This window comes from Zea mays, chromosome 6 (genome assembly GCF_902167145.1).
Source record: "Zea mays cultivar B73 chromosome 6, Zm-B73-REFERENCE-NAM-5.0, whole genome shotgun sequence".
Lineage (NCBI taxonomy): Eukaryota > Viridiplantae > Streptophyta > Magnoliopsida > Poales > Poaceae > Zea > Zea mays.
In genome coordinates, this window is record NC_050101.1 from 173,312,358 (window position 1) to 173,453,768 (window position 141,411).

The 141,411-nt window shown below is 45.8% G+C and overlaps 9 protein-coding genes, 1 non-coding gene and 1 pseudogene across 17 annotated transcripts; 7 read left to right on the forward strand and 4 right to left on the reverse strand.

Moving 5' to 3' along the window:
• The first annotated feature begins 19,291 nt into the window (after positions 1–19,291).
• On the forward strand, positions 19,292–22,085 carry LOC100282575 (calmodulin binding protein). Its single transcript, NM_001371871.1, has 4 exons — positions 19,292–19,638; positions 19,722–19,946; positions 20,883–20,996; positions 21,106–22,085. The coding sequence occupies exons 1-4, from the start codon at positions 19,351–19,353 to the stop codon at positions 21,766–21,768; spliced, it is 1,290 nt and encodes a 429-aa protein (NP_001358800.1). The 5' UTR covers positions 19,292–19,350; the 3' UTR covers positions 21,769–22,085.
• A 5,382-nt stretch (positions 22,086–27,467) lies between these two features.
• LOC100285847 (uncharacterized) lies at positions 27,468–30,264 on the forward strand. The gene is made up of 7 exons (NM_001155953.2): positions 27,468–27,880; positions 28,100–28,197; positions 28,358–28,388; positions 29,156–29,255; positions 29,393–29,463; positions 29,578–29,721; positions 29,819–30,264. Exons 1-7 carry the CDS (start codon positions 27,761–27,763, stop codon positions 29,963–29,965), a joined length of 711 nt encoding a protein of 236 aa, NP_001149425.2. The 5' UTR covers positions 27,468–27,760; the 3' UTR covers positions 29,966–30,264.
• Positions 30,265–57,503: 27,239 nt separating this feature from the next.
• LOC100382992 (uncharacterized) lies at positions 57,504–59,330 on the forward strand. 3 transcript variants are annotated; one of them, XM_008649871.4, is made up of 2 exons: positions 57,504–57,739; positions 57,828–59,330. In XM_008649871.4, exon 2 carries the CDS (start codon positions 58,007–58,009, stop codon positions 59,195–59,197), a length of 1,191 nt encoding a protein of 396 aa, XP_008648093.1. In that variant the 5' UTR covers positions 57,504–57,739; positions 57,828–58,006; the 3' UTR covers positions 59,198–59,330. The 3 variants fall into 3 exon arrangements, with proteins under 3 accessions (XP_008648093.1, NP_001384451.1, NP_001384450.1); NM_001397521.1 differs by having other exon boundaries at positions 57,595–57,739; positions 57,911–59,328; NM_001397522.1 differs by having other exon boundaries at positions 57,594–59,330.
• Positions 59,331–63,098: 3,768 nt separating this feature from the next.
• On the forward strand, positions 63,099–69,604 carry LOC103630670 (DUF1639 family protein). Of its 2 annotated transcripts, none has more exons than XM_008651721.4 (5): positions 63,099–63,440; positions 64,713–64,986; positions 67,338–67,638; positions 68,721–68,798; positions 68,888–69,604. In XM_008651721.4, the coding sequence occupies exons 2-5, from the start codon at positions 64,724–64,726 to the stop codon at positions 68,936–68,938; spliced, it is 693 nt and encodes a 230-aa protein (XP_008649943.1). In that variant the 5' UTR covers positions 63,099–63,440; positions 64,713–64,723; the 3' UTR covers positions 68,939–69,604. The 2 variants fall into 2 exon arrangements, 1 of the variants encoding a protein (XP_008649943.1); XR_004850391.1 differs by having other exon boundaries at positions 63,151–63,440; positions 64,713–66,762.
• A 2,172-nt stretch (positions 69,605–71,776) lies between these two features.
• Positions 71,777–73,771, reverse strand: LOC100284901 (60S ribosomal protein L28-like). Of its 4 annotated transcripts, none has more exons than NM_001374381.1 (4): positions 73,624–73,671; positions 73,054–73,211; positions 72,766–72,929; positions 71,777–72,232 (listed from the first exon to the last, which is right to left on the reverse strand). In NM_001374381.1, the coding sequence occupies exons 2-4, from the start codon at positions 73,199–73,201 to the stop codon at positions 72,113–72,115; spliced, it is 432 nt and encodes a 143-aa protein (NP_001361310.1). In that variant the 5' UTR covers positions 73,202–73,211; positions 73,624–73,671; the 3' UTR covers positions 71,777–72,112. The 4 variants fall into 4 exon arrangements, with proteins under 4 accessions (NP_001361310.1, XP_008647950.1, XP_035815533.1 ...); XM_008649728.4 differs by having other exon boundaries at positions 71,784–72,232; positions 73,054–73,229; positions 73,624–73,771; XM_035959640.1 differs by having other exon boundaries at positions 71,784–72,232; positions 73,054–73,168; positions 73,624–73,740.
• LOC111589591 (small nucleolar RNA R24) lies at positions 72,386–72,476 on the reverse strand. Its single transcript, XR_004850956.1, has one exon. It is a non-coding gene; the product is annotated as a small nucleolar RNA R24 (small nucleolar RNA).
• Positions 73,772–83,422: 9,651 nt separating the features above from the next.
• LOC118471917 (uncharacterized) lies at positions 83,423–88,122 on the reverse strand. Its single transcript, XM_035960234.1, has 3 exons — positions 87,419–88,122; positions 84,488–84,570; positions 83,423–83,686 (listed from the first exon to the last, which is right to left on the reverse strand). Exons 1-3 carry the CDS (start codon positions 87,729–87,731, stop codon positions 83,654–83,656), a joined length of 429 nt encoding a protein of 142 aa, XP_035816127.1. The 5' UTR covers positions 87,732–88,122; the 3' UTR covers positions 83,423–83,653.
• Positions 88,123–88,956: 834 nt separating this feature from the next.
• Positions 88,957–95,623, reverse strand: LOC100382751 (uncharacterized). Its single transcript, NM_001353336.1, has 11 exons — positions 95,377–95,623; positions 94,975–95,191; positions 94,607–94,689; positions 94,406–94,506; positions 94,176–94,271; positions 94,006–94,059; positions 93,327–93,475; positions 93,128–93,245; positions 89,607–89,694; positions 89,305–89,521; positions 88,957–89,199 (listed from the first exon to the last, which is right to left on the reverse strand). Exons 1-10 carry the CDS (start codon positions 95,483–95,485, stop codon positions 89,313–89,315), a joined length of 1,224 nt encoding a protein of 407 aa, NP_001340265.1. The 5' UTR covers positions 95,486–95,623; the 3' UTR covers positions 88,957–89,199; positions 89,305–89,312.
• On the forward strand, positions 89,521–103,462 carry LOC103630672 (transcription factor IIIB 60 kDa subunit). Its single transcript, XM_008651723.4, has 18 exons — positions 89,521–89,642; positions 89,744–89,845; positions 97,374–97,482; positions 97,556–98,095; positions 98,223–98,279; positions 98,354–98,466; positions 98,680–98,765; positions 98,851–98,937; positions 99,069–99,148; positions 99,348–99,495; positions 99,579–99,764; positions 100,338–100,422; positions 100,518–100,576; positions 100,712–100,792; positions 100,868–100,939; positions 101,026–101,109; positions 101,239–101,286; positions 101,433–103,462. The coding sequence occupies exons 4-18, from the start codon at positions 97,788–97,790 to the stop codon at positions 101,547–101,549; spliced, it is 1,611 nt and encodes a 536-aa protein (XP_008649945.1). The 5' UTR covers positions 89,521–89,642; positions 89,744–89,845; positions 97,374–97,482; positions 97,556–97,787; the 3' UTR covers positions 101,550–103,462.
• Positions 103,463–103,990: 528 nt separating this feature from the next.
• On the forward strand, positions 103,991–105,273 carry LOC100283822 (APx1 - Cytosolic Ascorbate Peroxidase). Its single transcript, NM_001368069.1, has 7 exons — positions 103,991–104,039; positions 104,283–104,368; positions 104,452–104,531; positions 104,687–104,789; positions 104,866–104,924; positions 105,000–105,053; positions 105,188–105,273. Exons 2-6 carry the CDS (start codon positions 104,318–104,320, stop codon positions 105,013–105,015), a joined length of 309 nt encoding a protein of 102 aa, NP_001354998.1. The 5' UTR covers positions 103,991–104,039; positions 104,283–104,317; the 3' UTR covers positions 105,016–105,053; positions 105,188–105,273.
• LOC113939982 (G-type lectin S-receptor-like serine/threonine-protein kinase pseudogene) lies at positions 105,017–106,526 on the forward strand (annotated as a pseudogene). Its single transcript, NR_160437.1, has 5 exons — positions 105,017–105,053; positions 105,188–105,467; positions 105,565–105,772; positions 105,861–106,083; positions 106,177–106,526. The product of NR_160437.1 is annotated as a G-type lectin S-receptor-like serine/threonine-protein kinase pseudogene (transcript).
• Positions 106,527–141,411: the final 34,885 nt, after the last annotated feature.

Sequence of the window (141,411 nt, forward strand, 5' to 3'; positions counted from 1 at the left end):
TCTCTCCCTCTAGATCTAGCGTGTCACTGTTCATCACCCTAAACACTATGCTGTGAGTCCACGAGTAATTGTTAGTAGATAAAAAATTGATAGTTGATATAGAAAATGATATTTTATAGTTGTAGTGGGGTATAGGGGAGTATTTAGGGGGAACCGCTGCGGGAGATGAAAAAATAGGGGGAAAAATATGGGGGAAAAGTGATATAGTGGGAAAAATTTAGGGGTAACGGTTGCGGATAGCCTTACGTGGGCGACGATCATGGATTCGTGGGCTCGTGGCTGAGGTAGGGATGACAATAAGACTTCATTTCTCATTCAAGTATAAAGATAATTTAGTCTAGATGAAAATAAGAAAAATTCTAGTTAGTTTATGGGGACGAGGACCGAGAACCATCCTCCGTCCCCGTTCCTCGCATACATTTTTTTGTTAGACTTATAGGCATTTTCCGTATCATTTTAATTCCATAAATTAATATTATGATGATGACATATAAAAGATAGTTAATCATGACATCAAATGTATCCATAACAATATGGATCATAAGAACATGAAGCATATGAATTATATAAATCATATAAATACGATAAACTTGTAAGCTGACTGAACAATTGAAAATAAACAGATAGAAACATAAACAGCATGACTGTAAAATTAAAACAGACAGATCAATCATATTATAATAAGACAGAACAGATAAGATAAAATCATTCCTACATATGAAACAACATAGATGAATATATGAAACATGTATGATCTCCAGAACACAAAACAGTAAATAAATAAACTGATCATACCCTCCCATACGCTCTGATGATCCAGATCCTTGGCCAGCTTCTTTTGACATGTTGGAGATGTTTTGGGCAGTCGCGTAGACGCTCCCCAAAAACCTAATTGCCGATCCCCCGTGCAAGGTCTCGAACGGCACCGGCTTCGGAGGCACCTGCCCTCTCGCTTCTCTGTGCGCGCAGAGTCACGAGATGGAAATACTCTCACTCGGCGGCTGGACTGTGATTCTGAAAGTGTTTTCTCGCGTGTACCGAGTGACATGGGTGCTCCTCTATTTAACCTCTCGCAGAGGGAAGCTGAAGGAGAAAGGTCGCCGAGTCACGCCAAGAGTCGGTCAGCTCTCGCCGAGTCATGCCATGAGTCGGCCAGCTCTCGCCGAGTCACGCCATAAGTCGGTCAGCTGAAGGAGAAGAGTCACTCGGCTGGCTGACGAAGAGACAGGGTCACTCGGCTGACGAAGAGACAGGCAACTGAAAGGTTAACGCGGTTAGTGAGTGCTAAAAATTAACACAACCACACCACGCCCGCCTGCTCGCCTGCCTGCCTCGCCTCGACTCGCCTCGCCACGTCAGGCCCGGCCAGCGGCGGCGGAGACGGCGCGCGCGCGTGTGGCACGGCCTTGCCTATTTTTTGACTTCTCAAGTTAAGTGGAATAAATCCCACCATATAAGTCAAGCCAAAAGACCCTTGGACTTCCAATGTGGTACTATTAGTATTCTCCACCATTACACACCATAGAGTTTATTCAATAAATGGGCCAAGCCATAAAAGATCCAACAATCCCCACCAAACTCTAGGGTTTGTAATGATGAAGTATCAGAATCACAATCCTTTGATATACCAGTGTTTCGATGGAGACTGTTAAGTTGAACATCCATCTAGAATAAGAGTTTCACTCATTCACAACTGAACAATGGACTATGCCTTGAATTGACAGTTTTGTGCGAAATAAGATTCACTCAAATCCTTTGCTGATACTAGGCTGCAAAAGGGTATTCCTGCTGTTTAGAAGCATATAAGTCACACTTCAGTGTCTTTCATGAGTATTTAGGGATTACCCAAGTCCCATAGACTGTGACCAGCAGTCTGACTCATATAGGTGTATTCCTCAAAAGATGTTCTGTAGGACAACATCTCACCTTTGTAAGACTCTTGGAATACATTAAGGTAAAAACCATCCTGCCTTACAAATAGGAAAGATGTGCATCAGAAATGAGTTTAAGGAAGGGATCTTTCCTCACAATCTACTCCTAGCTTGTTTCTCCACTCTACTTCACGGGATCTCCGATCACATAGAGCAGGTTACCACTAGAGTAGATTTCACATGGGTCTCATACCCATTTCCCTCGATGAACTTTCTATCACATTGCGTGATAGACCCTTAGTGAATTGATCTGCCAGATTATTCGATGTGTGGACATAATCCACAGTTATAACTCCGGAGTTTTTCAACTTTCTGACAGATTTCAATCTCCTCTTAACATGCCTTGTAGACTTCATGTTATTCCTAGAACTGTTAACCTTTGTAATCACCGTTTGGTTGTCACAGTTCATGGAAATAGCCGGTATCGGTTTTTCAACTACCGGTAAGTGCAATAGGAAATCACAAAGCCACTCGGCCTCAGCCCCAGCAGTGTCTAATGCTGCGAGTTCTGCTTTCATTGTAGACTTTGTTAAGATAGTCTGCTTGCAAGACTTCCAGGAAACAGCGCCACCTCCAAACAGAAACACATATCCGCTTGTGGCATAAAGCTCATCAGCATCAGAAATCCAGTTGGCATCACAATAGCCTTCCAGCACTTTTGGGTTTCCGGTATAATGAATATCGTATGTCATAATACCTTTCAAATATCGCAACACTCTCTCAAGAGCACGCCAGTGATCATCTCCTGGTTTCGACACAAACCGACTTAGCTTACTCACAACATAAGAGATGTCTGGCCTTGTTGCACTTGCAAGGTACATGAGCGAGCCAATGATCTGGGAGTATGTCAATTGATCCCTTGCTATTCTCTGATTCTTTCTTAATAGCATGCTGGGGTCATAAGGTGTTGGAGCAGGATCACAGTCACTAAAACCAAAGCGACTCAATACCTTTTCCACATAATGGGATTGTAACAAAGTTACCCCACCATCAGCTTCTCTAACAAGCTTGATGTTTAGAATGACATCAGCTTCTCCCAAATCTTTCATTTCGAAATTGCTCGATAGAAGATTTTTAACTTCTTCAATCACATTGAGATTTGATCCAAAGATCAAGATGTCATCAACATAAAGGCACAACATAACAGACTCACCCCCACCATACCGATAGTATACACACGTGTCAGATTCATTTACAACAAAACCAGCTGCTGTAAGAGTATTATCAAACTTTTCATGCCATTGCTTAGGTGCTTGTTTTAGGCCATACAATGATTTTATCAACCTGCACACCTTGTTCTCTTGACCATCCGCAATGAACCCTTCTGGCTGATCCATATAGATCTCCTCATCCAACTCTCCATTTAGGAAAGCTGTCTTAACATCCATCTGATGAATGATAAGACCATAAGAGGCTGCCACGACTATTAATGTGCGAATTGTAGTCAATCGAGCCACTGGTGAGTAGGTGTCAAAGAAACCTTCACCCTTTTTTTGGGTATATCCTTTGGCCACAAGCCTTGCCTTGTACCTCTCAATTGTACCATCAGGCCTAAGCTTTTTCTTGAAGATCCATTTGCAACCTATAGGTTGACAACGAAAAGGACGATCAACGACCTCCCAAGTTCCATTAGACATAATAGATTCCATCTCACTCCTTACTACTTCCTTCCATAAGTCAGCATCAGGAGAGGAATATGCCTCACTAATGGTAGTTGGTGTGTCTTCCACAAGGTACACTATAAAGTCATTACCAAAGGATTTTGCAACCCTCTGTCTCTTGCTCTTTCGAGTGACTATAGTGTCATCCTCCTCAGGGATGTGCACGTGAGAATCCTCAGCATGATCTATAGGAATCGACAGTTCGTGCTCATGGGGAATTATAGTCTCATGACTTGTATCACTAGGTGTATTCTTCATGGGAAACTCATTCTCAAAAAATGTTGCGTCTCTTGATTCCATGATAGTATTGAGAGCACCTAGAGGGGTGGGTGAATAGGTGATCCTGTAAAACTTGAAAACTTAAGCCACAAAACTTGGTTAATCGTTAGCACAATAATTGCCAAGTGGCTAGATAGGAATCCTCAACAAAACACAATAACCAACAAGGATCAATCACAGAGATGACACAGTGGTTATCCCGTGGTTCGGCCAAGACCAACGCTTGCCTACTCCACGTTGTGGCGTCCCAACGGACGAGGGTTGCAATCAACCCCTCTCAAGCGGTCCAAAGACCCACTTGAATACCACGGTGTTTTGTTTGCTTTACTCAATCCCGTTTGCGAGGAATCTCCACAACTTGGAGCCTCTCGCCCTTACACTTTAAGATCACAAAGAAACACAGAGCAAGGGAGGGATTAGCAACGCACTCAAGACAAGAAATCACAGCGACACCACGCACACAAGTCGCAACGAGAGCTCACAACACAACTCAATGAGTTCACCACTCAACTAGAGCTCTAATTGCTATCGCAAAGAATCAAAGGCGCGGAATCGATGTCTTGATGCTTAGGAATGCTTAGGAGATACTTGGTGTCCACCTCCATGCGCCTAGGGGTCCCTTTTATAGCCCCAAGACAGCTAGGAGCCGTTGAGAGCAATCTTGGAAGGCTGATCTTGCCTTCTGTCGACTGGCGCACCTGACAGTCCGGTGCACACCGGACACTGTCCGGTGCCCGATTTCTTTCCATAAACAGCGCAGTCGACCGTTGGCAGCCTGAGAGCCATTGGCGCACCGGACATGTCCGGTGCGCACCGGACAGTCCGGTGCCCCCTTCTAGCCGTTGGCTCGACCACGTGTCCCGCGCAGATCGCGCGGCCGACCGTTGGCCCGGCCGACCGTTGGCTCACCGGACAGTCCGGTGAATTATAGCCGTACGTCGCCGGTAAATTCCCGAGAGCGGCCACTTCACTCGAAATAGCCTGGCGCACCGGACACTGTCCGGTGCACCACCAGACAGTCCGGTGCTCCCAGACTGGGCAGATTCTTGGCTGCTCGAGCCAAGACATTTCCAATTGGATTTTTCCTGTTTCCAGCACTTAGACACAATACATTAGTCCATAAAACAGTGTACTAAGTCTGAGAAACATACCTTTATCCTTGATTTGTACTTTGTCCACCTTTTTACACTTAGGCACTTGTGTTGGACACTAAATCACCCAAAATACTTAGAAATGGCCCAAGGGCACATTTCCCTTTCAATCTCCCCCTTTTTGGTGATTTATGCCAACACAACATAAAGCAAGTAGAACAAGTACGAAATCAATTCCAATAAGAACTCAAAATTGTTTTTATTCAATTTTGACATATATGGATCATTCTTTGCCACCACTTGGTTTGTTTTTGCAAATCACACTCAAATTCCTATCTCTAAGTCAAATCCACTTGTAGAGATAAAAAGAGAGGTATTCCAACGAAATTTGATCAAGGTTTTCAAAAACTCCCCCTTTTTCCCATAATCAACACTTCTCCCCACAAGAGGCCAACTTTTGACATAAGAGACAATAAAAGAGTTTTGACAAACCAAAAGCTCTAATTTACTAATTTTCAAAAATTCTCAAGTGGTAGCTGATCCATCTATTGCTTTGTCCTTTATTTTCTCCCCCTTTGGCATCAAGCACCAAAACGGGATCAATCTTGGCCCTTTAACCCCATTGTCTCACCAAAATCTTCAAATAAGAACACAAGGGCAATAAGAGTATAAAGATGAACTTGGAAAAGTTACTCTTTTCATCGGAGTGCAGTGGAAGTCTTGCATGGTCCAAGTCCACCTTTTCCCTTTCAATTCTCCTTGGAGACTAAAACAACCAAACTCAAGTACATGGTTAGTCTCAAAGGGTCAAGTTGTAGCACAACTCCCCCTAAATATGTGCATCACTTGCAAACAGGACTTGTGAGGTCCAGGGAGTGTTTGTACAACTTGAGCACCACAATAAACAACAATATGCAGAATGAACATGATCAAAGGCATAAACACATGTATGCTTCATTTCAATCCAAGTTCCGCGAATCTAAGATATTGAGCTCACTACGCAGCCTGCAAAAGGTCTTCTCATCTAGAGGCTTGGTAAAGATATCGGCTAGCTGGTTCTCGGTGCTAACATGAAACACTTCGATATCTCCCTTTTGCTGGTGATCTCTCAAAAAGTGATGTCGGATGTCAATGTGCTTTGTGCGACTGTGATCAACAGGATTTTCCGCTATTCGGATAGCACTCTCATTGTCACATAGGAGTGGGACTTTGCTCAGATTGTATCCAAAGTCCCGGAGGGTTTGCCTCATCCAAAGTAGTTGCGCACAACACTGTCCTGCGGCAACGTACTCGGCCTCAGCGGTGGATAGGGCAACTGAGGTTTGTTTCTTAGAGTTCCATGACACCAGGGACCTTCCTAAGAATTGGCACGTCCCCGATGTACTCTTCCTATCGACCTTACATCCAGCATAGTCGGAATCTGAGTACCCAATCAAGTCAAAGGTAGATCCCTTTGGATACCAGATCCCGAAGCAAGGCGTAGCAACTAAATATCTAAGGATTCGCTTCACTGCCACTAAGTGACATTCCTTAGGATCGGATTGAAATCTAGCACACATGCATACACTAAGCATAATATCCGGTCTACTTGTACATAAATAAAGTAAAGACCCAATCATAGACCGGTATGCCTTTTGATCAACGGACTTACCTCCTTTGTTGAGGTCGGTGTGTCCGTCGGTCCCCATCGGAGTCTTTGCGGGCTTGGAGTCCTTCATCCCAAACCGCTTCAGCAAGTCTTGCGTGTACTTCGTTTGAGAGATGAAGGTGCCATCCTTGAGTTGCTTCACTTGGAACCCAAGGAAGTAGTTCAACTCGCCCATCATCGACATCTCGAATTTCTGCGTCATCACCCTCCTAAACTCTTCACAAGACTTTTTATTAGTAGAACCAAATATTATGTCATCGACATAAATTTGGCACACAAAAAGATCACCGTCACAAGTCTTAGTGAAAAGAGTTGGATCGGCTTTCCCAACCTTGAAAGCATTAGCAATTAAAAAGTCTCTAAGGCATTCATACCATGCTCTTGGGGCTTGCTTAAGTCCATAGAGCGCCTTAGAGAGCTTACACACGTGGTCGGGGTACCGTTCATCCTCGAAGCCAGGGGGTTGCTCCACGTACACTTCCTCCTTGATCGGCCCGTTGAGGAAAGCGCTCTTCACATCCATTTGGAACAACCTGAAAGAATGGTGAGCGGCATATGCTAGCAAAATATGAATGGACTCTAGCCTAGCCACAGGAGCAAAAGTCTCCTCAAAGTCCAAACCTGCGACTTGGGCATAACCTTTTGCCACAAGTCGAGCCTTGTTCCTCGTCACCACTCCGTGCTCGTCTTGTTTGTTGCGGAACACCCACTTGGTTCCCACAACATTTTGCTTAGGACGAGGCACCAGTGTCCAAACTTCATTCCTCTTGAAGTTGTTGAGCTCCTCTTGCATGGCCAACACCCAGTCTGGATCTAGCAAGGCCTCCTCTACCCTGAAAGGCTCAATAGAAGAGACAAAGGAGTAATGCTCACAAAAATTAACTAATCTTGAACGAGTAGTTACTCCCTTGCTAATATCACCCAAAATTTGGTCGACGGGATGATCCCTTTGGATCGTCGCTCGAACTTGGGTTGGAGGTGCTGGTTGTGCTTCTTCCTCCATTACTTGATCATCTTGTGCTTCCCCTTGATCATACGCCTCCTTCTGATGAACCTGTTCATCTTCTTGAGTTGGGGGATGCACCATTGTTGAGGAAGAAGGTTGATCTTGTTCCTGTGGTCGTATATCACCAATCGCCATGGTTCGTATAGCGGCCATCGGAACATCTTCTTCATCTACATCATCAAGATCAACAACTTGCTCTCTTGGAGAGCCATTAGTCTCATCAAATACAACGTCGCTAGAGACTTCAACCAAACCCGATGATTTGTTGAAGACCCTATACGCCTTTGTATTTGAGTCATAACCTAACAAAAACCCTTCTACAGCTTTGGGAGCAAACTTAGAATTTCTACCCTTCTTCACTAGAATGTAGCATTTGCTCCCAAATACACGAAAGTAAGATACATTGGGTTTGTTACCGGTTAGAAGCTCATATGAAGTCTTCTTGAGGAGGCGGTGAAGGTAGACCCTGTTGATGGCGTGGCAAGCCATGTTCACGGCTTCCGACCAAAAGCACTCGGGGGTCTTGAACTCTCCAAGCATAGTCCTCGCCATGTCTATGAGCGTCCTGTTCTTCCTCTCTACCACACCATTTTGCTGAGGTGTGTAGGGAGCGGAGAACTCGTGCTTGATCCCCTCCTCCTCAAGGAACTCCTCCACTTGAAGATTCTTGAATTCGGACCCGTTGTCGCTCCTTATCTTCTTCACCTTGAGCTCAAACTCATTTTGAGCTCTCCTTAGGAAGCGCTTGAGGGTCCCTTGGGTTTCAGACTTATCCTGCAAAAAGAACACCCAAGTGAAGCGGGAAAAGTCATCAACAATAACTAGACCATATTTACTTCCTCCTATGCTCAGATAGGCGACGGGTCCGAAGAGGTCCATATGCAGCAGCTCCAGAGGTCTTGAAGTAGTCATCACATTCTTGCTGTGATGTGTTCCTCCCACTTGTTTACCTGCTTGACAAGCTGCACAAGGTCTATCTTTTTCGAATTGCACGTTAGTCAAACCTATCACGTGTTCTCCCTTTAGAAGCTTGTGAAGGTTCTTCATCCCCACATGTGCTAAGCGGCGATGCCACAGCCAACCCATGCTAGCCTTAGCCATTAAGCATGCATCTAGACCGGCCTCTTCTTTTGCAAAATCAACCAAATAAAGTTTGCCGTCTAGTACACCCTTAAAAGCTAATGAACCATCACATCTTCTAAAGACAGACACATCTACATTTGTAAATAAACAATTATATCCCATATTACATAATTGACTAACAGATAGTAAATTATATCCAAGACTCTCAACTAAAAATACATTAGAGATAGAGTGCTCATTAGATATTGCAATCTTGCCTAAACCTTTCACCTTGCCTTGGTTCCCATCACTGAATATGATTGAATCTTGGGAATCCTTATTCTTGACGTAGGAGGTGAACATCTTCTTCTCCCCCGTCATATGGTTCGTGCATCCGCTGTCGATAATCCAGCTTGAACCCCCGGATGCATAAACCTGCAAGGCAAATTTAGGCTTGGGTCTTAGGTACCCAACTCTTGTTGGGTCCTACAAGGTTAGTTACAATTGCCTTAGGGACCCAAATGCAAGTTTTATCACCCTTGCACTTTGCCCCTAATTTCCTAGCAACTATCTTCCTATCTTTTCTACAAATAGCAAAAGAAGCATTTAAAGCATGATAAATTATAGATGGTTCATTAATTTTCCTATGAACATTAGCAACATTTCTCCTAGGCATATTGTGAACAATATTTTTCCTACCATCATTTCTATCATGCACATAGGAAGAACTAGAAGCAAACATGGTATGAGAATCAAAAGCATCATATGCATCATAACTTCTATAAGCATTTCTATATTGTCTCTTGTCATGATACATAAAAGCATGGTTCTTTTTAGCACTACTAGCCATAGGGGCCTTCCCTTTCTCTTTGGTGGAGATGGGAGCCTTAAGGCTTGTTAAGTCCTTGGCTTCCCTCTTAAAGCCAAGTCCATCCTTAATTGAGGGGTGTCTACCAATCGTGTAGGCATCCCTTGCAAATTTTAGTTTATCAAAATCGCTTTTGCTAGCCTTAAGTTGGGCATTAAGACTAGCCATTTCATCATTTAACTTTGCAATAGAAGCTATGTGTTCACTACAAGCATCAATATCAAAATCTTTACATCTATAGCAAATACCAACATTTTCTACACAAGTTGTTGATTTCCTAGCTATTTCTAACTTAGCATTCAAATCATCATTAATGCTCCTTAAGCTAGAAATTGTCTCATGGCAAGAAGATAATTCACAGGAAAGCATTTCATTTCTTTTAACTTCTAAAGCATGAGATTTTTGTGCTTCTACAAATTTGTCATGTTCTTCATACAACAAATCTTCTTGTTTTTCTAGAAGCCTATTCTTATCATTCAAGGCATCAATTAATTCATTAATTTTATCTACCTTGGTTCTATCTAGGCCTTTAAATAGACATGAATAATCTATTTCATCCTCATCACTAGATTCATCCTCACTTGAAGAAGCATAAGTAGAGTCTCGAGTACATACCTTCTTCTCCCTTGCCATAAGGCATGTGTGACGGTCGTTGTGGAAGAGGGATGACTTGTTGAAGGCGGTGGCGGCGAGTCCTTCATTGTCGGAGTCGGAGAAGGAGCAATCCGAATCCCACTCCTTTCCTAGATGTGCCTCGCCCTTTGCCTTCTTATAGTTCTTCTTCTCCCTCTTGTTCCCTTGGTCCTGATCACTATCATTGTCGGGACAGTTAGCAATAAAATGACCAAGCTTACCACATTTGAAGCATGAGCGCTTCCCCTTTGTCTTGGTCTTGCTTGGCTGCCCCTTGCGACCCTTTAGCGCCGTCTTGAATCTCTTGATGATGAGGGCCATCTCTTCATCATTAAGTCCGGCCGCCTCAATTTGTGCCACCTTGCTAGGTAGCGTCTCCTTGCTTCTTGTTGCCTTGAGAGCAAGGGGTTGCGGCTCGTTGATCGGACCATTCAAGGCGTCGTCCACGTACCTCGCTTCCTTGATCATCATTCGCCCGCTTACGAATTTTCCAAGGACTTCTTCGGGCGACATTTTGGTGTACCTGGGATTCTCACGAATGTTATTCACCAAATGAGGATCAAGAACGGTAAAGGACCTTAGCATCAATCGAACGACGTCGTGGTCCGTCCATCGCGTGCTTCCGTAGCTCCTTATTTTGTTGATAAGGGTCTTGAGCCGGTTGTATGTTTGTGTCGGCTCCTCGCCCCTTATCATTGCGAACCGTCCAAGCTCGCCCTCCACCAACTCCATTTTAGTGAGCAAGGTGACGTCGTTCCCCTCGTGAGAAATCTTGAGGGTGTCCCATATTTGCTTGGCGTTATCCAAGCCGCTCACTTTGTGGTATTCATCCCTGCACAAGGAAGCTAGAAGAACAGTAGTAGCTTGTGCATTCTTATGTATTTGCTCATTAATGAACACAGGACTATCCGTACTATCAAAGTGCATTCCACTTTCTACAATCTCCCATATACTAGGATGGAGAGAGAATAGGTGACTACGCATTTTGTGGCTCCAAAATCCGTAGTCCTCTCCATCAAAGTGTGGAGGCTTGCCGAGTGGAATGAAGAGCAAATGTGAATTTGAACTTTGCGGAATACGAGAGTAGTCAAAAGAAAAGTTCGAATTAACCGGTTTCCTTCTCTCGTAGTCGTTGTGGTCGTCGTCCCTTTGGGAAGAAGTAGACTCATCGCTGTCGTCGTAGTAGACGATCTCCTTGATGCGCCTCGTCTTCTTCTTCTTCCCTTCTTTCCGTCTATGGTCCGAGCCGGAGTCGGTAGGCTTGTCGTCCTTCGGCTCGTTGACGAAGGATTCCTTTTCTTTGTCGTTGATCACGATTCCCTTCCCCTTGGGATCCATCTCTTTGGGCGGTTAGTCCCTTTGTGAAGAGAACGGCTCTGATACCAATTGAGAGCACCTAGAGGGGGGGGGGTGAATAGGTGATCCTGTAAAACTTGAAAACTTAAGCCACAAAACTTGGTTAATCGTTAGCACAATAATTGCCAAGTGGCTAGATAGGAATCCTCAACAAAACACAATAACCAACAAGGATCAATCACAGAGATGACACGGTGGTTATCCTGTGGTTCGGCCAAGACCAACGCTTGCCTACTCCACGTTGTGGCGTCCCAACGGACGAGGGTTGCAATCAACCCCTCTCAAGCGGTCTAAAGACCCACTTGAATACCACGATGTTTTGTTTGCTTTACTCAATCCCGTTTGCGAGGAATCTCCACAACTTGGAGCCTCTCGCCCTTACACTTTAAGATCACAAAGAAACACAGAGCAAGGGAGGGATTAGCAACGCACTCAAGACAAGAAATCACAGCGACACCACGCACACAAGTCGCAATGAGAGCTCACAACACAACTCAATGAGTTCACCACTCAACTAGAGCTCTAATTGCTATCGCAAAGAATCAAAGGCGCAGAATCGATGTCTTGATGCTTAGGAATGCTTAGGAGATACTTGGTGTCCTCCTCCATGCGCCTAGGGGTCCCTTTTATAGCCCCAAGGCAGCTAGGAGCAGTTGAGAGCAATCTTGGAAGGCTGATCTTGCCTTCTGTCGACTAGCGCACCGGACAGTCCGGTGCACACCGGACACTGTCCGGTGCCCGATTTCTTTCCATAAACAGCGCAATCGACCGTTGGCAGCCTGAGAGCCATTGGCGCACCGGACATGTCCGGTGCACACCGGACAGTCCGGTGCCCCCTTCTAGCCGTTGGCTCGGCCACGTGTCCCGCGCAGATCGTGCGGCCGACCGTTGGCCCGGCCGACCGTTGGCTCACGGAACAGTCCAGTGCACACCGGACAGTCCGGTGAATTATAGCCGTACGTCGCCGGTAAATTCCCGAGAGCGGCCACTTCACTCGAAATAGCCTGGCGCACCGGACACTGTCCGGTGCACCACCGGACAGTCCGGTGCTCCCAGACTGGGCAGATTCTTGGTTGCTCGAGCCAAGACATTTCCAATTGGATTTTTCCTGTTTCCAGCACTTAGACACAATACATTAGTCCATAAAACAATGTACTAAGTCTGAGAAACATACCTTTATCCTTGATTTGTACTTTGTCCACCTTTTTACACTTAGGCACTTGTGTTGGACACTAAATCACCCAAAATACTTAGAAATGGCCCAAGGGCACATTTCCCTTTCAAGTATAAACATACATATCAGGCACATCAGATTTTATAATTAAGAACCTATACCCAGTGCTGTGAAAAGAGTACCCAAGGAATACACAATCAACAGTTTTAGGCCCAAGTTTACGCTTTTTGTTGATTGACACATTCACTTTAGCCAGGCAACCCCAAGTGTGCAAATATGAGAGATTTAATCTTCTCTTTTCCCATTCCTCAAATGGTGTGATCTCTTTGTTCTTTGTTGGAACTCTATTCAGGACATGACATGCTGTCAAAATCGCCTCACCCCACCATGCCTTGGATAATCCCGTTGTACTCAACATGGCATTCACCAAATCTGTTAGAGTGCGGTTTTTCCTTTCAGCAATCCCATTGGATTGTGGTGAGAATGGCGGTGTCCTCTCATGAATAATACCATGTTCCACGCAGAACTCATCGAACACATTAGAGAAATATTCTCCACCTCGATCAGACCTTAACCGTTTTATTTTCCTCTCAAGTTGGTTCTCAACTTCAGCTTTATAGGCCTTAAAATAATTGAACGCTTCATCTTTTGTTTTTAAGAGATACACATAACAAAATCTAGTGGAGTCATCTATAAAAGTGAGAAAGTATCTTTTACCACCTTTGGTCAAAATTCTATTCATCTCGCACAGATCAGAATGAACAAGTTCTAGAGGTGCCAAACTCCTCGCCTCAGCAGCCTTGTGAGGCTTGCGGGGTTGTTTTGATTCAACACACACATGGCACTTAGACTTTTTGACCAAGTTCAATTTAGGAATTAAATTTATATTTGCTAACCGCATAAGACAGCCAAAGCTTGCATGACAAAAACCTGAATGCCATAAATCTGACTCATCAGAAAAATGAACAGAATTCACCAGTTTATTACACACATCATGCAGTGATAAGCGGAACAAGCCTCCACAGTCATATCCTTTACCAACAAAAGTACCATGTTTAGACACAACACATTTATTAGACTCAAGAACAACTTTGTATCCATCTCGACATAGCATAGAAGCGCTAACGAGATTCTTCTTGATAGAGGGCACATGCTGCACGCTCTTCAATGGCACCGCCTTTCCCGAAGTAAACTTCAGAATGACTGTACCAACACCAAGAACATGAGCACGCGACCCATTTCCCATTAACAAGGCGCCAGACCTCCCGACCTGATAGGAAGTGAACATAGAGGCATCAACACACACATGAATGTTTGCACCACTGTCCATCCACCACTCAGGTGAATTACAGACTGAAAGAACAAATGGTAAAGAATTACCATACCCAGATGTTCCATCTCCAGTTTTAGTGGTTACAACATTAGCTGATTTCTTGTCTTGAGTGAACTTGCGATCAGGGCACTCTCTTGCCCAGTGTTGATCACTGCCACAGACAAAGCATCCTCCCTTTCCCTTGTTATTGTTGTTCTTCTTTTTAAACTGTGCTGTTTGAACAAGTTTATTCGCGTTCTCTGGTTTGTTCTAGTTTTTCTTCTTGTTAAACTTGCGGAAGTTTCTATTCTGCACCACATTAGCAGTAGAGGTCTCAACACCTTTTCCATTGTCCTTTGTTCTAGCCCTTTCCTCAACATCAAGAGTACCAATGAGCTCTTCCACATTGAACTCTTGTCTCTTATGTTTGAGAGAGGTAGCAAAGTCCTTCCAAGAAGGTGGTAACTTGGCGATTATACCGTCAGCCACAAACTTGTCAGGCAAAGGACAAGGAAAAAGTTCGAGTTCCTTAGCTAGTGCCTGAAACTCATGAGTCTGTTCCACTACAGATCGGTTCTCAACCATCTTGTAGTCATACAGCTGCTCCATGAGGTACAGCTCGCTACCAGCGTCAGTTACTCCAAACTTTCCGACAAGTGCATCCCACAGCTCTTTCCCTGTGGGAAGGATGATATAGCTTTTCTGGAATTTTGTATCCAGTGCACTAATTACTGCTCCTCGAAAGAGGTTGTCTTCAGCCTTAAACTTAGCTTCATCCTCAGGAGGTAAGTTGGCAGGCTTGCCCTCAGCGGCATGAAAACAAGACATTGCAGTTAGCCACAATTCCATCTTAGCTTTCCATATCAAGAAGTTTTTACCATCAAAAGGATCAGGCTTTAGCACAGCAGCAAAACCTCTGATAGAAAAATGCCTAACATTAGGTTTTTGGATTGTTAGACTTATAGGCATTTTCCGTATCATTTTAATTCCATAAATTAATATTATGATGATGACATATAAAAGATAGTTAATCATGACATCAAATGTATCCATAACAATATGGATCATAAGAACATGAAGCATATGAATTATATAAATCATATAAATACGATAAACATGTAAGCTGACTGAACAATTGAAAATAAACAGATAGAAACATAAATAGCATGACTGTAAAATTAAAACAGACAGATCAATCATATTATAATAAGACAGAACAGATAAGATAAAATTATTCGTACATATGAAACAACATAGATGAATATATGAAACATGTATGATCTCCAGAACACAAAACAGTAAATAAATAAACTGATCATACCCTCCCATACGCTCTGATGATCCAGATCCTTGGCCAGCTTCTTTTGACATGTTGGAGATGTTTTGGGCAGTCGCGTAGACGCTCCCCAAAAACCTAATTGCCGATCCCCCGTGCAAGGTCTCGAACGGCACCGGCTTCGGAGGCACCTGCCCTCTCGCTTCTCTGGACTGTGATTCTGAAAGTGTTTTCTCGCGTGTACCGAGTGACAGGGGTGCTCCTCTATTTAACCTCTCGCAGATGGAAGCTGAAGGAGAAAGGTCGCCGAGTCACGCCAAGAGTCGGTCAGCTCTCGCCGAGTCATGCCATGAGTCGGCCAGCTCTCGCCGAGTCACGCCATGAGTCGGTCAGCTTAAGGAGAAGGGTCACACGACTGACGAAGAGACAGGCAACTGAAAGGTTAACGCGGTTAGTGAGTGCTAAAAATTAACACAACCACACCCCGCCCGCTCGCCTGCCCGGCCGGCGGCGGCAGCGGCGCGCGCGCGTGGCACGCACTTGTCCATTTCTTGACTTCTCAAGTTAAGTGGAATAAATTCCACCATATAAGTCAAGCCAAAAGACCCTTGGACTTCCAATGTGGTACTATTGGTATTCTCCACCATTACACACCATAGAGTTTATTCAATAAATGGGCCAAGCCCATAAAAGATCCAACATTTTTTTCTGCGAACTTCTCTCTATCTAAATCAGTCTATTTTCTTTTAAAATTATATTAAAACTTAAAACATAGCTTATTATAAAATAGCAAACTAAACACTGAAGTAGACGTCACTTGTAATTTTTAAATTTTGTTTGTTAAATTTATACTAATTTAATACAATTAATTTAAATTTGTCTCAAAATATTACTTTATCTAACGGGGACAAATTCCTTGTAGTGTTAAAATACCCGATGAGGACGGGAATGGTAGAGAAAGCTTTCTCGTGAGCGTTCGTGGGGACAGGAACGAGGATTTGGAGTTGTTTTCCAATAGAGAATTCTATGTTACCATCATCCTTGGACTGAGGTCGTCACCGGACAAAGACATGGTCTACATATTTCTACCTCTAGCCTAGGACATGGGCAAGTGGGAAGTGATGCCGCCACACCAGTAGAGATGGCAATGGGTATCCGAAACCCGAAACCCGATGGGTTTTTACCCCATTAGGGTATGGGTTTAGGTCAATTTTTATACCCATGGGTTTGTTAATGGGCATAAATCTATACCCGACAGGTTTATGGGTACGGGTTTGTTCCTATAGTACTCAAACCCGTGAACCAGTGGGTTTTTTAAACCCGACCAAACCTAGTGCATATTGTCATTTTATTTTATAAACGAACAACAAACTTGTTATTCCTTATTTACTTCATATTTTTTATCAATTGGTGAATGTATCAGTAGTCGGTGAGAGTGTTGCTTGCTTGCTATTATATTTTATTTACTAGCGTTATATATGTGGTGGATGGATAACTTAGTGCAAGGTCACTTAATTATACAACTTATTATTTGTATTCCATTCTCTCTACTGATAATTTTTATACCAAATCATGAACTCGTTGTTCATTACATAGATTTTGGATCATGATATCATTAATCATTACGATACTTATTGATTATGAAAAGAACAAGTATATTGGAGATGAAACCCACGGGTAACCCATGGGTACCCGCTAACCCGATGGGTACGAGTTTGGATAAAATCTCAAACCCGTCATGGGTACAGGTTTTTTAATGGGCATAGATATTTTTCACGGGTACGGGTTTGGGACGGCAAAACCCAGCGGGTTTGTACCCGTTGCCATCTCTACACACCAGGTATCAAAAAAATCAGAGAGCCCAGTTTAGATACAGCTACTCCATGTACACATACAACTTACTACAAAAATCAAGGGTTTTCAATCCATCTTGAAAATTGCATAAAAAACTAGCAACTGAAATGCTCCATCCTTTTATATTCAAGCACCAAGGTACTAGAAAGAAATAATTTGATGAATCCTATAGCATTGAAGAAATATTGCAGACAGGGAAGGATTTTAAAGTCAAATATATTTTCTGTTGATGGTTGAATGATTGATATGGCGACGTCGTCCTCATTGAAAAATTAGATTTGGAGAACTCCAAGTATTTAAAAATATAGTTGGATTTTACTAAACCCAAGAACCTTGTTGATAATTGACCTGATGTGGACTTGAATTATCTAATATTGTAATTTAAGGTTTTACAACCGACTACCAATATCAGCCATCGATATTTTTGAGTTCTATTCGAAAAGTGAACAACTATCCTAATGTTTTCATTGCTTATCGAATTTTGTTACTATGGGCCTCTTTGGCATTGCTCTTTAGGCGGCTCCGACTCGGGCTCATCGTGAAGCTCTATCGAATGGTCATAAAAACGGTTTCTCGTCGGGAGCCCTCGAGGAGCTAGAGCCGTTTTTTATGTGGAGCGAGAGCACAAAAAACATGACTTCTATCGGCTCCCCCTTTATTTTCCTAATACATCATTGAAAAGAAACACAAAAAAATATTTTGCCAAACGAATTGTAAAACGACTCTGGCCGCGCCAAAGAAGCCAAATAGCCAGAGGAGCTAGAGCTAAAACTGTTTTCAGAGTAACCAAAGCCCTGCCAAATAAGGCCTATGTCTATGGGTGTGTTTGGTTTGACTTTTGGTTTCGGCTTTTGCCTCCCTAAAAGTCAAAAGACAACCAAAGGGCTGGATCCAGGAAGCAGCTTTTTTTAAAAGCCGACTTTCTCGTAGTGCAAATCTGAAAGCACCCATGTACCTGCTTTTAGTGGCTTTTCGGATGGAACTGTGAAAACATATATCGAAGAATTTTTAATGACTTTTAGTGGTTTTCACCAAACGGTTTTTAGCTTTTTAACAGCTTACGACAGCTTTTTCTACAGCTCACAACCCCCAACAACTTTTTTCACAGCCACAGTCCAACTAAACAGACCCTATGTCTATGTCTATGTCTATCGCATCAGCTAAAAGAAGAATTGGCTGCTAAATGATATTGGTACTGACTATCATTACTCACTTTGCATTAGGAGTGTTAGAAGAAACATTTTTAAGTGACCTTCGTATAATCTCGATAACTTTTTAAATATTTTTAGATCTTATGGTGTTACGTCTAACGTGTCCGGAAGTCATGAACTTAAAAAATCTGGTCACAACTGGGATTCGACTAAGGTTTGAAAACCGTGTCCGAAGACAGAAGACATGTGCTTTAGACCTGATTAAGAAATTTGTAGCAACCCTTTCCGTTGAGTTCCAGTGCGTGGTGTCAACTACGGTCACGACTTTCCGCGCGATCGCCGTCGGGTCGTGTCAGTCCCGGCGTCGGCACCGGCACACGAGAACTCACCAGAACCATGGCAGGCTTGGAGTGGACCACTCATCAATCACTCAACTCCGTCACGCACGGGCCCATTTTATTGTGGACCCACACGGCAGTCAGGCATTTTGGGCCCATGTCCCTAGAAAGCCCCCTCCTTTCTCGAAGCCCAACGCGCGGAAAGCCAGCCATCGAGCCCGTGAGTCGCCAAGGTCGCCGACTCGCCGTTCTCCTCGCCCACAAGGGCCAAGCCGCCAAGGCCACGACTCTCCGTTCTCCAACCGTTGCTGTAGAAAAAAAAACCCTCTCGTACCGTTCATCTGGTCGAATGACATATGGGCCCAGAGCTCCTCGAACCATACGTCCGTTCGAGCGCCGCGGATCCCGCGGTCCGGCCGCCACCTTTTGCCGGTTGCTGCTCGCCGCCGTTCGAAATTTGAATCCCCGCTACACGAACGACGAACGGTTCGTTTGCTCCTCCCCACCGTCGTGGCCGAAAAGGACAACGGCTACCTCCTCCACCACCCCCACTACTCCACTTGTTGCGTCTCCTTCTATTTTGTCGCGTCCCGTCTCGCCTCGGCTTCTCCTCCCCCCACATCCCAGTGCCGAGTGTCCCCACACAACCAAGCGGAAGCTTCGGTCGAACAGAGGGAGTAAGCAGTTGCGTTTCGCATTGCGCGGCGCCGATGGGGGCGTCGGGGAAGTGGATCAAGTCGCTGGTGGCCCTGAAGGCGCCCGAGAAGGCGGCGGGGCACAAGGGCGGTCGCAAATGGCGTCTCTGGCGGAGCTCGTCGGCCACGTCCAGGGCCAGCGCCGGAGAGGGCAGTGCGCTGGCGTCCGAGTCTTCTTCGGCGTCGGCCGACTCGTTCAACTCGGTCCTCGCCGCCGTGGTCCGCGCGCCGCCCAGGGATTTCCTGCTCATCAGGCAGGAATGGGCCGCCGTCCGCATCCAGACCGCCTTCCGCGGATTCTTGGTATCGCCCGTATTCCTTCTCCGTTTCCATTATGTAGCGGCGCTGATCATGACTCTTGCTATTATGTGGTGGCGCGTGAGCAGGCGAGACGGGCGTTGAAGGCGCTGAGGGGCATCGTCCGGCTGCAGGCGCTGGTGCGCGGCCGGCGCGTGCGCAAGCAACTGGCCGTCACGCTCAAGTGCATGCACGCACTGCTGCGGGTGCAGGAACGCGCCCGGGAGCGCCGGGCGCGCTCCTCCGCTGATGGCCACGGCTCACAGGGCCAGGACGCGCTCAACGGCTGTGCCAGTTCTACCAAAGACGCTATGGTATATGGAACTCTGAACACGCAAGACATCACGTGTTTTTTTCTGCTGTCAGAGTACGCAATGATACACTTGCATCACCCAGCCATTTGTTGATTAGCTGCTAAGTTGCCTAGGAGCTTCTTCATTACCGAGTAGACAGCTAAATCTCAACTGCCATTCTGGAAAATTTGAGGGAGCAACCAAATTTCTGACGATGGAATTCGGTTGACAGTGTTGTTGGAGTGTCATGAGGTCTCTGTTTCCTAAGTATAACTAATGTTGCCACATGGACAATGTGGTTCAGTTCCTTGGTTGCCATCCACTGAGAATTTAGTACGAATTTGTTCAGAATAAAGATAGGTAGTTACATTAAAGCTTCCCTCTAACTTCATTTTTTAATGCTAATGCCCCCGCAACCTTTGAATTTTAGAACAATGGAGTTCTGAGATCATTAGGAAGTCAGAAAGTGGTGAAAATTTGAAATTTGAATTCCCACTGTGCTACTGTTGATATTTTGACTATTTGGCACTTTGCATATGTTTGTTCTTACACTGAATGGGAAACTGACGTGAGAGTTGATGTGGTGGGTTACTTTTATTTGAAAGGGACTGGAATCAGTAAGAATGACACTGACAATTAAGCTCCCTTTATGTTTTTTTTGGTAATGATTGCATCCATTAAGATTGTTTCTTGCTCTTTCACATTGGCAATGTGCGTTTGAATCAATATGGTAGTGACGCTGTTAGGTAAGAAAAGTCTATGGTGATAACACCAATGATGCCTTCAACAATTATGTATTGCCAACCGAGCTTTCATGTTCAGACTACAGTTGAACTTAAATAAAAAAGAATGAGTTCACACTGCAGTTTACTGTTTCTATGAATTTTCTTTGGTTGGATGAACCCATGAGGTGTACATTGCGTACCCTGATCATTTCTTGGCTGCTTGATATTTCAGGAACAATGGTGTGACCGCCACGGATCTGTTGCTGAAGTAAGATCAAATTTACACATGAAGCATGAAGGTGCAGCAAAGAGAGAAAGGGCAATTGCCTATGCTCTGTCTCACCAGGTACATGTTGTTAGCACATATTTGTCATCTGTTGTTAACACTAGGTTATACTACATCGACAGTTTCATGTTCATAACATGTCGATCGATCGATGGTGTATTCGTTTCAGCCTCGGGGTTCAAGACAGAAGGGGACACCAAGCTCTCCTGCTAACTGCGTTAGAAGCCATGATCCTAATGGGTGCAATCAGGACTTCAGTTACTTAGACGGATGGATGGCAACGAAGCCATGGGAGACCAGATCTACGGAGCGAAACCATAGCGACTCGCAGCTCGCGAAGCACTGCGAGGAGCCGAACTTGCCCGCCTCCAAGCTTTCCGATGCCAGCTCAGTTAAGATCAGAAGAAACAATGTCACAACTAGGGTATCTGCAGCAAAGCGTCCTCCTCCATCTTCAGTGCTGTCAGCTGCTTCTTCCGACTCCGCGTACGGCGACAAGAGCCCTCGGTCGAGACCATCGGTGACGCTGACGTCTGCTACCACCAACACTGTCTTAGCGTCAGAAGCAAGATCAGACAGTGGCGACACCGGAGGCCCGAACTACATGAGCTTGACCAAGTCTGCCAAGGCGAGGCTGAGTGGATGCAGCGGCAGCAGTCATCACAGGTCGTTCCAGCGACCACGGTCCGGGGACATGTCGAGGGTGACACTGTCTTCGATCGACACCCAGAGCAACGCGGGCTCGGAGATTTCAGTCACCTCGAAGAGACTGAACAGCATGTCCCTGAACCTGAAAGGCCGGAGCTTGGACAAGGAGAACGAGGAGGATTGATCCACCAACGGACAAAGCAGCTGTCGTAGGTCTGGTGGTAGTACTACCACGCGTTCAAAGCAGCATCTCTGTATTTACGGAATTTACGGAGGAAGACGAGGTTTATCTCTTTCATAAACTCCACACATGTGAGAGAGCTCTGGCACTAGTAGGTCACCGCTTCTATCATCATTATCATCCTTAGTTTAGTTTAGTGCGTGAGTTTTGTACACATCCAATCGATGTCCAGTTCCTAATTTCATTGTCTCTAGTTTGTACCCATAAATTAGTAATGTAAGTACTTATATCAGCACGCAAAGGGCAGCTATCTTGCGTTCCATTTAGGAGTCGTGGTGGATGTTGACAGTATCTTATGGTGACGTGGTGTTGTTGCTGGGGGTCACCATTACCAGAAGCCTGAATACGATAACTCTGGGCCGATAGGAATGACGCGAGGCTCACCTTGTCCGTTTTCTGGCGCCAAACCGTGTGTCCTCTTCCCTGGAGATCCCATGACGTGTCCCGGGCGATCGCCCCGTCGCTCGAGCAATTGCTCCGCGCGTTCCGATTGGACCTCGCATATACGATGATGGCGCGCCACTTTGGGGTTGGTAACGGCGAGCGCCCTCGACTTGTTTACTATAGCTCGCCATTTGTTTGACTAAAGCACGGTCTACGTTAGCCCTGGCCACATTGCTTGTCAAAGTCCAGAATTTTTTTTTGTTCTTGCTGCAATAATAATATATTGCCTGTAGGGTACTAGCGATCGATGGAGTGATGTATAGATGTCCAAACGGTGCGGGCTGCCCGTTTGGCCCGCAGCCCGGCACGGTTTTGGCCCGGCCCACGCACGGCACGGCCCGATCCTAATCGTGCCCGGGCCGGCACGGCCCGATCCGCGTGCCGGGCTTGGGCGCCATATGCAGCCCGCGTGCTCCGGCCCGGCCCGGCACGGAAAGCAGGCCGGCCCGTTAGCAGCCCGCGCCCCATCCTAGGATACCTAACCCGCGCCCCCACTCGCCCAGGCCGCCGCCCTCATTTCGACCGCCCCGTCTCCCAAGTTCCACTCCTCCCCGCCCCGGTTGTGCTTGGCGATTTTCGTGCTCCCGCTCCCGGCGGCTCAGCCCGTGCCTCGCCGTCGCCTTGCTGCCTCCTCCGGTCCTCCCACCGTCGACGGCCGACGGCTCGCCACCTCCGACGTCTCTGGTGCTCCCTGACTCCCTCTCCTCCCTCCCTACGTCTCCCTGTTCCTAACCCTAACCCTAATCCCATTCGGATCTGGTGATTGGTGATACCCTAACCCCCAATCCCATTCGGATCTGGTGATTGTTGATGCTCGTTCATCGTTGGTGCTCCTCGCTGGTCGGCTGGTGCTCCTCGCCTCATCGGATCGAGTTGTAGCTTCACAGCTGGACGACTAGTGCTCCGTGCGGTGCCGGTGCGGGTGCGTGATTCCCTTCCTGATTCTTCTCTGTCTCCGGTCCGGTGGTCTGCTGCTCTGCGCCTTGTATGGTCACTGGCTCACTCCTCACTGCCTCACTGGTGCAGTAGTGCCCCTGCTGGCTGCTTGGACATCTATAATTTTGTTCTGTTTTCATTTTCCTCCCATTCTCGTCCTCCTTCTAACCTGTCCGGTTGCCTGACTTTCTCTGGTGCTCGGCTGGTCCTTGCTTGCTGTTGCTGGTCGATCTGCGCCTCTGCTCGGCTGCTCCTCGGACATTGGCTCCGTTCCGTCGTCTCTGGTGCTCCGGCTTCGAAAGGTATGTTTAATTTTAGCATTTAATTCTTGTAATTGTGTGGATAGTTGCTTTGAACCTTGTCACTGGCTCACTGACTCACTCCTCACTGCCTCCATTTTGTTGCTTTGAACCTTGTAGCCGTTGAGGTAGCCGGAGCCGACTGTACGTTGTAGCTCATGGACCTTGACGCGGCAGCGGAAGCAGAGGAGGAGGAGCGCAGACTCGAGGACTTTAATGAGGCTGAGGATGCTAGGTTCTTCATTGGTTTCGGTGAGAATGAAACCCATGGAGATCCTATTCATATCGATACTGTCGCTGGCTCTGCAGTAGGGACTGGCACAGGCTCCACAAGCCTGCCAGAGATAGTCCCTGATCCTGATCCTGATGCTGGTGGAAGCAACTCGCACTCAAAGAAAAGGTCCAAGTGCTGGAATGACTTTGATGAATTGACTAAGATTGTGGATGGTAAAAAAGTCAGGTATGCTGCTCGTTGCAAGCACTGTAAGCAAACTCTTAGTGCTCGTTCTACTTCTGGTACTGGTCATTTACTTCGTCATAATTGCCCTGCTAAGAAAGCACATGAACGCTCTGGGCAAGTCCAATCTGTGCTTAAGTACAATGCTGACGGTACTTTGCAACGTTGGGAGTACTCTGCTTCTATTGCTAGGACTGAACTATGTCGTTTGATTGCTAGGGATGACCTTCCTTTATGGCATGGTTCTACTCCTGCTTTTCAATGTTATATCAATCGTTCTCATAACCCTAGATTTGTGCATGTTTCTAGACAGACCACTGCCAGGGACATGGTTAAATTTTATAATGAACGTATGGTGAACTTAATTGGAACTTTAAAAAATGATGTTGGTTCTGTTTGTCTTACTTCTGATATTTGGTCTGGCAAGGCAAAGGAGGATTACTTAAGCGTAGTAGCTCATTTTGTTAATTCTAAGTGGGAATTAGAAAAAAGATTGCTTGCACTTAGGCTCATTGATGGTAAGCATAGTGGTGCTAACATTGCTAATCTTGTAGCTACTGTTATTGATGAGTATAGTTTAACTGAAAAAGTGTTTGCTATAACTTTGGATAATGCTTCCTCAAATAATGTTGCCATGAAATTTCTAAGACCTTTCTTGTGTGGTTACCTTGGTGTACCTGTTCCTGATAGTAGCCTTGGTACTGATGCATCTGATGATGAATTGTCTACTATGTTCTTGCATCAACGTTGTTCATGTCATGTTATTAATCTAATTGTTAAAGCTGGTTTGGATCCTATCAGAACATATCTTGATGACTTTAGAACTGCTATAACATTTTTAAATGCATCTAATCAACGTATAGCTGCATACAAAAGCTATTGTATGAGTATGGCTATTCGCCCTCGTAAATTTGGTGTTGACATGGATGTTAGATGGAACTCTACCTATTTAATGATTAAACACTTGTTACCACACAAGTCCACCTTCTCTGTTTTTATCAAAACCCAATATCCTTTGAATGAAGATGGGACTCCTTTACTAACTGATAACCATTGGGCAATTGCTGAAAAAGTGTTATCTTTCTTAGAATTATTTTATGAATCAACTGTTGCATTGTCTGGTGTCTACTATCCAACTGCTACTTTAATGTTGCATCACATTCTGAGGATAGCTAGACATCTAAATGCATTTGAGAATGATATATTGCTAAGATGTGCTGTTGTTCCTATGAAAGATAAATTCTTGAAGTACTGGAGAGACATTCCAATTTTATATGCAGTTGCTTTTATTTTGGATCCTAGAGCTAAAATGAGGGGTTTTAACAAAGTCCTTATCAAGTTATCTAGTTTAACTGGTACTGATTACTCTAGGCTTCCATTTGATGTTCGTACTAAGCTAACCAAAGTCTTTCAGTTGTATGAGACCAAATTTGGTGACACACGCATGCGTGGCGCCCACCAACCATCATCCCACTTATCTGGTAAGAAAAAAATGGCATGGGATGACATTTATGGTGATGATGACCTTGATGGTGAGTTCTCTACTCCTCTAGGAAGGAGATCAGGTTCTTCTTCTTCAACCCCTCAAGCTATCTCTACTGTTGCATCTACCTCTGAGTTAGCTTCTTACTTAGACAGTGATACTATCACTGAGTTTGATGAGGACTTCAATGTCCTTTCTTGGTGGCATCAGCATAAGTTAACTTATCCTATTCTTTCACTACTAGCTAAAGATGTCTTGACTGTGCCAGCTTCTACTATTTCCTCAGAGTCTACATTTAGTCTTGCTGGCAGGGTAATTGAAGAGCGTCGACGTCGTCTAGCTCCTGATATGGTAGAGATATTATCCTGCATCAAAGATTGGGAACTTGCTGATGCTCACCTGCAACACAGTGTGGAGGAAGACACAAAAGAACTTGAAGATGAGCACGACAACCTGTGGCTTGATGATCCAGCAACATAATCAGCTAGGGATGTGTCTTATGAGTTGTATTGAACTAATGATCTGTACACTGTAATGGACTGTAATGATTTATAAACTTAGGAGCTGGGCCGCACTCTTTTTTCCTTCTTAGGGTTTTCTCACGAGGTGTGAGTTTTTACCTAAGAAGGTTTTTAATGAGGCGGCCATTGCACTAACAGCTCCAAATAGTCATTTCATATCTGTGTTTGTGTAATATCCTGTGAACCAGCTGTTATTTGTTGTGTGATTAATTCTGTGTGAATCCTGTGATTAATTCTGTGTGAAACATGTGATTAATTCTGTGTGAATCATTCTGTGTGAATCATTCTGTGTGAATCATGTGGTTAATTCTGTGTGAATCTGGTATTAATTCTGTGTAAATCTGATATGTACATGTATTTAATTCTGTTATTATGTATTGGTTCGGGCCAGTGGTCGGCCCGGTACGTTCAGGCCCACCGGGCGAACGGGCCGGCCCGGCACGATTTATACATGTCCGTGCCGGGTTTGGACATGCCCCTAGGCACGTGGGCCAGCCCGACCCGGCCCGAAGCTTCAACGGGCCGTGCCTGGCCCGGCACTATTCGGTCCGGGCCGAAACGGGTTCGGACCGGGTCCGTGCCGGGTGGCCCGTTTGGACATCTATAGAGTGATGATAGAACAGGGGGAGAAGAAAAGTCTGCGGCCGATGGGATTTCGCTGCGGCCTACAGACTACTGTACTGGTGCAGTGCTGTACCACTCCTGACCGGTGCACAGTCGGCGGACAGTGACGTGCCGAGAGATAGAGACAAAACAGTATAGAAGTCGTGCAAATTAAAACCAAAGGAACAGTGTATCCCACACTATTCATTCACCGCGCCCCTGGACAAGTCGTCTGAAGCTGCTCGTGTTTACAGTTACCGCTGGTGGCGCCCGCCCCCCGATAGCAACCCCAACCCTTGGTGGAAATTGGAAAAGATGAGGGGCGTGTTTGGTGTGACGCCTAAGCCGCCACACCGCGCCACACTTTTCAGCCACAAGTGTGGCGCCCAAATGGGCGCCACACTTGTGGCTGAAAAGTATGGCGCGGTGTGGCGGCTTAGGCGCCACACCAAACACGCCTGAGGTCTGGTTTGTGGTTTGGCACGGCTCTGAATGGCTCCATGCAGCGCAGGAGCAGCCGGAGGAGCGGGGTTTGGACGGCCGGGATGCGTCGGCGTCTGGGCGGCCCGAGGAGACACGCACGGATGGTCCAGACGCGGGGTGCAGTGCCGGCGCCATGCATGCCGTCACCGGCAGGCAGGGCAGGCGCTCGCAGTCACAGTGGTGGAGAGTGGAGGAAGCGGCGGACAGGCGGCGGTGCAAAAAAGATTCCCGGCGACACGGTGAGGGCGGGGGGGACAGACAGGCAATGCAGAGTTACGGGAGGGCCCCGGCTGGCGTGGGTGGTGACTGACTGGTCACCGGACCGCGCGGCGCCCGCGAAAATGACAGCGGCGAGCGAGGTGCGGTGTTTGACCCACTTAGAATTATAAGGCGCTTGTTGCGGGCCGTGGGCGATCGATTACAGCACTAGCCCCCCCGCCTGCCTTAATGCCCGCGCGCCATCACTTGCTGGGGGGAGCTCTGCCGAGACACGCACGCTGCTGGAGATAGGCATCCAGACACGGCACCACCAGTCCACCACCACCACCACCACCACCGTGACGTGAGTGCCCGAGCGCGCGGCCGCCATCAGGCTCCCCCGTCGTCCTCGCCGGGCGGCTAGGTCAGAGCCGGGAGAGGCGGGGGCCGGCGGCGCTAGGCTAGGCTAGGCTAGGCAGCGGCGTACGTGCGTGGCCGCCGCGCGATCGGCATGGGCGACGGCGAGGCGGCGGTGCCGAGCAGGTTCCGCACGGTCTGCGTCTTCTGCGGCAGCAACGCCGGCCGCCGCAAGGTGTACGCCGACGCCGCCCTCGAGCTCGGCCACGAGCTGGTGAGTGTGCACGTACGTGCGGGCAGAGGGAGGAAGGTCAGGGAGCTCAGCTCAGCTGACCACGCCCGCCCGTCCGTCCGCCATGCGCTACGGCACTGCCACCGTCGTCCTCTTTAGTTTCTTTCTTTCTTTCTTTCTTTGAGCTCTTGCTTGGTAGGTGACCTGACCGTCGTCGTGTCCGTGCCTTTTTTCCCCCCTTGCCGCGACGGCAACGTGCAGGTGCGGAGGGGCATCAACCTCGTCTATGGCGGCGGCAGCATCGGTCTGATGGGCGTGATTGCTCGGACGGTTCGTCACGGCGGCTGCCATGTCCTCGGGTACCATGCCGGCTACCGCGCTTGCAGTTCCACCTCTCTTTTTCGTTTCGTTCTTTTCTGCACCCCTTTTCAAATACTCTCCATCCATCTGAGATGTTGGAGCTGGTATGTTTCTGCTTGCTTTTTTTTTTTTGCTTCTAACCTGTTCGTTCGTTCACAGGGTGATTCCTAAAGCGCTCATGCCTATTGAGGTAAGTACATGTGGATTCTCCTCGCTCCAAGATCTGTTCATGCACGCACATGATTTGTCGCTGGGTTAAATTCAAGCATGTCCCATATTCATGCATAATTCAGAAAAGCTTCACCTACAACTAGTCAACTACGATGGGGATTCAGTGAACGACTGCTGAGCTTCTTGTCTGTCCACCAGTCGTTCGGTTTTGTCATGTCACCCTTGTTGGTGAAAGATTTTGGCAAGCTAGGACTGCTAGTATTGATTTTCTCTCTCTCTCTTTCTCTTCCTACTAGCAGAAGGTTCCTGTCTAGCTAGTTATATATATAGACTTTACTACTTTAGGTGTGACAATTTGGAGTCTCGGTTCAGCTGCCGTCTGAATTCAGTACTACTACAACACACGTGCCAGGTAGACTCTGTCAAGTAGAGGATGCTTTTCTAGTCCTTTTTTTCCTTTGTATGTATAACTAGGGTTCTGTACTCCTGCACTACACTAGTACAGAGTGGTTCCCTATTCGAGGCGAGTGGCGTGGTGGTGTTTTCACCTCTCTTTTTGCCCTCCCTTTTCCATCGTTAATCCTCCTGTTGCTGTCCTCTTTGTTCGTTTGTGTGTGTGTTGTCTGGGGCTGGCTCTGTCAAGTGTCAGGAACCGGAACAGCGTGTGTGTGTGTCCAAGCCACTGAGACAGAAATGCAGATCTCACAGTAATGTATACGCTTGGTTGGACACGACGGAGATTTACAGTGGCATTTTTTACACGGCTGTCTTTTACGCTTGTGGCAGATATCAGGTGAAAGCGTGGGAGAGGTGAGGGTCGTGGACGACATGCACCAGAGGAAAGCCGAGATGGCTCGTCAGTCCCAAGCCTTCATCGCTCTCCCAGGTGCCAGACCAGACCAGACGTCCCCTGCTAAAACATAACCATCATCGACCGACCGCGCTGGCAATAATTCAGAGCCCCCCACTCCAACTTGCGTTTGCTTACGTACGGCTACGGCCTGTTGGTCTCTCTGCTGCCAGGGGGGTACGGGACGATGGAGGAGCTGCTGGAGATGATCACCTGGTGCCAGCTCGGGATCCATGACAAACCAGTAAGTGAGCTCACTCACTCACTCACTGTCGCTGATAGACACAGGTAGTAGTAGATGCATTTGTATATACGATCGATCTGAGGCTACTACGTATACGCCCCTCTCTCTCTGCAGGTTGGGTTGCTGAACGTGGACGGCTACTACGACCCCCTGCTCGCCCTGTTCGAGAAAGGCGCCGCCGAGGGTTTCATCAGCACCGACTGCAGCCAGATATTCGTCTCGGCGCCAACCGCGAGCGAGCTGCTCACAAAGATGGAGGTGGCGAGCTAGCTAGCTAGTACATGTACATCTTCGATATACATACGCTTTTTTTGTTCACGTACGCTAGCTGTTGTGGCTCTTTGCCTGTGTCCAGCAATACACGCGGGTGCACCAGGAGGTAGCCCCAGCGACGAGCTGGGAGATCTCGGAGCTCGGCTACGGCAGAGGAGGAGACGCCGGCGCCGCCACGCCGCCAGCAGCAGCAGCAGGAGGAGCAGAAGAGGGAAAAGGCGGCTCGTAGCACCCACATCCATCTCCTGAAGCGTTACCTTCCTCCACCTACTGCTTGCTGATGTGATGACGCGTCTGTTACGGTTTCCTGGCAAATTTGTTTCGTCAAAGTCGACCTCTCCAAAGTCCAAAACCCGGTTGAACCAGGTGCCGGGTCGGGACGTACTGGGGAGACGACGATGATATCTCTGTGTTGGGTGCTTGGATTGTGTAAGCTTGCTGCTGCTGGTACTATTCTTGTTTTCTTTACTTTTTCCCCGGTGTGTGGTGCTTGTGGAAATGGAATCTGTGCTGGTGCATTGCAGTGCAGCTACCCTACCCCGTCCCCGGCCCCGGGGACGCACGCGACGACGTCACACACAGGTGCGCCCGGCCACTGATTGGGCTCCTACTCATTGCTGCCTGCCTGCTCCCTCTTTTTTGGTTTTGGATAGGAAAAATCAAATGGTGATGGATGGGATGGATAACCGTGTTCGGTCGGCGATCATGCCGCTTTGCCTAGCTTTTTCGGGGAGGGAGGAGCGTACTTGGCTTTGGCCGTTGGGATTGGGAGGGAGTGCGTGTGCAGGTGGACGGTGGTGCCGCCGTCCGTCTCCTTCTCTGCTGTGCGCCATGGCGCCGCCGCGTGTCTCGTCTTTGGGTGATGGCAACGTGCACGGCTCCGCCTCCACGAAAGGTCGGGAAATCTTATTCTGACGCGAGGCAATCTACCTACCACCTACGGCCTACACCTACCGACGATATGCCTGGATGTGGATTGGATGCGAGTCCACAGCGGACTGATGGACGCAGGATAAATTTTAGGAGAGGCCATATGGTAAGAGCCTAGACCACTATATAAAATTAGTTTTATGATAATAATATAGAGGTTAGGTAATAATACTTAGAGTGTTCAAAAATAATATGAATATCAAAAACCTTTTTTGGCTGGTCTAGGGGAGAGCCGAAGAGGGCAAAGGGGTGGGCCAATGGGGGTGGAGGGCTGGGGTGGAGCGGTTGCATCGTCGTGTTGTTGTGGGGAGTCCGCGAGTCTGTCTCAACATGGCAACGGTAAGGAAACAACTTGGCAAGGGTAGCGAGGGTAGACAACGGCAAGTGACAACTATTGTCGTATTGGGACGATGAGGTGGGACTCATAGCAAGGGCATGTGGCATCATGGTATCAAGGCAAGATCTCAACGAGAGTCTGTCTGTTCATCAGTGCGGACTAGGAGGCAAAATAGCGATGTTACATGCTGGATCCCGATGACACAATGAGTTAACGAGTGACGAGGAGGCAAGGTGGGACTGGCTACGGACAGCCGGACAGGTTAGGTAACCCACTAACCGATCAGTCAATGACCGAAGGAGTGAGTAATCCACGAGTGGGCTAGCTGCTAGAGAGGGAATCAAACGACTCGGATGGAAAGTGGGCTGAGCAATGGAGTGCCAAGAAAAAGTTCAATCAAAATTATATTTTTATTAGATTAGGCCACACTTACTATTTAAAGGTTTTTTATTTTAATGTATATTTAAACCTATGTATAAATGGCATTAAAAATTGAGGTGGAGTCATGACCCACCTTGCCCACTCCTTGAATCCCGCCTCTGCGAGTACATGCTATAGATGCCCAATAAGCACGAGGCTCGCGAGCCTGGTACGAAACCCGCTGTTTTGGCTCGATCCGACCCCGGCACAGCCCGACACGAATAAGCGGGCCGGACTCGGACAAGAAACTAGGCACGGTGGGCTAGCCCGGCACGGCCCGTTTACGTCTAAGCCCATTAAACCCGCTTTTTTGTACTAAAACGTGCTTACCGGTCCGCTTAGCCCGCTTTTCGGGCCGCTTTTTCCGTGCTCGGCCCATTTAGGCCCGCTACGGGTCGGGCTCGAACAGGAAATCGAGCCCGCGGGCTTAGATGGCTCGGCCCGGTTTTTTAATCGTGCCTGGCGGGCCAGACGACCCGTTTGGCCATCTCTAGTACATGCCTATTTCTGTGTGTTTTCCGGATAAATCCAAACTGATTTCTATATATTTTTTCTTATAAAATTACTACGTTCAAAATAGGTCGCCAATGTCACTTTTTACACGGTCACCAACAAAAAAAGCTTTTGAAACTCTTTACATTAATCCTTATAACAATAAGCTGATAATTACGTAAAAGTACTTTTACATAGCCACCAACAACACGAGCATCTCCTTATGGTGCAAACCTAGGACTTTTCTTACTTTTGGGAGCCTAGAGCGAAATCTAATATAGAGACCCCATCCATCTAAACCATGTATGTATCTGTATATATAACTAGTAACTGGCTCGCGCCTTGCGCGAGTTGACCGTTGCATTTACATAGTTGAAAGAGTATTACTTTAGACATATAGAAACAACAAATTCTATGTAATACACAAAATTATATAAATAGACAATTGTTAGAAGTATAACAGATTAGTGTACAAATGTAGCATCATGAGCAATCTAAATCTAATATTACCATGACGCTATTTACAGATAATTGAGTGGATATATATACATGTATCGAACATTCAAAAATATTGATCTTAGTTGCCACAAAATAATTATGTACTAAAAAAGTTTACAATGAGTTTCTCAAGGTACACACCGAGAACGGATCAACCATACATACAAATTTCTTGAGACAAAAAAAATACTGGTGTAAGGCCATAAAATATAGATTGGCACTAAAGAAACATGTGCTTTTTACAATCATGTTTAATATTCATGGAGTTCATTGTCCTCTCTTTCGATGAGTAGTGTTCCTTTTTTTAGTCTGTATGTGTTGTGTCGATAGTAAATAGTGTTAGTGACTAACTACTGGAAACGAAAATATAATTAGGTACCGTGTATTTCTATATGGACCATCACGTTCGTCAAGGAACAATATTTATCGAGTGATGAAGATGACACGTTGACCATGTGTTTTTCTTTGTGTGTATATATACTGAACATGTAAGTGTGCATATATTTAATTACATATGCTACCATATTATACAATCTATGTATATGTAATTAGGTTGTCCTTCAGAGTTCAGAGGTTGTTCCAAGAGGAGTCGGGGAGAATGAAAGTAAAACCTTGGACTGTGAACTCTATCATCTATACCTCGGTTATCAGCCTCAGCCGATGAACATAATTCTTCCCAGGAAAAGAGGTCTCTCTTATGACCATTTCACTGAAGATGCAGCCTACCGATCACATATCAATAGCCAGGGTATACTCTAAGCAGTTGAGCTCGAATTCAAGTGCTATGTACCACACGACTTAGTCCATCATGAAGTCAGCTTCAGTCGTGGTCCTTGCCAACCCAAAGTCCTCCATTTTCAGATCGCATTTGACATTCAGTACTCAACATCATGTTGCTCGGCCTGAGGTCCCTGTGCAGGACATTTGCGAGTGGACGTACTTGAGTCCTCGGAGAAATTGGTAGACAAAATACTGCCCCGGGTAAAACTAAAAGTAAGGCAACCCTTACACACGGGTTGTGGTATATTCTGATGTAAAAGAAAAAAAAAAGAGGACGACACATCATTGAACCTGACAATGATCGTCAGTTAATAGCTGGTTTCATCGTAGGCGGTGATGAAGATCAGTGTGGATTGATCGCCAGTACGGTGGTCGAGGAGGAAGAGGAGGTTGCTGATGCAGCAGCATCCACTTTCGATTCCACGCGTGCCTTGGCCTTAGCATCCTCTGCGCGGCGATTAGCAGTACAGTGGTCGAGGAAGAGGAAGTTGTTGATGCAGCAGCAGCCGCTTTCGATTCCACGCGAGCCTTGGCCTTAGCCTCCTCTGCGTCGCGCTTGGTGTGGACGTACTGGTTCTCGGCGGCGGCGGTCTAGCCACCGGCGGCTTGATGGCGGACCATCGCGAAGCGCGTCAAGTGGGCTTCTATATTCCACGCGAGTAGTCGCCAACCTTGGTTGCCCCAGGGTGCGTGGTGTAAGCAAACGGGCCGCCGCCGCCATGGCTCTTTGTCTGCGCGGGGGACTCTGGAGTGTGGAGTCTGGACTCAAGCAGGTCATGGCTCCTTTGGATTCTTTGGAAAACATGTCGAGTCGCTTCAGCTTCTAGAAAAATCACGACTTATCCAGTCGCTGAAAGGCCAGCTGCTTCGTATCCGTTAAAAAATGATCCTATGGCTAAAAGATAAAGAGACGACGTGGACGTACGGATGCGCGCGTTTGCGTCGCGCTCTATATAGTAGCAATTATAAACATATAGTATTAAACATTTAATGAAAAAACATGACAAATATATATAGATTATAACCATAAACATTTATTTGTCACATGATATCATGCTAAACTTACTGTAGGACGAAAGAAAAAGGAAATATTCCAAAGGCGAGTACTAACCTACTGTATTTTGGGGGGCCACAGGCCACTATCCTGGGGTCGGGTACGCTCGCACCCCGCAGTACCGGCCCTGGGAAAACCCTGTCTTTACTGGAATCAAAAGACACAATCATATATTGAATTATACTACATGCAACAAAATATAAACTAAAATTCAAAATACAAGCTAAGTAAGCAAGTAACGACAAAAACCTTGCTCATATTCTTGCAATCTACTGTTAACCTCCTCCACTTGACCACTTCTACAGCTTCACGCAAAATACCCTTGATATAGCCAGCTTTAGGATCTCTTATTTTCTAAGCTATTATCCCAATGACCTAGATCCATAAATAAAAAAAGACAAGGTGAAGCGTTGGATTGGAGGAGTGCTTGTGCTTCCAATTGAAAAACGACAAAAGCCAAGTTTCAATGTTGCCCGACCGAGCTGCCAGAATTTACCACGCCTGTTGCCGTGGTCAGTGGTCACCAGATATGGAGTTGGATAAACACTTGGCTTCATTCGGAGAGGCCGGTGAGTCGGAGGCTGAATGAGGGGGTGTTTGGTTTATAGGGACTAATGTTTAGTCCCTAAATTTTATTCTATTTTAGTTCCAAAATTGTCAAATATAGAAACTACAACTTTATTTTAGTTTTATATATTTAGCAATTTATAGACTAAAAAGGAATAAAATGAAGGGACTAAACATTAGTCCCTAGAAACCAAACACCCCTTGAGTCTAAACCGAATCTACTATTTTTTGACTCGCTCAAATAGCGAACTGAGCGTGCACGAGTTCGAACCGGCTCGTAATACGGTGTTATATTGTTACACTATTAAATTATTATATTATTGATTTATTTTTTCTTGTTTATGGACTCGATGCTAGAAATAACTTAAAATATATTGTTCGATTTTTGATACATATTTTTTTTTATCTTATATACAATAGAAATATACAATTTATATTTTAAATGAGATTTATTGTGGTGGCTCGCAAGCTTAAACAAGTTCGAGTCTAGCCATATCTTCTAGGTCGTAATACAAATGAGCCGAGCTAAGCTAGTAGCCGCACCGATCCGTCCAGCCCAAGGCATGTCGATTCATTTCCCGCGTAATTGTTCTCGGATGTGTGGGTGCACTTGCATCAGCGGAGTATTAAAGTAGCACCTGTTTGGTTTTCGTACGGGCGAATGCAGGTTCTACGGATGCAAAACGAGGGTCTCGTCTAGGCTGAGCTCGTATGCTCGTGACGGGCGTACGGCGTACCTATGCGTGCAGGACCTGTGCATGCAGCTGCACGGATTACGAGAAACATTTTAAAGTTGTTTTTAATTATCAAACCGATTTTATATCTGTGTTTCTAAAATTTTTATGAACAAAACTAAACCACTCATGATGTATAATATTTGAAGATTTATTTATGCACTTCTCATTCTGACGCAGACAACCAAACATTAGCTGTATCTGTACTGAATACACTAATGCAAACAACCAAACAAAAACCTATGCATGAATCTACCCTGTACACAAAAAGCCTGGTTCCTTACATACAAACCAGGCTACCGCCGTACAACAACCAATCACACGGTTCATGATCTAGACCACACCGCGTGTCCCTGCTGCACTGCATGCGCCATCAAAAACCAAACCATGTGCCCCTGTCACTCTTAACAATGAACTGCGTTAAGATTAAGGGAAAGCATGTTTTTTTGGGTTTGTTTGTGCAAAACAACGCCGACACCACTGTGTGTGGGTTGGTTTCGGCTCTGGGCCGCCGCTCCGCTGGCTGCTGACCTGTTCCGTGCTCTGGATCGAAACCGCGCCTAGGCCGTGTGTGCGCCGGGCTGCGTCTGCGCGACTGGGCCGAATCAACCCCGAACTCCTTTTTTTTTTCTTGGCAACCTTATTACTACTCTCTGTGTAGTGGATTTACCAAAAACTTAATGTATGTATTATAGATTTATCATCATCCACTTGAACATAGACATAAAAACAAGAGCTAAAATGACTACTATAATAAGACAAAGAGACTATTATTTTTGTTAAAGTGACAATATTGTAAAAAAATGTAGTTCAGAAATTTAAAACTAAAATCCTATGAACTTCTTATGAGCAGGTATGATTTTCTCACTTATGCATCCTAATCTTAGAGTAGAGCATGTAGTCTTTATTGTGTACTTGGCCTATTTTACCCATCGCTGCAATCTTAGTGGGATCCAAAGGCATTGCTTTGGTGATCGATAGGGAGTAACTCGAAGGGTACATGATTATTGAGTTGTAACTTGAACTTGTTGCGGAAATAGAGATAGGAAGTAGTGCGTTTGCTCGTCCTGTTTCTTTTTTTAAAACGTACTACTCTCTAACAAACTTCAGCAATTCGATCTGACATTCTCTCTACCTGTAGGCAGTACTGAAGCCTCTAACACTGGTGCTTAGTCCTTTTCTGCAATGCGATCCTCCATGTTCATACGGCCGTGATGGCAGTCCATAGTTCTGGTGCTAGCCGATAACCCTGAAACGCATCTCATACATCTGACGAATTAGTGTCATCGGTAGAGGAAGAGACCGACAGACTCTTTAGAACGGCACCAGTAGTAGCTGGTAGCCTTCCCGTGGTTCTCGTTGGCCTCATCGGAGAACCAGGGCGCTGAGATCTATCGAGCCTCAGCGAGCAATTTAGCGAGATGAGATAGAAACGGTCCCAGATTTGCATTGGTCCCGACGGGCTATACGCAGTTCTGCACTCGTTCTACCCTTTTTGCTTTACCTTAAAAGTAATATCCTGTTTTAGTTAGTAAAATTTTTTACTCCATACTAAATTTTCTGTAACCATATTTATCTTATATATCTACTCTATACCAACTACAGCTATTGAATTCGTCTCCCATCGTTGGTCATACACGGACAAACAAGAGATAATAGAGTATGATGGGATGAACTATATATTTAAGGTGAGACAAAACTCTCCCTATCATAGTACTTTTAAGAAATTAGAGCTAGTTTGGAAGACATAAAACTAAGAAATTAGAGCTAGTTTGAGAGATATAAAACTGGAGTAGATTGAAGAGCCTAAAATCTCTTTTTTTTATTCAAAGAATTTTAATTCAACCAATCCCCTCGGGTTTTACTCCGGTTTTATGGTTCCAAAACTAACCGAATCGATCACTGCATTCTACATTCTTCAGTCTTCAGTTACAAACAAGAGAGGACTCGGGGGTGTGATAGGCTGATAGCTGGCCTGACATGCTAGCCTGATGCCTCGTCTCCCGCGCTGCTGTGCGTCATGCCGTCGTACATGCAGATTACAGTGCATGTCCGCCGCGCGCGCGGGCGTGGGCTCGCCCCCCTCGCCCTCGTGCGCGCACGCGCCTCCGGCCGGGCCTCCTCCGCAGATCGCGATGCATCATGCATGCACTGCACCGCACGCATGACTCCGGCCGGCCGGGCCCTTCGTCGTGGTCGTGCACGCTGCGTCGTGTTCCCCGTGGTCGCACCAGTGGCCCTTGCATGCATGGAGACCCGTAGGCTAGTCGGGCATGCACTGTGATTTCGCCGATCTACAGTTCTACGGTACCCTCTGCCCCTGCTTCCTGGCTTGTTTGATCAGCACGCACGACGACGCCACGCGGGACTCATGGGCCTCAGGGCCTGTACCTCAAGCATATGTACAGACCGCCGGGCAAGCATACGTGGCTGGTTCATTTGCACAGGGATCAGGACCCTCAAAATTCTAGAAACTCAAATTTTTTTAACTAATATAATTTTTATCTTGCAGTCAATTCGGCTATAAAAGGTTTGACACGACTATCTGACTTGCCTCTGTTTGATATCTGTTTGTTACTACTCCATGAAATCTAGTCTATAAATTTTACTAAGGGACGACTTCATAAAAATTCTAGAGTTTATAGAGCACATAATTCAAGATATTGCCACATCGTCATCGTACTCATTAAATTGATTTATCCATCACTACACTAACTCAAATCTTAGGGAAGATCAATGCTCATGAGATGTATGTACACATCAATTAATGGTTAAGATGGCTCTTCTTCAAATCAAATAAGAATTAGGATTTGGCTTTTAAAGCCAACCATGAGAAGCATGACGAAGCTAAAGTGTAAGAAGAAATTGAAAGCTCAAGTGATGGTGTGAAGTTCACACTTACAGTAAAGACTACCAGGATTCTAAAAAATCAAAATAGAGAAGGCATCAACTTTGATTCAAGAAAAAAAAATCTTCATTAGTAGCAAAAGAAGTTCCATCTCCAAGATGGATTGCTACAATTTTGGTGAGCTCGACTATCTTGCTCGTCAATCCTCTAAGCCTAAGAAGAACAAGTAAAAAGGAAAGAAGATGGTGCAAGTGTAGATGAAAAGAAGAACAAGGTCTTCAGAATAATATGTCGTAGGACAAAAATGATTCCATAAGAAGAGATGTGCAAAGGCATATATTGTTGGTGATTGGCTCATTGACCTTGACTCCACAAGCGACTCGTCGTCATGCGAAGTGAATGATCGAATAGGCGACCAAAGAAGGGAGTGAATGGTAGACAATAAAAATTCTTTGCGCTAAAGGCATTCTTGTCTTAATTCCCACGATTTAGTCTCAAACCCATATGACACTAAAAGGTCGCTAAAAGGTTTCTAATCAAGACCAGCTCAACCAATTGACGGTTGAATGCCTTGGACAAGTTCCAAAAATAAATATCAAGATAGAGAAACAAACAAAACTCAAAATAAATACCGGAAAGCCCGAGAAAGAACCAAAACAAGAACATTTCTATGGCTAGCGACAATGCCACTCCTCTGGCTTGCACTGCCGGGACATGGCAATGCCACTCACCCCCTAGTCATCAATGGACCCTTCATACATGATGCATTCATGTTTACTTTCATGCATCGTTTCATATGTCATCTTGCATATGTTTTTGACTATATGAAATGTACACTCTCTATTTCATTTTACACAATCATGTCAGACATTTGTTACTCATTTAGTTTGCTTCCACCAAAATCTTTGTTGAGCGAGCTTTAATTTTTGTACTCGTGATTATGTCACATCTTTTTCGTACATACTATGGGCTTGGTTTGTATGATCATGTTTAATGTCCTATTCTTATTATCTTATACTTATGTGAACCAATTGTGTTGAAAACCTTACTCATCTCAATTTCAATCATATTCAAAGAAGTGTTGTCATCAACCACTGAAAAGGAGGGGACTGAAATCATCTAGCTCTCGATGTGATTTGGTGATTAATGATGACACAAGATATATTATGACTAGCATGTGTTTTATAGAGGCATTTGAGTTAGGTCACGGTAATGGCGATTATTTGGGAAAACAATGGTTTTCATGCCCCAAATGATAAAATTTCTTTCAATTTTGAAAGGACAAATGACGAGGTTAAGGAAAGACTACTTATAAGCATAATTTAAAGTTCAGAGTAGGGATGAAAATGGGTATGAATATGTGTAATTATCCATTAGGCACATGTATGGTGGAATTTGTTATCCATGAATATGCGTATGGAAATAAGGTATTCGTGGGTAAATTTTTCTCGAGGATGGATATGCAGTATCTGTGGGGGATAGATATCCCCTGGGTCCACTAAAAGAGTAAAAGACCTCACGAAAGGCCCAAGGGCCCAATAAATCGTAAGGTCATTCTTTCGTGGGCCTGGGGAGAGACAACCAGCAAAGCAGATCGACATGAGGCCGGATTGGTGCAAACCCGGACGACCCACAACGTCGAGCGAGTGACCACAACAGAGATCCGACTTTCCCGCGTTGGAGCCCCCATGCATCGGAGCCATGCGAGGATAAGTCGGCAGAACTACAAGGAGATAAACTCAAGCAGTTCACTATATTTTAGCTACACATTGTTATCATATCCAAATGTATTGCCTCACGGTCGAGTATATAAGGCCTAGGGGGGCACCCCTTCAGAACGATCGACCCTATTGCTCAGCCACCCACATCAGCTCTCTGCATTCTCAATTCAGAGAGCTCTCTTGTAACCTTGTCCACCAAGCATACTCACCAGGACGTAGGGTGTTACGCGTCTCTAAGCGGCCCGAACCTGCAAACATTGTCCACTGTCCCTCGTGCATCTGGCACGAACCATTTTGCTACAGTCGTCGACATCGTCCTACTCCTAAAAACACCTTGAGGGGCATCCCCGGGTGTGCGGTCGGACCCAAAACACCGACAGCTGGCGCGCCAGGTAGGGGTGTGTCGACGATCCAAGCTAGCTCAATGGCCGTCACCTTCTACAGCAAGATCACCATTCGTCCCGGATCCGTATTCTGCTTCGGAACAATCTCATCCATAGCAGACGAAAAGGGAACTCTACACCGCATTGCGGATCCACCGGAAAAGAAGTCTCCTCCAACAAACTCCGAAAATGCCGGAGAAGCGCAACCTCCAGCTCTCCGAAAAAAGATCGTCTCTGGAAAGTCGGAGGTCGAGGGCCCGCTAACCCGGAGAACTCCACTGTCTACTTCCCCGACAAAAGAGTGGACACAGATCACTAGGAAAAAGGAGACCAAGGAGAAGCAAGTTGTTCTTTCCGTTCCTCCGCCCTCAAAGGAGAACGGAAAGAAGGTCGCCATGACAGCAGCACCGTTCTATCCTGACGTCCTCTTCATCGGGAGAGCGGAGTCGCCCACCGTCTCCGACGACGAGCCGACCGCACCCGGAGAAGAACCGCCTCAACGAGAATCCCGCCGACGGAGGAACCGGCGCAGGAACGTTCGACGACATCACGCGACCGGAGAACGGGATCCAGAGCAACCTGTCTCGCGAGACGAGGTCTCGGAGATAGGAGAAACTCCGGAAGAACGCGTCTTCAGAGAACGAAGGAACTCCCGACGACGTGATCGCCGACGAGCTCAGGAACAAGCCGAGCAAGATGCAAGGCAACGCCGGGAGAATCCATTCTTCGGGCGCAACCTGAACCCCGACTTCGCCCGAGCCATGAACACGCCGAGCGAAGTCGGAGGAGTACTAGCTCGGATAGCTGATGGACTCCCGACGCCGAGGGCTACCGACGACTGTTCACCCAGGCGGCCAACCATCTTCTACCGCTTGCTCACCCGCCGAACAATCTACGACACGCCATCAACAGTCGCCGAGACGCGCGAAGCTCCATCAATGCTTCGCGCGAACGGTGGCATGAGAACGAGATCCGCCGCCGGGAGGAGTACGACAGGGATCATGGCATCTCAGCTCGGAGCCAGGCCACCAGAACTGAGTCGGCAACGGCTTCAACTGGCGGTACCACCCGGGGACGGTCGAGGAACCACAACCACTACTCCCCTCCCCGGGACAGACATCATCCCCGACGACAGGAGGACACATGCGGAGTGTCTGCTCTTACTCCGCGCCTTAGGGCCATCCAATGGCCTCCCAACTTCAAGGTATCCAATGTCGACAAATATGAACCTAAGCAGGATCCAGGGGGTTGGCTAGCCGTCTACACCACCGCTGCTCGAGCTGCCGGGGCGTCCGAAGACGTGATGACCGCGTACTTACCCATTGTCCTTGGGCAAGACGCGTTGCAATGGCTGCGACATCTACCCCGACACTGCATCGACAACTGGGGCGACTTCAGTCGACGCTTCATCGCCAACTTCCAGTCCCTCTCCGACAAACCGGCGCAACCATGGGACCTCAAATCCATCAAGCGCCGGGGGGACGAAACTCTCCGGTCGTACCTCAAAAGGTTCCAGACCATGAGAAATCGTATCCCCGAGGTCACGGAGGCGGCCGTGATCGAGGACTTCTACAGAGGATCCAATGACTCGGCTTTCGTCCGAGCCATACTACAGAAGGCGCCGACTACCTCCGAGGAGCTGTTCCGGTAAGCCGACCTCTACATCACCGCCGACGAGCGGGCCCAGGACCTCATCGGAGGAGCAAAGCCCGCACCGGCAGCACCACGACGCGACGCGAACCAGCAACCCGACAAACGATGGGAGAAGAGGCCTCACGAAGAAGTACACGCCGCCGGACCACCTGCCTCTCGCGCCCGAGGAGGACCTCGTGGAGGCGAACGCACGCTGGACGACATCCTCGACGCCCAGTGCCCGTACCACAAGGACATGCGCCACACTCTTCGTAACTGCCGGGACTTCAAGCACTCCGTCGGGCACGACCGACCCTTCCAACCTCTACCTCCTCCTCCGCCGAGGGGAGGACCAGATGAACCACGACAACCTCATCAGCAGGAGGAGGGAGGAGGAGGAGCTTTCCCGCGCGTTGACAGGGAGGTCAATGTCATTTTCGGCGGACATGGGTCGCAGGAAAACAAAAGACAACAAAAGCTCAACGACCGCCAGATACTGGTGGCGACCACCGGTCCTCCCGCCCTGTATCGGTGGTCGGAGCACCCGATCACTTTCACTCGGGAGGATCAATGGCTTAACTTCGACCATCCAGGCAAATACCCGCTCCTCGTCGATCCGGTGATCCGAGAGAGCCGGGTGAAGAAGGTGCTAGTGAACGAGGGGAGCAGCATCAACGTCACCTTCCCCCGGACACTCCAAGGCTTGGGAGTTCACCTCAAAGAGCTCCACGAGTCGGACACTCCTTTCTTCGGAATCGTGCCGACGGAAGGAGAATACCCGCTGGGCCACATCTACATGCCTGTCACCTTCGGAACTCCGGAGAACTACAGAACCGAGTTCCTGAGGTTTGAAGTGGCGAACTTTGACTGCGGGTACAACGCCATCATCGAGAGACCGGGACTGGCCAAATTCATGGCCATCCCACATTACACGTACATGATACTGAAGATGCCAGGACCGCAAGGAATCATAACTGTGCGCGCCGACTTCCAAGGCGCCGCAGAGTGTTTCCGAGTGGCCATCCAAGCAGCCCTCACCACCAAGCCGTCAGCGGTTCCTTCAACACTGGCGAACTCTAAGCCTGAGGAGGACCTTGCAGTACCGGCAAACGAAGCTCAGGCCGCGACCTTTATGCGGCCGACTGAAGAAACCAAGAGGATCAACCTGGGGTTCGCTGATGAACGCAAGACTGCCATCATCAGCTCCAGCTTGGACGACAAATAGGAAAGCGCGCTCGTCCAGTTTCTGCAAGATAACCGAGATGTATTCGCATGGCAACCTGCGGATATGTCGGGAGTCCCAAGAGAACTGGCCGAGCACAAACTGAAGGTCTATCCCCAGGCAAGGCCGATTCGGCAAAAGCTACGTCGTTTCACACCCGACAAGAGAGAGGCCATTCGCGCCGAGTTAGCTCGCTTGGTCGCGGCTGGATTTATTAGAGAAGTGTTACACCCCGAGTGGTTAGCCAACCCTGTTCTTGTACTCAAAAAGAATAAAGTGGATTGGCGCATGTGCGTCGACTATACCGATCTCAACAAACACTGTCTGAAGGATCCCTTCGGGCTCCCAAGGATAGATCAGGTGGTAGACTCCACCGCTGGATGTTCTGTGCTGTCTTTCTTGGATTGCTATTCCGGATACCATCAGATTAGTTTGGCGAAGGAAGACGAAGAAAAAACAGCGTTCATCACTCCGTTCGGTGCTTTCTGTTACACCTCCATGCCGTTCGGCCTCAAAAACGCTGGAGCGACTTATCAGAGAGCCATTCAAACGTGCTTAGCCGATCACTGGGGCAAGCGTGTGGAGGCCTACGTAGATGATGTGGTAATCAAAACGGAGAATTCGGAAAACTTCATCGAAGACTTACAGCTGGTTTTCAACAGTCTGAGACGGTATAGATGGAAGCTTAATCCCGAAAAATGTGTTTTCGGGGTACCAGCGGGAAAGTTACTCGGGTTTATCGTCAGCCACCGAGGAATTGAGGCTAATCCGGATAAGATTGAAGCTATCATGAAGATGGAAGCGCCTCGATCACAAAAGAAGGTTCAGTGACTTACTGGATGTATGGCAGCTCTGAGCAGATTTATATCCAGGCTGGGGGAAAAAGGTTTGCCGTTTTACAAGCTACTCAAGAAGGTGGATAAGTTTCAGTGGACTTCAGAAGCACAGGAAGCTCTAGATGCACTGAAGAAATTCTTGACGACACCACCAGTACTGAAGCCACCCCGACGAGCTACGTCAACTCAACCAGCTGAAGATCTGCTACTGTATATCTCTTGCACGACTCACGTGGTAAGCACCGCGTTGGTAGTCGAGCGAGTAGAAGAAGGACATGCCTACCTAGTGCAACATCCTGTTTACTTCATCAGTGAAGTTATAGGCCCCTCAAAGAAAAAGTATCCTCAAGTTCAGAAGCTATTATACGCAGTACTTCTAACTGCCCGCAAGCTACGTCACTACTTTGATGACCACAAAGTCATAGTAGTCACTGGTTTTCCAATAGGGGATATTCTTCACAACAAGGAAGCCATTGGCCGGATAGCCAAATGGGCTTGTGAGTTGGGATCTCATGACATCGAGTTTCGACCTCGCACTGCCATCAAAACTCAAGCACTGGTTGATTTCGTATCAGAGTGGACTGAGCAGCAAGTACCAGATAACCCAGAGACTGCAGAAGTATGGCGAATGTATTTTGATGGCTCGCTGAGGCTGCAGGGAGCAGGAGCAGGGATTCTCTTCACCGCACCTGGAGGCGAGCACCTCAAATACGCCCTCCAGTTGCTATTTCCGGCCTCCAACAATGCAGCCGAGTATGAAGCTCTGATCCATGGATGGAACATCGCCATATCATTGGGCATCAAGAGATTGATGGTATACAGAGACTCTCTGGTAGTCATTAGCCAGATAAACAAAGAGTGGGATTGTTCAAGCGATTCAATGGGAAAAATACTGCACTGCCGTACGAAAGCTGGAAGATAAATTTGAGGGTATGGAATTTCATCATGTAGAAAGAGATCGGAACACAGCAGCCGATGTAGTGTCCAAGCTTGGATCCAGTCGAACTCAGGTCCCACCCGGAGTCTTTGTGCAAGAAATACTACAGCCGAGTGTCTCAATGGATCAAACAGAAGAGTGCAACATTATAGATCAACCCGAGTCAGACTCTGATGACTGGAGAAGGCCAATCATCAAGTATATAAAGAATGAAGAAGAACCAGATGACAAGAACTCGGCCGAGCGTATTGCCAGACAGTCGGCTCACTACACACTCATTGGGGAGACATTGTACAGAAGGGGTGCATCAGGTGTCCTCATGAAGTGCATTCTCCCGTCTACTGGGGCGCAACTTCTGGAGGAGGTCCATGCTGGGCAATGCGGAATACATGCAGTCTCCAGAACACTAGTCGTGAAGGTCTTCAGGTCAGGATTCTATTGGCCAACAACAAAGAATGATGCAGCCGAGTTAGTTCAGAGGTGCGAAGCTTGCCAATACTTGTCAAAGCAACAACATCTGCCAGCACAGCAACTGCAGACCATACCAGTAACTTGACCTTTCGCATGCTGGGGACTGGATATGATTGGACCTTTCAAGAAAGCTCAAGGGGGATGCACTCATGTATTGGTAGCAATTGACAAATTCACTAAATGGATAGAGTTCAAGCCCATTGCTTCTTTAACCTCTGCTAAGGCCGTGGAATTCATACAAGACATAATATTCAGATTCGGGATACCAAACAGCATCATAACTGACTTAGGATCCAACTTCACAAGTTCAGAGTTCTTCGACTTCTGCGAGCAAAAGAGCATTCAGATCAAGTATGCATCTGTAGCACATCCAAGAGCCAACGGGCAGGTTGAGCGAGCCAACGGGATGATACTGGAGGCACTCAGGAAAAAGGTCTTTGACAAGAATGAAAAATTCGCAGGAAAGTAGATAAGGGAATTGCCATATGTCGTTTGGAGCCTAAGAACCCAACCCAGCCGAGCTTTGCATGGAAACACTCCTTTCTTCATGGTCTATGGGTCAGAGGCAGTGCTACCCGCCGATCTCAAGTTTGGGGCGCCAAGGTTGATCTTCAAAAACATAGCAGAAGTCGAGGCCACCAGGCTGGAGGACATTGATGTACTTGAAGAAGAACGGCTGAATGCGGTAATCCAATCAGCACGGTACCAGCAGACTCTAAGGCGCTATCACGACAAGGCTGTGCGACAGCGATCCTTCTCAATAGGAGATCTCGTCCTCCGCCGAATTCTAACGGGGGAGGGACGGCACAAGTTATCGCCCTTATGGGAAGGACCCTTCATAGTAGCAGAAGTCACTCGGCCCGGATCATATCGCCTCACTCAGATGGATGGCACAGAAGTCGGGAACTCCTGGAACATAGAACACCTCAGGAAGTTTTATCCCTAGCTGTATCTCAAAAAGCTATCGGGACGACGATGTACTATGTAAAGTGGAAATATGTCATCAATAAAAAAGGGGTTTCAAAGACACTCAATTTGTTCACGATTGACTTGCATTCTTACTTAACTCGGGGTGACCACTATGCCCCGCTAACGGAGCAATCGACTTAAGTCGGCAACGACTTAAGGCGGTGCGACATGCTCACGCTTACTTAACTCGGGGTGACCACTATGCCCTGCTAACGGAGCAATCGACTTAAGTCGGCAACGACTTAAGGCGGTGCGACATGCTCACGCTTACTTAACTCGGGGTGACCACTATGCCCCGCTAACGGAGCAATCGACTTAAGTCGGCAACGAATTAAGGCGGTGCGACATGCTCACGCTTACATAACTCGGGGTGACCACTATTGCCTGCTAACGGAGCAATCGACTTAAGTCGGCAACGACTTAAGGCGGTGCGACATGCTCACGCTTACTTAACTCGGGGTGACCACTATGCCTCGCTAACGGAGCAATCGACTTAAGTCGGCAACGACTTAAGACAGTGCGACATGCTCACGCTTACTTAACTCGGGGTGACCACTATGCCCTACTGACGGAGCAATCGGCTAAAATCAGCGGCGACTTAAGCCGATGCAACATGCTCACGACTACGCAATTCAGGGTGACCACTACGCCCTATTAACAAAAGCAAGCGACTTAAGTCAGCAGTGACTTAAGGCGATCTGACGAGATTACAATTACTCATATAAAGATGACTTCTATATCCCGCAAACAAATTTCATAACCATCGCGCATTGTTTTACTACTGCAAATTTACAGACTGATGAACTCTGAAACAATACGAGAATAACAATGTCGTTTAAGTACTGAGATGACGTCCTCTAACAAATGTCTGACCATGCTAACCACGCCGGGTCTCCTCATCAAGATTCGCCCCGCCCGAATAGCCTTGTCCATGGCTCTGTCGCGCTGGGCTCTGAGAGTAACAGAAGTTTCTTCGGCAACCTTAGCAGCCAGTCCAGCAGTTTCTAACTCATGGACAATGGATTTCTTGGAAGCTCGGAGTTCTTTGATGGTAGCGTCCTTCGCTGATATCAACTGCTTGAGGCGGGTCACTTCATCCGCGGATTCCTGCAGCTTACATCGTTGATTGTCCAATTCTGCCATTGTAAAGCGGTGACTCCTCTCCAAGATGGTCAGCGAGTTGCTAGAATCACGATACAATCTGTCAAGACTGTCACGAGAAGCAGCAAGGATACGTTTTTCTTCCTGCGAGCAAAAGTCAACTCCCTCAAAAACCAAGCAAGTAATAGGAACACAACAAGGCAAAACACAGTTTTGTAAATCACCTTTTCAGAATTGAGCTGAGCATGAAGAGAAGAACTCAGTGCATTGGCGTCATCCAAGGCAGCGGAGACCTGACCAAGTTCAGTTTGGCTCTGAGAGTACTTCTCCTCAAAGTCAGTGCACCGTTGGACCAATTCAGCCTGATCTCGGGAATGTTTTTCCTCAAGAGTTGAAATCTGCCGAGTCATTACTAGCAGGAGATAATCAAACAAAAAGGGGTCAGAATGTAAAGCAGTCCACAGTGAAGGCAAAGAGAAGCAAAAAAAAGCACTAACCAGCGTTGGTTGCCTCCAATTCAGAGACGCGATGTTGAAGTGACACTGGATTCCAACATACAAGAGACGAAGCTATTTCTGGGACGGAAGCACCCTGTAACCTCAGCTGGCTAGCCATCCCATCCACCAAAGCCTAATGAGGAGAACAGATGAGTGTAATGACAGCAGTTCATGCAATGTAAAAATCAAGCTAAAATACATCACAGTACCTGGAGGTTGGAAAAGAACGAAGGGATCCCCAAATCAGGAGAGATCGGTTGATAACCAGGCGTAAGGCCACCACCCGAAGCAGCTTGCAACGAACCAGTAGGAATCAGCTCGGTGCCTTCAACAGAGCCAAACACTCGATCAGCGGGGACGCTGCCCTCTAAAGCGACTCCCTGGTCTAAGGCTTGGGCTACCACCATACAGCCAGAGTGTGGAGGAGATCCCGCATGAACGTCCATGGAAGTACAGGAGGGAGACCTCGCTCGGGCACCCTCGGGGGCTGGGTCATAGTTTGCACTGCCCACTTGAGCCGGATCATCCCCGGCAGCACCCTCGGGGGCTGGGCAGTGGCTTACACTCCCCACCCGAGCCAAGTCATCCCCCGCGACATCCTCGGGGGCTGGGCATGTGTCAGCACCATCCTTGGGGTCCAGGTTCTCTGCAGTAGCCACCTCTAAGGTTGACGGGCCTTCAGCTACTTCCATAGGACCAGGACGATCCAAGTCAGTCTCCCGACCCTCGAGATCGCGCTCTAAGGTCGACGAGGCACGGGATGACCTCAACCCAGCATCAGGCACGTCAGCGCAAACCTCCATTACACCATCATCCACTGGCTCCGATAACAAGTCCTCTGGGACCATATCCTCAAGAGTCTGATCAAAGTTGGCCAGGGATAGTTCTTGCAGACCAATGAGGGCAGACAAAGCAGGAGAGGGAACTCCACTACTTTCACCGCTGGCGATGAACTGCCGACTGTTTTTCCGAGTCAAAGGAATTTCATTTTCTTCCTCCTCGTCATCCACATTGGTAACACAAGCAGCACCCCCATTGGGATCAGCAACAGATGGAGCACCCACATTGGGATCAGCAGCGGATTGGGTACACCCCATTGGGGTTAGCATCAGTAAATCCAGTCGCAGGCACTTCTTCAGCAGCAGGAACCGAGGTACCAGCGTCCCGATCCAAACTGGATACTCGCCGGAGGCGTCTTCTTTTCTTCTTCTGCTCATCAGCAGAAGGATCAGGCTGATTGGCTCGGCAAGGGCGCCTCGGGCGAGTACTGACAGGCTTCTGAGTATCCAAAGTCGTATCAGCCTCTGGGAGGGGCGCCACTACCAACGCCCCAACAGGAGCAGCGTCAGAAGAATCCTCAGCCAGCAAATCAAGAATAGCGCTTATCTCTGCATCACTAGGGTTCAGGGGCACCTCAAAATGGACCTGCCGTTCATCATCAGGAATCTCCCCAAGCGAGGCAACCAAGGCACTAACTTCTTCAGCAGAGGGTCGCACTCTAAGGCCCAAACTGCCATCACTGACAGGTGGATTCGACACAAAAAGGGTGAAGGCTTTGGGAGGAGGCAGGTTCGAGGACGAGTATGCCACTGGAGCACCAACATTTGACACTTTGCCCCTAAGGATCATCTCAAGTCGGCTCACCAAGTCTGCAGAGGGAATTCTTCTGTTGGTAACCCGAGTTGAGTCGGCTAGCCCTCGATACAGATAAGCTGGGTATGCCCTGTCTTTCAATGGCTGAATATTCTTGAAAACAAAATCAGTAACCACGGCTTCAGCAGTCAGACCCCTCTCTTTCAGCAGTCCAACTTCAGCTAGCAACACACCTACCTCAGCTACCTCCTGATCTGTGGGAGACTCGATCCAGCTTGGGGTGCGAATGTCCGGCTGTCTTCCCGACCGGGAGGGGAGAGAATTCCCATAATTCTCAACTATGAACCACTCCAAGCGCCATCCCTTGATACTGTCCTTGAGAGGGATCTCGAGATATTCAGTCTTCCTCCCGCGGCGCATCTTCAAGCTGGCACCCCCAACCAACTGATGTTGTCCCCCGGCCATCCCAGGGCGACAATGATACAAGTATTTCCACAACCCGAAATGTGGTAGCACGCCGAGAAAGGCTTCGCATAAATGAACGAAAATGGAGATTTGCAGGATAGAATTGGGGTTCTAATGAGTCAAATTAAGATGGTAGAAATCAAGGAGGCCGCGGAAAAAGGGAGAAATGGGAAGGCCAAGGCCGCGAAGAAGGAAAGGGGCATAAACAACGGACTCATGAGTATCCTCAGTTGGAACAGTAAACCCATGGCAAATCCGCCAAGAACAGAGTTCCCGCGGAGGAAGAACCCCGATAGATACGAGGTGGAGAAGTTCAGGCTCAGAAATGACGGACATGTGGTTACCTGCGAAAGGCAACTGGCTGTTGGGGTCGATTGGAGGAATCACCACAGCAGACGAACTCGAGGTCTTCCTCTTGGGCGCCATCTCGATTCTACCAGCGAGCAGAGTGGGAGGCAAATAGCAGAGAGGATTCGGAAGCGAGAAAGCAAGAACTAGAGCACGGAAAGCAAAGGCGACTAAAAGCGCAGCACTTATGGGATATTCTCGAGCCAGATACCGTTTCAAAAAGTGCCCAGTCAGCACCCGACGGTTATTTCCAAAACACCGGCGTGCCACGTGGTCACCCGACAACTATTTCCAGAACACCGGTGTGCCACCTCATCACTCGGCTATCATCCTCAAAGTGGCCCGCGTGGCCTGCTATCACTCGGTGTTACCTCTAAAACACTGACGTCGCCCTCCAGTCACTCGGCGTTGCCTCTAAAACGCTGATATCGTGTTCAGTCACTCGGCGTTACCTCTAAAACGCTGACGTCGCCCCCAGTCACTCGGCGTTAACTCTAAAACGCGGATATCGTATTCAGTCGCTCGGTGTTACCTCTAAAACGCTGACGTCGCCCTCCAGTCACTCGGCAGTTACCTCTAAAGCGCCGACACCATCTACAAAGTTACTCGGCAGCTATTTCTGAAAGCATCAGTTTGATGCCCGAGTTATTCACTTACTGTCTCAAAGGAATTAGCTTCACAAATGAGCAGGACAATCATCAAGGAGAAGCCAATATCATTCTTTCATTAGAGAGGAAGATAACATACTTACAATTCAACTCTTTATGAGTTGATACTTCCCTACTACTACTACATTACATTACTGCTACTACTACTACACTACGCTATACTACTCTACACTACTAAATACTATTACATTATTCTAACTATACTATACTAATATCTAAAAGACCAGTGGCATCTAGCCACTGGCCCTGCTGCTGCCGCCGCCGCTGCTGCCGCCCCTGGTGCTGCCCCTGCTGCTGCCGCCCCGGTTGCTGCCCCTGCTGCCGCCGTCGTCACCGTCCTTGCTGCCGCCGCCCTTGCCGCTGCCGTCACCGTCACCGTCGCCGCCGTCGTCGTCGTCGTCATCGTCCTCGTCCTCGTCCTCGCCGCCGCCGTCCGAGTCCTCCTCATCCGAGAAGTACTCTAACTCATCCGAGCCCTCGAGCCCGGAGCGCTCGACGGCCCGGATATACGTCCAGACCTCCGCCGCGAGCCCCTGAGAGTCGTCTTAGTCGTCAGACGACTCACGCAGGGGGATGGGAGCCGGAGACCCCTCAGACTCAGAGGAGAACTCCTCCTCTGAGTACTCCGAGTCATCAAACTCCTCCGATGGAGGAGTTGGCTCACGCTTGCGCTTGTTGTTCTTGCCCATGGTGGAAGCAAAAGGGAGAGAAGAAAGGGAAGCAACAGAGAACAACAAGAGATGTGAAAAAGCCAGAGAGACAATGGCGTTACTTATAGAAGGAGAAGGCAACCGCTCACCTCCAACCGCGGTCACTGAACAGTCGCAAAAGCATTCAATAAGCACTCCAACCCGTTTGAAGACGCGTCAGGCGGCTGACGCCGTTTCACGCAACACAACACCCATTGGGACTCCAGTCAACAGCGCGAAGGATATGATTACACCCGCCGTCACATCACATTACTACTCAGAAGCAGCCAGCTAAAACACTCAGCGTACCAAGCCGTCCCTTGCCCACACCCATTGGGGGGGACGTCCAGGAATTATCGGTATATTTTTCAAAACGGTCACATCTGTGCAGGGCACGCAGTGAATACCTCAAGACAAAAATGAGATACCAGTAAGGATCAGAGGAAAGCCAAATATAGCCAGTGAAGTACAAAATATGGCCGACAGAAGCGACGTGAAGACTAGACAGAGAACGTCCATCAAACGTCCAATCAGTCGCAGAGCAAATAAATTGCACTACCTAGCAAGATATGGATGGATTGCGAGCTTGGCTGCTAAAGACAAAATATATGCTGACCTCTGAAGCATAATATTGATGACATAATGCTGACCTCCAAAGCATAATGCGGATAGCTTCATGCCAATTTTTACAAACAGAAAGGATAATTTTCAGCAAAGAGACACAAAAGGAGGACCTTCGAATGGATTATCCTCAAAAATCCATTTGAAGGTCGGGGCTACACCCATTGGGTGCACCTCCGGTGCACCCTATGGATTATCATTCCAAGCCAAGATAGTGCCGACTTCTAAGGCGTGGGACAAGATTAAAAACAAGGCCGGCCCTCAACCAAAACGCAGGAGCACAAATGGAAATAATTTCTGGGGAAGACCTTCGAGTAGATTATTTTCTAAAATCTACTCGAAGCTCGGGGGCTACACCCTCCGGTGCACCCAATGAAGTTCAGAATCCTACAAATTGAAATGCCGACCTCTAAGGCACAAGCACGAAACAAAGCTTCGGTTTACGAGTGATCAAAGCAGGAGGAGACAATAAGAAGTCATTTTCTTCAAATGACCTGCAAGCTGGACCTGGGATCTTTGGGCTGATTACCTCTAAATTAACCCAAAGATCGGGGGCTTGTGGGGATAGATATCCCCCGGGTCCACTAAAAGAGTAAAAGACCTCACGAAAGGCCCAAGGGCCCAATAAATCGTAAGGTCATTCTTTCGTGGGCCTGGGGAGAGACAACCAGCAAAGCAGATCGACATGAGGTCGGATTGGTGCAAACCCGGACGACCCACAACGTCGAGCGAGTGACCACAACAGAGATCCGACTTTCCCGCGTTGGAGCCCCCATGCATCGGAGCCATGCGAGGATAAGTCGGCAGAACTACAAGGAGATAAACTCAAGCAGTTCACTATATTTTAGCTACACATTGTTATCATATCCACATGTATTGCCTCACGGTCGAGTATATAAGGCCTAGGGGGCACCCTTTCAGAACGATCGACCCTATTGCTCAGCCACCCACATCAGCTCTCTGCATTCTCAATTCAGAGAGCTCTCTTGTGACCTTGTCCACCAAGCATACTCACCAGGACGTAGGGTGTTACGCGTCTCTAAGCGGCCCGAACCTGCAAACATTGTCCACTGTCCCTCGTGCATCTGGCACGAACCATTTTGCTACAGTCGTCGACACCGTCCTACTCCTAAAAACACCTTGAGGGGCATCCCCGGGTGTGCGGTCGGACCCAAAACACCGACAATATCCATACCCATTACCTAATGGGTATCAGACATGTGGGTATCCATATCCGTTGTCCGTGGGTAAATTATATTGTTGCTAGAATATTGTCTATTATCATTTCATGAATATTGTTTTATATTATTTGTATTACATTGTTTGTATTATCGTCCAATAAATTGATGTTGTTGGAATAATAAACTGTTGTTTGGTGCTAAAATTGTTCAATTGGGACAAATTGTTGTTTGGTGTTGGATGTTGAAATTGTAGTGGGTGGACAGGTAACGGATATCTATCGGGTAGCAGATACCCGACGAGTATGGGTGCAAATCCATACCCATGAGTGTATATGGATACATGTATAGATTGAGTATGGATTCATGAATCATATATCCGTGTCCTATCCGCCAGATTGCCATCTCTAGTTTAGAGATGCTTGTAGTATTTTAATACTTTGTTTTTTTCCTTTGACTGTACTATAAAATGGGGTATGAACTAATACCTTGATCTAGGTGAGTCTAATGTGTTAGGTGTGGTGCATACTTGTTAATTTAACATTGGATAGCTCAGAATAGGCACCGAAAGCTTTTGAAACAAACCTAATTCATAGATATTTTGAAATAGAAGATAGGGTTGTTAAACCATTGAGTATGGTTTGATGCCCATAAGTGGAGATGCTAGACCCGAGGGATTGTTAGACCTTGGAGATTTGGTATGTCAAATTGCATGCTATGCCTCTAGCAATTAGTGTTAGCTCTGTTGGGCACTAGACCGTATGAATAGAACCAATGTTGCACTATGGTGCTCTAGCCCTAGTCCTACGCCTTCTAGAGACATTCCATAGAAGAACTTAGCGTGTTAGATTGGTTTTACGGGTGTCGTTGGACCATACGCTAGATAGGTTCTCCGATGGCTAAATCTAATCTAGTGAGGTCATTGTAACCATTAAGTCTTGTTGGATTGTGGATTTTGGTCCAAGGCCTAGACATTTGGCAGTTCGATGCATACGTATTCAACATAAAAACAATATAGTGACTTATTGGCTGATTATGAATATAAATGTCTCCTAAACTTGTCCATTCTAGCCATCTTTTCCATTTGTTTAGCTAAAGCACACAATAGGAATGAGGGAAGTCCCCGTCAGCCAGGGTAACTCACGTCAGCTTTTAGAAAAGTCGGCATGAGTTATTTAATCCATGTTGACTATTTCTGAGCTGATGGAAGGTATAGTAATTCCGGCCGCCACGTTGTTAGACGACGGGAATCAATTAATTCCCATCGACTGGAAGTAAATGCCGATAGGAATTAACTAATACCATCGACTGATAGTCTGGCCAATGTGAAATATGCGTTTATGAGGACACTGGTTCCTTCCTTGCTTTCTCCTGCACACCCTCCTCGCTCACGACCACTCGCTTATACTTATAATTATACTTATTTGTAGTGTCATTATTTTGCAACATTCTTCTAGGCTTTGCCAGGTTGGGGCCCACACTTTGGTAATGTATAGCCCCCAATGTATCCCTGGTATTCATGCAGTCCTTTGTGGGCTTGAGGGATTGCCAAATCTATACCCCTCTGGGCATGGGGGCCATGGGCATTTTGTGAGGTGCCTCAAGACACAAGGGCCTCAGGCCTTATATGGTAAGGTGCCCAAGGCGTAAGGTACCCTAGGACGTATGGGTTTGAGAGCTTATCCAGCAAGATGCTTCGAAGTGCAAGGGATCCTAGGACTTATTAGCGAGGTGCCTCAGGGTGCTAGGGTCCCGAGGGGCTTATTAATGAGGTGCCTCGAGTGCAAGAAACTATGGAGGCTTATGCTACTAGGTGTCCTAGAGCGCGAGCTGACTTGGATGTTTATTGTGAGGTACCCTAGGGTGCAAGGGGCACATGGACTTATATGTGAGCTGAACCAGAGCATAAGGGTCCCTTGGAACTTATCCTGCTATGTGTTCCGTGGTGTGAGAGATCTTGGGGGCTTATTTGGTAGACCCTCTTACACCATGAAAAACATTGAGGGGCTAGATCGGTAATCGATTCAGGGTGCATGGGGCTCTTTGACCAGGATCCTTTACCAAGTCATACCATGGACAATAGCCAATGTAAACCTTCCATCGAGCGTTGACACATTATTATTACAAACATCCTGTTACCAGCTCCAGGTAACAATAATATACCCCTAGGTCAGGTAACAAAATAATATACCCTAGGTCGTTATAGAAATACTGTACGGCTATAGAGTCTATATCATTCCTTATCTATTCACCATGTTCTTTGTTTTTTTTGTTCTTTTTGTAAGGGGACTCTTTTATCTTGCAATCGGTTTCCACATCCTCATCAGCTTGTCTGCGTGTGTGGTCCTCTCAGCACACCGTGCACATAGACTGCTTCAGCGTGATCTTGCTTTGCCGAACAAAGAAAATGCATTAAATACAACATCTTGTCGATTGTTTTCTACTTTTCTTTCGTCATGCTGCTCTATCTTCGCGTCCAGCTGAATTTTGTGCTCTTATCTACATACATCGCATCTATTTCAGTTTTCAGAAATACGCCTCAGCTTGTGCTTGCCATTTTGTTCTTTTACGAGTAAAAGAGACTAAAAAATCTACACCATCTGTTCTAAATCATAAGACTTTTAATTTTTTTAGACATGTTTGTTTTTTACTAATCTAAATAAAGTATATATCTAAGTATACAATATTAGCAAAAAAAACCTAAAAATCTAACAGGATTTTATAATTTAAAATGAAAGGAACATATAATGGAGTCGCTAAGATCTATAGATTCCAATGTGAAACTGATAAAACTCATGAGCATTATTGTATACCCTACAAATCCTGCAGAGAAGCTATATACATCAATACATTGTCCTATATCATCATTAGCCTTATCATGTGACGTAACTCTGGCACAAAGCTCCAAAGTTCCATGGATGCACCAACCAATAGTGTCCAATTCCAATACATATACAAAATGCAGAAGTCACCTCTGTAGCATATCATACAAGCAACAAGCAGCACAAAGCTGGAGGTTATGGCATCATTATTTATCCTTTTTTTTCCTCCAGCAAGATCAGTCCTCCTTTTTTCCTTTCTCTCTAATCATGGAACAAACCTAAGAAAGAGCTAAAGATCTCCTTTGGAATGAAGGAATTGAAAGGGATTATATGTAGGATAATTGGATTCATATAGGAACGTTTCCTGCTGGAACATTTTGGGGGGGAAAACATTTATTTCCTCCATTGAATATTTGACTTGAATTGTATGTTTCTAAACTGAGCTCCAACATTGTGGTTACGATTGCTTTAAGATGTCCAATGCATAATACTTCTCTCTTCTATGTATGAAGTTCTTCCTGCCAAAAGAGAACATTCCTGTGTTTGCTCTGTAACGCATCCAAATAAATGCCTCTCTTGTATTTTCTCTAAAAGTACCTTTATTTTTATACAATTCATACATTTGGAACTTTATAGTTCTAGGTTGTTCCGCAAGAGGCATAAACAATTTCTCTAGTAGAACCTATTTTTATACTTTTTTTAATAAAAGATGCTTAACTATTGCATTTGCATCAGCCTAGCTTACAGAGAGAAAAAAAGTTACCATAGAAATTGGAGGCGTCTTTAGACCTTGTCCGTTTACATCTAGATTGGAGAGAATTAAAACAGATTAAATATTTTTTATTTAATTTTGAGTAGGAAGGAATTTAATCACCAACTGCTCACCCTTTATCCTCCGTCAGCCACCAACGGCAAGTGCCCCCACAAGGCCACAAGATGCCTCTCCTACCGAAAAAGGAAACAAATTTGGCCAGCGCTACTGCGCTACAGCAAAGTCGTGTATAAAAGTCGCCCATCTGCACAGCTATCCATTGGGAGTAGATCGAGGACCATCCTCGCTACCCTGCAGGCCGGCACTGCACTGCAGTCTTCAGAACTCGTCAGTCACAGATCGGTGCAGGCGGTCTGCACCTGCATCACCTAACCAATTCCTCGATTAGTCTGCTGTTGCGATTTGCGAGGCAGGTCAGGTACTGACGTATTGCATTTGCATGCCTAGCTAGCTGATAGATGATCTTGTTTCTTCTCTGCTTTGCTCTGTGTATGTGTTCACTGCAGGAGAATTTGTAATTGCAAACCGCCTCACAAATTGGTACTGACTGAAAGATGATCTTGTGTTTCTTCATTCTGTTTGCACGAAGCTGCAATCTTTTTGCAGCAGCCACTAAACCTGTACCAAGTCTTCTTGCCTGAGGGCAGAGGCAGGCTCCGTCAGTCACGCCGGCGGCGTACAGATCATGGAGGACTTTGGCGGCTGGAATATGCAGTATGCAGCAGAGCTATGCCTGCCAAGCCGCCGGGACGACGACGACGACGGCCTCCTCGGTGATTTCCTAGGCGGCGGCGGTTTGGACATCCGTTCTGACCATGGCGGCCTCAACCTGCCCTCGTCGCACCCTGCTGTCCAGAACCTTGTGCCCTGCCACGGCGGCGTGAGTCTTTCCGTTTCCGACGCCTTCATGGGCCTGGACACGGCGGATATGCTCGCTAGCGTCACCGGCGCACTGGACTGCAGCCTCCTCGACACGTTTGCTTGCGGTTCGGACGCCGTCGTCGTCGCCGAGGAGCCCGCCGCGCAGCCCACCGCGTCGAGCAACGCCTTCTCCGGATACAGCAGCACCACGGGCGGCAATTACGGCAACATCTCCTCCGGCGAGTCCAACACGTACGGCGGCAGCGGCGGAGGCCATGACACGGAGGTTGCGTCGCCGACCTGCGCCTCGAAGCGGAAGCTGGCCGGCAAGTACCCTGCAATAGCCGCGGCGTCGGCCACAGCCACGACGAAAACGGCGGAGGGGCAGGTTGCAGCCCCGCGGCGTGGCACGAAGCGCGACTCCGCGACGTCGTCTTCGTCGACCAGCGCCACGGTCGCCGGGCATGGCGGCGGCAACCATGCGGCCGGAGGAGGCGGGTCGTCGTCGGTCGGCGACGGGAACGGGTACGAGCCGGACTCGGAGGCAATAGCGCAGGTGAAGGAGATGATCTACCGCGCGGCGGCGATGCGGCCGGTGCACCAGCTCGTGTGCGGGGCCGCCGGCGGCGAGCCGCCGTCTTCGTCCCAGAACAAGCCGCGGCGCAGGAACGTGCGGATCTCGAGCGACCCGCAGACGGTGGCGGCGCGGCTGCGGCGGGAGAGGGTGAGCGAGCGCCTGCGCGTGCTGCAGCGGCTCGTGCCGGGCGGTAGCCGGATGGACACTGCGTCCATGCTCGACGAGGCGGCCGGCTATCTCAAGTTCCTCAAGTCGCAGGTCAAGGCACTGGAGAGGGCAAACCCTAGTAGTAATGGTGGCTACAACGACAGCAGCTTCCTGCCGCAGAGTTACACGGGGTGCCTCGGTGTCGACGGTGGCACCAGTGCTGCCTTTGGAAGCGATGGCGCCATTGGGGGCTACGGCTACGTAAAACCCGGTAGGAACATGCACCGGTAGCGATGCAATAATGTAACCATTGATGTGAGTGAGCGATATATGAGAGAAGTACTGCAGTACTGCTACTGGATTTTGAGGTTAATAAAGATTTACTGTATTTCGGAGGAATAATAATCAAAACGATTTAATTTAATCCCCTCTCTGTGGATTTTTATCGGTGAAAAATGCAGTCACGCTGAATTGCTGATGCTGCAGAGATGTTTTTAAGATGCAAGGAGTAGTATTTTCGGACTCAGGGACAAAACCGCCTTTTATCTGCATTGTTCACATGCATGTGAGTTGTGACCATATGTATAAACTCTTTTCTCGATGGACATTCACTACCGGAATCGGCTTCTTTATCGAGTTTCTAAAAAGCACTCGGCAAAGACTGAAAAATACTCGGCGAAGGCTTTGTCGAGTGTTACACTCGGCAAAGAGAGCTCGACAAACTGTGTATCGGCAACGGTTTTTTTGTCGAGTACTTTTCATCGGACACTCGGCAAAGACTTTGCCGAGTGTCACTAGATACCTGACAAAGAAAAGTTGCCAACACGACGGCTGATAACGGAGACGGCGCCTTTGCCGAGTGTGCTAGGTGACACTCGGCAAAGAGTATCCCTTTATCGAGTGTATTAGGTGGCACTCGGCAAAGAATTTTCCTTTTTGCCAAGTGTCCGCCGGGCTAGCATTCGGCAATGAGGCCACCAGTGGGCCCATTTGTCACTATCTTTACCAAGTGCTCTATGAGGCACTCGGCAAAACCTACTTCTTTGCCGAGTGTCAGGGACGTAGCACTCGGCAAATAAGCTTTATCGGTGCCCAGATATTCCTTTTTTGCCGAGTGTCTTCTTATGCAAAGAGTCATGTTCTCGATAAACGCAGTTGTTACCGAGAGTTGAACTTTGCCGAGTGTTTGATAGAAAGCACTCGGCAAAGCGCCGAGCACTTGGCAAAGAGTTAGATTTCGGTAGTGCTTCTCCGAAAATTCTTTAGCGTTTTGCTCAATGTCGAGGAGGATTCCAAAGGCGAGAGTTGTGCCCTGACAATGTTTTCCTATGATCTCGTATTCAGGGATGAAAATAGATACTTATTCAGATATGATTTTTATTTTTTCTGCGATTAAAAATTACCATCTCATTGTTAGAAAAATAAAATACCTCCTCAAATATACATCTAAACTAGCATCAACTTCCATTTTAAAAAATATTAATAAAGCTACTGGGTTTTGAGGTTAATAAAGCTTTACTGTATTTCGGAGGAATAATAATCAAAACGATTTAATTTAATCTCCTCTCTGTGGTTTTTTATCGGTGAAAAATGCAATCACGCTGAATTGATGATGCTGCTGAATTGATGATGCTGCAGAGATGTTTTTAGATGCAAGTAGTAGTATTTTCGGACTCATGGACAAAACCGCCTTTTATCTGCATTGTTCACATGCATGTGAGTTGTGACCATATGATATGTATCATCCTCTTTGGTCAACGGGCCTTCACAACGGGAATCAGCCTCTTTGCCGAGTGAAGTACTCGGCAAAGCCTGAAAAACACTCGACGAAGTGACACTCGGCAAAGAGAGCTTGACTAACTATGTATCGACAATGACTTATTTGCCAAGTGCTTTTTATTGGACACTTGTTAAAGATTTTGCCGAGTGTTATTAGGTACTCGACAAAGAAAAGTTGTCATCACGGCGGCTGGTAATGGAGATGACGTCTTTGCCGAGTGTACTAGGTGACACTCGGCAAAGAGTATCCCTTTGTCGAGTGTATTAGATGAGTTGCCGAGTGTCCGCGAGGCTAGCACTCGACAACGAGGCCACAAGCGGGCCCATTTGTCAGTTTCTTTGTCGAGTGTCAGGGTCGTAGCACTCGGCAAAGAAGCTTTACCGGTGCCCAGATATTCCTTCTTTACCGAGTATCTTCTTGTGCCGAGAGTCCTGCTCTCGGTAAACGCGATTGTTACCAAGAGTTGAACTTTGCCGAGTGTCTGATAGAAAACACTCGACAAAGCGCCGAGCACTCGGCAAAGAGCCAGATTCCGATAGTGCTTCTCCGAAAATTCTTTAGCATTGTGCTCAATGTCGAGGAGGAATTCCAAAGGCCAGAGTTGTGTCCTGACAATGTTTTCCTATGATCTCGTATTCAGGGATGAAAATGGATACTTATTCAGATATTATTTTTATTTTTTTCTGTGATTAAAAATTACATCTCATTATTAGAAAAATAAAATATCTTCTCAAATGTACATCTAAACTATCATCATCTTCCATTTAAAAAATATTTAGGCAATAAATTAATCGTATATATGTTTCTACATTACTCCACATCAACCAAAATATTAATAGTAAGATTTAATTAATGTCGTGACAGCATACATGAGTACCAAAATACATATGATATGTTTCATAAAACAAATAACACTTTCATAACAACTCATATACTAATGATGCTAATAAATTATTTAAAACTATATTAACAACCATAACATATAATTTATGTAGATTGTTATTTTACATATATTTATGTATTTTAATTAAATATTTGACATGTCTATACCAGGAGTATAACCACCATAACTACACGTCTACATCTAATCGAACATGATTCTCTTGTGTACGTTAAGCCTGTCTCATAGAAGCTTGGCTATAAGCAACAGACTAGGATAGCCAGACTCTGCTTATCCGCAGAACAAACACACAGTAAGCTGTCAGCGATGGTTTAGGACTGCAGATGTCACTTTCCGGAATGAGTGTAGATACACTAAAGGAGGCTGTTTTTTTTTCTTTCTAAGGATTAGTTTGGAAGCTCTATTTTTTCAAGAGAAAATAAATTATTAAAAAATGAAAATTCTTTAGGATAATAGGGTTCCTAAACTAGCCTTAAAAGTTATCGAAAAATATATGACACTCTAGAACCCTTGATATGATTAATTGTGTGTGAGAGAGAGAGTTTGGATAATCTAGAACCTATACGTCTAGCACTCAAAGTCATGTTTGGATCTTCAGAACGCCCTTCTATCCATGTATAGAATTGTTCGCCGTTTTTTATTTTTATCTGTATTTTCTCATGTATCATTTGAAACAAACACTGCCAGCAATGATTCGTAAAAAGTACTGTTCATCACAGTATCGTCACTGTTCGTTAGAACACTGTGTGGCGTTGTTTGATACTCCGGACGGACCCAGCCCAAATATTGAGTGGGGGCTAAATAAAATGCTGATAATAAATACTCCCTCCGTTTCTTTTTATTTGTCGCTGGATAGTGCAATTTTACACTATCCAGCGACAAATAAAAAGAAACGGAGGGAGTAAATCTTTGTAACTACAACAAATAAGGTAAAAAATACACTATACCTAGAAAATTGAGTGAACGTCGGTCCACCCCTGTTGATACTGTAGCATCAGATGTAGAGCGTTGGTTGTGAAAATTTGATTTCCGCCTGTCTGTAGAAGGTCTATGCAAATAGCAATACATGTGTTTTCTTGTATATGTAGAAAATGGATGAACCAGCAAGAGTCGTAGCAGACCAGCAAAATGACAAAAGTGTATCACTGTAGCGCTATGTATATATCTCCAACAGGACAACAGGTCATGCATTCGCAAGAGGTGGCTAAATATACTGTTTAATATGTAAATGGCTAAATATATCTAAAACTATATTTCTCGTTAGAGATAGCCTAACCTATGCAATTTTGCCTTACGGTTCATGGCAAAACTGGGCCGCAGTCAATGTCTTTTTATCTAGTCAAAGCAAGATATTGGGCTGGCCCACTAGACACCGGCCGGATCCAAGGGCCAAAGCCCACCAAAGTCGCTCATCCGAGGAAGTAAAATCTGGCCACCTCCCAGTCCCAGCCCAGCAGGCAAAAAAAGAGTGACGAGCTGGGACGATCAAGGCAGTCCAGCGTGAGATCAGCGGCGATAGATGGCCCGCGGCGCAGCCGCGACAGGATCCGGCTCTGGGGTGCTCGACGGTTCAGGGGCGGAGCGGGGGAGAACGGAGAAGGCATATAAAAATGCGAAGGCCTTCTTCTTCCTCTCCCTCCTCACCTGGCATCCAGAGAGGAAGGGAAGGGAGGAACTCGGGGGCACACAGCACAGGGGGTCGTCCGGAATTTCCTCTGCTTCCGCTTACCACCGAAACCTCTGTCTTGAAGGAAGAATCCGTTCCTCTGCTTGATCTGTATTCTTATAGTGGAGAAGAGAAGCCGAGGACGATTAATAGAGCTGGAAGGTGAATTGACGCTTAGTATTTGAAGGTAGATACTGCTCTTCCCAGTCCGCTAAACTGCGGTTCCTTTGCCCTTTTCCTAGATCGTTGCTGTTCGCAGCTGTAATTTTGGTGCGGATTGGGTTTTGAAGGCTGGCACCATGGTGGGAAGTTTCGCTTTGGATTTCGTGATTTGTTTAAATTCTTTTTGTATACAGTTTTGGGTGCTTATTTGATTTGAACGGTCCATCCCTTTTTTCTTGCTGGGACTGGATTCTCACCCACTTTCAGTCGTCTTCCTGTGCTGGGATTCTTCTGGTTCTGTTGCGGGATCCCATATGAGGTACGGGGATATCTCAAATGGATTATTTGGATTCAATTCTCCGGGAGCTGCATTTCGGCATGACTTGAATCAGTTCGCGCTGCGACCAAGCGCAATCTGAGCTACTTTGCTTGCGATTCTCGTGATTTGGAGTTGGTTATCTCGGATCGAACGATTTTCCTGACAATCTTTACCAAATCCATTTGGTGTTCCTTGGTTATTCCGTCAGACAAGGAAGCAGAGTTTGAAGTTGTTCAGGTTGGTTGCTGGTTGTGGTTTGGATCTCCTCCGTTTTCCCCTGTTTTTTTGTCCGGCGATCTGCATCATATTCGTCAAGTCTACATTTCAGTCTTTTCCCCTTCTACAAGGAAGTTATCCTCTTCCTTGCTTGATTGGTCTTTCTTGTTCTTATCCCAAATTGTGTTGTCGCTCTCTCAAAATTTCCTTTCCACTTGTTTGTTGAATTATCGAGAACGCAAAATTGGGTAACTGTATACAATACACTAAAGAGTATTTCATTTAATTGATTGCTTGTTTTGTTCGATTTTACTCTTGTCTCTGGGGTTAATGAGTGAAATTGAGCTTAATTACATTTTTAGTCCAATTCGATCTCTTTTAGCTTCCTCTGATGATCTGATCTGTCATGGGTCCAATCAGAAGGCCAGCAGTCCACCATATGTGATCAGTCAGTTAAAGTCGAGTTGGAATTCAGTGGTCGTCCTGTTTTATATCTGGATTTGATTGGTCAGTGAAATCACTGTCCGTTTCCAACATGCCTACTTTTTTTGGTAAAATCAAACTGAAATTTGACGATGGCTCGTCCCTAGCAAAATTGCAAATCAATCCTCCTTTGCGTGGCTCTGCACCAATCTATGCAGAGAATTAATAAAGCAGATGATTTATCCTCTGGCCTTGAGATCCCCCTTTTGTTTGATGACCTGATATGTTATGAGCTAATTTTTTCCAGCATCTGATCTCTTCCTCTACATGGAATTTCAGCTCGTCGCCAAATGGAGAAAGAGGCGAGGAACCACTACCGCACGCGGGGATCCTCGCGCGGCAGCGGCGGCGGAGGCACCGCTGCCGAGCGCGACCTGCTGTTACAGTGGGGCAACCGGAAGCGCCTGCGCTGTGTCAAGGTGCAGCGCCGCGACGTCGAGGCCGCCGCCACCGCGGCCGCCGAGAAGGCCGCCATCAGCCAGCGCCGCGCCGCGGCCGCAGCCGCAGCCGCGCAGCACCACCCAACCGGCCACACCCACCACCGCGTTCTCAGGTCTGTGCCTTTCTTAAGTTATTTTTTTTCTATCGTTCGTGCCCATTACGTGTGCCGGCTCTCTGCATGGCTGCTTTGTTTTGGTGGCTACTCGTTAAACTAATACCCTTTTTTGGGCTATTTGGTAAAGCAACAACTGGATGTCACGTGATGTCGTCCTGGGCACGTGGCGTCGACAAGAAAAGCAGTTGTCTGATCTAGTTCGGTTTTGATTTGAAGAGAAATTCAATTTGAATGAATGTGGACAACGGACTATCTGGACCTCAAATTCTAAGGACTCGTCTGATTCCATTAGTCCTAGGACTAAAATTTAGTCTAGAGACTAACATTTAGTTACACCCTGTTTGTTGTAGTAACTAAACAGATTCTAAATACATTTAATGCAACAAATAAATACCAAAATATTTATTTTCTTGTTTCCTGGGTATGATACCAGTTTTCTAGGCAGGGATAAATGTTGTCATTTAGTCCCTTTTATCACCCATGTTAGTCCCTTTTATCACCCATGTGAGGAACTAAATACTAAAGTCAATTAGTTCCTAATTTAGTCCTTCCATTTAGCAAAATATGGACTAAACGGGACTAAATATTAGTCCATCTAACCAAACGGGGTCTAAGACGTGGTCCGTCTTTTTTCCTGAAGAGCTGAAAATACCAAAGTTTCTAGTTTTCTGTTAGAGGAGCTCGCGTGTAGTCGAAACAGTGATTGCCATTGGCATGGGTTGGCATATGGTGGTGATTGGTCCAACTTCCTCTTCCGTACCCAGTACTGCCGAATTCAGTATATGTTGGTTTTTTGCTTGCATAGCTAAAACTGGGCCTGTTCTTTTTTCCCCAAAAAGTGGCCTTGGAAGGCTAGAAGTAGCTGTTAGTGTTATTGGTTACGAACTCTGAAATTAGAAGCTTGCATGGCTTATCTCCTCTCCTTTTCATTCCTGGTAAGATCGATGTCTGGAGTTTAAGGACCAACAGGGTCTCTTTATCTCCATCTTCCATCGATCCAGCTGAATATCTGTATTTGGATTTATTCTCTGAAATTTTCAGAGTTCCATCTTATGTGCCAACTTGATTTCTGGACATGACTTACCATTTTTTGTTGGTACAGTTTTCTCAAACTGATTTGTGATTTTGCTTCCCTGAAATTATTTGCGAAAAAAGAACTACGAGACTGCTGTCTAATTCCTTATCAGTGTTCTCTAAATGTTGATGGCTGTGTTCTTTGCCTTATATGTTGATAGCTTTGGACTCTACGCACATCATATCAACTACATTTTTGTGACTATTTTTGGATTCCAAAGAAAACAAGAAAGGACTCTTACGGTCCATTTGGTTGGAGAGCCACGTGAGTGGAGCGGTTTCATTCCAGATCTGGAGAGTGGAGCGGCGGTCCGTTTGGTTGGAGAGCCACGTGAGTGGAGCGGTTTCATTCCAGATCTGGAGAGTGGAGCGGCTCCATTCCAGATTTTGATATTGTGACTTACCTGGATTCAACTACGTGGCCTGAGTAAAAGAAATCCTCTCGTCCGACTATGCGCCAAAGCATGGTGTAAGGCCCAGCCCACATTCTTATGGGCAATGTGGCCACCGTGTAAGCATGGATATAGAAAATATTATTTTGTATTGTACACAGCACTATTTACAGAGTGTAAGAAAGGAGGTTCGAGGTTTTTCTTGATCTATGTGAAAGGTTTTTATCAGGCAATGCCTGTTGGTTGTTTTACCCTGCAGGTCAAGTTTTTTTATCTTATCAGTCACCACCGCATGTATAAGTGGATGGTGAGGGCCTACTCATCCATTGCTCTTCCTTTTGCCTCCTCGAAATCGTAGCTTGTTGTCTGAACAGCACGGAGCATTGATATAGGTAGTAGGTGGAAGTTTTTGCCTTCTATGTTGTCCCTCTTACCAAAATTGGAGGTGAATCATGAATTTATGCAGTCTGCCTATCCAGAATTTAATCATATGTTGAAGTTAATTGCTTGAGGGTTAAAAGCATTTAATTTTCATTTTTAAAACAAACCATTTGAACACCCTCGTTCTTGCCAAAAGATTGAACTGCACTATTATGCCCCCTTTTCATTTAAAAATATAAAAAATCTTGCATTTTGCATTCTATGTTTACCGGAAAACTCAATGAATCAAATTTGTAGAAATATATCTTGTATGCATATACTTTTCCAATATGTGAACACCTTTAGCGTCTGTCGCTTCCTTCTCATTATCATGTTTCTTCTTTGGTAGGTCTTACGGATGATTTAGAGTAACAAGATGTTTTTCCCTGGATAGGTTAAAACTGATACTTAGGCGTTCTTCTCTGTGTTCCTTTCTAATCTATGTTGTTACTGATTTTGTAGGAAGTCAGAAGAGTTTGCAATCATGAAATTGCCAGCACGGCAACGACAGAATGACAGGATCCACACAGTTGCTTCACCAGACAGGGAGTGCCCTGGTAGAGGTAACAACAACAACGGAGTTCCACAGACCTATCCGGATGACAAGAAAGGCTCTTCATCAGGGAGTGAGGGGTCCATCTGGCCGAAGTTTGAAATCACCCTGTCAAACAGGGAAAAGGAAGAGGATTTCCTGGTGTTCAAAGGATCCAAGCTGCCTCAAAGACCCAAGAAAAGAGCTAAGGTCATCCAGAGAACCGTCAATGTATGTATGACCCTCTCATACATATTTTCTGTTAAACTGAATGCAATTGATCCACATAAATATGCATAGGGTTTATGTTGCTGTCCATGGTAATACTCTCTACGTCCCCCAAAAAATACAATCCTTTATTTTCGAGGATTTAAATAATTTTAAATTTGTCGAAATATATAAAAAAACTAAATAACTATTACATTTATTATAGAATATATTTTATAGTAAATCTGTTGGAATGGAAGACATAAATGTTGATAGTAATTTCTATAAATTTCGTCAAACTGATTTTTTTTAAATGTCTTAAATCTAGGATTCTTTTTTTAACAGAGAGGGATTAACAGAAAAATATACATTGATTCACGCAGATAGATTCCATACTCATAATATGCAAATACCAATAGACAGCAGTACTGTGCATGTTCATTAAAAAGTATACTCCAAACTGTAGGGTTACCGTTGGAAAACATAATTTTGTACCAGTTTTGTAAATAACTTCGGTTGTGCATTATTATTAATAGATACAGCCATTCAGGTCACATGAACCACAGGCCCGCCTCTTCACTGTCAGATCTGTCCCCTGAACACTGGAGACCTGCAAATAAAATAGTGCTCGGTGGATGCCTGGACATTTGATTTGCTTTCCGAGAATCACCCATAGTACATTAGCACCACAGCATGCTTCTGTATGAAGCAAATAAGTATGTCTAAAAGCTGATGCCTGCCATCTGGTTGTCCCCTCAATGCTTGATGAGTTGCACAGTTGCACTGCTGGTTCCTACTATCACTGCAACTGCTCTTATTTGAAACTGCAGAATTTCCTACTAGTCTTGATGTCATCAGACAACGTTGCGATTGTTTTATTGGTTAGCTAATATGCTACTGGTATTGGGCCAGAGTTGTTTTGCTCCAATTTGATTCGTGTCTAATATTTTTTTGAGTGAAAAGAATATTACTCCTGTGTGATTTGTTTTAAGGTCCAAGCATCCTTGGAACTAAGCTTAAGAAAACTTTGTCTAGCATTTCTATATGTATCTCTTGAGAAAAAAACACCATTCTGTGATTCTTGCCTAAATATTGTTCATCTGCAGTTTGTATGCCCAGGAACGTGGCTATGTGACTTGACTCTTGAAAGATATGAAGTCCGGGAGAAGAAGGTTTCCAAGAAGGTAGGTGTATTGTGGCGTGTTGATATCTATCAATTTCATACTCTTGCAGGAATTCATTCAGTAAGCTTACATTTGAACTGATTTTGCAGCGCCCCAGGGGATTGAAAGCTATGCACGACATGGACAGTGACTCGGAATAAATAAAAGAAGATCACTGAACATGAGAAGCTGAATATTAGAAAGAAGGCCAGGACAGATCCTGCAGATGGAGGCCGACGAGAAAACGTCCTGATGGAATGAATGGCCGTATCAACGATTCGCCACTTCTCGTGATTGCTACTGGAGATCAGTTTGTTCCAAAAGGACTTATGGAGATCGGAGGACGGCCGAAATGTCAGGAAGCTGCATGGAAGAACAGAAGAGAGCCGCAGGAGCTGGAATTCCTGGACATTACTATTCAGTTCCCTCTGTAAAGCAGCAACGCTGTTTTGCAAGCCTCCCATGCTAATTTCGCGCTGCCAAATATTAGCGTGATCGCGAAGCTAGCCAGTCCTGGCGCGTCTAGTTTGCCGGGTTGTCTGACAACAAAAGTTAGTATGAATATGAAAGGGCCTTCCTTAATGTTTTTTCCCACTTGGTGCTGTATAAAGGTTCAGTGTATATTCCATTCAGGAGAATGAGAAAAAGTTCAACACTCCAGTGTGGGTGGATTCAAAACAGGCGACTTTTAATTTTGAAAGTTTCAGTAGATTTGTTAGTTTATAGTTTATATTTTGAAAGTTTCAGTAGTGTCCAATGGAACTCGATGTGTAATTCAAAACAGGCAGACTTTTAATTTTGAAAGTTTCAGTAGTTTTATTAGTTTATATTTTATACAGACCTACTATTTTCGTCTAAAAAAGAGAGAAATTCATATTAGACACTAGAAAACTTTTTTCCTATTTAACACTTCGGTTATTTCAGACCAATAACGGTGTTATGTTCTAGTTTTACCCCTATTTTTTTTCTAACCATGATATTTCCTTTTGCTAGCTAAAGAAAATATGATAGTTGGAAATAAAAAACATCAATAGCCAGTAAAAAGGAATCTCTATATACCCTCTTTAAAACATGGAAAGCGCTTCCTTTCATATTTGATCAGTATCAAAGATCCCTTACTCATGTACCTAATTGCTATATCTTTCTTGTAAAGGCCATACAAATTTACTTATTTTTTGTGCTTAATACCAAAAGAAGGAAATTATTAGGCCAAATCAAATGCCGCAACACCACTTGTTTTTATTTTTATTTTGAATTTCTCTGAGAACCCTCTTAACAGCTAACAGAAGGTAAATTCTTTGCAAAAATGTTTAATGAGAGAAATCATCTTGGTCAAAACATTTGAGAAAGGAGAACTTTTCAAAAACTTCACACATTTATAAATAGTCTAGACCTTCAAAAGTTTTCAAAACTTTGCAAAATCAAATTCTAAGTGGTGCAAAAAGGTCCAAAATGTTTAATCATATAAAAAACTCATATTCACTTAAGAACTTTTTTCACTTAGTATCTTATGAACATATGAAAGTTTACAAATTAACTATAATTCTGAAATTTCTATTTGTTTTTATTGTGTTAGCATCAATAACAAAAAAAAAGAAGAGATTGAAAGGGAAATGATCTCAAACCATTTTCTATATTTATTTTGGTGCTTGATAACCATCACAACCATATGAACTAAGTAGTTTATCAAGTCTTTAATTCACATGTTCATAAGATCAAATCTCAAAGTTTCTAAATCAAAATAGCTCAAACTCACATAAAAGGGGTAAAACTTCGAATAGATGAACTATCAAGAGTTCTATACCTTGGATAAGTTCTAAATTCCCCTAGGAGCCCATTTGGTACAAGTAAAACAGTTGGATAGCTCAGTTTCAATAAATCACTCTTTTTAACCTAGCTTGAGCCAAAACCAGAATATAAGTTAAAGAAACTTAAAATGTACAAGTTTTGTGACTTAGAATGATTGAATAGTCTCTAGATATGTTTGTCTAAATCGTAAGAACATCATCAAAGCCAGTCAAATTGAATTGGAGAAGAATTGGACAAGTTTGCCAAAAAAAAAATTAGAGCTTGGGAGCACCGGACCGGTCTGGTGGCGCACCGAATCACTTACGCAGAGAAGGTTGAACGTGTTCAACAGGTAGACTGGACAATCCGGTGGCACACCAGACTTCTTACGCAAAGAGGTTGTAAATTGGACTTCGATCAGCTAGCTATCTGGACCGGTTCAGTAGCGCACCAGACCGTCTAGGTTCAACGGCTAGTTTCAGATTTCAACGGCTAGATCCGACATGGCAAGGTTCGGTCTGCTACAGAAGTCTGATGATGCACCAGAACGATATTGTTTGAGGTCCAGTGTGCCACCCGACTATGTAGTTTGTGTACAACCACTCCAACGCCTATTTGGATAGTTTAAGGCTATAAATACACCTCCAACCAACATATTAAAGATGGAGTTACACCAAACATCCATACATTGACTTCAACATCTCAATCTCAAGCGGTTAAAGCCACACAACCGCCACATTTGATCGATTTGAATTAGAGACTTGGTGCTTTGTGTCCTTAAGTTGTTATAAGTTCTTATGTTCTTGTTTCGAGACTTGGTGTTGTGTTCTTGAGTTATTGCAAAGCCTTATGCTACTCAGCTTATTCGCTGCAGATTGCAGATTGACTGTGACTTCTCACTATAGATTTAAGCTACAGTACATGAGGCTGCACCGCTGCAGCCTAGCCATTCGGACTATATTTTGTCTCTAGCAGATGAGGCTGCAGCCGAACAAGTTTCTCACTCTCTAGCCATTCTGACTATGTTCACTTTAGAGGACATCCATCCATCTTTTATATAGAGAGAGATTAAACCAAACTAAAATACATTTTAAACAGCAGATTAAACCAAACTTTTGTATAAGATACTTTAGGGTACAAATGTACAAAAATCTGCCAAAGAGGAGGGATAAAAGAAGAGGGAATATAAAGAAGAGATATAAAGGATATTGTTAAAAATAGTTTAAACATGCACTCGTGCAGGATACTAATCTTGTTTATCGGATATTGTTTACAGAACCAATCAAAAATGCGATAACAAGTGCTAGTCACGACAAGCAAGTTTACAAACAAAGCACAATCAAGCGACAAACGATTTGTCATAGAATGACACACAGCAACGAGACAGTAATCACAAAGTGCAAGGCAATTTTTTTAAGGAATGACACACAGCAGCATCTTAACATGGTTTGCTCAGTTCTAACAAGTCTCAACTGTTGGAACATAGATAAATATAAGCTGGGACTACGAGCACCAACATGCCCCCTGACAGAACACAAACTTAGCGCTTAGGACTGCCTGTTCTTCTTCTTGACACCGGACTTGGCAACCTGGAGGCTGCGGTACACCGAGCTTAGCCTAGCAAGAGCTGGCTTGGTCAGATCAGGCCTGTAGTAGTTGTCACTAACCTGCAAGGCAAAAACAAAATGCAAATTAGACTTTTCAGCAATCAGATGGGGCTAACAAGTTAAGACATATTGGCCAATACTAGTGTTCAGAAACTGAAGCACCAAATATTGCTATTGTTACTTAATCATACAAGATTTAAGCAACCTGCAAGAACAGCTCAGAAGGCAAGCGTATCAGCTTATATTTCATTGAAGAACCAATTGATCAGTTAGTTTTCTTAGAAGTTATGGCTCATAAAGAGAGGAGAATCAATCTAACAAGAAAAATCCACATAACACCAAACAAGCAACAGAACAAAACAATTATCTTACAAACCAACACATAATGTTTAAAACAGTGCTAAATAGAGGAATATGAAACCAATATCCAGTTGATCAGTTGGTCTTCTTACTTGTTATGGCTCATCACAGCAACAAATTTCATGTGTTGGAAACAATATCCAATACATAAAAAAGCCACGCATTGCAGTAGCAAAACAAACACTGCCATATTACCGTACAATCAAGCATAATGTGATTCCATGTGCTAGTACCTGGTTTTTCACAGCCTTGGCCATCTTGCGGAACTCCTTGCGCATCACAGACTTGTGGCTGAGCTTCGCAGGTGCGTTCTGCTTCTTGGTCTTGGTAGTAGAGAGGACCACAGCCGAGTCCTTTGCAGCTGGCTGGATCGTCACAGTCTTCTTGTTCGCCAAACCTAACAGAACAAAACAGCCAGAGCAGTAAGCACAAAGCCATTTATTATTTTTATTACTAAGATCACAGGTGTTACATATACACGACAATTAGACAATCCAGAAACTTTGAAGGACGCAACATACCCGAGTGTTTGAAGGAGTGGATGTTGTAGAGGTTGTTCGGCTCCTTGGTGAACTGCACCTTGGCATTGCCGTTGCCGAACTGCTTCACAAGGAAGGAGTTGTTCTTCCTCACAACCTGCCAGATCAGATCCCCTGGAACGGTTGCCATTTCCCTTCGCCTAAATAATCAATATCAACTGCCAAATGTGATATTCCGTATATCATTACTATCTGCGGAAGACTTTGGGTTGCAAGCTAATGCGGAACATTTGACTTAGTATTTCTAAGACAGATAGACCTACACACTATGAGGATACCAAATCTAACCGAGCGAATAATCAGATTTAAGTCAACCTTAACACATATAGAGTGCAAAAATACGCATAGAAAGTGCAAAACAGAAGCAGGGATGCTACAGCCACCTAACCAACGACGAATCGTGCCTAATAAGCACGACAAACCCCCAGTCGAATCGTACAAGCAATTCATCAACTTCGAACCGCCCAAACTTCACCACGAATAAAGCAGAGAACAAGCTACCGGACCTAAAAATTCTTCGCCGCATGCGACGAGATATGCGATCTCACTTACCGGAGAAGAGGTGCCGCGGCGTCGCCTCGCTCTGTTCCTGGGTTGAGGTGGCGGCTGCGGGAGGTCCTGCATCAGTGACCCTCGCCTCTTTTATACCAGGGCGTGCTCGTAAACCCTAGTTTCTAGCGATCGATTCGTGGGCTTAACTGGGCTGCACGAGACATAGCACCAGACCAGACTAGTGCTGGAATATGGGCCGCGTTTTTCGGGCCAGCAAGAACACGACCCGAAAATATGAGCTTAAAGTACGGCCCGGCACGAAATAATATGAGTCGGGTGGGCCTAAGCCAAACCTTAAATTTCGGCCCGTCGAGTCCCTGACACGACTCGCATAGATAGATCGGGCTTGGGCCGGCACTGCCTAATTAAGTCTAATCTGTTTAATTTTTTTAGTTTAGTAAGATATCAACTTTATATCGTTGTTATATTTGAAGTTTATGTGGTCAAATGATGTTAAAATTGTTTAATATCTTTAATTTAGTATGTTATAAATTTTATATGGTTGTAATATTTTGATTTTATGTGGTCAAATGTACGGGTTAGGCTTGGACCGGCACGACCCAATGAAGTCACGACATGGTTTAGAGCCGGACTAGATCACTGTTTTTTTACTTTAGGCTGGCACGACATAGTCCAAAAGTTTTTTGAGCTTTACTGTTACGATTAGGGCTGGAAACGAGCCAAGCCGAGCAAGGCTCGGCTCGGAGCTGAATAGGCTCGAGCCTGGCTCGGCTCGCTGATACAACGAGCTGCCAAAATAGGCTCGGCTCGGCTCGGGTACGGCTCGCGAGCCGGCTCGAGCTGGCTCGCGAGCCTGTCCCGGCATCACACACATCAGCTTACATGAATGAATAAAAATACAAACAATTAATAAGTATACCAAATTTGCATAATCGGTGTGACTGCATTATAAAAGGAAATTCCTTTGATTAAAATACAAGCAGCCAAGCAATATAAAAACATATGCTATCAACCAGCAGCATATATCAACCAAAAGTATATTAACATATATCAACCAGCAGCATATATCAGCATATATTAACATATGCTATCAACCAGCAGCATATATTCTCAACTTTGAAGGAGCAAAGTTGAGAAGAGATTGATCTAGTTTCTTTTCCAAATGCTTTGAATATGCCCCACAACTCTTCATATGCCTCGATAATGTTGATGTCGTTGACCCTTGCATGTAGGCATACATTTTCTTACAATACTTGCACTTTGCCTTTAATGTCTTCTTTCCATCCTCGGATGCATCTCCAACAGTCACTTTATCAAAAACTTCCCACACTTTGGATTTAGAGTTGTTATCCTTTACTTTCACCCCCTTACGCCTTTTCTTAGTTTTTCTTTTGTCTTCATTATTTGATTCCACAACATCAATCTCTCTCCCACCTAGGACGGTCATTTCATCCTCGGACATGTCATCGTTCTTGTCAAATGAATTGCTTTCTGAATCTATCTCATTACTTTGATTCACATCCTTCCCTTGCACACCAGATTCCATAACCTAGCAATTCATGATCAACATTCAACAATACATAATGTGTTAACTGCAACTGCAAGTCTGCTGTCAAGTGGTGGACGAGGAATTGAGGATGCTCACCGGTGGATGAGGAACCGAGCCCGACGAGCGAGGACCGAGGAGGGCAGGATCGGCGGCCACCGGTCGTGCAGGCGTGCAGCCGAGCAGTGGATGAGCAGCCAAGCGGTCGGCGTCGGCGTCTCGGCCAGGCAGAGGGAAGCGTCGGTGTCTCGGCCAGGCAGAGGGAGGCGTCAGCCGTCAGGACTCAGGGCTCAGGCGGCGTGTCGCGGGCACGTCCGCGCCGCGCGTGGCGGGGCGAGTGGTTTGGCGCGTGCGCCGTGCGCGTCACGGCGTCAGGCGGGGCTGGCAGGTCGTCAGCACTCCGCAGCCACAGCGGGCCAGCGGCGGACGCGGACTCACGGTCGCTGGACACCGACTCGTCGGTCGCCGACTCGCCGTTCGCCAGCCGCTAGCCGTTCACCGAGCACCGGGCAGTGGGCACCGCCGTGGCACCGTCCGTCGAGCATGGGAGTACGGGAGTAGCCGACTAGGGTTAGGTTTGGGGAATTGGGGCGGCTTGGCGGGTTGGGGTTTGGGCGGTTGGTTACTTGGCTTGGCCGGTTGCTTTGCTTGTGGGCCGTATTGGGCTGCTCCGCCTCCGCTAGTCCGCTGCTGGTGCGCGCCCGTATTGGACTGTGGCCTTGGCTCGCGAGCCGGCTCGCGAGCTCGTGCGAGCTGGCTCGGCTCGGCTCGGGATTTTTACGAGCTTGTGAAACCGGCTCGGCTCGGCTCGCTGGCAGCTCGCGAGCCAGCTCGAGCCTGCCCGAGCCTCAACGAGCTCGAGCCGGCTTGCCGAGCCCGAGCTTTTTTTCCAGCCCTAGTTACGATCCTGTTTGGCACGAAGCACGATGACCTTGGACCGGACTGATCCGACTCAGCCCAATGCCCAGTACTAGCCTAGACCTCAGAGGCACGTGCACACCTTCGCGTGCGCGCCCGATTGTCGCAAGAGTGTTTCCAAAAGAACGCTAAAACTAACTGGAAAACATGTTTTGGGTGAAAAACAAACAATTCTAGTCCCGACACTTCTCTTTTTCATCTCGAAACGATTGTCTCAAGAGCGCCAAATGTAGAGATGGCAATGGGTACCCGAAACCCAAAACCCGATGGGTTTTTACCCCATTAGGGTACGGGTTTGGGTCAATTTTCATACCCATGGGTTTGTTAATGGGCATAAATGTATACCCGACGGGTTCACGGGTACGGGTTTGTTCCTATAGTACCCAAACCCGTGAACCCGTGGGTTTTTTAAACCCGATCAAACCTAGTGTATATTGTCATTTTATTTTATAAACGAACAACAAACTTGTTATCTACCTATTTACTTCCTATTTTTTATCAAATAGTGAATGTAATAAGTAGTTGGTGAGTGTGTTGCTTGCTTACTATTAGGTCCCGTTTGTTTCCTTTCATTTTGAGGAATTGGAATCTTACTAATGGAATAGGCTATTTTTTTAGAATGTAACATTCCACCACTTTCCAAAGTTATCATATAAGCCTATCTCAAATTCATAGGGTGAGAGTTGAAAATTGATTCTATAGATTTACATGTTGTTTTTTCAATGCACAACTTATAGCGCACTCTTCTACTTGCTTTGCTATAACATAAATGTAGTATATAACTATCTCTCTCATATGATTTAGGATAATATATAAATATATTACATATATAAATATATAAACTTAATTAGTTTTGTTTAAATTATAATTATTAAAATGGAATTCAATTCCAACGAAACAAACGGGGCCTTATAGTTATTACTAGCGTTATATGTGGTGGATGTATAACTTAGTGCAAGGTAACTTGATTATACAACTTATTATTTGTATTTAATTCTCTCTACTAATATTTTTTATACCAAATCATGAACTCGTTGTTCATTACATAAATTTTAGACCATGATCTCATTAATCATTACGATACTTATTGATTATAAAAAGAATAAGTATATTGGAGATAAAACCCGCGGGTAACCCGTGGGTACCCGCTAACCCGATGGGTACGGGTTTGGGCAAAATTTCAAACCCGTCACGGGTATGGGTTTTTTAATGGGTGTAAATATTTTTCGCGGGTACGGGTTTGGGATAGCAAAACCCGGCGGGTTTGTACCCGTTGCCATCTCTAGCCAAATGTACGCTAAAACTAACTGGAAAATATGTTGTTTTGAGTGAAAAACAAACAATTCTCCTCCCGACACTTCTCTCACTCAAAATATTAACGAGCTAAGATTGTCTGGAACGGTGACCTTTAAATTATTCTCCAAATATCACTTTTTGTGTCAAATCATCAATATTTCACCCCTAACTTTTCATCTTCCGCAGCGGTTTTCGCTATATTATCCTCATATACCTTACTACAACTATAAAATATCATTATCAATCATATTCATCTTTTATTACTATTTTTTCAACTATTAAATAGGGTAGCACTGTGCAAGGGGCGCTACCGTGCTCCCCTTTATCCGGGGGAGCGGTGCGGCCTCCCCTAGCGTTGCAACGCGTAGGGGGCATTTGGAGGCCACCGCTGCGCGCGTAGAGGCCCCTACGCGTATACAGTGTTAGGGCATGGTGCAGCATGCGCTGCGAACGGTCTAAGGCCAACTCCAGCAGTCATGGCTCCGAATCCGTATCTTACGGAGTGCCAGGAGTGGATACAGAGGTGTGGATAGAGGGTGGTTTCTAGCAAAGCTCCGTAAAAACGACGGTCGTTTATGTTCCCGCGATTCCGCTGAATGTTGGCCCCTGTCCGAAGACAGCGGTCGCCCAAAGTACAACTCCACCGTCGTCAACCTCGTCTCCGGCTCGGCGGCCCGGCGGATTGGATCTCCGCGTCGTCTGCGCCTCGGCCACGGGTATCCTCCGGCGGATTGCAACTCCGCCTCGTCTCCGGACCTCGACAGCGCCAACTCTCCGCCGGATTTTAGCTCCGCGTCGTCTCCGGCTCGGCTGCGCCTACACTCCCGCGCCACAATCTCGTCGGTATGTTCTTGGCCGTGTTCACAAAATCTCCATTTTCCCGGTAGATGCGAGTTCATCGTTGTCCACTATATGCGCAACATTGAGTGATTTTGTGTTTAGGGTTTAGTACTAAATTCGGAGTTGCCATGTCGACTGTTTGCAAGGGATTTGGCAGATTCATGTCGACTTCTAATTCGGATAGGCACCGATGACATGTCCGACGAATGTACGACGACGAACACATTCTCCATATGCTACATTCGTCCATGGTTGAAGACGAAGATGAGGAGATACATGTACATAGAGGGTCAGTTGTCGGTCGTCGTGTCATAAACCGGGACAGGGAATCCGGTTATGTCAGACTGATGCAAGATTATTTCTCCGACAATCCGGTGTACAATGACGACATATTCAGACGACGGTTTCGGATGACGAAGGCTATGTTCCACAACATATGTCAGACTCTCGAAGCGGCGAACCCATATTTCGGGCAATCGTATAATGCTGCCAACGTGCCAGGATTTCACACCATACAGAAGGTAACTGTAGCAATTCGGATGCTAGCCTACGGAGGTCCAGCCGACAGCCTCGACAAGTACTTACGCATGGGCGAAAGTACTATTCTTGAAACAGTTGGCCATTTCACTCAGACAATTGTGCAGTTGTTTGGTAATGAGTTCCTTCGGAAGCCAAACAACCATGGCATAGCTGGTCTCCTACAAGTAGCACAGCAAAGAGGTTTCCCTGGGATGCTAGGTAGCATAGATTGCATGCACTAGGAGTGGGAACGTTGCCCCACTGCATGGCAAGGGAGTTATCGTGGCCATTTCAAAAAACCAGCATTGATTCTCGAAGCAATAGCATCACATGATCTTTGGATATGGCACACATTTTTTGGTTTGCCTGGTTCTTGCAACGACATAAATGTTCTTCACAAATCACCAGTCTTCGATAGCATAGCCACAGGTGATGTTCCTCCTGTTACCTATGAAGTTAACGACACACAATATGATATGCCTTATTACTTGTGTGATGGAATTTACCCTCCTTGGGCAACTTTAATTAGTGGAGTACCATCAGCTGTTAGCAACAAGCAACGACTCTTCACTATGAAACAAGCAGAGTATCGAAAAGACGTCGAGCGTTGCTTCGGCGTTCTTCAAGGTCAGTACGCAATAATTAAAGGTCCTGCACGTCTATGGCATCCGGTAGATTTGAAGTTCATAGTAGACTGTGTTGTCATATTGCATAATATGTCTGTGCAAGTTGAAAGGCACCTTCCAAGTCTCGAAGGGGTTGACTACGATGCAACGACAAGACTTCACATTCCTAATACCAGAGATGTACCGGAAATTGCACAACTTATTCAAAAACACAGCGAGATTAGGTGCAAATCAGCCAATGAAAATTTGAAGAATGATCTAATTGAGCATGTGTGGAACAAGCATGGGAACATGTGAGGCAAGATATCAATTATGAACTCAGATGGTTTAAATGTTTGTTTCTATTCTAGTCCACTAATAATTTTTGTTGCTTACTTTGCAGATATGTTGTTCGCCAGGTGACTCAACTCAAGGTTCTGCATTAGTAGTTGAATTTTGTACTGTGACCAAAACAACCTTTTGTAACAGAGCTATCAAGTGCACTATATTTGAATTATGTACTGTGGCAATCTGCTGTGACCAAATCAGGCTTTTATAACAGACTAATCAAGTGCTTTAAATATATATATATATATATATATATATATATATATATATATATTGTTCAGACAGTTTGTGACATAGGTTTGTGATGAACAAAAGACACAGCTGTCTTGCCAGGTTCATGTCCAACAGACACAGCTGGTCATATTGTAGGTTTCTGGTAAACAAGAGAGACAGTAGACACGCGTAGGTAAAACGGTTTCTAGTAAACAGCAGAGTCAGCTGTCATGCCAGGTTCGACCAAGTGACGGAAACAAAACCATATTCACGAACAACTGAAGCAGACATATAAGTCATATTACTTCGACAACGAAGCAGACTGTCACACACAACTGAAGCAAACTCCATAAGTCTTATTACTTCGACAACGCCGCTGAATGTCCTCAGGTGGTGGCAACCTAGACAAAATGGCCTTCTGCATGTACAAGTAGTAATTTCTTGCGTATGGAGCGACCTTGTCCAAATCCATATTCATAATCCGATCATCGCGCTCCTGCTGCTGAAGCTTGAACATGTCCTCAGAGAGCTTCATCTTCCTTTGTCTATATTCTTTTAGGTCTTCCCTCTCGGCATTTGCAGATGTAGCAGCTTGTTCTTCAAACTTAGCTCTGTCCAGTTGGAATTTTTCGATCATCTCGATGCATGCTGTCGAATTCATGGAAGCGTTACCGCTACGAGCTTTTTTGGTTCGGCCCCTCCCGGGTGGACGGCGAAAGGGATCACTCGGTGAACTGACATTGTCCGTCTCATTTGGGAACCACTTTGGCATGAATGACTTCAGCATTGGAAAGCCAAGTTGTCCACTTGACCTCGTTCCGAAGCATGTACCAGCAATGAATGTATCTAAATGGTTTCTTGTGGATGCCTTTGAACATTTGTAGTGCATCTTTGACCTACAGTGTACGAAACTAGTGGGTTACAAATTTGAAGGACACAATAGGAATAGAGGGCAATAATAAGGAAACGCTTCGAACCTGGTCGTCTTCACTTTTACCACTTTGCTTCAACCTTAAAACTTTGTCATAAGCAGCACAAAACTTGGAGGTTTCCCGTTGTTAGGTGCTTTCGTGTGTTCATTGTAGTACTCACTTATGCGACGCCAATATGACTTCCCTGATTGATTAGTTCCAATAGCCGGATCTTTGGAGATGTTTAGGTAGGCCGACACAAGGACCTCATCCTCAGCCTGACTGTAGTTTGCAAGTCTTCTTGTTACTGTTTTCTTAACAATTCTGTTTCGTTGAGTTGGAGGAGTAGTATTGTTTTCAGATGCCTGCAAGTTGGCGTCAATGTTGCAAGCGTTTTGGAAGGTTGCATCATCATCAAATTGAGTTAAATCAATTCCTTCGGTGTAAACAAAAGGTTGGTGGCCATGAGAAGGTTCTCCCTCAGTATACTGGTCCATTTTACGATTGCGTTAAAACAAACAGCAAACATATACCAATTTAGTACTGAAGTGTATTGAAGTGATAGTAATAAGAGGCAATGCAGCAGCACTGGAATACTAGTACCAGGAGTTCAGGCATCGTTCCACAAATCCAAACATAAACACACACAATTGTACCTAGCAGTTCGACAACAACATACAACCTTCGACATTACTACATAGTAGATTGTTCACGACCTAACGACTGGTAGTTCTATATATACTTATTTGTCAAACTCCAGAATCTGCATCAACAGCTCCAGGACTGGTCGCTATCGTACTCGATTCCGAAATGTTTTTCCAAAATTTCCCTTTGAGATATGTCCTCAGGGCTCGGCAGGGACTCCACCTCAAGTGTTGCATCGATGTCATGTTCTAACTGACGTTCCTGATGTTCAACAAGTGCTTCTCTCTTGGTTGTTGCATATTTTTTAATGGACAATGCACACTTCTCAAGCTTGTCGCAAACATCTCCAATCTAAAACAAAGTGGTCTTAAGTGTGTAGACCGACTCAGGTAAAGTAGTTTCGACAACCCCATCAGTTACAAGACTGCGAATGATGTCGACATGTGCCTCAATCACTTGAACTGCAGTCTCGACCATGTCGAGGGGGTCTTTGTCCATTGACTGAAACTGAAAATGACCAATTCAGAATGTGGTCAGTTTCTGTTGGTACGAGTGGACTTTTTTGTCAACCTCGAATACAACAATGTGCAAAGAGGTTGAACTACCACTATGGACTGTACAAACATGAACAGAGATGCAACTACATCCATGGTAGACAGTACTGGATCAAAAGTATGGACACATAAACAACCAGTCGATCTGTTTTGGTTTACCAAATTATTTGGACACACCTAGGGTTTCCATGGGGTACATCTACCTACAGCAACGAATCACTGAAGCCGCAACTCTCTGCGCAATATTCGAACCCTATTCAATAAAATCAACAAGACTGCGAAGTACAATCTGTGCAATGAAGTAGAGGTTCACGGATCCGGTAGCGGCTTCATACCTTGTGCTTAATGTGTTTCACCGAGGACAAGCACGCGCTGCCGGGAGATGTCGACCGCCGCCGACGCTTTTCACCACGCTCCAGCGCCGCAGATGGGGGCGACGTCCTTCGACCTAGGAGACAAACCTCCAAAACTTAGCGCGAGACCGGCAGCTTGGAGGAAGAAAGTAGATCTGGTGTCGTCGTACCGACGAAGGAAGGAAGAAGCAAACCTGGTTCGGATGACGGTTGGGTTGCGCGGATGAGAGAGAATACGCGAGAAAAGGGAGCGCCAACCCCTGCCCCGTTTTTTCGTCGCTGTTTACGGTACCTGCTGGGGAAGTGAACAATGCGCGGGCGCGTAAATTTGACGGATACACGGCCATATACGGAGGCTACTGGAGTTGGTCTAAGGTCTTTTCCAATCCGTGCATCTCACACTGCATGCAGGGCTACCATCGCGCCTGCTCTTCTCACATTCAGCTACTATACTGACAACTAATGTTGTTTGCACTTGCTCTCTTTTAGTATTTAGTAATGTAGCAGTTTTGCGGCAAATTCTCTAGCTACAAGTGCAATTGATGTAGTAGGCTACAAATGAGCCGCCTGTAGTGTTTCAGCACGAGCACGGTTCATACTGTGCTAGTGCCGGCACGCCACGAACACCAGGAGTCTAGTGTCGTGTTTTAGTTACCACCCTAGCACGATGAGCATGATCGCAACATGATTAGGTGACCATCATAATTAGACATGACTTAGACTAACTGGTAGTATATGTATGTGATTAATATGATTGTTATTTGTTATGATTTTAAGCATAATAAATTCAATTTATAATAGTATACATGTTCAAGTTTTTAAATTATATATATAACCTTAAAGATCTATATTTTAAGCTCTCAAAGTGAAATAGTGTCTGAACTATTACAGACACGATTAGGTATTAGTGATGTAATATTATAGTGTCGTGCATGAGCCAATATCTAGACACTAGTGCCAACCTAACACGATTATTAATAGTGTCTAATAGTGCTAGTGTCGTACCGGATAACCCGTTTGGCCATGCCACGACAGCGCGTCTGGTTCGTGAAACGAAATCTATACAGCTCGACCGAGAAATCATAAACGATGACATCTCGAACACAGTTCAAAGGGTATGGCATTCTATCAACCTTTGTAGGAGGGGAAAGATTTTCATAACTGCCACATTGCAGTATATGATTCAGGTACAATGATTATTCCGCGGATACCATCTAGAGTTCAAGACACTCTTGGGAAAAGCCTTCCAATCTGGTCGCCAGAAAAAACACGGGGAAGAAAATGTGGGGCAATATTGGCATGAGAAAACAATGCAAGTTTACTACTTTTTCTTGCCGGTGACACCTGCAACCACCTGCAAAAGTAACAAAAGATCAAACCTTGTCTCGACCATCTTCAATCACAGGACAACAGCATCTAACCGCATGAGGGAAGTACTCTGGCTTCATTGTTCAAACGAAGGAGACCAACAATAATGGCAGGTCCCCAAGTTGACAACACAAGGATGCAATTATGCAACACAAAGTAACAACAGATACCCCCGGCCAGTTGCGAATCTAGCCAAAAATAATGTCGGGGTCATCAAGAGTAACTTTACTATACTATACACTTTTTTATAAACTTTAACGGTGTTTTGCTAAAGGATTTATAAAATTTATCGGGGTCGGCTGACCCCGATAAACCTCTCTGAATTTGCCCCTGCCCCCGGCAATCTACTCTGACCTGCCACTAACAAATTTAGAGCTCATTTTATGAAAATGAGACTTTTTTTTAGACAGGCTAGCTTGAAGTGACAAATAGGGAGTCCTTCTTTTCCATTGAATATGAATAGAAAATTTATTTATGAAGGCTGTCCGCAGCAGATCGTGTAAAATAGGGGATTTGTATTGTATATTACACTGTTTACCGAGTAAAGTTTGAAATAGGGGATGTGATCGAATAGTTGCTGGTGTCGATGAGGAGCGTGGGAAACCAAAGGGGGTTGCTGGGTTCTGTGGTTTCCTGTGCTCCTCATCACCTTCATCAAGAACATGGCTGCTAACATAAACATTCTGGATTTAGAAATGATGAGAAATTGAATGTAAACAGTGTTTATCATTTATATGTCCTTGAAAATAGTACACATAAAACAACCAAAAAAGAGGAAATCACGTACATCATTTAGAAGAGGTGGAGGAACTTGTTCCGCGGTCTGCCATGAATCCAGGATTGGCCGGACAACTGCTGGAAGAAAGAGACCTGAATTGCACATTATAAGGTTATTTGAAATCATTTGGCAAAGGAAAACCAATACCAGGTTGCTAACTTCCCCCCAATAATAGATGACTCCAAAGGTTCAGGCAGGCAAGTCAGAAAAACTTAGGAACCAAATGTGTTCAAACGTGTGTTCACAGAATGCTCTTGTTTCTTTCTGAAATGTCACCGCACACAACACCACTTCCAATCCGTTTGTGCCCTACCAATCGCTGTGAAGTGTCAAATTGCACAAGACCATTTTAGGTTATGAGTCATGACCATCGACCATAGCAATCTAAAATGAGGTTCGTACAGTGTGCATTTGATATCATCACTTTTGGGCTGACCCTTTCCAAGTAGGAAATATGTGAGAAGAATTGAATACCTGGTGCTTATGATGCTCCATAAATTTGAACTACAGTGGTTGCCAGTAAAAACTTATCCAGTTGCCACACAAAATTGTCAACCTGAGATGCACTCTGTCTCGTGACTAATGTCTTTAGGGTAGGAAAATGCTATTGCTTAATCAAACTTGATAGCAAGGGATTGTGAAGGATAAACTCAGTAAATCTATTGATATTACAAAATACAATGGTATAAAAAGGTTAGATTCAAGTAATGAGAACAAACTCAAGTTTTCTCTTAAGTCTTAATCATGGACAATTTTAGGTGCGATAAGGATTCTCAGAAACAAACATAATTACACACTCGGACAACTAGTAAAAAGTAAACTTGAGCTATTTCTTGTACTATCCAAGTGAATGCATCCACAAAGCAGAGTTCATATATATCATGTGGCCTCCTTAACACGTTTTCTATATGCATTGGCCAATTTCTACAGGCTATATGGATTTTCAATATCAATTTATTATTGGTAGAGACCATGGTTTCAAAGGCGTCGCCTAGGCGACGTCTAGGCATCCAGGCGGCCAAAAAGTCTAGGCGTCCCCGTCGCCTAACCAAGAGTCAGCAAGAGAGGCAAGAGGGGAGGGGGAAGAAGCCTAGCAGAGACTTTGGGGAGCGGGATCAGCGGCGCAGAACTCGGGGGAGTGCTGAGCTCGGGGGAGCGGCGGTGCAGAGCTCGGGGGAGCGGCGACGCTGAGACTCGGGGGAGCGCCGAGCTTGGGGGAGCAGGAGCAACGATGCTGTGATGTGGACGAGCAGCGATGCTGTGACAGACAGGGGCGGCGACAGTGAGATGGGAGCAACCCTAACCGGAGGATATATGGGCTGCCTGCCTGGTGGGCTGGGCCATCTCTTCTACCCCTTCCTTCTTTTTTTCTTTCTCCTTTTTTCTTTTTCTTCCTCATATATGTTGTTGTTCTGTCGTTTCTTTAATTGGTAAGGTGTCGCCTTGCTCGCCTAAGCGCCTAGGCGTCGCCTAGGCGTCCAGGCGGTGGTCCAACGCCTTGTCTCGCGTTACCGCCTTAAGAACTATGGTAGAGACCTCTTTGCTGACAATTGAATTGAATGTTTGCAAATGCCATTCAAGTTACTAACACATACCGATACCGTAATGTGTTTCACCTTTACAAGCAAAATAAGCATTCACTTTTTCAGACAATTTTGGAGGAAGATGGGAACTTAGCATAATTTTATTTTGGAGGGAGAAAATAACTAAACAAGATCTCTTATGGCGCTCATCTGTGCCAACAAAATAAAGTGGATTTCACATAGAACATTTTCACGCAAATCAGAAATGGGTATTTAAAAAGTGAACATAAATGACAAAAGTAATCAAACTGAGCTGAAAGTGTTCTAGCATTAACGTATTTGTCTTCATGTACAGCGAGCTACTCAACTTCTTTTTATAATTAAGAGAGCTCCTCTCTCCATTTCCAAATTGTAAGTCATTTCTGTTTTGTCCTAAGTCAAACTTTGATTAAGTCTATAGAAAAATCCACAAATATTTACATTATCAAACGAATTAATTACATGCAAGAAATATATTTTGACACTGAATAAATTTGGCAGTGTAGTTGTAGATGTTAATTGTCAGGACCTGACAGGCCCAAGGGGGCTGCGGCCAGGACCTGTCAGGGCCTAAGGGGGCTGCGGCAAGGAGCAACATCAAGGAGCACAGGTCAAAGGATAAGAAGATTAGTTGAGATTATTTAGAAGATTAGTTGAGATTATCTATAAAGGATATCAGTTAGTAGTTTGTTGAGAGTTTTAAGGAGACAAGGATCTCTAGCAAGATAGGGGCGGTCAGTCGGCCTATTTATGTAATCAATGGATGAAAAATAAAGTAGACAAGAATTAGAAGGGAGAAACCCTCCTCTTGCTCGGCCGTGGGCAGAGGCCCCCGGACGGCATTCCTGCACATCGACCTCATTCTGCAATCCCCTCATCTACGTGTGAACAGTACCACACCGTCTCCGCCAGCAGCTCCAATCCCCCACCGATCTAGCAACTATAACATTAATACATTTTCCTATAAACTTGGTCAATGTTAGACAAATCTATGTCATATCGAATGTTTGAATGATAATTATGAGTATTAAATATATTTCAACTATAAAACTAATTATACAGATATTCAGACATTTGATGTGACATGAACTAAACTTTAGTCAAGGGAACCAAACACAAAGATTAAAGTCGAATCTGCATAAGTGCATGAGATTTAGAATACTGGATCTAACGAATAGCAGCAAGTGAAAAGGCCACCGAAATGTAATCCCCGGCCTACAAGTCCCTAGCAAACAAGCCGTACCTTCCCAGACCTACCCTCACGGAGTCAACCAGACTAAGCCAAGGCAGACCGAAATCAAGGGACGCTGCGCCCCAAGGGCGCGCGCGCACGGCGCACATCTTGTAGGGTTTGCGGAGGGGAGAGAAGGTTGCGTACCGAATCCAGCGATGAGGCAGGAGGCCGCGACTACGGGCTCCTTAACGACAAAGATCTTGAGCTTCTCCATCACCGCCATGGCTGCCGCCTCTGCTTCCACTACTCCGCTTCGCCTTCGCGTAACCCTCGCCCGCTGCCGTCGCTGGAGACGAGAGAGGCCAGAGGGATACAAGCCAGTGCTCTCCTCCGATCTGTGGACGTGGGCCCGTGTCTTGAGCGGAGAGACTTCGACGCCCAGCCCGTCTACGACCGTGGTCCAGTGGGCCACGATCCATTTTGTTTGTTGGGCTGAGGCCCGTACCGATAATCCCATTAAATGATATGGTCACGGCATATTCAGAGCTGCAGACTGGAATATTCCTCGCGCGCGCGCGAATAATCTACCCGGACGAGCGAATCTACTGTCGGTCGCAGCGCCGTTTTCTCGCTCTCGCGCTCGCCTTACCTGGGATGGGATGGCACCGCACGCACACGACCATCCTTCTCTCCTCTCTTCACCTACCGATTCTGCGCGCATAGAAGAGGCACTCCTTCATCGTCAGCTGCCTTTCGCATGTCGGCATGCATCTTGCCCGACACCACGCTGGCCCGTGGGGTAGTCGCCGCACGCCGAGCACCGGCAGGCTGCGCAGCCGTCGACCATGATTTTGCCAAGGTTAGCCCCCGCACTGTCTCGTGAGCATCAATTCATTTTACTTTAATTGCTTATAAGATGAGATGCGTGGTGTTTTTATATATATATGCAAGGGTGGTAACCAGCGTTTTCTGATTGGTCTGTGTCCGTGCTCTTGTCCTCAGATGGAATCCTGAATTACTGAAATATTACGCGTACTTTGGAACTGATATGACATTTCTTTTATAAATCCAGCCGTGCAGGCGGATTGTAAGTGTTACATTTGTTTCAATATCGAGTTTACTTGTGAGTTGAGACTAAAAACCCAGTAAATTTCATGAATTGGAAGTAAAACCAATGAATTTGGTATCTCCATGGCACACGATTTCTATTACATACGTCTTAAGTAAAAATCATGTGAATTCCATATCTCTTGCTGGCACACGATTTCTATTATGCTAAATAGGATGTTGATATTAAAATATGTAATTTGAGATATCCATAAATGTAAATATATAAGATGGGTATCAGTATCCAACTATCCATATACATGAATATATAAATACAAATATCTAAGTTCAGGTACGGTATCAAATGTTAAATATTCAGGCTCCTATCCTAACCGATCTAAACTCAAATAAACGAATTTACACTCAGATACGATCGACTACAAACAAATTCAGACCAGGAAAAATATTTCGTGCCATTTGCACCAGTGAAACCCAGTTCTTTTTTCCCCCGAAAGCACGGCAAGAGAATTGACGTGGCTAAACTTTTATTAGGTACCGCACACGTCACACCCAAAACAAACCCAGTTGTGGCTGCCACTTTCGTTCTCTCTTCAGTTTTACGCTACTATTTGTCACCTTGCAGCGTTGTAAAGCGCCATGTAGGAAAGAAGATGCCCAGCGACGCGACACGAAATAAGCAGCAAAGCTTCGATTCCAAATCTCGGTATGGTACAGATACTCTTATAGGTACATACGCCAACGGGCAACCTTGCCATAGACATTTCTGTCCAGGCGCGCACTGTTTTCTCAGTGTTTCGTATTATTCTGCTACTAGGAGCAGGCCGAGTTTCACATGTGTTAGCAGATGCTACTCTAAAATCATCATCTCCCATCTCGACTACCACAAGGTCTCAAGAACAGTGTACATGTATTTGGTTCTGCAGAATCAGAGGAAGTTCAGTAAGTTGCAAAGCCACAAGACAGATAATTTGATCCGCAGGCACTGCAAGGGAAAGAACAGAACAGGATGGATATCCTTTTACCTTATGACTTACGACTCAATTGCTGCAACCCTTACTGGCTTCATCACCCTTACAATGTTCCTCATGAGTTCAAACCCCATGAGTATCATGCCTATGAGATAAAGGAAGCTCAGTTGCAGCTTCCCAAGCAAGTTATAGACCGCTGCGGTAGCGTCTACGCCTGCATCTGTTCGCACCATGACGGTGATGGGTCTCGCAGAAATGAGCGCCCCGGTTTCTGATGAGGATGCAGCGTAAGAGATTTGCCCCGGAACAATTTGCCTTCAAGAGAAATAGGAGGTGTTTAGTCTTCTTAAGCTTACCCGACGTGTTCTCGGGCTGGGCTGACCACTCTTCAGGTTTTATCTCAGATTTGGTGGCCTTTATCAAATCCATAAGTGCATTGTTCACCTGAAATTCATAGAAGGTTACATGAGTTCCTACTGTGCTTTTCATGTAGACTGTGAACAAGCGAGGAAGGGAAACATCAAAAAGTTCAATGAGGCGAAATAAAAAAAGAGAACCTTGGAGAAGACAGCCATGCCAATAACACAGCACCCAGGTTGGTTTGAGTGTTTCTTAAAGTCCTTTTAGTGTGTTTATTACTATCCAATTATTGTCCAAACTTTCCATAACTTGATTATGTGATGGCACACTTATTTATGGTATTTGAAACAAACAGGTAAGAGAGCTGCATATTATGTTCAAGAAGTCTACATATTAGTAGTTGAAAAAGCAGTTGAACCCACAATTGAAAAGGTCTACATGTTCAGTATGAGTAATTCAGTTCGCAACTCAACATCACTGCTTGGAAAATTCCTAGAAGCAAATATCATGGTTGCTTAGTTAGTACAAAGTATTAAGCTAAGTGTGTGCCAAGTCACATGCCTCAATACTTGAGGCAATTTGATTTCAAATACGACTTTTGGTAATCTATTGGATCCTATAGTTCTGTTTTTCTCTGCTAGACCAGTTATCTTCGAAAGTATCATGTTATGTCTTCACAAATTAAACAGAAATCTTTCCAATTCGTTATCCTCAGTCGCTTTGGTCAAATCTTGCCGAAGTGTTCCCGGGTAAATATGCTAACTTACCTGGAAAGTATCTTGGTCTTCCCCTCCACTTTAGGAAGATTAAAAGGATCTCCTTGCAACCGCTACTGGAAAAAATAAACAACAGACTGGCCGGTTGGAAAGGCAGACTACTCTCTAAAGCAGGCAGAGAAACATTGGTTAAATCAGTATTAACAGCCCAACCGATTTATCATCTTACGGTTTTTCCAGTTCAAAAATGGCTGCTAAAGAAAATTGATAAGCTAAGAAGAGGCTTTCTTTGGAAAGGAAACAACCCTGAAGCTTGCAGTGGGGGTCACTGTTTGATCAACTGGTCTACAACATGTCAGCCAAAGAACAAGGGGGGACTGGGCATTCTGAACCTAGAACGCTTCGCAAGGGCTTTAAGAATCAGATGGTTGTGGATGCGTTGGAAGAACAGGGATAAGGCGTGGATTGGTTTGCAATCGCCATGCGACAAAATAGATGAAGAACTTTTCAATGCATCCACGGTGGTCAACGTTGGTAATGGGAGAACAGCAAGTTTTTGGAAATCTAGTTGGATCCATGGTCAGGCGCCTAAGAATATAGCACCAATTCTGTTCAAGAAAGCAAGGAAGAAGAACATCTCAGTTTTTCATGCTCTTAGAGCCAATAGCTGGATTCAGCTATGTCTGCCATGCATACGAGAAGACGAAATAAAAGATTTTGTAACCCTATGGCAGGCTATCAGTAGCATGCACGAACTTAATAACTTGGAGGATTCCATCTCTTGGAGATGGACGACTGATGGTCAGTACAGCGCAAGCAGCGCATATAACATTCAGTTCTCAACAAACTTCTGCACAATGAAAATCTGTTCCATTTGGAAAGCAAAAACGGAACCCAAGTGTCGCTTCTTCGCTTGGACTCTTTTACACAACAGAGTGTTGACAGCAGAGAACCTTCAGAAAAGGGGATGGCCTCACAATCCTTCTTGTTGTCTCTGTAATTCGACCTTTGAAACGACGGTTCATCTCTGCAAGGACTGCCCCTTCAGCAGGGAGGTGTGGGACAGAATCTTGTCTTGGGCGAATCTTTCGTCCTTTAAGGGGATCTATGGCTCTGATTCGTTGTATGACTGGTGGAGAAATTTGAGAAGTAGGTGCAACAAGCCTTCGAGAAGATCCTTTGATGGCCTTATCATTTATTTTTGGTGGAGCATTTGGTTAGAGAGGAACAATAGAATCTTTCACAGTCAGCTTAGATCAGCGGAGCAGGTCGCGCTAGTGGTCAAAGAGTTAGTTGGTTGTTTCCATGGCCTGGCTGGCTAGTAGGTCCGCTTAGTATATTTGTTCAGGAGTTCGCTTCTAGTCTTGTAAGTCGTCTTGGTTTCTTGTAATTTCCTGTTAGTTCTACTCCTTCTAATATATTGGAGCGGCAAGTCTTTTGCCTCTCCCTTTCAAAAAAAAATGTCTTCACAAATTTAGTTGGATCATCAATGATGCTTTCAGATAACTACAATACTAGACCTAGTAATGGAGAACAGTTATCTTAGGCCCTGTTTGGAAGCAACAGTTTATAAGAATCCAGTTTCATCTCTAGTTTTTAGAAACTGGTTTATGGTGTTTGGAACCACCTCAATTTTCATAAACTAGTTTTAGCTAGGAGATGCTAGCTTCTTGGTTTTTAAGAAACCGAGAATCCAACTTCTATAATCTGGAGCATAAACCGGTATGTTTGGAACCATCTCAGTTTTCATAAACCAGTTTTTTAAAAAAAAAAAAAACTGGGTGCTTCCAAACAGGGCCGGACTTAGTTCACTCAGGAACTTCAGAAGTTGAGTACTAGAAGGTTCAATCTTCCTCCCTAGTTTGGTAGACAAAAGTTGAGTACTATAAGGCTCAAATTTCTCAGAAGCTTGCAGGCAGCCACAGCTTTTGATCTTAATATCTTTGTCGGCCAGAAATTTTGGGATTTTTTTCTCGAAAAACGCAGGACTGCGTTTTAGATATATATTAAGAAGAGAGAGAGAAAGGTGGGATTTTCCACCACTAACAACAGTTGTAAGAAATAAGCAAATAAATCGAACATATAAATGTCCTTCCTAGTATTTCAGTGGCACATTTTGCTATTATATCAGATCAGAGCCCATACTTTACTTCGTCCCATATTTCATGGTTTGCTCATAGTCACAGGGTTGAGGCTTGAGGTAAACGTGGTACGCTACTTGAAAGAGGTTTTTACACTCGGGGTCAAAAATGAACCCGTGGATCTGTGTTAGGGTCATTGAAACCGGGTCAAGGGTCGAAGGCATCATGGTAGACAAAATGAACCGTTCGCTAGATTTCCACATGCATGAGCATGTGATAAGCAAGCCACATACTAAAACACTTGAGCAATGTGGTTTTATTATAACTTTTGGCAACCAATTGGATTCTCTAATTCTATTTTTCAATGCTAAACCTAGTAATGGAAAACAGCTGCCCTCAGAAGTAGCATGCACGTTTAGGTGACGAATGATGCTTTCAGATAACTAAGATGTCTGGTGTCATCTTAGTTCACTCAGCAACTCTGGGACATATGCACAAGTTGCAACAGCAATTTCTCATTCAGTGGTCCTTCCTAGTATTGTTAGACAAAAGTTTAGTGTTAGGCTGTTAACTAACCCAATTTTAAATAACTTGCAGAGAGCCATAGCTTCTGATATTACATTCGTTGGTCAGCAATATTGGTGGTTTTCAAATTAAACAAATAAGTAAAACCGTCCTTCATATTTGAGTGGCGATGTTTTATGAGAGTTGACACTTTACCTCGTCTGGTCTTTCATGGCTCACTAGATGTGCACCATGAGGCACTACCATTCTTGCAACAGGAAGAAGCCTTTCTGCTAGACGTTTTGCATGGCACAATTGTGCAATGATATCGTACCTGAATTTTCATAATGTAAGCCACATGAAACGGATGTGCACTATTCTATGAACAAGAATATCCACTGTTAACAGAATTAACCTTCCATGAATAACTGAAACTAGAAAACCGGCAGACCGTATTGTATCTAGTTCCTTAGTAGTCATTTTGTGAGTCCAGCATGCATTAACTTGCCCTTCAAAACCACAATTGGATTGCATCCCTGTTGACGATATGCCCTTCACATATTCCTGAAAGCAAATACAGTACAGATGAAACTTCAGTGAATAGGTTGCTGCATGCATGTTGTCTTCATTTTAGTGTGTACCTACTCATATATGTTTATAGTTGAGGGGTATGCAAAACACAGAAACATATTCACAACAGAAAGCCCTGTTAAGGAAGAACCACATCAATAGATGACCAAGTCAAAATCACATAAGCCCAGGTTGTGGAACAAATACAAATATGTTTATATTCTAAAGAGGGTATGCGAAGGAAAAACAAGAACCAAATTCACAAAAGACATGTTCAAAAAGAATCGCAACAAAAGACGACCTAGCCATAATCACATAATCCTATGGTATGGTACAGCTAAAAAATAATGTCAGTCTAGTTTTCGATGGGTCAAAACATCACACATCATCCAGAATACACAAATCAATGTCTCCTGACTCCTGAGAGAGCATTGACATATCACATATGCCAATCTAGAAGATACATCACCATCAGCAGACTATTATATATAAAGCATCATAGAAAATGTGACACCACTACTCACTTGATAGAGGACCATTCTTCTAGTACATGACCCGACAGTCTCCTCAAGGTATTCCTGCATAGGATCATTATTAAACCAAACATATCAACAATGATGCAGTGAGTCTGACAAAACTAAAACTATTTTCTGTTAAACCGGGAATGATAATGGATGCATTGTCGGTTCTTTACCTTCGTATAATGTGTTTCCAGGTCCACAAGGGCTCTTTCCTCTGGAGTTTTTGCCCTTAAGAAACGGAATGCAAGAGATAGCATCTGCGCGTCTACCTATAGAAGCAGAGGGGAAACTTAATTCTTGCCTCAAACCGTTAAAAATTATAATTAGTGCCTCTTGTAGCATTTCACAACATTGAGTGTATTCAGTTCTGCAAACACTTGTGCAGATACCAAAATCACAGTACCTTTGGGAAGCACTGAAAGCCACCTCCGGTGACATTAAGCAATGCCAGCGAACATAGCCTGTGAGGTGCCATGGCAGCTAGCTTGCAAGCAATCATGGCACCTGATTGCACAGAGATAGCAGGGTCAATGCCTAGAGCTCACAAATTTGAAGAACAGTGTCCCAAAATTGAGGGGAGACGCAAAAAAGAGAAGAAACTTACCCATGGAGTGGCCGAAGACGTGAGCCTTCTTCCACCCCAAATGATCGATCAAGGCCAAGGCATCCGTGGCCATGATTGCCGTCCTGCCAGATATGAGAGAGCACGTTTGAGATCAAATACTCATCAGACCCACCGTCCATTTTGACTTGTCCTACACATGAGCGCGTGAACGTGATAGAAGCGAGTGAAATGTTTTGCCGTCGAAAGCTACATGCAGCCGCTGTCGTCCACCAGATCCCCATGTACGATCGTTCTAAATCGCAGAGGGAAATCCTGTGATGTCTACCGAACGAGAATGGCCCACCGATCGCACCAACCATTGCAACCGACGGCGAGGGACTTGGATCTGTTGGAGCAGGGATACTCACGAGTAGTAGGATTTGTTGGGGAGCACGGAGCTGCGGCCGACACCGCGGTTGTCGAAGCAGCAGACCTCGATGCCGTCGTCCGCTTCCGCCGGCGCGGCCTCCGCCGCGCCGACGCCGGCCTCCTCGTCCGGCCGCAGGGCCTCGTCGTCGGAGGGCTCCAGCGACCCGGTCAGCCCCTTTATCTGCGGGCCCCACGAGTCGTGCGTCCCCGCCAATCCTTTGATTATTTCCGACCCAAACCAAACACCAAACCGTTTCCCGTCTCAGCGAAAAGCGAAAAGAGGAAACAAGAGAGTAATCTTTTACTTGCTACAACACGAGAAGAAGGAACATGATTCCTCTTCCTCTCTCTCTCTCTCTCTTAACGGTCGAGGTCAGGGAGAGATCGGCGGCCGTGCGTACCGATGACGAGGAGCACCTTGGTGGCGCCGCTGCCGTAGCGGCGGTAGAAGAGGCGGACGCCCTCCCACTTGTCGCCGTCCGCGTACCTGCCCACCTCGCAGTAAGGCATTGCTGCTCGCCGGCGGCTCTCCACTCTCCTCCCTGGGCCCTGCTCCTGATTCAGCTAGCGCGCGCGTCTCGTTCTCGTTACCGCCGCCGCTCGCGACTGATTTGGCTTTGACCGCTTGGAAAAAGAGGGAAAGACGCGGGGGAGCAGAGCAGAGCTGCGGAGGAAGGGGGGCGGTTATTTATAGCCGTCGGACTTGGAACGGGTACCGCGGGCGGGGAAGGGTCCGTTCCGGAGACGGGAACACGTGGACGGATGGCGCGGGCGGAAAAGGGACAGCACGGAGACACGTGGACGCTTCTTTTTTTTTCCAATCCAACCTTCCACGCTTGTGGCAACGCTCGCTCCGTAGTCCGTGCGTCCATCGGTCACCTCTCCGGCTCGGAGGACACGATCTCAGGAACGACCAGGATGCGCATGCGTGCTTGGCGCACGGCTGTCCGATCGGGTGGGAGGCGCGGCGCGGGCCCCGCGCACCGTCCGCTGCGGCCGCACCTGGGGCCCGTCGGCCGTCGCGCACCATCGCTCTCAGGTTGCTTCTGCTTGGCACAATGGCACCAGCACAGCACGGGACGCGGGGGCGGTCATCCATCCGACGACCATCACTGCGTCAGGCACACGCTGACGCGAACTACCGGCCGTCCACGGAGACGTTTCTTCGTTTGAGGTGCACATATGATAGATCGTACAGTGCGTCAAAACCGACGTGCGGTGCCGGTGCGGCCGTGCGGGCTTGGAGTCATAGTTCTAACCAGGATTTCCACAAGTCCTTTCGGTTACTCTTGTGGGTCTAAATCTATACTACCTATTAAGGCTGTAAGGGGTAGGCTGCCTCCCCTGGTTCTGCCTTCAGCCAATCTAGATCGTCCGTGTCCGCTGCCCACACCCGCGTGCATCCCGGCCGTCCAACTATTGCGAGCAATCCTAGCTCTCTCGCTACTCCCTTCTCCTCCACCGCCTCCCACTCCCCTCATCTGCGCGAGCCGCAACTGTCGTCCGCCAAGCCGCCGACGCTACGCCAGGCCTCCGCGCGAGGCGCGACCGCGCCTCCGAGCTCCGTCGCCCCGGACCGCCGGCGCCGGGCAGCCGTGAGCTCCGACCGGACCTACCTGCGCCCAGGCTGAGGCGCCACCTACCCGAGCTCCGCCCAGGCCGCCCGCCCGCTCGGCAGCTCGACTGGACGAGCTCCTCGCCGCGGGCGCCGAGCAGCCAAGCTCCTCTCGCGGAGGCGCAGACCTGCCTTCAGGCCGAGGTGCCGAGCTCCGCCCCGCCTCGTGGAAAACAAGTCATGGATCAGTGCAAATTGTACCCCTGGAGCTGCTTTCAGATGCCATGCGCTGTTTTCAGCAATAGTGAAACTAATTCGCAGTATTTTGTTCTAGGAGTTGATTGCGACGACTACGGCTTCATGTGTTCTGCTTTGCATCTCAGCTTTGTACTATCAATTGCGACTGGTGCCAGACTTGAAAAGACTTTGCCTGATAAATGACACCCGCCCATCTACCTCAAATAAAAGAAAAACTTTGCACCAACAGATCAGATGTTGCTATCCAATGATTTGGGGAAGTGAAATCATGCTACGAGAGAGTCTGCTGCTAAGGTACAGTAGTAAGATATCTTAACACTGAAGTTGTTCTATACCTTACTGTTAGCATCCAAATAAAGTTTTGCCCATGTTTGTCATCAAGAGCCTTTGCAGCCTCCTACTAGAAAAAATGGGTTCACGGGTTACGAGTGTTATTTAATGTAACTAAAGTCTAAACAGTTGCTTTGTGTGTTCACGAGTTCTTATGATGCGAAGGTCTTGTGCAGCAGCATGTCCTGCTGATTGGCTGGTTGTTGCTTTAGCTGATCAGTTACAGTGCAACGGTAACCTTTCTTGTGGTTATAGGTACCTCAGCAGGAGCTAACAATCATTTTGTGAACGATGTGATTTGAGTTTTCACTTGACCAACCTGCTGCTCCATCCTAGGATCCTGCATGCAGCGTGATTTGCTTTGGTAATCGACACAATATAACACAGTACATCCTCTGTCTAGAAAAAAATGTAATTGTTATTTTCTGAATGTGCAGAATGGGAATGACCTGAGGACCAAATTCTTAGTAGAATTATTGAAGTACAAGGACAATGAATCCAAAGACAACATTCCAGAAGAAATACAAGAAATTATTAGGCACATCGGATAGATATGATTTTATTTGTAATGATACTCAACTTATTATCCTAATTAATTTTATTGCCTTTTAGGTTCGTAGTATCGTTAGGAACATTTGCCAACATATATTTTAGTTATATGTTGCAAATATGAAGGCAGTTCAGATTTCTGTACTTTCAAAGATGCATTGGTGTTTTAGAAGCTTCAGCTTATCCTACTGTAGTATTGTGCTTAAAAGACTCCTATGGGTTTCCATCTTTTTATTGGAAACGAAGTACCATACTATTGTACTGTACAGTGACTTAGAGGTATGGAGGGATAGGGCTCATCGCACCTTCTACCTCGGGGTCGGCGTCGCGTTCCCGAAGCCAACACTACTCCCCAGCCCCTCCGGGAGGTGTGACTCCACCTCCTGCCCGGTTCGCTGGGATCAACCGCGGGCGCGTTTACCGCTCCTGTACGGGTTGCGTTGGGGTTTTCTCATTCCAATTTTCATGCTTTTGTTGGTGCCTGTTGCAAAGTTTATTTTTTCAGCAAGCTATATTGTAGTACTAACGTTTGATTTCTCCAACTTTTCTTGCCAGGCAAAGTAAGAAGGCTTATCTTCTTATCGATTTCTCTGACCATCTCCAAATAAGTGTGTGAGTATACCAACTCTTTGACCCTCTATCTAATATATGACTTAATGAAGGGACTCATTTGGATTTTCTTTCAGCTACGTCCTAGGTGCTGTTTTTCTTCAGCTCTGCCAAGTTTTGCAACTTGCAGAACATCCAGTTGTTCAGAAACTTGTAGATCCCAGTCTTTTCATCCATCGTTTTACAAAACGTAAGCTGATGACATATATGTTGCATTGTATATTTCATCTGTTGGATCTGCTAAATGTAATGTGTGCTGCGAAGGGTTGAGGTATCCACCAATATTTATATGTTGCAACTAACAAGATCCTTATGTGAGGATTGGCTAGAATTATTTCTCCTATCTATGTATATGGGTTTGATTATTTGAAGTTTTTACAGTATATGTTGGTTTTGTTTTTAGTTTTGCTGGGATTGGGAAGAAGAAATAATGATGTCTCGGACACAGCTTTACGCATTGTAGCTAGCATGAAGAGAGATTGGATGCAGGCAGGTGTTTCCTCTTTCTTTTGTCCTTCATAACTTTTCTTTCACAAGGCTGTGATTGGCTTTACTGCCCTGCTCTATGTTCCAGACTAGGAGGAAGCCAAGCGGATTATGTGGTGCAGCATTATACATTGCTGCACTCTCTCATGGGTGTAATTACACCAAGGCAGATATTGTAAGTCCAGATGCTCATGAGATATCTCGAACTTATTCAACAAATCAATATTATGTATATTCTCTTTTGTCGACCTATGACCTTCTGTTTTATACTTTAGTGATGGCATCAACTATGTTTTACATTTGTAGGTCTCTGTTGTGCATGTGTGTGAGGCCACTCTAACGAAGCGATTGATAGAGTTCGAAAATACAGATTCTGGCAGCTTAACAGTATGTTTCTTAACTCTAATCATGTGGAGTACACTAATAAACAAGTACCAACCTTAGGATTTAGGAGGTGATAATAATGTGTGCCTTATGAATAATATCTTGCTTCTATTGTCATTCTTAATGTATGTTATCATCAGTGCATTTTTAAACAGTTCTCTTAAGATGTGAACATGCCTATATCTTCATGCCCCTTTGTTACATTGAAGAATTTCTGGCAACAGCTGATGAATCTAATGAAGAGCCTGTTTCAAAACATTCGCCCAAGTCTGGAGAAATTATCTGCAAACACAAGGATAAAGGTTTTGAGCATTTTGCTCATGGACTTTGTGAAAAATGCTACAATAAGGTAGTTCTCATCTACAATGCACACAACACATTGACTTGCAGACTAGACTACATTTGCTTTTGACACTTCGTCTGATTGCCCAGTTCACTAAACTGTCGGGTGGACTAGAAGGTGGTTCTGTCCCTCCAGCATTCCAACGAGCTGAAAAGAAAAGACTTGAAGCTGCTAAAAGGGCTGAAGAAGCTGCAGCAGCTAAGGAGGCAGCGCTGGAAGAATCTCTTTGCGACACACAGAATTCTGAGGTTGAGAGTGCCATGACTCCTAGAAAGGTACTGTACAGATTGGCATGCCTCAAGTTCTTTATTTTTCTCTTTTGGGTGGTTTTTTTGAGGGGGGGTCACTCCCGCTGCAAAGTAACAGTACCTTACAGCTTACAATCTGTGTGTGAATTTATGGGAACTTATCCTTGTTTTATAAGTCTATACGAAAACTAAATTTAGTTGACAATGAATCTGGCTATTAAACTCAGTTCCCATCTAATCTTTGCGGCCTACATAATCAGAGGCTTTCATCCTCCCTACTATAAGATTCTATAAAAATTAGTTTCATAAGTTACTATCTTTGTTTAGTACTCCCTCCATTCTAAATTATAAGATGTTTTAACTTTTCTAGATGCATACCTTTTGTTATGCACTTAGATCCCAAGCAACAGTATCGTCACATGAATATTATAGAAGGATTAGTCGCTATAATTATGAAATGGTGCATAATCTATTTTTGTTTCTGAATTTTGTGATGTGTGGCATTGTGACATGTTATCTCTTCGATTAGCTTTTTATGCTACAACTTTTGCGCTTATTTCCCCTCTCTTTTTTTGTTCTCTGGGAACACACTTCAAGCAGGGTTTAAGTGGAGATAAATCTTCGAAAATGGGATCAGAGGGACTCATAAATGACTCTATGCCACCCAAGGATCCTGAAGAGGGAGGTTTGTTACTTCCTGAATCATCATGCACTGCAGTAATTTCAGTTTTCTTCTTTTGAATCCTTGTTTGAAAGCTGAATGCTATCTTACATCCTTAGGTGAAAATTGTGAAGGCAATGCAGATCCAGAAAGCCTTTCTGACATTGACGATGCAGAGGTGCTTTCTCAATGAGTCCTTTTTGTCACATTTTTCAGGATTATCCCATTGTACAAGTAGTTAGATCCTTAGAGGTGTAGTGATAACCTAACAAGCCTTTGCAATTAGTTGTGATGCTATCTATCAATTTTGTAGGTTGATGGGTACCTTCACAATGAGGAAGAAACACAATATAAAAAGATTATCTGGGAGGAAATGAACAAAGAGTACCTTGAGGTAAGTAACTCTATCTATGGTCGCATTTTTTCATCTTGATCAGAGAATGCTACTACCTTCTTTTTTATTTTACAGGAACAAGCAGACAAGGAAGCTTTGGCAGCTGAATTGGCAGCTAGAGGGATTGATCCAGAAGCGGGAAAGAAAGTAAGGAACAATTTTGGGCAACCAAACTTCCTGTTTACCATTTTAATTTGAGTCGTATGATTATCTGTATCTGTTTCAAAACATAGAAACGAAAACGTAATGAAGGCACGAAGAGCTCGACACCTGCTGAAACACCAGCAGAAGCCACGTGCAACATGCTGAAACGGAAGGTATTCGCTTGTTGCTGTCACATACAATCCAAAATAAACTTGTCCTTTGTACAATGCACGTACATTTGGAATCTGGTGTGCAAACAGACTAAGAGCCTGAAATTCAATATCTAACGTCCCTTCTCACAGGGACTTGGTTCAAAGATCAATGTGGGAGCTGTTGACGAATTGTACAAGGTATGCCTGTTTGCTTATGCTTGAAACGTAGAATCCACAAACTGTATACTGCCATGAGTCTGAATGGTTTATACTCCCCTCCATTCCAAATTGTAAAGCATTTTTCTAGATGCTCATGTCAATAAGTCTTAGTTTCATGTTTGTAGGAAGCGTTAGTGACAGGTGATACATGCAGTGGGATGTATGAAAATCGGAAAAATATTTTGTTCTCTGTGTTGAACAATCAAAATTGCGTTTGTGGAGCATTTACATTCTTGAATTAGAGGCAAAGCATGCTGTACGAACAGATCATGAAATTGCAAGGGGAGCAACTGGCATTGTTCGGTTGAGGGGTCGCCGTAGCTACAAAAATCAATTTTGTGTTCTTCACAGCATGTTGTTGACTTGTATTAAGTTGCATTTAATGTTATCTGTCAAGTTGCATAATTTAAATATGCCTGAAAGGATGAAGGGCCCACTACCCGATCAGAATTAGGAAGAGGCCTGCTGCTGCTGCTGCTGCTTTTAGGTGGTTTTGGAAGAGCTTGGTTGTTTGGATTTCTGTTGGACTGTGGTACGATAGCCGCCTTAGGTGAAATAGTGCAACTACTTGATTGGCATGATGTCTTCTTCATTCTCTATTTAGGTACCAGCTCAACCACTGTGTGCTCTCGTCCTTATGAGGACTCTAATCACCAGGAACAAGCTATAGCTATGTAATTCTTGTTGTGGCTTTGTTTGTGTCATCTACCTGTGTACGCTTGTACACATAAAACCATTTATTTTATATAAACCATATAAATATACATGCTGTTTTTCATGCCATCAATAACAAAAACAAAGCCTTTTAGTCCCAAGCAAGTTGGGGCCGTCTTTCATGCTATATGCTGCCAAATGATGCTGAATTGCTGATTAACTAGGATCAGAGAGTACTGAGCTTATTCTTGTGGTCAGTTAGCTAAAGCTTGGTTGGACTTCTTGGGAACCAACTTCAACTCTTTCTTTTGGGCAATCAAATCCTTTTCTTTTGCACAGAATAGATTGTAATGGTAGTTAACTGTAGTTACTGCATTGGATTCCAAGTGAATCTGATTGCTGATTTACTTGATACACTCCACCAGAGGTATCATGCATGGTGACATGCATAAGAAAATATGGGGATTTTTTTGGCAGAGATCATGTAGCATTAGTTGCTCTATATGTCTATAGTCATGTTATGTACTTGCTCCTTGAGTTTAAGTAACATAAATCAGGGCACGTCTGCCATACTGTGAGTTCAGGGTATTTAAACTCAAAGTCTCATACTGAGCAGAATATCTTGGACAGTAATTCAGCAACTGATTAACCCTTCATTTAAATGGCATCTAAGAGAGCTTTAACAAGTATCACTGAATTATCAACACATGATGCACAAACTGATGTTCTGATTTATGACGTCCTTTTTCCTCATTTCCTGATACTACCTATATAACATCATCAATTAGCCACTAAAATTAGTTGAGACATCCAAACACCCCTAGCTAATAGTTCATCTATTAGCTATTTTTAGTAAATTAGTTAATAGTTAGGTAGTTATTTGTTAGCTAGCTAATTCCACTAATAATTTTTAGCCAACTAACTATTAGTTTTAGTGCATTCAAACACCCCCATAGTCTGCAATGGCATGTCAATGCCTCGCTGCCAGTGGCAACCTCACAATCTGTAGATGGTCATTGTCTTTGCTCAATAAGGAAAAAAGTTTCTTACTGTCATGGGAAATTGGTGTTTTGTGTAAAGCTTGTTAGAAAACAGGGTTGTGCCAGTGACCCAGGTTACAAAAGGCAAGCAAATGTCATGTAGAATTTTGATTTTCTCAACTCATAGTCTTGCAGAACCAATCAAACAGTACAAATTTATCTATTCCCCAGCTTCGCTGGCCATTTTGCCGAGATTGAAAATGCTAAATAGTAAATACAATGCAAGGCATCTGTTTTAAGTGAACCGAAGAGGTCATGGGTTTACATCAGAATGACCGGATATTAATTTGTGTCACATACTCAATTGTCAGTTGTGGGGGAGGGTGGTGGTCATGTTTTTGGGGTTATATGAGATATGTGTTACTTCATGTATAGATAAAGATGCTGGAGACATGGTGCTAGGCTACAATGTCCAGCTTCTTTTCTAGGATACCTAAACTCTTTTTTAAAAGAAAAAAGAAAAAAAAGAATCTTATGAAACTGGTTCTGACAGGGTTACAGAGGAGAGAGAAGGTTGGTGCTCTGATCCTCATGTCCCCCCGTGCGCTGGGTATGTAATTTTGCCCCCATGTCAGCTGAATCTGCTTACTCGGGTTGACTTGTATCAAGGAACCTACCTGATGTGTTTGCTGTACAGGTTTGTTGAAATAATGGCTCCAGTTTTCTCCAGAGATGCGTGGAGATGTGTCTGGCATATGTACTTTATTTAAATATATTTCTGCTAGATTCTATCCCTTCTATTTTCTAATAACTATAGAGAAACATGACTGAGAAGGGTAGACCTGTTGCAGTGGTGAGAACTGAGTCAGGGGAGGGCTTACTCGGTTTATCCCTTCCGCACCCTACTCATGTGGGAGTCTCCTGCACTGGATCTTTTCTTTTTATAGACATGACTGAGTGATGATATTATTTGTTCCATGCCTTTTTCGTCATCAGTGTTGGTCAATGTAAAAACTCTGAGTGTTTATATCGTTTCTTGTCTTTTTCAGGACAAGCCTCAGCCGCCACCTGAGGGCCGTCTTCCTGATGCCACCAAGGGTAGATTTCTAATCTTTACTAGATTGGCATGAATGCTGAGTTAATGGGTTACATTCACCTTGCATCCTTTGTTAAGTGTTTCAAAGGTGTTGTTTTGGCATCCCTGTACCCAGCTTGCTTTGGGTAACAGTGGTGCCTTGTAGCCGAGGCACCGTGTAGGCGTCCATACCAAACACTGGTTTTGATGTCACTTCTATTGACACGAGGACTGGCACTTGTTGCTTGCTTTTTTTTTGAAACCAGGTTCTGACCACCTGAGGCAAGTCTTTGGCAAGCAGATGGGTTTGAGTGATCAGGACATCGTTGCCCTCTCTGGTGGCCACACCTTGGTTTGTTGCTGTCCACTCATGTTTGATTCAGGAATGTAATGTGTATGCCTGTACTGATTTAGTTTTCTTTGAGGTTTTATTAGGGAAGGTGCCACAAAGAGCGGTCTGGTTTTGAGGGGGCCTGGACTACGAACCCTTTGGTCTTTGACAACTCTTACTTCAAGTGAGTCTGTCTTGTTTACTATTGAAAAGCAACTGCATTTAGTTAAGAAATACTTAAAATTTGTTTACCTTTGTTATGTCATTACTGGGCAGCTGAATGCTGTGCTAGAAATTAATAGCCGTCCCATATCTCCTACTATTCCCATATTTTCATAGGGAACTTCTGAGTGGTGACAAGGAGGGCCTTCTTCAGCTCCCAAGTGACAAAGCCCTGCTGAGCGACCCTGTCTTCCGCCCTCTTGTGGAGAAATATGCTGCAGTATGTCCTTGGTCATTGTTATCCAGGGTATGGAGATTCGTAGGGAGGCAAGTACTGATTATCGTGTGCTCTGTAGGATGAGAAGGCATTCTTTGATGACTACAAAGAGGCCCACCTCAAGCTCTCCGAACTGGGGTGAGTAACCATTGGTTGCACAATTTGTGCTTGGTCAGTGGAACAAATCTGATCGTTTACTCTTCTGGGGTGCAGGTATGCTGATGCTTAAATGGCCCATATCCTGGAGCGGGATACAAACTGCTGCCTGTATGGACTCGTGCGATCTTTTGCATTTGGATTCAGCTGTAACGTAGCTGTAACGTACCATAGGATTATGTGGTTTTGGGATTATTTATTTCTCAAGACCAGTTTATTAATTAGTTTCATTTTATTCTTATCAGCATGCTCTCTCTCATGAGACAAGGGGGGCAGGTTGTTGTGCTTGCAAGTATCTGTTGCAGATGTTGTTCATGCCTGTAACGTACCACAACATACTGTTGTGTTTGATGGTATTATAGTGCTATGCTGGACATCTCGCAGTCAATTCGTTTTGATGATGATGTGGAGGATGGAAAAAGTCATGAACTCAAAGTGTACTCTCTGGACCGTATAAGAGCTGTTACAATTAATTTTAGTGACTCTAACAAGCTTGGAGAAGGAGGATTTGGTCCTGTCTATATGGTATACTAACTTTCACTACTGTGAATGGTGTTTGATGTACACATGATTTTATGTTAATATTTGGCTTAATGATAATGAAAATCATGAACCACTGCAGGGAACTTTACCTGGGGGAGAAGTAGCTGTGAAGAGGCTTTGTAGGAATTCAGGTCAAGGCCTTGAAGAATTCAAGAATGAGGTCATACTTATTGCAAAGTTCTAGCACCGCAATCTTGTAAGATTACTAGGGTGCTGCATACATAGGGAAGAGAAGATCCAGGTGTACGAGTACATGCCTAGCAAAAGTCTAGATGCATTCCTCTTCAGTATGTGTCCTTCACTTTCCGCGCATCTCATTTCTCAATATGAACGGACAAATATGTTGATTGGGTTCTGATCACTGTGGTTGAACAGATCCTGAAAAGCAACGGCTTTTAGACTGAAGAAACAGTTTGATATAATCGAAGGCATTGCTAGAGGGCTGCTATATCTCCACCGGGATTCGAGGCTGCGAGTTGTTCACCGTGATCTCAAGGCCAGCAACATTCTCCTGGACGCGGACATGAAACCCAAGATATCAGATTTTGGAATGGCAAGGATGTTTGGAGGGGACCAAAACCAATTCAACACGAATCAGGTCGTCGGTATATTGTATGCACAAACTCAATGGGCCATACAGGAACCACACTACTGTAACTTGGTTATGATACATTGAACTTTATTTTTGCAGTGGCTACATGTCTACTGAATACGCAATGGAAGGTATTTTCTCCGTCAAGTCTGACGTCTATGGCTTCGGAGTCCTGATCTTAAGCTTCCACTGTCACGAGGACTCCTTGAACATCGCTGGATATGTAAACACTGGTGGTTACTAAGATAATTAGAGACAAGGGGGCAGGTTGATGTGCTTGCAAGTATCTGTTGCAGATGTTGTTCATGCCCGATGCTGATGACCCTTTTTTCATACTGTTGTGTTTGGATGGTGTACCACCAGTGTTTTACAACAGTTTGGCTTTTGGAATTGCTACTGCTAAAACTTCGTTCCTCTAAGAAGACCTTTTGTTTTTGCATTCCCAGCCGAGGAGCTGAGGGACAGCGAAGTACTTGTATTATTACAAAATCTTTTCTTAGTATAACACATATTTATACATAAGTTATCATGGTATTATAAGTTTCCGTTGCAACGCACGGGCACTTACCTAGTTACAAGTTATTTGGGATAAACACGATCTTCAAAATATAACTTTCATCTATATTTTTGTTGAACACCAAAATAAGCGGACGGTCCGGTCCTTGGACCCGGACGGTCCGCGTATCCCGAGATGCGTATCCCGAGATTAGATTAACTCGTATGTTTATCCTTATCTCGTGTGTGGTTATCCATCTAATCACGTGGGAGTTTGTTGGCTATCTCTTAGGAAAAGTGAAAGGATCACGATGCCCAAGAGGGGGGTGAATTGGGCTTCTCTAAAAATTGACACTAATTAAAACCTAAGCAAGAGCTAAGCAAGAGCCCAACTTCACCCCAACAACTAGCACTAAGAATATAATACTAGAAATGCAATGAAGCTAAGACAATACTTCAACTACTTGCTAAACAAATACACAATGTAAAGTGCTTGAATTAAGTGCGGAATGTAAAGCAAAGTTTAGAAGACTCCTCCAATTTTTTTTCCGAGGTATCGAAGAGTCGACACTCTCCACTAGTCCTCGTTGGAGCACCCGCGCAAGGGTATCGCTCCCCCTTGGTCCTCGCAAGAACCAAGTGCTCACTACGAGATGATCCTTTGCCACTCCGGCGCGGTGGATCCCTCGAGACCGCTTACAAACTTGAGTCGGGTCACCAACAAGATCTTCACGGTGATCACCGAGCTCCCAACGCCACCAAGCCGTCTAGGTGATGCCGATCACCAAGAGTAACAAGTCGTAGACTTTCGCTTGACCAAGAGAAGCCTAATGCAAGTGGTGTGTGCTCTAGGTGGCTCTCACTAGCGCTAATGAGGATCAAACGCGGATTATGATTCTCTAATCTCCTCACTAGGCTTTTGGTGCTTGCAATGCTCTAGCAATGTGCTGGAATAAATGTGGAGTGCAAGACATTGAATATGGTGGGTGGAAGGGGTATAAATAGCCCTCACCCACCAACTAGCCGTTACAGGCATCTCACTGCGCAATGGCGCACCGGACAGTCCGGTGCGCCACCGGTGCGCCAACGGTGCGCCACTGGTGCGCCAACGGTCGTTTCCAACGGCTAGTTCTGACAGCTAGCCGTTGGACTCATGGCACACCGGACAGTCCGGTGCGGTGTCCGGTGCACACCGGACAGTCCGGTGCGGTGTCCGGTGCGCCACTAAAATTCAATTCTGAAAGCTGCGCTCTCGGGTTTCTGCGGAGGGAAAGCCTCTGCCGCGGACCAGCCTGGCCCCACCTGGCAGAGGGTGCACCGGACAGTCCGGTGCCCCAAGGCCAGAAACACTAACTCTTGTTTTTCAGCTGATTTTCAAATCGGTTTTCGCTCTAACTTGTGTGTGAGTTATAGAGTGACACCTAGCACTGTATATGAGTGTGATTGTGCACCAACACTACACTAGAACTCTCTTGGTCAACCTACTCATCGACAACCCCTCTTTATAGTACGGCTAAAAGAGAATAAAAGACCTAACTAAATCGCGAGTGTCCACATCTCCTTGACACTCGGACTCCGTAGACCTTCACCTTTTGTTTCGTCGTTTTAGCCTTCGCTTTGAGTTCTTATCTCCGGGATTGTTTTCACCGTTGTAGTACTTCTACCTGTCATGCGACCTAACTTACCATTTGTCTCTGCAAAACATACGTTAGTCACATATAATATTACGTTGTCATTAATCACTAAAACCAACCAGGGGCCTAGATGCTTTCAATCTCCCCCTTTTTGGTGATTGATGACAACCCTACAAGTTTTGTGAGAGTAGTTTGTTTTGAAGTTTCTGTCAATAGAAAGAATTGTTAGTTATACTCAGTAATCTTTGACAGAAAGAACGTGTACCATAATAATAAGAGTGAGCGCATACACATCATAAGATTCTTGTTCATATAAAAGTGAAGTTAAATCAATGAAACAAGAGCTAGAAGACTGGTGATAAAATATAAGGTGAAAACATAATACACACAGTCAATCATAAGCACCGAGAGTATATGTCGAGTTTGTGAGCCAAAAACATCAAGCTAGTACAGAGAGTAGCAAGCACATATATTACATCAAAAAGACTCTCTACTAACTCTCTAACTCCCCCTAGCTCTCACAACTCATATCTCTCCCCCTTTGGCGTCAAACACCAAAAGGGACCTGAACCTAAACATCTGAAGCAGGAGGAGGCGGCGGGGGCGCATCCGGTCGTGGTCGAGGCAACAGAGCGAACGCCGGCGGAGGGTCAGAGTCAGTCTCGGATCCAGGATCTGCGGTAGAAGCTGGAGCTGGTACTGACTCGGACTGAGGCCGCGCTGCAGGAGCTACCGGAACAGAAGCGGTCACAGATACTGCCACAGCGGTAGTGGTAACAGCAGATGCTGGTGGCACTGGCGGCTGCGGGCAGACAGAGCTGAGAACCGGAGAGGTGAACGCCAAAGTGACCGGTCGGAGCGGAGAGGTACCAACAGGGGGTCCTGACAAAATCGATGGCACCACTGGAGCGTGAAGCGGAGGAGGTGGAGCAGACTGAACCGGAGGTACTGAGATACCAGAATGCTGAAGCATAAGAGCCATGAATGCCCTAGTCTCAGCCCGATCCTGAAGTAGCTGCTGCTGAAGGGCATCCTGCCTGTCCTGCATGTTCTGAAACATCGAGAGCATCCTCTCGGATAACCGGGCCTGCTCGGCCGCCAGGTTGGCCAGAATCGAAGCAAGAGCAGGGTCCATAGCCTGAGGAGGAGCAGGGGCAGCACTAGAACTCCCAGCCTCATGATCATGTGAGCGTGGAGGCATAGGAGGCGGAGGTGGAGGAGGAACCCCAAAATCATCATCATCATCATCATCATCATCATCATCATCAGCTGCTGTACCCTGAGTGTCAAACTGTCGAAGAGCTGCATCCTCGGCCTGAGAGTCAAACACAGAAGCAGAAGCTGGCACAGGAGTCTCAGGCGCAGGACGGTAGGATCCAAAAACAAGACGTGAGGCCTCAAGGGTGCTCTGAAATCGAGGGGGCTGAATCAGCTGCGCAAAGATGTGGCACAAGTAGTGAGCATAAGGCAACTGCCGACGAGCACGAATCCCATCCAGAACGGTGTCCTCGATCTCACAAATCAGGAAGTCCACAACGTCAAACTCAGAGTGGGAGACCAGGGCACCAAGGAGCCAAAGCTGAATATGAGTGGTAGCCTCCCTGTATCCCATCCTCGGCAGAAGAGTCCGTCTGATAAGCTCATATAGATACTTGGCTGCTGTAGTAAAGTCTGCCGGAGAACGTCGCGACCCATCTGAAAAGGGCGGGCGGAACAGAGCCGCGGCGCGAGCTGTACCCGGAGCCACACCGCCGTGAGGGCGACGAGGAGGGTCAGAAGTGCCGTAGCAGAGGCTGTGAAGACGAGTCGTCGACTCGGGAAATCCAAAAAGCTGGCGGATCTGACTAGCAGTAATGGTGACATCCTCGCGCTCAAAGCGAAACCTCATCCAGTGATGATCCGGGTCAATCCAAACAGAGGCGTAGAAGACTCGTACCCACTCCTCAACATACCTGCCGCTGGTAGTCAAAAGTGTCTGAAGGCCAGGTAGATAGGTGAGGTGCGCCTCAGAGTCAGCACCGGCTGCAAGCAGAAAGGCTGGAAGATCCAAAAGCCGGTGCACTCGCAGAGCTATCTGAGCAGACATCTGAGCTCTGAAAAACGACTCCTGAGTACGTGTGCTGAAAAGATCACCTGCTGCAGGGTCTCTCTGAGCTGGTAGCCAAGACTCCACGGGTACGTATCTGAACCTACGTACCCGTGCCGCTGTAGCACGCTGAAGGTCAAACAGACAAGGATTCGTAGCCAGGGGACGAACCTCAGTCTCATCGCGCTCTATCGAGGTGGAGGGACAGGAGGAGCTGAGGCGGGAGCGGGAGGAGGAGGAACAGTGGAAGCTGGCGTAGTGGAGGTAGATGGGGCAATAGGAGTGACGGGAGCAGGCAGAGTGGGTGGCGGAGTGGAAGCGGAGGTGTGAGTGGAGGAGCGAGACCGGGAGGCGAGACGACGAACACGGTATGCAATCTTATCGGATGGAGTCTGCGGCTGATCTCCAAGCTTGGCCTGCGCAGCGGCCGCTGCAGCCGCTGCCGCTGCACGGGCTGCTCTGTCCGTACGCCACTTCTTGCGGCCTTCCTGCTGCTCCAAGTAAACGGTCTTGCCCTTGACCTGCCTGAAGGGGCGACGAGGATCCTCATCATCGCCTCCCCCTGGCGCCGACACATTCTTCGTGCGCGGCATCCTGAACTGATGTCTGGAAATGAGAGAGAGTGACTAAGCATAGAGCAAAAGTGACCGATAGATTAGCAAAAGATGAGATGACTACCTGGAAAGCTCACATGAGAGGTGACGATCCAGGCAGGTCGGGAGATGGCACACGGGCAATCAAGGTCACTGAAATGACAGAAGAGGTGAGCACGTATTAGTCACATAGTCATAAGTATATGAAATGTGAATAAATACATACACAAGAGAAATATGGCACAGGAAACACAAGATGAGACGATCGAGAAGTCAAACGACGTGAAAATGACGTTTGAACGATAAATAGTGCCATAGGAGGTTTGGAATTCGAATTGAGACACAAAACGACATGGAATTGAGCCAAAACTTCACGAATAGGTTTATGAGGGTGAATATGAGTGAAGTGTGTGCTAGGTTTGAATTTAGGCGAAGAAAAAGAGATTTGGGCACTCGGCTCGGAAACGATCGCTTGAAACGAGGAATTTGGTGAAATTTAAGCCTGGAAACTCGGATTGGCGTGAAATTTGGCAAGGATGTTGCTGGAAGTGTTGTAAAGATGCCTGAAAAATTTGGGTTCAATTGGAGCATTTTTGGCTGGTTTGGGCATTTTACCGAACACGTGGCGTGCGAGGAATTAGGGTTTCGGTGAAATGGCTATTTGAGGTGGGAAAACCCTCCCGAAGGAGCTAAGAACCTGCAGGGATGCACAAAACACACAGAGACACACATACCATACTAGATTTCTCAGGATTTGGAGTTTTTGCACAAAAGGGAGAAGTGGGAGCCTCTGCTCACCAGAACAGAGGGAGAAGAGAACTGAGGGAGTGGTCTGCTCACCGAGGAGAGAAGGAGAGGGACACGAGGTTGCCGGAGCCCAGTCGGAGACGGTGGCCGCCGGTGGAGGCAGATCGCCGGCGGGGGAGAGGGAGGTGCCAGAGAGACAGAGAGGACGGCTGGCGGGGGAGTAAATGAGCCTCTGGCTCGGATGCGGGCTGGAGGCCTTTTTTAAAACACAATATGGGCGCACCGGACAGTCTACAGTGCCTGTCCGGTGCACACCGGACAGCGCACAGTATCTGTCCGGTGAACCACCGGACAGCGCACAGGAAAACAGATTTTTAGTGCGCGGCAGCCGGTGCACCGAACATTGCACAGTGCAGTGTCCGGTGCACACCGGACTGTCCGGTGAGCCCAGACAGAGGGGAGTTTGGAAAATTTTGAATTTTTCTATCTAACTCCCAACCAAACCAAATCCCAACTTATAATCACACAAAATAACACTTGTTGGGACAGGTATTGGCACCCTCATATACTTTTCAAAATATTTTGCCATAGGCTAGATAATTTTTAGAGAAAATAGGCAAATGGTGAAATTCGCATTTTGGCTTGCACTAGGGGTTTTCATGAGTGATTTGAGTTTTGAATACTCCCCCTAAGTGCAGTACCTCATGCATATTTCAAGAACCAATATTTGCATAAAAAGTAAGAATTTAAGTGCTAAAAGCTTAAAACTAAGACTTGTCAGGTTTGACCCGAGTTAAGCTTTTTCACTCGCTTTGTTGGCGGTTATCTCAACTAGGTTAGACAAGTCCTAGATGCAATACAAGGAATTTAAACATGCAATGCAAGCTTGACAACACCATTTGACATTTTACATAAAATTTCTGAGATCAAGAATATTTAGTTCATTCCTCAACATGCAAAAGCGGGTCTTATCAAGTGGCTTAGTGAAAAATATCCGCTAATTGATCTTCCGACCTCACTCCTTCTAAAATGATATCTCCTTTAGCAACATGATCTCTAAGGAAGTGATGACGGATATCAATGTGCTTGGTGCGAGAGTGTTGTACAGGATTATTAGCAATTTTAACAGCACTCTCATTATCACACAACAAAGGTACCTTTTCTAGAACTACGCCATAGTCTAGAAAAGTTTGTTTCATATATAAAATTTGTGTGCAACAAGCACCTGCGGCAATGTATTCCGCTTCGGCAGTTGACAAGGCAACACTATTTTGCTTTTTGGATGTCCATGAAACTAGTGATCTACCAAGCAGATGGCATCCCCCAGAAGTACTTTTCCTATCAATTTTGCAACCGGCATAATCCGAATCGGAATAGCCAATTAAATCAAAAGTAGCTCCTTTGGGATACCACAGACCGACGCTTGTGGTGTGCCTGAGATACCTAAGAATTCTCTTAACAGCGCGAAGATGAGCTTTCTTAGGATTAGATTGAAATCTAGCACACATGCAGACACTAAACATAATATCGGGCCTAGATGCGGTAAGGTACAATAAACTACCAATCATAGAACGGTAGAGAGTTTGATTAACCGGGTTACCTCCCTCATCTAAGTCGAGATGTCCATTTGTAGGCATGGGGGTCTTGATTGGTTTGCACTTCTCCATGTTGAACCTTTTCAACAAGTCTTTGGTATACTTCTCTTGTGAGAGAAAGTTACCATCTTTCATTTGCTTGACTTGAAAGCCGAGGAAGTACGTTAGCTCACCAATCATTGACATCTCGAACTCCTTCGACATCAACTCACCAAATTCCTTGCAATGATAGTCATTTGTCGAGCCAAAGATTATATCATCAACATATACTTGACAAATGAAAATATCATTGTTATGTTTCTTTGTGAAGAGAGTTGTGTCGACGGTCCCGATCTTGAAGCCCTTTTCGATGAGGAAGTCGCGAAGGCGCTCATACCAAGCCCTTGGAGCCTGCTTTAGCCCATATAGCGCCTTGGACAACCTGTAAGCATGGTTAGGATATCTAGGGTCTTCAAATCCAGGCGGTTGCTCAACATATACAAGTTCATTTATGAAGCCATTTAAAAATGCACTTTTTACATCCATTTGATAAAGTTTTATATCATAGCATGATGCATATGCAAGTAGGATACGGATGGCTTCCAGTCGAGCAACCGGTGCAAAGGTCTCTCCAAAATCTAAGCCTTCAACTTGAGAGAATCCCTTTGCGACAAGTCTTGCCTTGTTTCTAACAATCACACCTTGATCATCTTGTTTGTTTCTGAACACCCACTTTGTTCCAATGATTCTTGCATCTTGTGGGGGCTTCTCTAGGGTCCAAACTTCGTTACGGGCGAAGTTGTTAAGTTCTTCATGCATGGCATTCACCCAGTCTGGATCCTATAGCGCCTCATCTATACAAGTAGGCTCAACACAAGAAACAAAAGAGTGATGTTCAATAAAAGTAGCATGTCTATGTGATCGAGTAATAACCCCTTGTGAAGGACTCCCGATGATTTGGTTTTGAGGATGAGCTTGAAGTAGTGATGAGTTTCTTCTGTTAACCACTTGGGAAGAGGATCCAGGAGCATCAACATCTTCGGCTTGTACCCTTGCTTGTTCATGAGAGACAAATGTATCTTCATTTGCACGCCTCTCATCTTTTTCATCATCTTGTGGTACATTTGATGAAGAAGGCCTGTCAATGATTTGCACCTCTTCTTCATCTTCTTTTGGTTTGATAGCTCCAATAGGCATGTTCTTCATTGCTTCCCTAAGTGGCTCATCACCTACATCATCAAGATTTTCAAGTGCTCCTCGGGAGCCATTAGTCTCATCAAATTCCACATCATATGTTTCTTCTACCACGCCAGTGGCATGGTTGAATACTCGATATGCTTTGGACTTTAATGAATAACCCAAAAGAAAACCAATATCACAACGTCTTTGAAACTTCCCTAGGTGATGGCGTTTCTTGTAGATGTAGCATTTGCACCCAAACACCCGGAAGAAGGAGACGTCTGGCTTTTTCCCATTTAACAGTTCATAAGGAGTCTTCGCAAGGAAATAACCTGTTTGATGCATAACAAGCTGTGCTGACAGCTTCGGCCCAAAACCTCTCCGGTGTGTTATACTCATCAATCATTGTTCTTGCAAGAGTGATCAAGGTCCTATTTTTCCTTTCAACAACTCCATTTTGTTGAGGTGTGTATGTGGCAGATACTTCATGCTTGATCCCAATTTCATCACAGTACTCATGAATGTTGGTGTTGTCAAATTCTTTGCCATTGTCACTTCTGATCTTCTTAATCTTGCAATCAAATTCATTTTGTGCTTTCTTGGCAAACTTCTTGAATATAGATGCAACTTCAGATTTGTCATGGAGAAAGAACACCCAAGTGTATCTTGAGAAGTCATCAACAATCACTAAACAGTAGAGGTTGCCACCGGCACTGACATAATTTGTAGGTCCAAATAAATCCATATGAAGTAGTTCCAGTGGCCTTGATGTTGACATGAAAGCTTTAGTGGGATGTGTATTAGCAACTTGCTTTCCAGCTTGACATGCACTGCATGGCTTGTCTTTTTCAAACACCACATCCTTTAATCCTCTAACCATATCTTTCTTTAATACTTTCTTGAGTGTGCTCATCCCAACATGTGCAAGCCTCCTATGCCAAAGCCATCCAAGAGAAGCTTTGGTGAAGAGGCAAGTTCTTAAGTCTGCATCTTTGAAAGTTCCCTTTGACCCGGGAACAGGATCTGGATGTCGCCTAGAGGGGGGGTGAATAGGCGAATAAAACTTATTACTTTAAAACTTAAATTCTTACTCCACTTGAAGACTTAGTACGCAGTGGAGTGAGAAGACTCTTCGAGTAGGTTGCAGCGGAATGGAAGATCTTGTCTCAAAATGTCCTGCACTTCAAATCAAGCTTATACCACAGATAAGTATTGAAGTGGAGATATAAAGACGAGTAAGGCGGAGAGTCAGGATAGAACAGAGCACACAGACACAAGGATTTATCCCGAGGTTCGGCCAAGCCTGAAATGCTTGCCTAGTCCTCGTTGGAGTTAGCCACACCTGGGCTTGGAGTCTATTTCAACTCCTTCCTCTGTTTGCTCAGATCTGTCAGTATGACAGATAGAGCCTTTCACTATTGAGTGGGGTTACAACAGAACCGCGGCTGCTTACAAACTTCTTGGCAGCACCCCGGCAGAGTAACGATACGCTCAAGACCTTGTTCTAGCTCTTAGCAGCACTACTCCTCTCTCTAAAGGCTTACAGCTGTGCCTTCTACACAAACTATAGAGTTACACACAAGAGGGAGAGCGAGAGTTGATTCCAGTGAAGTCTACACTTGTTGGCTGCACTTATATCTTGCTTGAGGCGCCTAGGGGTCCCTTTTATAGGCACAAGGGGCCTAGGAACCGTTGAAAGCAATCCAGGAAGGCAAATCTTGCCTTCTGTCGGGTGGCGCACCGGACAGTCCGGTGCACACCGGACACTGTCCGGTGCCCGATTTCTTTCCATTTAAGGCGAAGCCGACCGTTGGCAGTCTTGGAGCCGTTGGCGCACCGGACATGTCCGGTGCACACCGGACAGTCCGGTGCCTCCATCTAGCCGTTGGCTCGGCCACGTGTCCCGCGCAGATCGCGCGGCCGACCGTTGGCCCGGCCGACCGTTGGCTCACCGGACAGTCCGGTGCACACCGGACAGTCCGGTGAATTATAGTCGTACGTCGCCGGTGAATTCCCGAGAGCGGCCAGTTCGCCAGAGTTCAGCCTGGCGCACCGGACACTGTCCGGTGCACCACCGGACACTGTCCGGTGAGCCACCAGACAGTCCGGTGCACCCAGACTGAGCAGAGTATTGGCTGTACACAGTCAAGCCTTTTACACCTCTTTCCTTTTCTTTTCTGTTTCTAACACTTAGACAAGTATATTAGTACACTAAAACCAATGTACTAAGTCTAGAAACATACCTTCTCTTAATTATTACATCTATAACATTTCACATGCTTGAGCTTTGATGTTGGACTCATAAATCATCAAGTCGGCTTGACTTGATCTAGTTTGACATTTCTTGGCTCCAACATCCTGCAAAGGTCACATAGAACATCTCCAAACATAGGAACAACCCAAACTAAAGATTAAGGTGAACTTAGCTCTTTTGGGCTGCTTCTAGGCCTGGGCAATCGGTTAACCGATGATTTTCGGTTCGGTTTTTCGGTTTTTTTATAAATTCGGTTTTTGGAAAACGGTAACCGAAACCTTCTGCGGAAAATCGAAAACCGAATCTTCAGTTAACCGAATAATTCGGTTCGGTTTTCGGTTTAACCGAAAAAACTGAATACAAATAAAACACTAATTAAAAGAACCATGTATATTACGTTATGTAAAGGCCAGGGTTCCCACTCTCATTGATTTCTTTAATTAATACGAGCAAGGCAAGCAACTGGCCTATATATCTTAGCAGTTGGTCTTGGTAGGATCGGGCGGAGGAGTGGAGTCTTTGCCACACATGCAACGTGATCCCATGTTTTGTATTGTCCTTTTGTTTCCCCTCCCTTGTTCCAAATACTTAATGCCCCTAACTAACTGATGGAAACAGTCGCTAGTTGTATCTGGCAATGAATGATGAGCTAACTAGCTAGCTAGCTAGTCAGCCGTGTATCGTTACGTTGCAGCCAACACCAACTGCTTTATTTTGGTTAGCTGCAGAGCACTGCAACAGTGTACAGACAGACGAGACGACTCTAGTAGAGAGAGAGTCGTACATCTTGTCCTTGTTTGTTCCACCGCTCCAGTGGCGATGGCCGACTGCCCGGTACTGGCGAGTGTAGAGCCGTGCCGGCTGCAGGCTGCTGGGCTGGCCGCTGGTGCCTGGTTCTTTGTGATTCCGGTTTTCGGTTTAAACCGAAATAAAAAACCGAACACCGAAATTATTTCGGTTTCTGCAGGTTAGTAACCGAAATGTAATCTGGTTTGTTCGGTTCCGGTTTTTTCGGTTTCGGTTCCGGTTTTTTCGGTTTCGGTGTTCGGTTTTCGGTTTTTATGCCCAGTCCTAGCTGCTTCCAGTTCTGGTTTTGACACTTGTTCTCCTTCTAGTGACCTTGATCTCCTTCTTAGAGCTTGGTCTTGAGCCTTATGACTTACACCACGTAATTGTAGCTGTTACCTCATTGGTTGTAAGTCACGTCCTTATGTAGTGATCCTTGATGTGCCGTAGCTGTTCTCAACTCGATCACCCTTGACTTTGCAAGCCTTCTTCTTCACCCTTGGCTTTGGGTTCCTCAGCCTCCTTGACCTTCTCCCGTGCACTTGGTACCTCGAAGTTTTTCTTGCCTCCGTCCTTGGCTTGATCAGTTGTCTCCGAGCTACGCACCCGAGTATCACTTTTGCAATGTTCATCTTACTTGTGATGTCCATTATGTATCCATAATCCAGTTCTTGGACCATCACATTTGTTCACTTGTGTTGAACCCTGTAGGCTTTACTTTAAGCACCTGTTCAACACTTAGTACACTTGTTAGTCCTTCAATTGAGTTGTCATCCAAACACCAAAACTCACAAGAGAGCTTTCAATCTCCCCCTTTTTGGTGATTGATGGCAACACAATTAAAGCTTACATAAGAATAAGATTTGAAGCACAAATTTTGAATTCTAAGTTTATAGAATGCCCCCCCTAAATATGTGCTTACTCCAAAAACATAATTTTGGCCTCCGATGCCAATTTGCACATACTTAGGCAATTCGAAGCATTTCTACACCTTAGCACTTTTTAGGATGCATTGTGTCAAGAATCAAACCATGATGCTATAACACACAAATGCACATAATCAGAGTTAAACACCATTCAAATTAGTGGATATATCACAGGAATATCAACCTGCCACTATTCATCATTAAGATACCAATTCAAACTAATACCAATTTAAACTAAGACACTAATTTAAGACAATCTTAAAGCACCATGACAAACTTAAAGCACCATTATCCACATGACTATCTATTACACTATAGAGGCCAAATAATGCATCGCAGCGGAAACACTAGTCCATATGAGCAACACATATAATACTGCAAGAAACATATGAATATCACATTTGGCAAAGCTCAAACTAACACATCACCCATTAGGATAAGCTTTCCTCTCAGGTTGAGATAAGCTTTAATACACAAATTCTCCCCCTTTGACATCAAACACCAAAAACCATACTCAAGCAAGAACATAGGATGATGTCAAGGGACAGCAGGGTGTTAAGGAGGAAAAACGACTATCAACAACTCCCCCTTACTTATTGAACATATGCACTATCAACATTTAGGTAAGATACATATATGCAAAAAGATTAATACTCCCTTTGTACCTTTACCATGTTGTAGTGTACTTCCCATCTTGAAAGTATCTAATCTCTCAAGAGCTTCTTCACACTTGTGCCTGATTCTTTATCCTTACTTTTTCTTGTTGCTAAGACACCAAACTTAGAACAAGTTATAGTATTTGGCACAAGAAGAAACTTCCATTCTAATGATTATCAAAAGATGTCAATTGAAGTAGACTATCACGGCTACTAATTGAAAGATACCAATTGCAAAAGTTCATTTATTATCATAGCTCCATGATATTTAAGAATAAGCATCTATTATCACCAGATATTATAGAGCATGAGCAATCTAAAATTATGCACTTACTCACGACTTGAGATACCAATTTCTTGACTTACAGAGGTACCCAAGTCCTGATTGCTCCATTTCTTGCTTATCTTCTCTTTTCCACCTAGAGACTATACAAGATTGCTCAAGAAACAGTTAGTCTCAAAAGACACAAGTTATGTGTGCTCCCCCTCAAGTTGTGCATCAAGTATTTGAATGACTTGCACTTTGCACATTCTAGCTTCCTTAGAACTAGAGGGGATCACAACATGCCTTGGTCAAGGCATACTCTACCACTTTCATCACCCAAAGATGCCAATTTGCATATCAAATGAAAAGCCACTTAACACCAATTGAAGGCTAAATGAAAGGTTGACTAAATAAAACAATGCACGCCTCAGAGGCACCTAAGCCAGTTGAATACTCACAGGAAGTCTAACATTTACGCAACTTGTACATGCTTCATACTTAACTATCATTGCATATACCAATTGAAGATCAACACAATCATGTATATAAAGCGAATTATCTAAGCATGTCATAATTAAGAAGGTTTCTTAGGTGCACAAAAGAAACAACATTTTAAAGGCATAAATTACCTAAGCCAAGATATTACCAATTTAAAGACAAGAACATAGCTATGATCACAATGAATGGAATTTCAAGAATATTTAATGAAATTGCATAGCTCCATTTTCCATACCTTTGCCTTTATGAGAGCCCTTGTTATCACCAATTCAGAGCTCCTTTTGCTTACGCACCTCATAGCTTAAAAGGGCACGACATGGATTTGAAATTCACACAGTACCAAACTAGGGTAATCATGTGAACATGGACTAAACAAAAATGTCATAATTGCACATAGCATGACTTACAAAAAGTTACAGGTTTATCCATATACACCAAGAGAGTTAATCGTTGTGGATATAACAAATGAAAGAGCTACCCATGAATGATTCAAAAGATATAGCACCAGTCATGATTAAGCAAACATCATTATGATTCATTTAACAGAGGCAATCATAAAGCATAACTACTCCAAAGACAGGTAGCACAACAAGCCAACTTAAGAGCAATACTAAATTGCAATTATGTACTTAAAATACACGGGTACCGTCCTTTGGAGAGCAGGTTCTAGATTCTCATCAAGGTCCTTTACTTGATTCACCAATAATGATTCAGGACCTATACACCTTATTTCACTTGAGATGAACATGGGATTAGTGTTTCACAATAATTCAACCTTGGGTCAATAAACAGACATTAAAATTGATAGCTTAAGCATAGAGTTTGAATTAACCATCTTAAGCTCTCCCAGGGTCTCCAGTCCATCTTGAGGCACCTGCATGGTCTAGTTGGCATGGTTTGGTACCCATCTCGAGATGGGTCCATAACGTTCATCTAAAAGGGCCTTTGGTACCCAAATAGCAGTTGTGCTAGTTCTAGGTGATCTCATTTCTAATCTAGCACAAGTGTATGATTTGGGTCTCCTAAGCGAATAAGATTGAGATAAATTTACTTGTTTAGGAACCTTACCCTTCTTACATACCTTAGGTAGATGACCATGCTCACCACACATGTAGCAGAAGCGTCGCTCAACCTGACTTGACACTTGTTGTTTGTCTTTTTGCTTAGTGAGGGTCATCTTGGAGGGTGCACGTTTTTGATTCTTCATGAGCGGACATGAAGTGATCATATGGTCCTTATCGTTGCATCCAAAGCATCTCCTCATTCCTTCATCCTTGTCTTTGTGTGGACAAGACGCAATGAAGTGACCTAATTCCTTGCACTTGAAGCACCTCCTTTTTCCTCTTCCCTTTTTGCTCTTGGATGACATAGAGAGATGATCAGTGCAAACAACATGACTAATTGAATTTTTACCTTTTTCCTTGTTCATGTTGATTTCTTCATTTATTGCTTTAGGAACATCCTTCTTATGGAGTTTAACACTTGCTGCGGTTTCTCCCGTCTCAAGCTTCTTCACCACGCGTCCGTGGATATCTTGAGGAGATTGAGCAATGCGTCTTCTCCTTAGTTGCTTTGCTTTCTTGTTCCTTTCTTTTGATCCTGCAGCTTGATGCTCATTCAAAAATTTGCTTTCTTTTGAGCAACAGGGGTTAGCACATGGTGATATATTATCTAAATGTGCACATGTGCAAGAATGAGGTTCACATGAATTTAAGTTTGAAATTACAACCTCATGAGCAACATTAAGCATGATATGGTCATCAACTAATTCATTATGAGAATAAGATAGCATACCATATTTTTCACTTAGAGCAAGTTTTTCTAAATTTATCATTTCTACTTACTCTTAAGCATAGAATTCTCAGTTTTAAGTTGAGCAACATCAGATAATACATCATGATTATTTCTTTGCTCAAATAAAATAGATTCATACCGTTGGACCAAATTATCATGAGAGCACTTTAGCTCCTCATGTTCTTTGGTCATCTTCTCTAGGCTGTCGTTGGTTTTGATGAGAGTCTCCTCTAGCCTGAGAAGCGTCTCGCCTTGTTCCTTGTTCCTTCTCAACAGCTTAACCAAGAGTGCCTTGTCCTCTTTGTTGAGATGGATGTAGAAACGGCGAATCTCCTCTTCTTCCACATCATCGGTCTCATTTTCCCTGTCATTAATGTCAGTGGAAGCCAAATAGGAAAATGTACCTTGAGGTGATGAAGATTCATCCTCGCTATCATCCTCATATTCCTCCTCATCATGGCTTTTGTCTCCACCGTCATTGTTAGCAATAAGACACTTATTATTAGTGGAGACCAAACCTATCGACGAGGTGGATTCATCGTTGGGTGCCCATCGTTCTTGATCTTCTCCTTTTGAAAGGTTAGCATCACAAGCAATATAGGGAGTAGAAGCAGTACAATTTGTCACACAATATTTTACTTTAATTCTATTCCATAAATCATGAGCATCAACAAATAAATCATTGTCACTACTCATGATGGCAAAATAAGCACCTCTAGAAAGAGAATTAACTAAGATGTTGCAAGCATGGTGATTGAGAGATAAACATCTTAGTTCATCATTAGAGGGATTTTTACTAATATCAGATGGAAAAATACTTCTACTAAAGATCTGTCTCAAATCAGGATCAACACTCATGAAAGCATTATAAATAGAGACAGACCAAGATTTGTAATTAGAGCCATCGCCTAAAAGAAGTTCTACAGTTACATCTTGTGACGACATCGTTATCTCCTGACGGCTAAGCCCACACTGGAGAGGCCTAGCTCTGATACCAATTGAAAGTTCCCTTTGACCCGGGAACAGGATCTGGATGTCGTCTAGAGGGGGGGGTGAATAGGCGAATAAAACTTATTACTTTAAAACTTAAATTCTTACTCTACTCGAAGACTTAGTACGCAGTGGAGTGAGAAGACTCTTCGAGTAGGTTGCAGCGGAATGGAAGATCCTGTCTCAAAATGTCCTGCACTTCAAATCAAGCTTATACCACAGATAAGTATTGAAGTGGAGATATAAAGACGAGTAAGGCGGAGAGTCAGGATAGAACAGAGCACACAGACTCAAGGATTTATCCCGAGGTTCGGCCAAGCCTGAAATGCTTGCCTAGTCCTCGTTGGAGTTAGCCACACCTGGGCTTGGAGTCTATTTCAACTCCTTCCTCCGTTTGCTCAGATCTGTCAGTATGACAGATAGAGCCTTTCACTATTGAGTGGGGTTACAACAGAACCGCGGCTGCTTACAAACTTCTTGGCAGCACCCCGGCAGAGTAACGATACGCTCAAGACCTTGTTCTAGCTCTTAGCAGCACTACTCCTCTCTCTAAAGGCTTATAGCTGTGCCTTCTACACAAACTATAGAGTTACACACAAGAGGGAGAGCGAGAGTTGATTCCAGTGAAGTCTACACTTGTTGGCTGCACTTATATCTTGCTTGAGGCGCCTAGGGGTCCCTTTTATAGGCACAAGGGGCCTAGGAGCCGTTGAAAGCAATCCAGGAAGGCAAATCTTGCCTTCTGTCGGGTGGCGCACCGGACACTGTCCGGTGCCCGATTTCTTTCCATTTAAGGCGAAGCCGACCGTTGGCAGTCTTGGAGTCGTTGGCGCACCGGACATGTCCGGTGCACACCGGACAGTCCGGTGCCTCCATCTAGCCGTTGGCTCGGCCACGTGTCCCGCGCAGATCGCGCGGCCGACCGTTGGCCCGGCCGACCGTTGGCTCACCGGACAGTCCGGTGCACACCAGACAGTCCGGTGAATTATAGCCGTACGTCGCCGGTGAATTCCCGAGAGCGGCCAGTTCGCCAGAGTTCAGCCTGGCGCACCGGACACTGTCCGGTGCACCACCGGACACTGTCCGGTGAGCCACCGGACACTGTCCGGTGAGCCACCGGACAGTCAGGTGCACCCAGACTGAGCAGAGTCTTGGCTGTACACAGCCAAGCCTTTTGCACCTCTTTCCTTTTCTTTTCTGTTTCTAACACTTAGACAAGTATATTAGTACACTAAAACCAATGTACTAAGTCTAGAAACATACCTTCTCTTAATTATTACATCTATAGCATTTCACATGCTTGAGCTTTGATGTTGGACTCATAAATCATCAAGTCGGCTTGACTTGATCTAGTTTGACATTTCTTGGCTCCAACATCCTGCAAAGGTCACATAGAACATCTCCAAACATAGGAACAACCCAAACTAAAGATTAAGGTGAACTTAGCTCTTTTGGGCTGCTTCCAGTTCTGGTTTTGACACTTGTTCTCCTTCTAGTGACCTTGATCTCCTTCTTAGAGCTTGGTCTTGAGCCTTATGACTTACACCACATAATTGTAGCTGTTACCTCATTGGTTGTAAGTCACATCCTTATGTAGTGATCCTTGATGTGCCGTAGCTGTTCTCAACTCGATCACCCTTGACTTTGCAAGCCTTCTTCTTCACCCTTGGCTTTGGGTTCCTCAGCCTCCTTGACCTTCTCCCGTGCACTTGGTACCTCAAAGTTTTTCTTGCCTCCGTCCTTGGCTTGATCAGTTGTCTCCGAGCTACGCACCCGAGTATCACTTTTGCAATGTCCATCTTACTTGTGATGTCCATTATGTTTCCATAATCCAGTTCTTGGACCATCACATTTGTTCACTTGTGTTGAACCCTGTAGGCTTTACTTTAAGCACCTGTTCAACACTTAGTACACTTGTTAGTCCTTTAATTGAGTTGTCATCCAAACACCAAAAGTCACAAGAGAGCTTTCAATCTTCTGAAGTGAAATACACTAAGTAGAGGTTGTTGTATCTAAATCCCTTGAATACCATTGATTCATCATCCATCTTTGTTACAATAACCTCTGTTGGAGTGAATAAGCATTGAAGTCCAAGATCACAGAGTTGACCCACTGATAATAAATTGAAGCTCAAAGGTGCAACTAAGAGAACATTTGATATTGATAAATCATTTGAGATTGCCACCTTGTCAAGTCCTTGCACTTTTCCTTTTGAATTGTCTCCAAATGTGATTTTATCTTGACCATCAACATTCTCATCTAGTGAGGTGAACATCCGTGGGTTGCCTGTCATATGTTGTGTGCATCCACTGTCAATAACCCAATGACTCCCACCGGTCTTGTAGTTCACCTACATTCACAGACAATTCAAGCTTGAGTTTTGAGGGCCCTATATTGCATAGGACCAGTGACTCTCTCAATTAAGGACTTTGCCACCCAGATTTGTCTAGGTCTACTCTTGTTTGGTGGACCAAGGAATGTAACTTTAACCTTTCCATTTGCAACCTTTCTTAGAACATAATGAGCATTGAAAGCAAATGGTCTTGAATGCTTAGGCAAGGGAGTTGGTGGTTTAGCTTTGCTGTTGTGGGCAAAATGACCTTCATTTCCACACTCAAAGCATTTGATAGGCTTGTGATTCTGCTTTGGCTTGTATTGAGTGGTAGCTTTCTTTTGCACAAAAGCATTGTATCCAATACCACTCTTGTTATTTTTCATAACAGTGTTCATAAGCAGCTCATTTTGGAGGTATTGACCCTTGTTGAACTTTTGCACACTTGTTGCAAGATGTTCATTTTCACTTTTTAGTTTCTTGACCTCATTTTTAAGCCTTTGATTATCCACTGCCAACTCATTGTTGAAATCATTGTTCTCAATAGCAACCTTTCCTCTAGTAGTTGCATCAGTCAAGTAATTCTTCAATTTTTGGTTGTCTAAAGTCAGGACTTCAACTTTTTCAGTCAATTCAGCATGTAGACTAGTTTGCTCTTCTTGAATCAAATCATCACATGAGGTTGCTACATCAAACTTGACAACAGGGTTAATAGCCTCATGTGTTTTGCAAGATAAAAGTTCATTTTCAACAAGAAGATTGTCATGATCAAATTTAATTTGAGTATAGTCTTCCTTGATCTTTACTAGTCTATTTTGCAACTCCCTATTAGCTTCATTTAATTTGTCATATTTTTCCTTAGCATCTTTTAGGGAGTTTGTGAGCTCATTTACAGTTGATGACATAGTTTTATTCTCTTCTTTTATTTCATCACTGGCCTTTATAACTATGTCATATTTGGCATTTAAAGATTCATTTTCATTTTTCAACCTATCACATTTAGCTTTTGACTTTCTAATGATTTGAGTATATTCTTTAAGTAAGTCAGCTAATTCATCATATGAAGGTGAAGCAAATTCCTCATCACTATCACTATCACTATCATCAGCAATATTAATATCATTTTGTACCTTCCGTTCACCCCTAGCCATGAGACATAGGTGAGAAGTGAATGATGGCGATGGTGGTGGTGAAGAGAAGTCCCCGGCGATGGCGGCAACTTTTTCATCATTCTCTTCTTCACTTGAAGAAGACCCACTTGATGATTCGATGTCGTTGAGCCAGTCGCCAACAATATATGCCTTTCCATTCTTCTTCTTGTGGAACCTCTTTTGCTTCCCATCCTTTCTCTTGAAGAATTTCTTTTCCTTCTTTTCATCATCGCTGTCATCTTCTTTCTTGCCCTTGAACTTGTTCTTCTTGGGCTTGTTGCATTGATGAGCAAGATGACCAAGCTCACCACAGTTGTAGCAGTCCATCTCAGAAATGGGCTTTCTTTTGTTGGAAAAGAACTTCTTCTTCCTTGAATCAAATTTGATGCCTTCTCTATTTAGCTTTTTCAACATCTTGGTGGTCTTCCTTACCATCAAGGCAATGTTTGCATCAAGGTCATCATCACTTGAGGATTCTTCCTCAACTTGTATTTTTGCTTTTCTTTTTCTTTCATGATTTGCTTTAAGAGCCAAATCCTTTCTTTTGGAAGATGATTCTTCTTTGTCGTTGATGTGCATGTACATTTCATGGGCATTGATCTTTCCCAAAATTTGTGTAGGTGTGGTAACTGAAAGATCCATTTGATGTAGCACGGTGACAATGTGTCCATATTTATCTATTGGGAGGACACTGAGAATCTTCCTCACAACATCCGATTGTGAAATTTGAGTAAGCCCCAATCCATTAACTTCCTCTACAAGAATATTAAGTCGTGAGTACATAGCATTTGCATTTTCATTAGTAAGCATTTCAAAAGAATTTAACTTTCGCATGGCTATGTGATATCTTTCCTCACGTTCACTTCTAGTTCCTTCGTGTAGAGCACAAATGTCCATCCACAAATCATGAGCATTTTTATGATTTCTTACTCTATTGAACACATCTTTGCAAAGGCCTCTAAAAAGGGTGTTTTTGGCCTTAGCATTCCATTTCTCATAATTGAACTCATCACCTACAAGATTTGTGGGATCTTTAGGTTCGGGGAACCCTTGTGTGGCGGCTTTATAGACACCGATGTCTATAGCCTCTAAGTATGCTTCCATACGAATTTTCCAATAAGGAAAATCGTCACCATAAAAAACGGGAGGAGGTCCATCCCCACCGGACATCGTAACTCTAGCGGTTAAGCTAATCTATGAGCAACAAGGTTCTGATACCAATTGAAAGGATCATGATGCCCAAGAGGGGGGTGAATTGGGCTTCTCTAAAAATTAACACTAATTAAAACCTAAGCAAGAGCTAAGAAAGAGCCCAACTTCACCCCAACAACTAGCACTAAGAATATAATACTAGAAATGCAATGAAGCTAAGACAATACTTCAACTACTTGCTAAACAAATACACAATGTAAAGTGCTTGAATTAAGTGCGGAATGTAAAGCAAAGTTTAGAAGACTCCTCCAATTTTTTTTTCGAGGTATCGAAGAGTCGGCACTCTCCACTAGTCCTCGTTGGAGCACCCGCGCAAGGGTATCGCTCCCCCTTGGTCCTCGCAAGAACCAAGTGCTCACTACGAGATGATCCTTTGCCACTCCGACGCGGTGGATCCCTCGAGACCGCTTACAAACTTGAGTCGGGTCACTGTGGGGGATAGATATCCCCTAGGTCCACTAAAGGAATAAAAGACCTCACGAAAGGCCCAAGGGCCCAATAACTCGTAAAGTCATTCTTTCGTGGGCCTGGGGTGGAACAACCAGCAAGGGAGAACGACATGAGGCCGATTGGTGCAAACCCGAACGGCCCACATCGTCGAGCGAATAATCGCAACAGAGACCCGATTTTCCCGCGCGGGAGCCCCCATGCAGCGAAGCCGTGCGAGGATAAGTCGGCGAGGATCACGCAGGATAAACTCGAGAGGTTCACTATCTTTTAGTTACTTGTTGTTATCATACCCACGTGTATTGCCCCACGGTCGAGTATATAAGGCCTAGAGGGCACCCCTTCATAAGGATCGACCCTATCTTACTTAGCCACCCACGTAAACTCTCTGCGCCTTCAACCCAGAGAGCCCTTTTGTAACCACACTCGCATACTCACCAGGACGTAGGGTGTTACGCATCTCTAAGCGGCCCGAACCTGTAAATCTTGTCCACTGTCTCTCGTGTGATCGGCACGAACCATTTTGCTACAGTCGTTGACACCGTCCTACTCCTAAAAACACCTTGAGGAGCAACCCCGGGTGTGCGGTCGGACTCAAAACACCGACAGCTGGCGCGCCAGGTAGGGGGTGTGTCGACGACCCAAGCTAGCTCAATGCCGTCACCTTCTACAACAAGATCACCATGCGTCCCGGATCCGTGTTCCGCTTCGGGACGATCTCGTCTGTAGCGGATGAAGAGGGAATTCTACACCGTATCGCGGATCCGCCGGAAAAGAAGTCTCCTCCAACAAACCCCGAAAATGCCGGAAAAGCGCAACCTCCTGCTCTTCGGAAAAAGATCGCCTCCGGAAGGTCAGGAGCCGAGGGCCCGCTGAACCGGAGGACTCCACTGTCTACCTCTCCGACAACAGAATGGACACGGATTGCGAGGAAGAAGAAGACTGGGGAGAAGCAAGCCGTTCTTCCTGTTCCTCCGACCTCAAAGGAGAATGGAAAGAAAGTCGCCATGACAGCAACGCCATTCTACCCCGACGTCCTCTTCATCGGGAGAGTGGAGTCGCCTGCCGTCTCCGACGACGAACCAACCGCACCCGGAGAAGAACCACCTCAACGAGAATCCCGCCGACAGAGGAATCGGCGCAGGAACGTTCGACGACATCACGCAGCCGGAGAGCGAGATCCGGAGCAGCCTGTCTCGCGAGACGAGGTCTCAGAGATAGGAGAAACTCCAGAAGAACGCGTCTTCAGAGAACGAAGGAACTCTCGACGACGTGATCGCCGGCGAGCTCAGGAACAAGCCGAGCAAGATGCAAGGCTACGCCGGGAGAATCCACTCTTCGGACGCAACCTGAATCCCGACTTCGCCCGAGCTATGAACACGCCAAGCGAAGTCGGAGGAGTACTAGCTCGGATAGCAGATGGACTTCCTCGGACTCCCGACGCTGAGGGCTACCGACGCTTGTTCACCCAAGCAGCCAACCATCTTCTACCGCTTGCTCATCCGCCGAACGATCTGCGACACGCCATCAACAGCCGCCGGGACGCGCGAAGCTCCATCAATGCTTCGCGCGAACGACGGCATGAGAATGAGATTCGCCGACGGGAGGAGTATGACAGGGATCATGGCATCCCGACTCAGAGTTAGGCCACCGGGACTGAGTCGGCAACAGCTTCAACTAGCGGTACCACCCGGGGGCGGTCGAGGAATTACAATCACAACTCCCCTCCCCGGGACAGACATCGTCCCCGACGACAGGAGGACACGTGCGGAGTGTCCGCCCTTACTCCGCGCCTTAGGGCCATTCAGTGGCCTCCCAACTTCAAGGTATCCAATGTTGACAAATATGAACCTAAGCAGGATCCAGGGGGTTGGCTGGCCGTCTACACCACCGCTGCTCGAGCTGCCGGGGCATCTGAGGACGTTATGACCGCGTATTTGCCCATCGTCCTTGGGCAAGATGCGCTGCAGTGGCTACGACACTTACCCCGACACTGCATCGACGACTGGGGAGACTTCAGCCGACGCTTCACCGCCAACTTCCAGTCCCTCTCTGACAAACCGGCGCAACCATGGGACCTCAAATCCATCAAACGCCGAGGGGATGAGGCTCTCCGGTCGTACCTCAAAAGGTTCCAAACCATGAGAAATCGCATCCCCGAGGTCACGGAGGCGGCCGTGATCGAGGACTTCTACAGAGGATCAAACGACTCGGCTTTTGTCCGAGCCATACTACAGAAGGCGCCGAATACCTCTGAGGAGCTGTTCCGGGAAGCCAACCTCTACATCACCGCCGACGAGCGAGCTCAGGACCTCATCGGAGGAGCGAAACCCGCACCGGCAGCACCACGGCGCGACACGAACCATCCGACCGACAAATGCTGGGAGAAAAGGCCTCGCGAAGAAGTACACGCCGCCGGACCACCTGCCTCTCGCGCCCGAGGAGGGCCTCGCGGAGGCGAACGCACGCTGGACGACATCCTCGACGCCCAGTGCCCATACCACAAGGACATGCGCCACACTCTTCGCAACTGCCGGGACTTCAAGCACTCCGTCGGGCATGGCCGACCCTTCCAACCTCTACCTCCTCCTCCGCCGAGGGGAGGACCAGACGAACCACGACAACCTCATCGGCAGGAGGAGGGAGAAGGAGGAGCTTTTCCGCGCGTTGACAGGGAGGTCAACGTCATCTTCGGCGGACACGGGTCGCAGGAGAACAAAAGACAACAAAAGCTCAACGACCGCCAGATACTGGTGGCGACCACCGGTCCTCCCGCACCATACCGGTGGTCAGAACATCCGATCACTTTCACTCGGGAAGATCAATGGCTCAACTTCGACCACCCCGGCAAATACCCGCTCCTCGTCGATCCGGTGATCCGAGAAAGCCGGGTGAAGAAGGTGGTAGTGGACGGGGGGAGCAGCATCAACGTCACCTTCCCCCGGACACTCCAAGGCTTGGGAGCTCACCTCAAAGAGCTTCACAAGTCAGACACCCCTTTCTTCGGCATCGTGCCGACTGAAGGGGAATACCCGCTGGGCCACATTTACATGTCGGTCACCTTTGGAACTCCGGAGAACTACAGAACCGAGTTCCTGAGGTTTGAAGTGGCGAACTTCGACTGTGGATACAACGCCATCATCGGAAGGCCGGGGTTGGCCAAGTTCATGGCCATTCCACATTACACATATATGATACTGAAGATGCCAGGACCGCGAGGAATCATAACTGTGCGCGCCGACTTCCAAGGCGCCGCAGAGTGTTTCCGAGTGGCCATTCAAGCGGCCCTCACCACCAAGCTGTCAACGGTTCCTTCTACACCGGCGAACTCTAAGCCTGAGGAGGACCTCACAGTACCGGCAAATGAAGCTCAGGCCGCGACCTCTATGCGGCCGACTGAAGAAACCAAAAGAATCAACCTAGGGTTCGCTGACGAGCGCAAGACGGCCATCATCAGCTCCAGCTTGGATGACAAATAGGAAAGCGCGCTCGTCCAGTTTCTGCAAGATAACCGAGACGTATTCGCATGGCAACCTGCGGATATGACGGGAGTCCCAAGAGAACTGGCCGAGCACAAACTGTAAGTCTACCCCCAGGCGAGGCCGATTCGACAAAAGCTACGTCGCTTCACGCCCGACAAGAGAGAGGCCATTCGTGACGAATTAGCTCGCCTGGTCGCGGCTGGATTTATTAGAGAAGTATTACACCCTGAGTGGTTAGCCAATCCTGTTCTTGTACTCAAAAAGAATAAAGTGGATTGGCGCATGTGCGTCGACTATACCGATCTCAACAAACACCGTCCGAAGGATCCCTTCGGGCTCCCGAGGATAGATCAGGTGGTGGATTCCACCGCTGGATGTTCTGTGTTGTCTTTCTTAGATTGCTATTCCGGGTATCACCAGATTAGTCTGGCAAAAGAAGATGAGGAAAAAACGGCATTCATTACTCCGTTTGGTGCTTTCTGTTATACCTCCATGCCGTTTGGCCTCAAAAACGCTGGAGCGACTTATCAGAGAGCCATTCAAACCTGCTTAGCCGATCACTGGGGCAAGCGTGTGGAGGCCTACGTAGATGATGTGGTAATCAAAACAGAGAATTCGGAAAACTTCATCGAAGACTTGCAGCTGGTTTTCAACAGCCTGAGACGATATAGATGGAAGCTCAATCCCGAAAAATGTGTTTTCGGGGTACCAGCCGGAAAGTTGCTCGGGTTTATCGTCAGCCACCGGGGAATTGAGGCTAATCCAGATAAGATTGAAGCCATCATGAAAATGGAAGCTCCTCGATCACAAAAGAAGGTTCAGCGACTCACTGGATGTATGGCGGCCCTAAGCAGATTTATATCCAGGCTGGGGGAGAAAGGCTTGCCGTTTTACAAGCTGCTCAAGAAGGTGGATAAGTTTCAATGGACTTCAGAAGCACAAGAAGCTCTAGATGCATTGAAAAAATTCTTGACAACACCACCAGTACTGAAACCACCCCGGCGAGCTACATCAACTCAACCGGCTGAAGATTTGCTATTGTACATCTCTTGCACGACTCACGTGGTAAGCACCGCGTTGGTAGTCGAGCGAGTAGAAGGAGGACATGCCTACCCGGTACAACATCCTGTTTACTTCATCAGTGAAGTTCTAGGCCCCTCAAAGAAAAAGTATCCTCAAGTTCAGAAGCTATTATACGCAGTACTTCTAACTGCCCACAAGCTGCGTCACTACTTTGACGACCACAAAGTCATAGTAGTCACTGGTTTTCCAATAGGGGACATTCTTCACAACAAAGAAGCTATTGGCCGAATAGCCAAGTGGGCTTGCGAGTTGGGATCCCACGACATCGAGTTCCGCCCTCGCACCGCCATCAAAACCCAAGCACTGGTTGATTTCGTATCAGAATGGACCGAACAGCAAGTACCGGATAATCCAGAGACTACAGAAGTATGGCGAATGTATTTTGATGGCTCGCTGAAGCTGCAGGGAGCAGGAGCAGGGATTCTCTTCACCGCACCTGGAGGCGAACACCTCAAGTACGCCCTCCAGTTACTATTCCCGGCCTCCAACAATGCAGCCGAGTATGAAGTCCTGATCCATGGATTAAACATTGCCATATCACTGGGCGTCAAGAGATTGATGGTATACGGAGATTCTCTGGTAGTTATCAGCCAGATAAACAAGGAGTGGGATTGCTCAAGTGATTCAATGGGAAAATATTGTGCTGCCGTCCGAAAGCTGGAAGACAAGTTCGAGGGTCTGGAATTTCATCATGTGGAAAGGGATCGTAACACAGCAGCTGATGTACTATCCAAGCTCGGATCCAGTCGAACTCAGGTCCCACCTGGAATCTTCATGCAAGAAATTCTACAGCCGAGTATCTCAATAGATCAAACAGAAGAGTGCAACATCATAAATCAACCTGAGATAGACTCTGACGACTGGAGAAGGCCGATCATTAAGTATATAAAGAATGAAGAAGAACCAGATGACAAGAACTCGGCAGAGCGCATTGCCAGACAGTCGGCTCACTACACACTCATTGGGGAGATATTATACAGAAGGGGTGCATCAGGTGTTCTCATGAAGTGCATTCTCCCGTCCACTGGGAAGCAATTTCTGGAGGAGGTCCATGCTGGGCAATGTGGAATACATGCAGCCTCCAGAACACTAGTTGGGAAGGTCTTCAGGTCAGGATTCTATTGGCCAACAGCAAAGAATGATGCAGCCGAGCTAGTTCAGAGGAGTGAAGCTTGCCAATACTTGTCAAAGCAACAGCACGTGCCCACACAGCAACTACAAACCATACCAGTAACCTGGCCTTTCGCATGCTGGGGACTGGATATGATTGGACCTTTCAAGAAAGCTCAAGGGGGATATACTCATGTATTGGTGGCGATTGATAAATTCACTAAATGGATAGAGTTCAAGCACATTGCTTCTTTAACCTCTGCTAAGGCCGTGGAATTCATACAGGACATAATATTCAGATTCGGGATACCAAACAGCATCATCACTGACTTAGGATCCAACTTCACCAGTTCAGAATTCTTCGATTTCTGCGAGCAAAAGAGCATTCAGATCAAGTACGCATCTGTAGCACATCCAAGAGCCAACGGGCAGGTTGAGCGAGCCAACGGAATGATATTGGAAGCACTCAAGAAAAAAGTCTTCGATAAGAATGAAAAATTCGCAGGAAAGTGGATAAGGGAATTGCCTTATGTTGTTTGGAGCCTAAGAACCCAACCTAGCCGAGCCCTGCATGGGAACACCCCTTTCTTCATGGTCTATGGGTCGGAGGCAGTGCTACCTGCTGATCTCAAGTTTGGGGCGCCAAGGTTGATCTTCGACAGTATAGCAGAAGCTGAGGCCACCCGACTAGAGGATATTGATGTACTCGAGGAGGAACGGCTAAATGCAGTGATCCAATCAGCACGGTACCAGCAGACTCTAAGACGCTATCACGACAAGGCCGTGCGACAACGATTCTTCTCAGTAGGGGATCTCGTCCTCCGCCGAATTCTAACAGGGGAGGGACAGCACAAATTATCACCCTTATGGGAAGGGCCTTTCATAGTAGCAGAAGTCACTCGGCCCGGATCGTATCGCCTCACCCAGGTGGATGGCACAGAAGTTGGGAACTCCTGGAACATAGAGCACCTCAGAAAGTTTTTCCCTAGCTGTATTTCAAAACAGCTGGGGCGACCATGTATTCTGTAAGATGGAAATACGTCATCAATAAAGAGAGATTTCAAAGATACTCGGCTCGTTTACGATTGACTTGCATTCTTACTTAACTCGGGGTGACCACTATGCCCTGCTAACGGAGCAATCAACTTAAGTCGGCAACGACTTAAGGCGGTGCAACATGCTCACGCTTACTTAACTCGGGGTGACCACTATGCCCTGCTAACGGAGCAATCGACTTAAGTCGGCAACGACTTAAGGCGGTGCAACATGCTCACGCTTACTTAACTCGGGGTGACCACTATGCCCTGCTAACGGAGCAATCGACTTAAGTCGGCAATGACTTAAGGCGGTGCAACATGCTCACGCTTACTTAACTCGGGGTGACCACTATGCCCTGCTAACGGAGCAATCGACTTAAGTCGGCAACGACTTAAGGCGGTGCAACATGCTCACGCTTACTTAACTCGGGGTGACCACTATGCCCTGCTAACGGAGCAATCGACTTAAGTCGGCGACGACTTAAGGCGGTGCAACATGCTCACGCTTACTTAACTCGGGGTGACCACCATGCCCTGCTAAAGGATCAATCGGCTAAAGTCAGTGGCGACTAAAAGCCGGAGCAACATGCTCATACCCATGCAATTAAGGGAATGACTTCTATATCCCGCAAACAAATCTCATAATCATCGTGCGTCGTTTCATTACTGCAAAATTACGAACTAATGAATTCTGATACAATAAGAGAGTAGTTATATCATCCGAATACTAAACTGAGGTCCTCTAACTCGATCATACTAGCTGCGCGCTCAAAGCACGCAAAATGTTTTCTATTTGGCAATGTCTTTCTCAGGAGCGACCGACGAAGAAGGGCGACTCGAGGAATCAGGGGCAGCGATCGCGTCAGCCCTTATGTCCTCAGGAACAACCACGCCGGGTCTCCTCATCAAGATTCGCCCCGCCCGAATAGCCTTGTCCATGGCTTTGTCGCGCTGGGCTTTGAGACTAACAGCAGTCTCCTCGGCAACTTTAGCAGCCAGTCGAGCGGTCTCTAACTCCTAGGCGATGGACTTCTTGGAAGCTCGGAGTTCTTTGATAGTAGCATCCTTTGCTGATATCAACTGCTTGAGGCGAGTCACCTCATCTGGAGATTCCTGCAGCTTACCACGCTGATTGTCCAACTCCTCCATTGTGAAGCGATGACTCCTCTCCAAGATGGTTAGCGAGTTACTGGAATCACGATACAATCTGTCAAGATTATCACGAGAAGCAGCAAGGATACGCTTTTCTTCCTGCAAACAAAAATCAACCCCTTCAGAAACTAAACAAGTGATAGGAACACAGCAAGGCAAGGCACAGTTTTGTAAGTCACCTTTTCAGAGTCGAGCCGAGCATGGAGAGAAGAACTCAGGGCATTGGCGTCATCCAAGGCAGCAGAGATCTGATTCAACTCAGTTTGGCTCTGAAAGTACTTCTCCTCGAAGTCAGCGCACCGTCGAGCCATTTCAGCCTGATCTCGGGAATGTTTTTCCTCAAGAGTTGCAATTTGCCGAGTCATTCCTAGCAAGAGGTAATCAAACAAAACGAGGTCAAAAGGTAAAGTAGTCCACAACCAAGGCAAAGAGAAAGAAAAAAGGGGCACTAACCAGCGTTGGTTGTCTCCAATTCGGATACACGGCGCTGGAGTGACACTGGGCTCCAGCACGCAAGAGACGAGGCCACTTCTGGGACGGAAGCACCCTGCAATCTTAGCTGGCTAGCCATCCCATCCACCAAAGCCTGATAAGGAGAACAAGTGAGTATAATGACAGAAGTTCATACAACGTAAAAATCAAGCTAAAACGCATCACAGTACCTGGAGGTTGGAAAAGAACGAAGGTATTCCCAAGTCAGGAGAAATCAGTTGATAGGCAGATGTAAGACCGCCACCCGGAGCAGCTTGCAACGAACCAGCAGAAATCAGCTCAGCGCCTTCAACAGAGCCCAGCACTCGGTCGGCAGGAACGCTGCCCTCTAAAGCGACCTCCTGACCCAAAGTTTGGGCTACCACCATGCAGCCAGAGTGTGGAGGAGATCCTGCGTGAACGTCCATGGAAGTACAGGAAGGAGACCCTGCTCGGGCACCCTCGGGGGCTGGGTCATAGTTGGCGCCGCCCACTTGAGCCGGATCATCCCCGGCAGCACCCTCGGGGGCTGGGCAGTGGCTTATACTCTTCACCCGAGTTAAGTCATCCCCGGCGACATCCTCGGGGGCTGGGCATGCGTTAGCACCATTCGTGAGGTCCAGGCTCTCTGCAGTAACCACTTCTAAGGTTGATGGGCCCTCAACTACTTCCATGGGACCAGGACGATCCAAGTCAGTCTCCCGACCCTCGAGATCGCGCTCTAAGGTCGACGAGGCACGGGATGACCTCAACTCAGCATCAGGCACGGCAGCACAAGCCTCTGTTGCATCATCACCCACTGGCTCTGATAGCAAGTCTTCTGGGACCATATCTTCAAGAGTTTGATCGAAATTGGCCAGAGACAGTTCTTGCAGACCAATGAGGGCAGACAGAGCAGGAGAAGGAACTCCACTACTCTCACCGCCAGCGATGAGCTGCCGACTTTTTTTCCGAGACAAAGGAACTTCATCCTCTTCCTCCTCATCCTCCACAGTGACAACGCAAGCAGCACCCCCATTGGGATCAGTAGCAGTCTGGATACACCCATTGGGTTCAGCGTCAATAGGTCCAGTCGCAGACACTTCTTCAGCGGCAGGAACTGAGGTACCAGCGTCTTCATCAAAACTGGACACTCGCCGGAGGCGTCTTCTCTTCTTCTTATGCTCATCAGCAGAAGGCTCAGGCTAATTGGTTCGGTTAGGGCGCCTCGGGCGAGTGCTGACAGGTTTCTGAACATCCAAAATTGTATCAACTTCTGGGAGAGGCACCACTGCCAACGTACCAGCAGGAGCAGCGTCGGAAGAATCCTCAGCTAGCAGATCAAGCATGGCATTTATATCTGCATCACTAGGGTTCAAGGGCACCTCGAAATGGACCTCTCGTTGGTCAGCAGGAATCTCCCCAAGCGAAGCAACCAAAACACTGACTTCTTCAGCAGAGGGTCGCACTCTAAGGCCCAGACTGCCATCAGTAACAGGTGGATTTGATACAAATAGGGTGAAGGCTTTGGGAGGAGGCAGGTTCCAGGCCGAGTATGCCACTGGAGCACCAACATTGGACACCTTGCCCCTAAGGATCATTTCTAGACGGCTCACCAAGTCTGCTGAAGGGATTCTTCTGTTGGTAACCCGAGTTGAGTCGGCTAGCCCCCGATACAGATAAGCTGGGTAGGCCCTGTCTTTCAGAGGCTGAATGTTCTTGAAAACAAAGTCAGTGACCACAGCTTCAGCAGTTAGACCTCTTTCTTTTAGCAGTCCAACTTCAGCTAGCAATACACTTGCCTCAGCTACCTCCTCGTCCGTGGGAAGCTCGGTCCAACTTGGAGTGCGAACGTCTGGTTGTCTTCCCGACCGGGAAGGGAGAGAATTTCCATAATTGTCAACTATGAACCACTCTAGGCACCATCCCTTGATACTGTCCTTAAGAGGAATCTCAAGGTACTCAGTCTTCCGCCCGCGGCGCATCTCCAAACTGGCACCTCCAACCAACTGATGCTGTCCTCCAGCCATCCCAGGGCGGCAATGATACAGATATTTCCACAAACCGAAATGCGGCAGCACGCCAAGGAAGGCTTCGCACAAGTGAACGAAGATGGAGATTTGCAGAATTGAGTTAGGGTTCAGATGGGTCAGGTTTATGTGGTAGAAATCAAGAAGGCCTCGGAAAAAGGGAGAGATAGGAAGGCCAAGGCCGCGGAGAAGAAAAGGGGCGTAAACTACAGATTCATGGGTATCCTCTGTCGGAACAGTGGTCCCGTGGCAAATCCGCCAAGAACAGAGTTCCCGCGGAAGAAGAACCCCGATGGAAACGAGGCGGAGAAGCTCAGCTTCGGAAATAACGGACATATGGTTACCTGCGAAGGGTAGCTGACTGTTGGGGTCGATTGCAGGAATCACCGCGGCAGACGAGTTCGCAGTTTTCCTCTTGGGCGCCATCTTGCTTTTCACCGGCGGACAGAGTAGGAGGCGAGTGGCAGAGAAGATTCAGATGCGGGAATGCAGGAACTAGGGCACGGAAAGCAAAGGCGGCTAAAAGCGCAACTCCTATGGGATATTCTTGAGCTAGATACCGTTTTAAAAAGTGCCCAGTTATCACCCGACGGTTATTTCCGAAACCCCAGCAGGCCACGTGGGCATCTGGCAGTTATTTCCGAAAAAGCCGACGTGCCACTTCATCACTCGGTTATTATCCTCAAAATAACTCGTGCGGCCGGCTATTACTCGGCGTTGCCTCTAACACACCGACCTCAGGGTTCAATCGCTCGGCATTACTTCTAAAATGCCGACGTCGACCTTCAATCATTCGGCGTTGCCTCTAAAACGCTAACCTCATATTCAATCGCTCGGCATTACTTCTAAAATGCCGACTCCGACCTTCAATCACTCGGCGTTGCCTCTAACGCACCGACCTCGGGTTCGATCGCTCGGCGTTATTTCTAAAATGCTGACGTCGACCTTCAATCATTCGGCGTTGCCTCTAAAACGCTAACCTCATATTCAATCGCTCGGCATTACTTCTAAAATGCCGACGCCGACCTTCAATCACTCGGTGTTGCCTCTAAAACGCTGAACTCGTATTCAATCGCTCGGCGTTACTTGTAAAATGCCGACGCCGACCTCCACTTACTCGGCGTTGCCTCTAAAACGCTGATCTCGTGTTCGATCGCTCGGCGTTATTTCTAAAACGCTGATGTCAACCTTCAATCGCTCGGCGTTGCTTCTGAAACGCCGATACCGACTACAATATTACTCGGCAGCTACTTCTGGAAGCGTCAGTGTGATGCACAAATTATTCATCTACTGTATCAGAAGAATCAGTTCAACAATCAGGGAAACCGAGTCATCGAGGAGGGGCCAACGTCGGTTTTTCATTAAAGGGAAGATAATAAGCTTACAAACCAACTCTTTGCGAGTTGGTGCTTCCCTACTACTACTCTACATTACTACTACATTATTCTAACTACACTATACTAATATCTAAAGACCAGTGGCGTTTAGCCACTGGCCTTGCTGGTGCTGCCCTTGCCGCCGCCGCCTCTGGTGCTGCCCGTGCTGCTGCCGCCTCTGGTGCTGCCCTTGCCGCCGCTGCCCCCGCCGCCGTTGCTGCCGTCACCGTCGCCGTCGCCATCGTCGTCGTCGTCGCCGCCGTCGTCGTCATCTTCGTCTCCGCCGCCGTCCGAGTCCTCTTCGTCCGAGGAGAACTCAGACTCATCCGAGCCCTCGAGCCCGGAGCGCTCGACGGCCCGGATGTACGTCCAGACCTCCGCGGCAATTCCCTGGGAGTCATCTGAATCATCAGACGACGCCGGGGGAGAGACAGGAGCCGGAGAACCCTCGGACTCGGAGGAGAACTCCTCCTCCGAGTATTCCGAGTCGCCGAAATCCTCCGACGGAGGAGTCGGCTCACGCTTGCGTTTGTGACCCTTGCCCATGGCGAAAACAGATAGAAGGGAGGAGAAGGATGCAGTAAAGAACAGCGAAGAGATGTGAAAAAACCAGAGGAGCAAGGGCGTTATTTATAGAAGGGAAAGGCAACTGCTCACTTCCAACCGCGGTCATTGAACAGTCGCAAAGCATTCAATAAGCACTCCCACCCATCTGAAGACACGTCAGACGGCTGGCGCCGTTTCATGCAACACTACACCCATTGGGACTCCAGTCAACAGCGCAAAGGATATGATTACACTAGCCGTCCCATCACATTACTACTCAGAAGCAGCCGACTAAAACACTCAGCGCACCAAGCCGTCCCTTGCCCACACCCATTGGGGGGGACGCCCAGGAATTATCAGTATATTTTTCAAAACGGTCACATCCGTGCAGGGCACACAGTGAATACCTCAAGACAAAAATGAGATACCAGTAAGGATCAGAGGAAAGCCAAATATAGCCAGCAAAGTACAAGATGTGGCCGATAGAAGCGACACAATGACTAGACAGAGAACGTCCATCAAACGTCCAATCGAGTCGCAGAAGCAAATAAATTGCATCACCTAGCAAGATATGGATGGATTGCAAACTCGGCTGCTAAAGACAAAATATATGCTGACCTCTGCAGCAAAATATTGATGACATAATGCTGACCTCCAAAGCATAATGCAAATAGCTTCATGCCAATTTTTACAAGTAAAAGGAAGACCTTCGAATGGATTATCCTTAAAAAATCCATTTGAAGGTCGGGGGCTACACCCATTGGGTGCACCTCCGGTGCACCCCATGGATTATCATTTCAAACCGAGATAGTGCCGACTTCTAAGGCGTGAGACAAGATTAAAAGGCCAACCCTCAACCAAAACACAGGAGCACCAATGGAGATAGTCTTTGAGGAAGACCTTCGAGTAGATTATTTTCTAAAATCTACTCGAAGCTCGGGGGCTACACCCATTGGGTGCACCTTCGGTGCGCCCAATGAAGTTTAGAATCTTACAACTTGAAATGCCGACCTCTAAGGCACGGGCACGAAACTAAGCTTCGGTTAACGAGTGATCGAGGCAGAAGGAGACAACAGGAAGTCATTTTTCTTCGAATCATCTGCAAGCTGGACCTGGGATCTTCGGGTTGATTACCTCTAAATTAACCCAAAGATCGGGGGCTTGTGGGGGATAGATATCCCCTAGGTCCACTAAAGGAATAAAAGACCTCACGAAAGGCCCAAGGGCCCAATAACTCGTAAAGTCATTCTTTCGTGGGCCTGGGGTGGAACAACCAGCAAGGGAGAACGACATGAGGCCGATTGGTGCAAACCCGAACGGCCCACATCGTCGAGCGAATAATCGCAACAGAGACCCGATTTTCCCGCGCGGGAGCCCCCATGCAGCGGAGCCGTGCGAGGATAAGTTGGCGAGGATCACGCAGGATAAACTCGAGAGGTTCACTATCTT

Coding starts and splice junctions, on each gene's coding strand:
- LOC100382992 (XM_008649871.4), top strand. CDS start 58,007: ATGGAGGACTTTGGCGGCTGGAATATGCAGTATGCAGCAGAGCTATGC.
- LOC103630670 (XM_008651721.4), top strand. CDS start 64,724: ATGGAGAAAGAGGCGAGGAACCACTACCGCACGCGGGGATCCTCGCGC. Junction 67,639..68,720: donor TCATCCAGAGAACCGTCAAT/GTATGTATGACC, acceptor GTTCATCTGCAG/TTTGTATGCCCAGGAACGTG. Junction 68,799..68,887: donor AGAAGAAGGTTTCCAAGAAG/GTAGGTGTATTG, acceptor CTGATTTTGCAG/CGCCCCAGGGGATTGAAAGC.
- LOC100382751 (NM_001353336.1), bottom strand. CDS start 95,485: ATGCCTTACTGCGAGGTGGGCAGGTACGCGGACGGCGACAAGTGGGAG. Junction 93,476..94,005: donor GAAGAATGGTCCTCTATCAA/GTGAGTAGTGGT, acceptor ATTTGCTTTCAG/GAATATGTGAAGGGCATATC. Junction 93,246..93,326: donor GTTTCAGTTATTCATGGAAG/GTTAATTCTGTT, acceptor ATGAAAATTCAG/GTACGATATCATTGCACAAT.
- LOC100284901 (XM_035959640.1), bottom strand. CDS start 73,695: ATGCAGGACCTCCCGCAGCCGCCACCTCAACCCAGGAACAGAGCGAGG. Junction 73,169..73,623: donor GCCGCGGCACCTCTTCTCCG/GTAAGTGAGATC, acceptor CTGATCTGGCAG/GTTGTGAGGAAGAACAACTC. Junction 72,930..73,053: donor CCACTCCTTCAAACACTCGG/GTATGTTGCGTC, acceptor TTGTTCTGTTAG/GTTTGGCGAACAAGAAGACT.
- LOC100285847 (NM_001155953.2), top strand. CDS start 27,761: ATGGGCGACGGCGAGGCGGCGGTGCCGAGCAGGTTCCGCACGGTCTGC. Junction 29,256..29,392: donor AGCCTTCATCGCTCTCCCAG/GTGCCAGACCAG, acceptor CTCTGCTGCCAG/GGGGGTACGGGACGATGGAG. Junction 29,464..29,577: donor TCGGGATCCATGACAAACCA/GTAAGTGAGCTC, acceptor CTCTCTCTGCAG/GTTGGGTTGCTGAACGTGGA.
- LOC100283822 (NM_001368069.1), top strand. CDS start 104,318: ATGGGTTTGAGTGATCAGGACATCGTTGCCCTCTCTGGTGGCCACACC. Junction 104,532..104,686: donor TTTGACAACTCTTACTTCAA/GTGAGTCTGTCT, acceptor ATATTTTCATAG/GGAACTTCTGAGTGGTGACA. Junction 104,790..104,865: donor TTGTGGAGAAATATGCTGCA/GTATGTCCTTGG, acceptor TGTGCTCTGTAG/GATGAGAAGGCATTCTTTGA.
- LOC103630672 (XM_008651723.4), top strand. CDS start 97,788: ATGAAGGCAGTTCAGATTTCTGTACTTTCAAAGATGCATTGGTGTTTT. Junction 98,467..98,679: donor CATCCATCGTTTTACAAAAC/GTAAGCTGATGA, acceptor TTTTGTTTTTAG/TTTTGCTGGGATTGGGAAGA. Junction 100,793..100,867: donor TGAACAAAGAGTACCTTGAG/GTAAGTAACTCT, acceptor TTTATTTTACAG/GAACAAGCAGACAAGGAAGC.
- LOC118471917 (XM_035960234.1), bottom strand. CDS start 87,731: ATGGGATTATCGGTACGGGCCTCAGCCCAACAAACAAAATGGATCGTG. Junction 84,571..87,418: donor CTGCCTCATCGCTGGATTCG/GTACGCAACCTT, acceptor TGTGCAATTCAG/GTCTCTTTCTTCCAGCAGTT. Junction 83,687..84,487: donor CTCCACCTCTTCTAAATGAT/GTACGTGATTTC, acceptor TTACTTTTGCAG/GTGGTTGCAGGTGTCACCGG.
- LOC100282575 (NM_001371871.1), top strand. CDS start 19,351: ATGGGGGCGTCGGGGAAGTGGATCAAGTCGCTGGTGGCCCTGAAGGCG. Junction 19,639..19,721: donor CCGCCTTCCGCGGATTCTTG/GTATCGCCCGTA, acceptor GCGCGTGAGCAG/GCGAGACGGGCGTTGAAGGC. Junction 19,947..20,882: donor GTTCTACCAAAGACGCTATG/GTATATGGAACT, acceptor TTGATATTTCAG/GAACAATGGTGTGACCGCCA.